The following is a 140,610-nucleotide window of genomic DNA, read 5'->3' on the forward strand; positions in this document are numbered from 1 at the left end:
AGTTTCCAATAACGACACAAATGTAGACGTATCTGGGAAGAGGGAACCTCCATTAAGAAAATGCCTACGTCACACTCACCTGTAGGCAAGTCTATGGGGCATTTTCTTGATTGGTGATTGATAGGAGGGCCCAGCTCACTGTGGGTGGTACCACTCCTGGGCAACATGGCTGCTGTTGAGCCTGAAGAAGGAGCCAGTAAGCAGCGTTCCTCCATGGCCTTCGATCTCTGCCTCCGGGTCCTGACCTGACTTCCCTTCATGGTGGACTAGAAGCTGTAAGATGAAATTAACTACTCTGTAAGTGACTTTTGGTCATGGTGTTTATCACAGCCGTAGAAAGCAAACTAACATACTTTCTATTTAAACCTACATTCACGACAAGACCATAACCATGGACCTCTGTGTTCTTCTTCCCTCTTTCAGTATGTGGCCACATTGACTACATCTCTTCTTTACCCAGCCTTTCCTTGTTAATCAATCATGTCTTTCTTTACTAGTGACTGAGGCTAGCTTGTTGGGGCTCCCAGGGCACGGGCTCTCACCCTAACAACATTAACAGTGCATCTAGCCTGTACTTCCTGACCTGTGTTTCCCATAATTCTTGGGGGGGGGGGTACAGGGAGAGCAGGCCACTTTGAGGAGACTAACCTGACCTTTTGTTTCCTCAAGGTCAATGCTCGGCTGGACCTTCCAGCTGAAAAAGTCCTATTCCTGCCTCTCCAAATCCCGCCCTCTCAGAAAAAGCGCTCAATAGTGGCTGTTCCTACCCTGAAGTTGCCAGCGGCCTAAAGCGCTGTAACTGAGCACAAACCCAGCTTGTGGAAGATATTTATCGCCCTGCGCCTACAAGGTATTTAAGTTCCCACCTTTAGATTGGCCATGTGATTTTTTTCCAGCTCATTTCCCTGCCTCAATCTCTGGGGGCTGAAGAAGTCATCCATGAGCTGCTTTGGTCAGAATAAACCTGGCCTTTCACTTTTTAAATTCGGCGTGACCCGGCTTACTGTGTTGGTGGAGAAACCTATTACTGGGGTACAGAAAGCCTGTTAGTCAATCTAAAAAAAAGTCTGTGTCTCAGCATTCTGGAAACTCTCATAGCCTTCCATACACAAAGTATCAAGTTAATCCGGCCGCTGTGTTGCAAACAAGCATTTGTGTGCTCACTGCATGCCAGTTACATGCAGGTTCTGCAAGAGAGGGTAACGAGGCTGGATGCACTGAGGGTCAAGCAGGGTCATGGGCACTGTACAGGCCAAGTGAAGATGCCTTGCTGAGAGTTTAGTAGAGCTAATAGGTTCTGGCCAGCCGTGGGAGCACTGAGACTCCTCATCACGTTTGTCTCTCTCCACCCAGGGGCTCCAGAGCACTCCATGGCATGACCACTACTTCTGCTAGGACCTGCAATTAAAAATAGATCTAGGGGCTGGCTTGTAGCTCAGTGGTCCTCACCCTTCCTAATGCTGCGACCCTTTAATACAGTTCCTCATGTTTCCGTGACCCCCAACCATAAAATTATTTCCTTGCTGCTTCTTAACTGTAATGTTGCTACTTTTATGAATGTAAATACCTGATATGCGACCCCTTGTGAGAAGGCCTTACAACCCCCAAAGGGGTCATAACTCGCCCTTTAATCCCAGCACTTGGGAGTCAGAGGCAGGTAGATCTCTGTGAGTTCAAGGACGGACAGGTGTACAGAGTGAGTTCCAGGACAGCCAGGGCTACACAGAAACCCTGTCTTGAAAAAAAACAAAATAAATAAATAAAAATAAAGGCTGCAAATAAATGATGCTTACCTATAATGCTTCTAACCTTGAATGTTAGTGTCTTAGCTCTCTTCTCTTGCCCTTAAACAAGAAACTCCATAAGAGGCACCTTAAAGTTTTATGTGCAGAGAAGGAAATTCTTTAAGAGAAGAAAAGTAAGCAGGGGCTGGTGCTGGGACCTAGCTAGTAGAATGCTGTTTGACCACGCGTGAAGCTCCGGGTTTATTCCCTAGCACTGCGTAAACCCAGTGTGGTACACGCCTGTAATCCCCACATTCATGAGGTAGAAGCAGGATGATCAAATTGGAGGCCAGCCTAGGCTACATGGATCTTGTCTAAAGAGAGAGGGGAGAGGATATGTTAAACTTAATCTTTAAACGTTACTTAATCTTGCTGGCAGTAGTGGCACACACCTTTAGTTCCAGCACTTGGGAGGCAGAGACAGGCAGATCTCTGTGAGTTTGAGGCCAGCCTGGTCTACAGAGCGAGATCCAGGACAGCCAGGGCTACACAAAGAAACCCTGCCTCAAAACAAAATAACACAAAACAAAATAATCAGTCTTCACACCTGCTGTAAATGATGTTCATTGAGCAATGTCACACAGAAAACCTGAGAATCACAGATGTAGACTGTTGTTGGGGGGTTATGCTCTTTGGCTCTTTTGGGGGCCTGCCACCCAGCTCCCAAATAAATCACACATGGAGGCTTATTCTTAATTAAGAATGCCCGGCCTTAGCTTGGCTTCTTTCTTGCCAGCTTTCCTTAACTTATTCTGTCTACTTTTTGCCTCTGGGCTTTTCCTGTTATCTTCTGTAAATCTTACTCTTACTCCATGGCTTGCTGTGTAGCTGGGTGGCTGGCCCCGGGAGTCCTCCTTCTTCTCTGGCTCCTTCTACTCCTCCCAGATTTTTCTTTCTATTTATTCTCTCTGCCTGCCAGCTCCGCCCATCTCTCTCTCCTGCCTTGCTATTGGCCATTCAGTTTTTTATCAGACCATCAGATGTTTTACACAGGCAAAGTAATACAGCTTCACAGAGTTAAACAAATGCAACATAAACAAAAGTAACACACACACACAAAAAAAAAAAAAAAGTAACACACCTTAAAATAATATTCTACAGTAGACCCTGTAAAGACATCCAAGTATGACTCTCTTGAGATGCTTGCACCCATATCTTGGATACAGACTCCTTTTTCTGTGTCTTTTTCTCTAGATGACTGTACCTAAATCTCTACATCATAAACTCATATGCTGCTGGGCATGGTGTTGCACACCATTAGCCCAGTATTTGGGAGGCAGAGGCAGGAGGATTTCTGTGAGTTCAAGGCCAGCCTGGTCTACATAGTGAGTTCCAGGACAGCCAGGGCTATGTAGAGAGGCCCTCTCTCAAAAAACAAAAATAACGAATAAACAAACTGGAGTGCTTTGCTTCCCGCCGACTTATCCTGAACATCCTTCCTGCCATGCAGTCAAGGATGGGACTTCACGTGAACGGAGGTCCCACGTCCAGCTTTGTTTTCATTTTTGAGACAAGGTCTCATGTAGCCTCAAACTCAGTATGCAGATGAATGATGGCCTTGAACTTCCAGTCCTCCTGCCTCTACCTCCTGAGTGCTAGATGATCCGCATGTACGACCACACTTGGTTGATGTGATACTGGGACTCAAACTCAGGGTTTCCTTGTGTGGTAGGCAAGTACTCTTGCCCACTGAGCAGTATCTCCAAACTCCACAGAAAAAGCTCTGAAAAACAGTCCGGGCAGCCTTATCAAGGACTGTCCTTGATAAGGAGACCCTTATAAGGAGAAGGGATGGAGATTTTTATGTCAAGTCTAGGCAGTGTGGGCAGACACAAGACAGTACAAGCTCTGTCCTAAAACAGCAGTTTTCTGCTTAGACTGATAGATCTACAACCATCTGCCTAAGTGAAGTCTACGTCTGAATATGACAACTGAGTGGATGCTCAGTAAACTGCGGTTCCTCCGAGGTGAGAGATGACTCCCACCAGTTAATTTCAGACAGTGACAAGCCCACAACAGGCAGTGGGCAGAACATGCTGCAAGTGCTGTAAGCCATGAGTAAAGGAGACCGAAGGAGGCCAGGGCTGTGGAAGGGATGACTGGAGCAGACAGGTGGGGCCGGACTGGCCTTAGGAACAGTTGCTCCGGTCAGAAGGACGAGGCCCTGTGAGTCCTGTGGAGAAGGCTGCCACTGTGCCCACAGAGCCAGCTGTCATCCACATACTCAGCTGACAGCCTAAGGATGAGGTGGGAGTCCTGCACCCTCCATCAGCTGCTGAGTCTAGACAGCTGCTTCTAGGACAGTGGGAGGGAGAAGGTGGGAGGTCAGAGTCTGTAAGAAGAGACGAGGAAAGACATGCTGCACATACTGGATGAAGGGAGAGAAAACAGCATAAACCACAAGGCCTTAGGGGGAAAAAAAAAAAAACTAAGAACGATTGGGCAAGACTGTAATGGGGAATGCAAATACATTACTACAGAGACCAAAGGAGAGACTTAAATATCTGGTTGCCTGTGCCCAGGAATGGTCAGGAAAGCACCAGTTTACAAACGATACAAAGATGTTAGCTCTCCTCCAGATTTATCTAGATAGTCAAGGCATTTTCTCAAATGAAAATCACAAGAGGGAAAAAACCAAACCAAACAAACAACAAAAAAAACCACTGCCACATTAAAAAAAGAAAATAGTTGATGCAATTCTAGCCAAGTAACAAACAATGACTTGTGTTTTCTTTTCTGTCTGGATCTGAGTAAGCTGGCCATAAAAATGTGTTATGGAGATCGGGGTATGGTGGTGTAATGCTTATCCTCCCAGAATTTGGGAGGCAGAGGCAGGAGCATCAGGAGTTCAAGGTCATCCTCACTTACACTTCCCAGTTACAGGAGACCCATTTCCGGAATGCAGAAAACATCGTTGGCTACCTGGCCAAGCAGGCAAAGGCACTTGCCACCAAGCCTGAAGAACTGAGTAGGAGGAGAGCCAAGCCCGCAAGTTGTCCTCTGCCTTCCGGTCTTACCTAGGTTTCTGTTGTGATAAACACCATCACCCAAAGCAACTTGGGGAGCAGAGGGTTTATTACAGCTTACAGTTAGTTCTACATCACAGTCCATCACTGCAGGAACTCAGGGCAAGAACTCAAGGCCAGCACCTGGAGGCAGGAGCTGAAACAGAGGCCATGGAGGAGTGCTGTGTTGTTGTACGGGTGAGTTCACGCAGGTCCGTGGGAAGAAGGCACTGAGCACCTTAAGGATGTCTCTAGCCTTTCAGCTGCAGGGGGACTCGGCCTCCTCATGGACTGAGACACATTCATTTAGCCTAGGGCATTTTTAATTTCCAAATTTACACTTAAGCAAGTTGATTTCCATATCCTCAAAACAACCAGACTGGTCTCCAAAGGGACAGTGCCCAATGCAAATGGATGAAGGACTATCACAGTGGGCTGGATTTTTCCCAAACAAGCTTTGCATAGGCTTTGTACCCTTGGGAAACTCTCAGACCAGATTCACATAGAGGGCAACAAGAGAAGCAGAAGTAACCGGGAAATCAAAGCTGAATTAAGGCTAGGTGCTGGCATTCTGGAGCCAGGCCGGGTATAACTCAGTGTGACTCACTGGCTTCTTCCCCATGGCTTGTTCGACCCACTTTCTTATACCATCGAGGACCACCTGACCAAGGACGGCACTAACCACACCTGCCCTGGGCTGGGCCCTCCAAATCAATGATTAATCAAGAATATGCACTTGGCCGTACAGTGGTGGTTCATACCTTTAATCCTAGCACTCGGGAGGCAGAGGCAGGCGAATCTCTGTGAGTTTGAGGGCCAGGCCAGTCTGCTCTGCAGAGATAGTTCTAGGACAGCCAGAGGCACACAGAGAAACCCTGTCTCGAAAACTCAAAAACCCAAACCCAAACCCAAACCCAAACCAAAAATAAGCATCGAAAAAAACGTCCCTCCAGACCATTTACACATTACTGTTTGCAGGTGAGCGGTGCTCTTGGCCTTTTTAATTTCCCCCTCAGTGTTGGGCTTCCTTCTTTGATGGATTAAGAAACTGAGGTTCAGAGAGAGCCCTGGCGACAGAAGCGGTTGGGAGCAAGGCAGATGTGGTACAGAGGTTTGCACAACCTGGATGGATCCTCGAGGCCCAGCTGGAGAGTCGGGACATGCGGAGCTACGAAGCCATTCATTCCTCTAGGCCACTCATTCATTCAGGATTCACTGGGCACAGGCTCTAAATGCCAGAGAAGTGCAAACGTCCACGAAAGGAATGCTCTCAGTACACACTCAGGATGGGGGGCACCAGGGGACCCAGGAAGTTACTGTACAGGGGAACAGATGTAGGTGGTAAACGCAGAAGGTCGGAGAACGGAGGGCGGAGCGCGGAAGCTGGGGCGGAAAAGAGGCGTGGCCAGAGGAAGAGGCGGGCCTCCGAGCGGGTCTCCAGGAGGAAGTGGGTGGGGCAGTGCCTTGGGAACCGAGATGGGTGGCTAGGATGTAAACAAAAGCCTCCCTCCCGCGCTCTAAGCCAGTTCGGGGACAAAGAATCAGAACAAAGACGGGAAGCCCAGTAGTGAACAGACTGAGTTCAAGAAGTGCCTAATGGACTCAAGGCCTGGGCCAGAAGCAAAGCCTGAGGGAGCCTTGGACATCCCTCCAGGGAGGTGGCAGGAACAAGAAGCAGTACCCCGGGGCCCTTGGGGAGGTGGCAGATGGACTCGGATGCCGGAAAGTGACTCCGAGGCCCCGGGAGACCCGGGTTCTGAGGGCCAGGCGGGGAGAGGTGTCAATGGGAGACAATGAAGCTGCTGTGGGATATCCGAGCCAGGCGGGAAACTCCCACCTTGTGGCCTGCCCTGGGAGGCAGAGTCAGCACACCAAGAGAGGCAAGAGAGCTGCATGTCCTCCGGAGGCCCGAGACGTAAATATGTGCACAGACACACGGAAGCACCCGGAAGATCAGAACAGGAAGTGGATTCCGTGGGAGGCAGTAATAAAGGTAGTTTTCTGGGTTAGTGGACATATGCTAGCTGTGTTTTGTTTTGTGTAGGATTGGGGAATCGGAACCCCGTGTTAATTAGACAGAGCAAGCACTCCATCCTCTATAATGTGCAGTTCCTGAAATCACAAGGGCACAAGACACCTACGGGCCACATGTCACAAGGAAGAGAACGGAACTTTGTGGTAGGTGCCTGGGAGAGAACAGACCAGAGTGACGGAGCGAAGTCTATGCTGCGGACTTACACAGCCTAGTGGAAAGACAGTGTCAAGAGGAAAGACACTCAACCCTTGTGGCTGACAAACGTCTGAGTTTCCTAAAACGGAAATGGTTCATAGGGGCTGGGGAGTGGCTGAGCCAGCCAGGTGGTAAAGCGCTTGCTGCCAAGCGTGGAGACTTGGGTTTGAGCCTAGCCCTCAAATAAAAGAGCCAGGTGGTGTTTGCCGGAAATCTCAGTGCTGGGGAGGTGAAGACAGGCCCCACTTTGTGTTTGTTACATATCTCCTAGACTCGTTTGTCCTGGGCTCCTGGGTTAGATGGACTAACACATGGCTTTTTCAGGAGAGGAGGCATCTTCCTACAGCTGATCCAAAGCCAGTCTCTTGCCTGCGATGAGCAGCCCAAGGCACAATGGAGAATGACTTCCCCAGAGCAGCACTTCAGGACCTCCAACTCTGCACTCTAACCCTGAGCCTTTTTGGTTGTTTTTGTTTTTGTTTTTTCAAGACAGTGTTTCTTTGTGTAGCCCTGGTTGTCCTGGAACTCATTTTATAGACCAGGCTGGCCTCAAACTCAGAGATCCACCTGCCTTTGCCTCCCCAGTGCTGGGATTAAATGCGTGTGACACCACACCTGGCTAGAAGATATAATCTCAACAAGCAGTAACATTCACAATCTTGGTTTAAAAAACAAAACAAAACAAAAAAGCCCTCCTTGTGTGTGAGCATGTGTGTATACCATGTAGAATGTGCTTATGTTTTTCTTATTTACTCCAGGCCAAATTGACTTGTAAGTGCTCCTGTAAACTCAAGTTGTTACCTGGCCCACCTTCTCTTTGGTGCACAGTAAAACTAAAATTTTAAGAGAAAAACTCCTAAATACTGTGGCCTCTACAGGCTAAGGTTGGCCTTATGCCAGTCAAAGGGACAGAATAGTGGCAGAGGACAAAAAAGAGTATTTAATTAACACGACACCTTTGGTAAAACAAACAGAGGTGGCGATATCTAGATGGTTGGGGATTAACACAAGTTTCTAAATTTATACTTTAAAGAATTTTTTTTTTTTTTTTTTTTTTTTTTTTTTTTTTTTTTTTTTTTTTTTTTTTTTTTTTTTACTAAAAAGGTGAGGTATTTATATAATTTCACAGCTCTGGCCAAGGTGTTGTCTTCTTGATCCTTGACTCGATTCTGGTTCTATGACATGGTTCCTACTGCTGGAGGGTGTGGATTAACTTTGAGAGCCGGTTACTCCTGCTCCAGGCACAATTTTTGTCCTATCAGATAATTGTCCTCTGAGATCCTAAACTCTTTCTTTCAAGGGTTAAGAAAACGACTTACCTCTGTTTTCAGGGGTGTGTGTGCAAATGTAATCATTTTAAGACATTTTGTTGTTATTGTTCTTTTGTTTTTTGTTTTGTTTGTTTGAGACAGGGTTTCTCTGTGTAGCTTTGGAGCCTGTCCTGGAAGTCACTCTGTAGACCAGGCTGGCCTCGAACTCACTGAGATCCGCGTCTCTGCCTCCTGAGTGCTGGGAACAAAGGGGTGTGTCACCACTGCCCAGCTGCATTTTGAGAAAATTTAAAGAATATATATATATATATATATATATATATATATATATATATAAAAGATCTATATACTAAGGTTTTTATTTTTATGTGCATTTGGTGTTTTGCCTGCATGTATGTCTGTGAAGATGCCAGATCCCCTGGAATTGGTGTTACAGACAGTTGTGAGCTGCCATGTGGGTGCTGGGAATTGAACTCAGAACCTTTGGAAGAGCAGCAGGTTCTCTTAACCTCTGAGCCATCTTTCCAGCCCCTAAAAATGTGTTTTCCTCCTCCTCCTCCTTTAAAAAAGCAAACAAACCAGGATGGAGAGATGGCTCGGGGTTGAAGAGCCCTTGCTGCTCTTGCAGAGGAGATCCACGTCAGGCAGGTCTAAGCCACCTCTGACTTGAGCTCCAGAGGATCCAATGCCCGTTTCCGGCCTCCACTCTCATGCACATGGTATGCACACACCTACACATTCAATAAAACTTAGAATTTCAAAAAAAGAACAGCACTAGGGCTGAGAGGTGGCTCATTGGTTGAGAGCATTGGCAGCTCCTCCAGAGAACCCAGGTTCAGCTCATAGTCGTCACAGGGCTGGAAACCGTCTGTAACTTCAGTCCCAGGAGATCTGACATGGTCTTCTGACCTCCAGAGACAAAGACTTGCATGTGGTATACACACATGCACACAGATAAAACACTCACACATAAAATTTAAAACTAATTAAACAGTATTTGTATTTTGATACGTGAGCCCACAGATATATATATATATATGAGAACCCAAGAGAGTCTGTTAAAGGGTATCAAGAATTTATTAAGATATAAAATGGAGATAATACACTCATGGACATAGAACAAGTAAACAGCCACCATTGACCTCCGTTCTGCCTAGGGGTGAAGGGAACCAACCATCAGGTCTCTGACCTCCCAAGAGAAAGTGACCCCCTTCTCCCTCCCCTTAAACGGTTAAGGTACACGGACAAGAAGCCACGCCCTAAGGCCTGTACCCCAAAGCCATTGGTGGAACAAATTCCCACAACAATATTTTGCTATTAAGAAAGAAATAGATGAGCTGGGCGATGGTGGCGAACGCCTTTAATTCCAGCACTCAGGATCTCTGTGAGTTTGAGGCTAGCCTGGTCTACAAAGCAAGTTCTAGGACAGCCAGAGCTGTTACACAGAGAAACCCTGTCTCAAACAATAACAACAGAAGACAACAATTTAAAAAAAAGAGAGCAAAGAAAGTGTTTCTAGAATTTCATAAAGGAAGACAAAAATGTCAAAGATGGGCTAAAAATAGAGACAGCTCATAGAAAACGAAACGCCAGCCACAGCCAAATTCGTGTCAGTTACCATCATTCCCTTAGCAGGCTGAAGATATGCAAGGAGTTCCCCACGGGCTCTGCGTATGACGCTCTGGGGAAACAGGCGCCTCGTGTAGCTGGTGGAGCACCGGTTGGTACTACCCTAGGAAGGGAATTTAACACTCATATAAGCACAGGTGTGTGTTCTCTCCGGCTCATCAGTCTCATGCTTAGAAGTCCACCTATAGAAACCTTGGCACTGGCCAGTCCTTTTCAGATCCACCGTCTTCCCTAGGTCCTCCAGCTTGTCTGAGTCCCGACTCCCTGGCCAGTCCTTTTCAGATCCACCGTCTTCCCTAGGTCCTCCAGCTTGTCTGAGTCCCGACTCCCTGGCCAGTCCTTTTCAGATCCACCGTCTTCCCTAGGTCCTCCAGCTTGTCTGAGTCCCCACTCCCTGGCCAGTCCTTTTCAGATCCACCGTCTTCCCTAGGTCCTCCAGCTTGTCTGAGTCCCGACTCCGTGGCCAGTCCTTTTCAGATCCACCTTTTCAGATCCACCGTCTTCCCTAGGTCCTCCAGCTTGTCTGAGTCCTGACTCCCAAAGCCTCTCGGTTGCTTTTCTTCTCTTTCTTTGGAATACTGGACTTCGGATTTCCTTACCCTTTCTCTGAAGTGTCCCCCACTCTAACCGTTGCTTCTGAAGGTGTGGGTTTCCCTCTTTCTCCTCTTCATCTTCCATCTCCAAGGGTCCCCCCCCCCATCCCAGGCTTTCCTTTACATGTCAATACAGTTGTCCTGGGGTTTCCTTCTGGTTTGGTTCTTAAATTTGTTTACTGTTGAGACTAAGAGCTCCCAAGAGCTGACCCAAATTTCACTGATAACAAGTGGAGTCCCAGATGAGACTCCCCAAAGCCCCTGGTGACATGTGATGACCACAAAGGGATCCTAAAGAAGTTGCTTCAGGGGCAAAATGGGTGATTGAACTTCAGGACCTTAGAAGCCACCTGGGAAGGACCTTACACAGGAGTCCAGCCACTCCAGTAGCAGTGGCTGGAAGCAGGTCCTAGGTTCATCACTGGAGTCCAGCCTTGGAGGCCAGAGGAAGGACCCTGAGGAGAAGCCAAACCAACCAGATGTTGGCGGGTACTCCTTAGAGCCTACTCAGGGACGCTAACGTCCTTCGTTATGGCTTCTTTTGGTACTCTGCTGAGGGCTTGTGACGCTGAACTGTTGTGTAAACTCAACGGCTGCTCCAGCTGGATGAAATCTTTAAAAGAAAAAAGAGGGAGAGAGACAGGAAAAGCTAAATATTTGCACTGGGATGAAATAACACGGGTACAGTGTTGTGTGTGCTGCGTCATTGTTTAGAATGTCAAGAGATTGGAAACACCTATAATAAAGAACTCCTAAGTGGCTGGGCATGGCTGCTCATGCCTGTAATACCAGCACCCAGGCATGAGACTGCCAGGAGTTGGAGGCCAATGAGCCAATGCAGGCAGCTGGAGAGGTGGCACAGAGATTAAGGTCCAGTCCTGCTTTCCTGCTCCAGCTGAGGACCAGAGTTCAATTCCCAGCACCCACATCAGGTAGCTTACCACTGCCTGTAACTCCAAGTCCAGGGGACCCGACACTGTCTTCTGGACTCTGAGGGTGGCTGCAACACACTTGGCACTCACACACTGTACACACACATAAATAAAAGTCTTTAGAAATATAAGGAAATAGAGAGAGAGGCTCGCAGAAACACCAACAAAGCACATGACAGGAAGTAGCTCCCCCGACTCAAAAGTGAGTCTGGGTTTCTTCTGTGTCCTGGATTTTCTCTGTTCTGTTTTAGTTTTTAAAAGCATTTGTGTGCATGCCCATGGCATGGAACTCATGTGGAGGTCAGAGGACAGATTTCAAGAGTCAGTTCTCTCCTTCCATCATTTGGGTTTCAGGGGTTACAATGTCAGGTGTGGTGTCCAGCTCCTTTACCCACTGAGCCATCTCTTGGACCTACAAGCACGTATTTTAAAGACCTAAAAAGAAAACAAGCTATTTTTCCGGGTGGTAGTAGCACATGCCATTAATCCCAGCACTTGGGAGGCAGAGGCAGGTGGATCTCTTGTGAGTTCGAGGCCAGCCTGGTCTACAGAGTGAGTTCCAGGACAGCTAGGGCTACACAGAGAAACCCTGTCTGGAAAAACAAAACAACAGAAAAAAATCAATTACTGGTCATGAGGTAAGATGGTCTCTATTGGTGTACTGTTGCTCCTAAGTCACCAGAGAGTAAGGAAGTAGGTGTGACTGTTACCCTGTGTATATGCACAGGTCTCTAACTATTCTTCTGTAATCACTTGTGTCTGTACTAAGCTAAATAAGGGCTCATATGGACACCGCCAATCTAACCTATTACCGTAGTTCCTTCTAGTCTCCTCCCCTTGCTTATAACACACACACACACACACACACACACACACACACACACACACACACAGAGGGGGGGGTGCGTGGGGGGAGAAAGAAAGAAATGAAGTAAAGAACTTGGTGATTGTGAGTTTGAGGCCCCCCAGTGCTTCGATTTGAGAACAGCAGAGTATTCAAGAAAAAAGAAAAAAACAGTGCTGCCTGGACCTCCCTGCTCTGTGATGGACTGAGCTCTTGAAGCCAATCTCTTTACATAGCCCAGGCTGGTTCCAAACTCTGGCTCCTTCTGCTCCTGCCTCCCAAGCTGAAACAGCTTTAGTCGATCTCACCAACTTTCCTTCTCCAGGTCTTTGTGAGCAGCCCTTGCAGCATCCCCAGACCAGGGCAGCATGCAGCTGCAGAAGAAGTAGGGATTCTGAGACTGTGCCCACCACGCTGCAGCGCCCAGAGGCTTAAGGGAAGGGAAACATCAGACAGAATGTTGCCAGGGAACTCTCTGCGGCCATCTAGATGACCACGTGAGTGTCATGCTTGCCTCTGTTGGGGAAGTCAGAGCCTTAGGATTCTGTGGGTTGGTTGGTTGTTTCAACACTTAAGAAGTATTAAAATATGAAATGGTCAGCTGAGGAGATGGTTCAAGGGGTAAAGGCGTTTGCTGCCAAGCCTGTGACCTGAGTTCAATCCCTGGACCTCATGTACAAGAACTGACTCCTGACTCTCATGTACACACACACATACACACACAACACACACAAAGAAAGGTTTAGGACTGGAGCGATAGCTCAGTGGTTAAGAGCACTGACTGCTCTTCCAGAGGTCACACACACACACACACACACACACACACACACACACACACACACACAAAGAAAGGTTTAGGACTAGAGAGAAGGCTTGGTGTTTAAGAGCGCTTACTACTCTTCCAGAGGTCCTGAATTTAATTCCCAGGAACCACATGGTGGCTCACAACCGTCTGTAATGAGATCTGGCGTCCTCTTCTGGCCTGCAGGCATGCATGTAGACAGAACACTATACATAATAATAAATAAAATCTTTTTTTTTTTAAGATTTATTTTTATTTATTATGTATACAGGGTTCTGTCTGCATATACACCTGCAGGCCAGAAGAGGGCGCCAGATTTCATTACGGATGGTAGTGAGCCTTCATGTGGTTGCTGGGAATTGAACTCAGGACCTCTGGAAGAACAGGCAGTGCTCTTAACTGCTGAGCCATCTCTCCAGCCCCCCCCCCTTTTTTTTTTTAAGGTTTTTTTTTTTTTTTTTTTTTTTTTTTTTTTTTTTTTTAAGATTTATTTATTTATTATGTATACAGCATGTATGACTGCAGGCCAGAAGAGGGCACCAGATCTCATTACAGATGGCTGTGAGCCGCCATGTGGTTGCTGGGAATTGAACTCAGGACCTCTGGAAGGACAGTCAGTGAAAATCTTAAGATTAATAAGTTTAGTTATAATAAATTATAATAAATAAATAAAGGTTTAAAGCTAAGATGCCAATTTTCTTTTTATAAGATGGCAACCAAAAATTTTTACATTGCAGTTCTTTTTTTTTTTTCTTTTATGTGCATTGGTGTTTTGCCTGCGTGTGTGTGTGTGTGTGTGTGTGTGTGTGTGTGTCTGTCTGTGTGTGTGTGTCAGAAGCCCTGGAACTGGAGTTACAGACAGTTGTGAGCTGCCATGTGGTTGCAGCAGCCAATGCTTTTAACCGCTGAGCCACCTCTCCAGCCTCTAGGTTGCATTTCTTTATTTGTGTATTTTTGTGTGTCCGCTGCTGTGGAACAATCCTTTTCTACACTCTGAATATGTATTACTCTCATTGGTTAATAAAAAGCTAACAGGCTAGAAGTTAGTTGGAAAGCCAAACTCAGAATGCTGGGAAGAAGGAGGGCCGAGTCAAGGGAGGCACCAGCCAGCTGTCCAGGAAGCAAGACATGCTAGAGGACAGTAAAGCCACGAGCCATGTGGCAATACATAGATTAATAGAAATGGCTTAATTTAAATGTAAGAGTTAGCAGTAACAAGCCTGAGCTATCAACTGAGCTTTTATAATTCATATTCAGCCTCTGAGTCGGTTATTTGGGATCAGGCAGTTGGGGGTGGACATCAGAGGACAACTTTTGGAACTCAGTTGTCTTCTTCCATCATAAGAGTTTGGGGATCAAACTCAGGTTGTCAGGCTTGGCAGGGAGTGCCTTCAACCTGCTGCTGAGCCCATCTCGCTGGCCTGTAAAACAATAAACTTTATCTTCTATGTATTTTGCCACATTACAAAAAATAATAAAATTTCAATTTAATGAGCCCATTCTCTTTCTTTATACTGCGTATGTTTCTACATTGGATGGCATTTTAGTTCATTGCTTCTAACTATTGCATAGTATTATGTGGTTTTCCAGAACATTCCAGACCTCACCTTCTCAGAGACCAAAAGATCAATGGAGATCCTTTGAGTGAGGTGAGAGGTAGGGGGAACTGTTTCTCTCACATCAAAGGCTTTGCCTTCGGAGAAAGGGTGTGGGGGACGGGCAGCATCTGTGGAAAATGGCAGTTGGTTATCTAGAGATGAAATCTAGATCACCAGGGACCCAGTCGAAGCCAGCTTACATGTCTGTGAACAGCAGACATGTCTGTGCCCAGGACTAAGGGGGAAGAGCAGAAATGTAGGCTACCTATTTGTGGGGACACATCCTTGGGAGGGTACCGTGGGAACAGCCTCCCAGGGCTGTGAGGTGCTTGAGGGGGCCATGTGAAATCCACGGGGATGGAGTCAGAGAGGCTAGAACAGTGTGTGTTGTTCTCTGTATTTTAACACACATTGTATAGAACTGTTGCTCACACGTAAACACTTGCTGATGTCAGGGTTATTCTACGTTTATAGGCATCTTATTTAACTGTATACTATAGGCCTCATGTGGACTGTGATGTTGAGTCCAAGGGCTTAGCATTTTTTCATGTGTAATATCTATTATATTTATAATCTAATGTTGTTTTCTGTTTTCCTTATTTAAAAGATTTATTTTAGCAGGCTGGGTGGTGGTGGCTCGTGCCTTTAATTCCAGTACTCGTGAGGCAGAGCCAGGCGGCTCTCTGTGAGTTTGAGGACAGCCTGGTCTATGGTCTACAGAGTGAGTTTCAGGACAGGCTCCAAAGCTACACAGAGAAACCCTGTCTTGAAAAAACAAAAACAAACAAACAAACAAAAATTATGTATTTTGTATATGTCTGTGTGTGGGTTTTTTTTTTTTTCATATTTTTGAGACAGGGTCTTACTATGCAGCTCTGGCTTTCCTGGAATTCACTATATAGACCAGGCTGGCCTCAAACTCACAGGGATCTGCCTGCCTCTGTCTCCCGAGCTACACTCAGCTTATGTGTAGTTCTGTACAGATCCCCTGGAACTAGTTACAGGTGGTTGTGTGAGCTGCCCAGGATGCATGCTGGGAGTCAAACTCAGGTCCTTTTTGAGAGTGGTGCACTTTCTCACTCCTGAGCTGTCTCTCAAGCTCCAGTTTTCTTCTTCGTAAAAGATTTTATTTTCAAGTGTGTGTGTGTGTGTGTGTGTGTGTGTGTGTGTGTGTATGTGTGTGTGTGACAGCAAGAACCCCCAGAGGTCAGAAGAGGGTTTTGGTGTTGGAGCTGGGGTTGCAAGTGGTTGGGAACCTCCCGAAGTGGATACTGGGAACTGCATTTGGGTCCTCTGCAAGAGCAATGTGGCTCTTAAATACAGACTCATCTCTCCAGCCACCCCCTCCTGGTTTTTTTTTTTCTACTGTTACAGATATACAGATAATATTTAAGTGAGGAAAAAGTCATGTACACAAGGGGTTTTTATTTTTTAAAGACAGGGTCTCATATAGCCCAAGTTGGCCTCCAACTTACCATGTGGCCTAGGCTGGCCTTGATCCTCCTGCCTCTACCTCCCTAGTACCAGGCTCAGAGATGTACAGCCCCATGCCTGGCCCAAGAGCTTCATTTTCATAGCTTCGGCTGTTATAACATTCTTTTAAGGTAGACACTGTGACTCCTAATTGAAGGGAGACAGTGAGAGATGTGAAGTTCACGTCCAAGGCTACCCTGGGAGCACCAGTGATGTGATGCTGCCCTGCGGCCTGTCTTAGTTTTCTCTGCTGGGAGAACATATGGGACAGAAACAGCTTTAGGACAGGTTTCCCTCGGCTCTCGGTTGGAGGGTGAAGGGCTAAGGCATAACAGTGAGAGCAAGAAGCAGCTGAGCAGTCACAGTCGGGGAGCAGCGGGTGCTGGGGGGCTCAACCCTTCTAGGATCTTGACCCATGGGGACGGTGCCGCCCACATTCAGGGTGTGTCTTCCCACCTCAGCTAACCTAATCTAGGAATTCACAGACACTCAAAAGTCGGTTTCCATGGAGACCCTGGATCCCATCAAGCTGACATTCATGATTAACCGTCTGAGCGCCTTTATTTGCAGTACATTTCTGGGTCTATCCGGTTTTGTTACAACCAGAAATGATCGTCCTGGTTATCAACATTTAATAGAATTTCCAAACAGCCAGCAGAGAAGACTTGAAATGTTCCCAGCACAAAGAGGTGGCAGAGGTCTGGAACAGTAGCACACCAGTTACCCTGACTTAATGTTGTATACATGTATTAACATGCACACTGTACTCCAGAAACAGTACAATTACTGCGTTAATAAAAATATAATTAGGACCATCGAGGTGGCTGTGGGTATTGTTGCCAAGCCTGATGACCTCGGTTCAGGGACTCGAACCCACACGGTGGCAGGAAAGAACTACCTCCACAAATTAGCCTCTGTCCTGCACACGTGCACCACTGCACAAGCGCACCCACGCCTGTGTGTATACCAACACATGTGCACACACCCCACACACAATACACAATACAAGTTGTTGTTTTATTTGTTTATTTTGAGACAGGGTCTCAAGTAGCCCAGACTGGCCTCCAGGCAGCTATGTTCAGGTTGCCCTTCAATTCTGCTCTTCCTGCTTCTGCCTCCCAAGTGCCGGGCCTGTGGTAGTGGGGATAGAACCATGCCTGGCTTGTGTGGTGCTGGGGATAGAACCCGTGGCTTTGTGCATGCTAGGCAAGGACTCTCCCAGCGGTGCTACATCTCTAGCCCCTTCAAATTAAAAAACAAAAAACAAAATGAAAACAAATGCTGGGCGGTGGTGGCTCATGCTTTTGATCTCAGCACTTGGGAGGCAGAGGCACTTGGATCTTTGTGAGTTTAAGGCCAGCCTGCTCCAGGACAGCCAGGGCTGCACAGGGAAGCCCTGTCTTGAAAAACAAACAAACAAAAACCAAACCAAAACAAAAACCATCACTTTAGTGGGGTCCTGCTTCCGGGGTTCTCTGCTTTCTCTGCTTTCCATTGTGATCCAAAGCAGTTTTTTACCCCAGGGAGAGGGACTCACGGTGGAGCCAGCAGCTTCTGGGTTCTGAGACAGTTGGGATGTTTGTTTTTGGTTTGGTTTTTTTGAGACAGGGTTTCTTTGTATTCTTGGCTGTCCTGGAACTCACTCTGTAGACCAGGCTGGCCTCAAAACTCAGAGATCCGGTTGCCTCTGCCTCCTAAATGCTGGGATTAAAGGGGTGCGCCACCATGCCCTGCTCTGGTGGGGACCTCTGGACAGTTGAAATGACCTGCTAGTTTTAGAAGGTCACTGAGCTGCCGGCCATCCCCAGGGAGACGAGCTCTTTAGGGAGAGAGCATTGCAGAGGACAGGCCGCTGCCTCACTCAAAGGGAAGGCAGGCACAGCACTTTCAGAGGCTCCCTTGAGAGTGTGACCTAGCACATGGGAAGGGACACAGAGAGGAAGGCGAGGGGATGGCAGGATAGGAAACAGTTCCTCAGGGGACAGCCGGGTGTGGCCTAGATGGAGGAAGCCCTGTGCAGGCTGCCAGAGGAGCAAGGGAGGGGCTGGAGAACCAGGAGGGCTCTAAAAGGATGGGAATTCCTCTTGTCCCCACAGCCTACCAGGGTGGGCCTGGCCAACACCAGTTGGAAGTACCCAGCCCTACTTGTGGGCAGAAACTGGAGACTGTAAATGGACAACATGGCCACTCTATGGTATGGTTGAGGGGAGGTTTTTTTTATTGTAGATATGAGGGAGAGAACAGCCAGAGGTATCTGAGCAGTGCGGAGCAGAGGGAGAGAGCAGTAGATTAAACATGGCCAGCAGAGAGAGGCAGAGGAGGCAGAGGGGAGAGAGAGACAGAGAGAGAGTGGGCCAAAGAGAGAGCAAAAGAGTGGGTAAAGAGAGGGGAAGACAAAGAGAGGAAGACGAGGGAGAGAGAGAGAGAGAGAGAGAGAGAGAGAGAGAGAGAGAGAGAGAGAGAGCCAAAATAGCAGGGCTAGATGAGGAGAGCGCGCAGCTAAGCCGGGGAGGAAAGCCCATGAGCTGGAGGAAGTTTGGGAGGAGGGCGGGGGTAAAAAGACCTGAGAAGAGTCAGGATGCCGAGTTCCGAAATGTGTCACAGGTACTTGTGATACAGAGGGAGCCCGGAGGCCACCATGAGCTTGGGTGTGCTAATAGGCACCACAGATAAACATTTGTCCCTTCTGCTCTTTTTGGTAGAGGGGAACTGGCTTCACGAGTTTCTGAGGAACACTGGCTTTTGCCTATCCACCAAAATTTGGGGAAACTGAGTTTCCTTTGGACCGGAGAGGATTCCAATTCCAGTTGTTCTGTGGAACACAGGTTTAGTCTAAGGGAAGTGGGGTAGTCCTGTCTAAGAGGCTGGGGTCATGAGAGGAAGGTTCTATGAAGGCATCATTTCTGGCTCTGAAAGAGGAAGAGAGGACCAGGAAGATGGCTTAGTTGGGGGAAGCCCTCGCCACTCCGTGATGACCTGAGTTTGATCCCAGGAACTCACTTTAAAAAGCCTGATAAGATCGGGCGGTGGTGGCGCACGCCTTTAATCCCAGCATTCGGGAGGCAGAGCCAGGCAGATCTCTGTGAGTTCAAGGCCAGCCTGGTCTACAGAGCGAGATCCAGGACAGGGACCAAAACTACAGAGAAACCCTGTCTCAAAAAAACAACAAAACAAAACAAAAAAGCCAGATAAGGTGGTGCACATCTGCAAGCCAAGTACTCTTTGGTGGGGAGATGAGGGGTGGAAGACAACAGAAACTGCAGCTGCTCCCAGGCCAGCGGGCCTGAAGTAGCCTGTGCAGCGGCAGGAAGAGAGACCTCCAGTCTCACACCAGGGACCCCTCCTTGTGTGGCTTGTTGGTGGCTGGCTGGCTCTTGCCCGGCAGTGCTGTGTTTGGAAGGGCTCCAGTTTGAGGGAGAGGAGACCAGAGTTGGCTCAGGGCCTTGTAGCCTCTGGCTTTGCCAGTCCAAGCTCAGGCTTGGCTGGCAGCTGGTCCAGTGGTGCCCCTCACCCCACATTGCTCAACCCACCTAATAGTTCCTGACTTTCTCATAGGCGTGGGACTGGGCTGCGTTTAGCATCCTGGGACGGTGGAGTGCCCCTTAGTAATTGTGACAAAGACATCTGTAGATGCTTCCCAGAGATACAGTGGATCTTTGGTGTCGAGGAAGTGGCAAACCATGTCCTGTTTATTAGAATAATGTCCGTGGCGGGGGTGGGGGTGGGGCAGAGGAGCAATGGAAATCTTCGCAAGAAGACGGGCGTGAGTTGATAGCATATGGGGACACTAAGCTGGCTGCCAGGCTGCCTTCCCCAGGGAAATCCGGGGAGGAGGCCACCTAATTTTCAGTCAAAACACTCAGAGCATGAGAGTGCTCAGGGGTGGGTGGGGTGAGGTTGGGGGTTAGAGCTCCGGTGAGCCTGGAACCTGGGTAAAGAGTAAACACTGTCTGGGGCACTGGAGAGTGAGGGTGACAAGGAGCACCCACCATCCTGGCTGGAGCACCACCGGCAGAAGGAGGGGCCAGGCTCCGAATCTCCCTACCCCCACATGGTTATCTGCAGCCACTGCAAGGAGAGCAGAGAACAGAGACATTCTGCAGAGGATGGAGAGTGGACAGGACTAGAGGGGAGGGGACCATCTGTGGCCCCGACCAACCTCCCCACCCCTTCCCACGTACCTGCTCCATATTCAAGCAAATAGAACCAGTTTTCTGGGTGTCCATGGATAGGAAGAATGCTGTTTTAAGGGAAAGGTGGGGTGAGGGATTAGCGCCGAGATGATGGTCTAAATGACCCACTCCCCCGAAAAGGAGAAACTTGGGAAGATAGGAAGTTACTCCTTGCCCATCAGGAATGAAATGTCACAACTGGTTAAGAGCCAGGCCCGGTTATGAGCTCTTGCCCCAGACTCATTTACTCTGTACTAGAGTGCTGGGGAGATGGGGCCAGTACTGACTTATTATTGGTTTGCACTTATTTATTTATTGGATGTGGGAGGGGTATGCAGGTGACCACATGTCACAGCTTGCACCTGTGGAGGTCAGACTTGTGATCATTGGTTCTTTCCTTCCACCGTGTGGGCCCTGGGAATCGAACTCAGGTCTTCAGTCTTGGTAGCAAGCACTTTTATATACTTAGCTAGCTTGCTCTCCCTATTGTTTGTTTTAACTCAAAGTCTCACTAAGCCGCTGAGGTTGCCTCAAACCTGTGATCCTCCTGTCTCAACTTCCCAAATTTCAAGTAGTATAAATATGGGCCACCCAATCCATCCTTGGGATAATAGTTTTATTTTGATTTATTTTTTGAGACAGGGTCTTTTGGCTGACCTCGTGCTCACTCTGTAGCTGAGGATGATCTTGAACTCCTGATTTTTCTGCCCCTGGGGCAGAACTGTTACCATTCGTTATCATATCCTCTAGAGAAAGGTACAGACAATAGGCGCGGTCCCAGCAAGTTGTGGGTTTGAACTTGGGTCTGCTGTGTTTTCTGTGGGGAGTGGTTCTACAGAAAGACCTCAGGGTGAGTGGGTGTGGGAGCAAGCCAGGCTGCCTGGCCTAAGCTGGAGGGGGGCAGGTGCCACACTCACCAAACATGGCCTTTAGCCTCAGGAAGCAGTTGATGAAGCTGTCAAAGTCCACGATCATTTGATCATCCGCATACCTAGCCACCACCACCTCAGTTACCTTATTGGTCATCTTAATGCCTAGGAGACAGATGGGGCGGGGGAGGCAGAATTCAGGCCCCTAGACTTGACTTCCCAGCTCCCTGTCTCTGGACAGCCTCATGCTCCCTGGCCACCTGCTTTCTCTATTGCCAAGCGCATCTCGTAGGAGTTCAAGGTCCCGGAGTGGTCTTCATCACACTCTTTGAAGATGTCCTGGAGACAGATGTCATCGGGCCGGGCCGAGTGTGTAGCATGGTGGTTGAAATAAGAGAATAGTGCAGTGTGACTGACTTAAACAGCTGCCCAAGACCCTGGGGCCCCACCACCCTGACCAACCACTGGAATCTCTAATGTTCCTGTCTTCTCGTGGTTGAGGGCAAGGGGATGTTGATACCCTGCCCAGTGCCTTCCGCAGGCACCCTTCATGACTAGGCCAGGCTATACGGTTACTAACCAGTGTGTGTGTGTGTGTGTGTGTGTGTGTGTGTGTGTGTGTGTATGTATGAGGTGTGTCTCTGTGTGTTTTCAGTTATAATGGCTTCGTTGTTAGTTCCCACCCTTCTTGGCTGTCTCTTTCGGGCTCTTTACCGTCCATTTCTTGATCTTTTTCCACAGGATCTGGAACTCCAGAAGACCCAGCTTGCCAGTACCATCTTTCTAGAGGGGCTAGTCAAGGATAAGAGTGAAGAGGCATCTGAAGGGTAAGGGAACAGAAGGCCTGGACACAGGCTTGGGGTCCCTGAATACTAACAGCCAGAAGTGGACTCTTTAGCTACCCACCAAATCTAACCCCTATCACAAAGGAGGGTCCTGAGGCTGGCTGGGGAGATGGCCACTTCTGAGTCAACCTTGGAGGGCAGCGGAGAAGATGGGAAATATTGGTTAAGATTGCCACGGGGCAGAAGGATACATCCATGAGGTTGATCATACGGCGACAGACATCTAAGCTAAAGCCTCTAGTCTTGAAGTTCTTGACTGTGAGGGAGGCAAGGTGGAGGAAGAAGTAAAGGAGGAATGCTGTGTGGGACAAGATGGGGTGACCTTTATAGGGATGGACTCTGAGGGTGGGGTGGACCACTTACATTTATTCGCCAGCTTGTTGAGAAGCTTGTGTAGCTCATACATATCTACTTCCTTGTCCTAGGAGGAGAGACTGCAATCATCTCCTCTGCCCCTTTGGCCCAGTGGCCACCTCCCTTCAGCCTCTGCCCCTGGTCTTTTCACCTTGTCTGCCACCATCTCAAACAGATGGATGGAGTCCTGGTCCAAATCCTTCTCAGAGATGGTCTCCTGGGGAAAAGAAGCCGGGGAGGGAGGGAGCCAGTCTCCAAAACATCCTTCACACCCTCAACCCCTCAGTCCCAAAGCTTTCTATTACCTCTTGGAAATGCTCGGCCCAGTTGACTTCATCCAGCAACCTGGGCATAAGAGAGTGAAGGTTTAGGGTGACTGGGGGCCAGAGAGATGAGGTTCTCAATGAGGTGACCTGGGGAAGGTCCTGTCATTGTATATGGAGCAGTACTGAATGGTCCATCAAAGCTGGGCTCTAGTTTTACTGTTTCTATTACCAATTTAGACCTCACATCCTCATGCCTCAGTTGACCTGAGTGTAAAATAGGGTTGACGTGGAGGAGGGCCAGAACCTGACATCCTACATCCCTTGGGCAGGGAACCTCACCAAAGTGAGGTCAGCCCTCACCAGGTCTCACTGTGTTTTTCCGTAAAGACCCGAAGCAGGAAGTCAGCATCTTTATGCGGCTCAAAGGTGGAGGGGATAATGATGTATTCCCCTGGAGGCAGCCGAAGATGACTGTTCACCTCTCGTGAGTTGGTAAAGATCTCTGAAAAGCCATGGTCCCGATATTTCAGGAAGAACTCTTTCTTCAGATGGATGTCCTGGAGGTTCTGAAACTGTATGTACCCTGGAGGTGGGTACGGGACTAGCACAGGAGCGCCAGGAGAATGGATCTCCCAAGGTGATCCATTTTGGGGGCAGGATTGGTGGTGGGTGTGAGTACCACTGCTGTGGCCTGGATTCCTCCCATGCAGTCAAAAACTCCAGTATGCTCTCACCCTCCCCTGACTCCCTCCGTTGGGTCATAGGGGTTGGACTCCTAACCCAGGGTTCCCCAGAACTATTCTCCAGATCACCCCCCTTGCCAACCCACATACAGCCAGGGGGGAGCTGGACGCCTGCCCAGGAGTAAGCCTTTTGTACCTCCTTTGGGACCTGAAAAGAAAAGAGAGGGTCATATCTTCAGGGCAGTGAAGGGGCTCTAGCCTTCAACTAGGTGAGTGTGCACTGTGTGTGTGCATGAGCATGTGAGCACAAGTGTGAGCCTGGGTTGGGGTTGTCAGGGCACTGGAGCAATGGTGGTGGGTGGGGTGTAGGCTGTTGGCATTAAGAATTTGTCCGTTTGGGATTTCAAAGTACAGTTTGCACAAAGTTTACAAAGGCAGATTTTTATCACTCTGGGCTAAGGACAGGGGATAGAGTCCTGGAGAGGCAGGGATGATTTGCTAAAAGGCAAAGAGAGTTGGGATGTGAGCCCAAGAGTGTGCTGCTAGGATGTCACTTCACAGAGCGTCACCTACAGGAATGGAGTGGTGGCTACTGAGACTGAGGAGCAAATACATTGGGATGTTTGCCTCCCCCTGCCCCGCCCCCGTAGCCCAGGCTTTGAATCTGCCGTGTAGCAGAGGATGACTTTGAACTTCTGGTCCTCCTGCTTCCGTCTCCCAAGTGCTGGGATAACAGACGTGTGCCACAGTGCCCAGTTTCATGCATTGCTGGGGACAGGACCCAGGGCTTCTTGCACATGAGTTACATCACTAGTTTTTGTTTTGTTTTGATTTTTGGAGACAGGGCATCCTGTAGCCCAGACCGGTCTCTAACTATGTAGCCGAAGATGGCCTTGAACTCTGGATTCTTCTGGCTTCTGTAGGCACCTTCATTTGTGTGCATATACCCACACAGAGACACATACACATAATTCAGAGTTAAAGATCTTATATGTGTGGTGGTGCACACATATTGATCCCCTCATATGAGAGGTGGAGGCAGGCAGATCTCTGTGAGTTTGAGGCCATCCAGGTCTGCATAGACAGTTCCAGGCCATCTAGGGCTACATAAAGAGACTCTGTCTCAACCAAATTAAATTAAAAAAAAAATAGTATTTTCAAATAAGTTCGCACAGGATGAATTAAATCAGATCAAATAAAATAGGTGATTGCCAAGGTTTGGGTGTCTGTCATTCTAAAACTTACATGGAAACTTAATAAATACCAAGGTCACATGTCAATGGTATTTGGAGATGATTTTGGATTAGATGAGGTCATGAGAGTAATGGCCTGGGCCTGTGATGGCATTAGTGGCTCTATAAGAAGAGGAGGAAAGGACCAGGAAGGTGGCTTAGTGGGCCAAAGCATTTGCCACTCAGGGCTAGTGACCCGAGTTCAATCCCTGGAACCCACGTTCCCCCAATTTTAGTATATGTATTGCTGAAGCAAGCACTCCTGGAACCCACTTTAAAAAACTAGGCCAACCTGGTCTACAGAGGGAGTTCCAGGTCAGCCTGGTCTACAGAGGGAGTTCCAGGTCAGCCTGGTCTACAGAGGGAGTTCCAGGACAGCCTGGTCTACAGAGGGAGTTCCAGGACAGCCTGGTCTACAGAGAGAGTTCCAGGACAGCCTGGTCTAAAGAGTGAGTTCCAGGACAGCCTGGTCTACAGAGGGAGTTCTAGGACAGCCTGGTCTACAGAGAGAGTTCCAGGACAGCCTGGTCTACAGAGGGAGTTCCAGGACAGCCTGGTCTACAGAGGGAGTTCCAGGACAGCCTGGTCTACAGAGAGAGTTCCAGGACAGCCTGGTCTACAGAGGGAGTTCTAGGACAGCCTGGTCTACAGAGGGAGTTCCAGGACAGCCTGGTCCACAGAGGGAGTTCTAGGACAGCAAGGGCTACAAGGAGAAAACCCTGTGTGTGTGTGTGTGTGTGTGTGTGTGTGTGTGTGTGTGTGTGTGTGTTGGAGTCAGATGGGCTGGTGCACATTTGCAGTCCCAGGACTCAGGTGGTGAGATGGGAGGTGGGGACAACAGGAACACCGGCTGCTCACAGACCTGCCAGCCTGGAGGAGCCTGTGTAGCAGCGGGAACAAAGAGAGACCATGACCCAGGAAGGTAGCAAGTAAGAACCGACTCCGTGCATACATGCATAGGTGAACGAGAGAGAAGAGGGGTGGAGGGAGGACAGAGGGGCTAGATGTGGTGTGCATGCTTATAATCCCAACATTTGGCAGAAGCAGGAGGATCAGGGGGCAGCCTAGGCTACATGAGGCCCTGTCTCAAAACAACAACAACAAAAAAAACCAAAAACCAAAAACCAAAATGGAGCACTGGCTTTTCTCATCGTGCTCTTTAGTATGTCACAACCCAGCAGGAGAGCCGCCATCAGACGCCAAACAGATGCCGTCACCGTGTTCTCGGACTGACGGGGTAGTCGGCTAAGTGATCTCTTTTCTTTATAAATTAGCTTGCCCGTGGTATTCAGTTATACCAAGAGAAGCAGATTAGGGATGTGGCCCCACGCAGGGCTTGTGAGCACCTTTGTTTATCTTGTTTTGAGACAGGGTCTCGATGTATAGATTAGGCTGGCCTGCAACTCATGATAATCCTCCAGCCTCTGCCTCTCGAGTGCTAAGATTACAGACAGGCCAGCACACAGTTTATAGGCGCATAGCACATTTATTCTAGCAGATGTGCTGGGGCACTCAGGCTGGGGACAGTCTCCCTTGACCTTACTTAACGGTGGACTTTTTTTTTTTTTGAACAAGGCTTGATTTTTATTACTTAAAAAGCTCCATATTTATTTTATTACTTTATCTTTCTGACTTTGTGCCTTCAATACTTTCACAACAACTTTCTGCTCCTCAGTATGGAAAAATTAGGACGGCTTCAAGAGCTTTCTCATTATCCTTGTGCAGGGGCCGTGCTAAGCTTCTTAGTATCATCATGTGCGGCTGAAGCGAGCACTGACCTTGGACTTTTAAAATTCTTTTTAGAGCCAGGTGGTGGCACACATCTTTAATCCCAGCACTTGGGAGGCAGAGGCAGGTGGATCTCTGTGAGTTGGAGGCCAGCCTGGTCTGCAGAGCAAGATCCAGGACAACTTGGGCTGTTACACAGAGAAACTCTATCTCGAAAAAAAAATTTTTTTAGATTTATTTTATGTTTGTGAATGTGTTGCCTGCGTGTTTGTATGGACATTCCTGAGGTTGTGAACCACCCTGTGGGTGCTGGGAACTGAACTCGGGCCCTCTGGAAGAGCAACAAGTGCTCAGCCCCCTAACCTTGACTTTTTTTTTTTTTTTTTTTTTTTACATTTTATTTACTTTGTGAATGTGTGCTTGCTTTGACAGCCTGAGGGAGTAGGCTTTCTCCTTCCACACTGGGGCTGGAGGACTAAGGTCAGGGTGTCAAGCTTAGAGGCAAATGCCTTTCCTCGCTGAGCCTTCTTACTGGCCCCAAACCTTGGCCTTCCTGTCTTGGGAAGAGTGTATTAGCCACAGAGGAAAAGCAGCCCTGGCCCCCCCTCCTTTCTATTCTCCCCTTGGGGTGGAGCCTAGACTGTTACACATGCTGGTGAGTGAGCACTACTTCTGTTCACTACTGAGTGCCCGGGGACTAGTCAGGGACTTGGTGTTCAGTAGGAGACTGCACAGTAGTCCATACGTGTTGAATACATAAGGGAATGACTAGACGGGCATGTCTGGGATCTTGCAAATCATGACTGGTCTCGAGAAACACAGTCTGGGGATCCCTTTTGGCCTCTGCAGTGAGCAGTTTTGGAGTGGCTGGGGCCACATTTGGGTGGGGGAGTGTGAAGTTGCTGAAGACCATTGTTCAGGAATCAGGACACAGCCTCCACCTCTGCCCCTTCAGTGTGTGAGCTAGTGTGGTCACTTCATCTCGCCTGTCTTCAGTCTCCTCCCTGTCCGCTAAGGGCAATAATAAGTGTCATGTACCGGGTCTTTGGGGTGATGCCTGCCACAAAGGAAAGGGTAGTTGGTGTGGTAGGTTAATAGAAAAAACCAAAACAAAAAACCGCAGGGTGGTGGTGGCGCATGCCTTTAATCCCAGCACTCGGGAGGCAGAGCCAGGCGGATCTCTGTGAGTTTGAGACCAGCCTGGTCTACAGAGCGAGATCCAGGACAGCCAAGGCTGTTACACAGAGAAACTCTGTCTCAAAAGACAAAAACAAACAAACACATCTATGAAAAGGGAACAGAGTCAGGGGCTGGACTGATGAGCTAGCTCAGTGGTGAAGAGCACTGACTGCTCTTGCAGAGGGCCTGCTTTGATTCCCAGAATCCACATGGTGACTCACAACCATCTGTAACTCCAGCTCCAGTGATCTCTGCAGGTGTTAGGCACGCATGTGGTAAACAAACATGTATGCAGACAAAACATCAGAGAGAGAGAGAGAGAGAGAGAGAGAGAGAGAGAGAGAGAGAGAGAGAGAGCCTGCACAGAGGCTCAGGAAGAGCACAAGACGCCACCACTCCAGCAGCAGGGCTGTGTGGCTTTGGGGGCTGACTCTCACAGGGGTCCAGGGGATGAAGGGTCTTAAGAGGTGGTGCACGCCTTCAATCCTAGCACTGGGGAGGCAGAGGCAGGTGGATCTCTGAGTTTGAGGCTAGCCTGGTCTACATGGAAAAAAAAAAAAAAAAAAAAAAAAAAGAAGAGAGGCCAGAGGGGAAGCACAAGTGGCTGGGGACCCTGGAGGCACACCGAGAAGATGACGAAGCCTATGGTGAGCAGCTGGGCTCCCTCTTGCCGCGCATGTCTCCAGTTCTTCTGCATCAGGGCCACCAGGCAGGTACAGACCACCTCGCTTTTCTCCGAGTTGTCCTCTGGGTCGTCCTCCTCCGGGAGACAGATCTTATACTGGGGGTTGCTCCAGAACGTCTCTGTGGGAGATGCAGGTCGAGGTGGTTATGCTGGGGCAGGGCCTTCCGTCCGTCCGTCCGTCCGTCCGTGACTCGGGTGCACCGAGGTTCCAGCCATACATCTGCCTCCTTTCCTGAAGGCCGTGGCATCCGACTGACTCTGCCCTCGACCGCCCTGACTCTGGGGCCTTGTGCCCGCAGGTTGCCCACACCCACCGGGGTTGTTCCGGCAGCCTCCCGCCGTGCTTCCCTTCCGCCAGCTGCCCTCATAAAACGTCGTGTGCCAGCAGCTCTTGTACTCCAAGGGAGACAGTGCGTCGGGGGTGAGGTTGCAGATCTCCAGGAGCGTGAAGTTGCTCATGAAGTCTTCATAGGACATCCTGGGGTGGGAGAGCAGACAGCGCTGTCTGTCGGCACACTCCGCGGGCACACCTGCAGCCCTGACTGTGGAGGGACCTCCTCCCCATTCCCAGTCCAGTGGAGACGATGGTGCGGGAGATGAGGGATGTGTATGGGGAGTCCGACGCACCCCCCCCCCCCAAGCCTCACTGACCAGAACTCCCCATCTTCCTTCTTTCGTAGCAGCTGTAACTGGACGTCCACACTCACCTCTTCCCACTCCCTGGCTCTGCAGAGAGGAAAACAGCGGAAGGGAAGGGCAGCCGCAATTCCTCCCTAAGGGACGTTCTGAAGGCCACCTCCAGAGTGCTCGGTAAACAGAGCAGCATGGGGACAAGGGCTGGCCCCACTGTGACACTGGCTGCCACGTGGGTCCTGCTGTGTCTTTTGTTCCCCTCCCCTGGGTCAGGGCATCTACCTGTCACTCCAGGCTCCATTCCACTCAATCCGGCCCCAGGGATTCTGGACCCGGATCAGGGTTTCTACCTTGTCTCTGTAGTGGACCTGGGGGAGAGGCGTGGACGTTCAGGACGTGGGCAGGTGGCGGCCCTCACATACCTGTGGCTCTCCAGGGACACCATTTGCCTGCACTCACGTCCTCAAGGCCAGTTACTGAGTAAGCGTGTCCTCTCACCAGCATATTATGGGTCATCGTTTCAAAGTCACTAGTGCTGGTGATCTACAGAAAAGGAGGAAGGGATGGATGGCATTTGAGGTCTGGTCTGGAAATCACAAGAAAGCCATTGTTTTATGTGACTCATAACACACATTATATATACATACGGAGATGTTTAACATGGCATTAAGGGTCTCAAATTCCCTATGTAACCATGACTATTCAACTATTCTTAAACTCCTGGTCCTCCTGCCTCAGACTCTGGAGGGATTATAGACATGAGCCACCACACCTTGCTTATAGTTTACATATATATATGCACACACACACACACACACACACACACACACAGACCATAGCAGTCACCTATTTGTGTGTGTGTGGTGTATGTGCACACATGGGATGGCCAGAGAAAGACACTGAGTGTCATTGTCTTTAGAATAAATAGATATTTATCTTCTATTTCATGTGTATGAGTGTTTTATTTGCATGTTTGTCTGTGTATTACATGTGTGCCTGGTGCCCTAGGATTTATTTATTATGTATAGTGTTCTGTCTACCTGCATGTATGCCTGCAGGCCAGAAGAGGGCGCCAGATCTCATTACAGATGGCTGTGAGCCACCATGTGGTTGCTGGGGATTGAACTCAGGACCTCTGGAAGATCAGTCGGTGCTCTAATCGCTGAGCCATCTCTCCAGCCCCAACAATCAGTTTTTTAAACCAGACAATTATTGTGATTCGCCTGCGGAAGGACAACTAGATCGCTCTTTTCACTGTTGTGAGCAGAGTTGCCACAAGCATTTGTGTGCAGACTTTGTGGGGACTAAGCCCTCTCCTCCTCCTCCTCCCCCTCCTCCTTTTCAATAACTCCCTCCCCCCACGTAACTGCTGGTATATGGGAGCATTCTGGGTACAGCTATTTATTTGAATAAATATTTGTCGGGTGCTTATTGCACGCTGGGTATCGTCCAAAGTCCCAGGGTCCAGCGGCAAATGAACCGAATAAAGGTCACTGCCCTCCTGGAATCTCCTCCCTTCTCTCTAGGTCACAGAAAACACTGAGGAGAAAGTCACAACAAAGCAGAGGATATGCCAGGTGGGGACAGACACTCTGGACCAGAGGCAGACAAAACTTGTTCAAGAGACGGGGAAAGAGCCTCCGGGTAGGGTGGGGCAAGACCCAGCCTGGCTTACTTCGATGGAACAGCCCATAAGGGAAGACTTCTCCAGGGCTTTCCTGAGGAGCCTTAGCATGTTGTGAGGGGGCTTCCGGAGCCGGATGCTCTGGGCCACGCCGCCGGTGAAGTCCTCGAAACCCTCTATGGTGCTGCCTCCCGCCAGCGCTTCGTAGGATCCGTTCAGCCTGCAGGCAGACAGGGCGCTGTTGAGCTCCGGGCTGCAGACGTGCATTGGAGGGAGCCGTCGGGAAGAACGGTGAGGGAAGAGAGAGGTGCCTGATCGTGCCCTGTCTCCTCCCCTGGTTCAGTGAGTGGCCTGGCCCGAGGTCCTGAGGCCGCCTGTCTGGTTCCTGGTCTGGGCCACTTACTTGGCATAGGCCTTCTCCAGGAGGGCGCTCCAGAATTCCTGGCGCTGGGCGCCGTGCACGAACACCAGCTTGTTATTCCTCGTGGGCAGTCGGTCGTCCACCACCACGTTCATCCACTGCCCGAACTGCCAAAGCTGTGAGGTGGCAAAGGGACATTTGTCTGCACACTGGTGAACGCTGTCCTCAGAGCGCCTCCTGGTGGCCAAGTCAAGAACATACTAGCAATAGTCACTCATACGGGGATTTGTGTGTGTGTGTGTGTGTGTGTGTGTGTGTGTGTGTGTGTGTGTGTGTGTGTGTGTGATATTTCTCTCCTTCCACTATGTGAGTTTCAGGGATCAAACTCAGGCCATCCATCAGGCTTGGGATAAGTGCACTTATCCACTGAGCCACCTTGACCAAGGCCCAGTCACTCCTTAGACTATGTAAGAGAAAGTCCACAAAAGCCCTAAAGTCTCTCTCTATTCCCCCACCTCCACCCTTAAACATGGGTCTTGCTCCAGCGTCAAGAAAACCCTACCCATGGGGCTGGAGATTTGGCTCAGTGGTTAAGAGTACTGGTGTTCTTCCAAAGGACCAAGATTCAATTCCCAGCACCCACATGGCATGCCGCTCATAACTGTCTGTAACTCCAGCTTCAGGGGATTCGACACCCTCACATAGATGTACATACACATAGAACACTACTGCACATGAAATATAAATAAATAAATCATTGAAAAAAGAAAGAAAGAAAGAAAGAAAGAAAGAAAGAAAGAAAGCAAACCCCACCCACCTTTAGACTGAGGCTTTATCCTGAAAAAAAAAGGTAGCTTTCAGATCTTAAAATCCTCTCCCTGTTTTATGACACTCAGAATTGTTCCTATATCAGTTAAAGGGTCATATAAATTATATTGTGGAGATTTTCAGTGTCATGATACCTATGTAATGTGTTCCTGGGCACGAGCACGTGCGTGTGCACACACAGACATGGACACAGACACACAGTCACAGTGAGAATGGGAAGGGAGACACAAGCCGCTAATTATTTTCATCGAAACTTTAAAAAAATTAGCTTACATGATTTCTTTCATAAGCAGGTATTTCTCTGAAGGTTAGTTGAAAAGTCACCCCAATCAGTGTTGTATTTGAAAAACAAAGTAAGTGCATGCATGGTCTTTCTCTCTCTGGTGGTTTGAATAAGATTGGCCCCCATAGGCTCATGTATTTGGATGTTAGCCACCAGGGAGTGCAACTGTTTTACAAGGTTTAGGAGGTGTGGCCTTGCCGGAGGAAGTGTGTCACTGGGGGTGGGCTTGGGGGTTTCAAAGCCCAAGCCAGGCCCAGAAGGTCTCGCTTCCTGCTGCCTTGGATCAGGACATGTCTCTCAGCCGCATCTTCAGTCAGTACCATATCTGCCTGCATGCTGTCACGATCCCTGCCGTGATGGTAATCAACTTACCTCTAAAACTGTAAGCCAGCCCCTGCTTAAATGCTTTTCTTTATAAGAGTTAGCATGGCTATGGTGCCTTTTCACAGCAATAGAATGATGACTCAATCTCTCTCCCTCCCTCCCTCCCTTCCTCCCTCCCTCTCTCTCTCTCCCTCCTTCCTTCCCTTTTCCCTTTGTCCTCCCCCCTTCCCTTCACCTGAAAATGGAAGATGCCAGCATAGTTTTTCTTGAAGTTCTGGCCCTTGGGCACCACACGGTACAGCAGTTTGGGGCACGTGGTAAGGGCGCCAATAGCGGCCAGCAACCAGCAGTCCCCTTAAAGGCAGGCAGGCAGAGGTTGCTCCTTGAGCAGCCCCACATGAGTGGAGGCCCCAGGTCCCCAGTCAGAGGAGCAGCCCTACAGATCTCCCCAGAAGAGATCCCTCTGCCTTTTCTTTGTTTTGTTTTGTTTGGTTTGGTTTGGTTTTTTGAGGCAGGGTTTCTCTGTGTAGCTTTGGAGCCTGTCCTGGAACTCACTCTGTAGCCCAGGCTGGAACTCACTCTGTAGCCCAGGCTGGCCTCAGACTCACAGAGATCTGCCTGCCTCTGCCTCCCGAGTGCTGGGATTAAAGGCGTGTGCCACCACCGCCTGGCTCCTTCTGCTTTTTCACTGAGAAGTTGGGAAAAGAGCCAAATGGGAAAACTGAGGCAGAGCTCAGATAGTGAGCTCATGAATTTGTTCAGTCAAGGGAGTCACAAATCGGGGTAACACACTTTGGTTTGGGGGAATTTGGGCAGGCTGCATAGCATCCTGCTCTCTCTCTCAGGAAGAGTTCCCACCTGTTGAACATATCCAGTAACCCTTCTCTGTGGGTCTCATTCCACCTTGTGAATGTGCTGGAGTAGCGGCCAAAGGCCCAAGATGTCTCTCTAGAAAACTTCTGTGATCTCAGCATTTGAGTGGTGACGGTTGGTGTTCATTTGTCACCAACCTGGTCTACAAAGTGAGACGTGGTCTCAAAAAAACCAATCAAGGGGGCTGAAGAGATGGCTCAGCGGTTAAGAGCACTGACTGCTATTCCAGAGGACCTGAGTTCAATTCCCAGCACCCACATGGCAGCTCACAGCTGTCTGTGACTCCAGTTCCATAAGCAAAACACCAATGCACATAAAATTAAAATATATTAAAAAAAAAAAACAATCAAGAGCTGGAGAGATGGCTCAGCAGTTAAGAGTACGTCCTGCTTTTCAGAGGACTTGAGTTCAGGCCGGCATCCACATCAGATAGTTTGCAACCACCTGTCACTCTAGCTCCAGGGAATCTGACAGGGCCCTCTTCTGGCCTCTACACGCACTGCACTCACGTGCACAAACCCATATACAGAAACACATATATGAAAATTAAAAAGAAAAACTGCAAAAACAAAACAAAAAACCCATTCAACCAACCAAAAAAAAAAAAAAAAGATGCATTGGGACTGGAGAGAAGACTCAGGAGTTAAGAGCACTTGCTGCTCTACCATGAGGACCAGAGTTCAGGTCCCAGCCCCCACATCAGATATCTCACAAACACCTGTAATTCCAGCTCCAAGGGATTGGATGCCCTTTTCTGGCCTCTGAGGGCACCCGACACTCTCTCTCTCTCTCTCTCTCTCTCTCTCTCTCTCTCTCTCTCTCTCTCTCTCTCACACACACACACACACACACACATTAATAATTTAAAAATGTTTTAAATCTGAACATGGAAAGATGTCTGTCCCATCACCCACATTCTACTGGAGATGATGGGCCCTGTCTCTATCCCACTGTGAGCCCTGGAGCTAGCTGAAGACGGGAGCACAGTGCCATGCCTCAGTCATCCACTGCCATGTCCCCCAGGGTCAGCTCTCGGCGAGAGGCCAGGTAATGGGGGTTGCTGTGTGGGCTCCAGGGTCTGGCCAAGCTTTCGTGCACTGGGGAGTTTTTGTGATGACTAGCGGCCTCTGGGCTTTGGAGGGCAGCTGCAGTCATCATCAGTACAAGGGCACAGCCCTCATTTCCTCCTCCTGTACCCAGCATCCCTCGGGCCCACTGAGCCACGGGGGCCATTGTGCTCCTTGCCCTCTTGCTATACTTATTTCTGCCCTTTCCCCTGCCACAAATAGAAAATAAAGCGGTCCTGATGCCTGCCCTGGCACTGAAGGGGTGGGAAGAGATTATGAGCCTGGACCAGCTAGGAGCGAGGAGATAACCTGGAGCCTGGGGCAGTGTCATGTGACTCCATTGCTCCATTATATGTTGGCCCAGACTAAAGAAGTCCTACCACCTGGGACAGGTGACAAACACTTGAGTTTTGTCTCCTCAAATGATAGGGCCCAATTCCCAGGCTTTTTTTGTTTGTTTGTTTAAAGACAGGGTCTCCTATAGCCCAGGCTAGCCCTGAACTCATTGTATAGCTGGGGATGACCTTAAATTGCCCATACTCTTTTTTGGGGGCGGGCAAGGTCTCTAGGCTCTTGGCTAACCTGGAATTCACTTTGTAGACCAGGCTGGCCTTGAACTTGTGAATAATCCTTTTGCCTCTTCTAGATTGTGGGATTATAGGTACACGCCATCATACCCAGTTTTATGTGATGCTAAGTAGCTAAGTATTGAACTAAGGGATTCATGCATGCTAGCCAAATAATCTGCCAACTGAGCTACACCCAGCCCCATAATCCTTTGCCTCTTGAGTATGGGCCACATTCAGGGCTTGTTCCTAATAAAACATGGTGGAAATTACTCTGTGTGTGTGTGTGTGTGTGTGTGTGTGTGTGTGTGTGTGTGTGTATGAACCTGAGATCAGGTGGGCAGGGGGCAGGGGGGGCAGGGTGTGTTATAGTTCAGTGGTGAAATGCTTGCCTAGCTGAAGGCCCTGGGTTTCATGCTAAGTAAAAAAAATAAATAAATGAGCCAGCTATGGTGACATAGACCTGTAATTTCAGCACTTGGGAGACAGAGGCAGATGGATCTCTATGAGTTCAAGGCCAGCCTGGTCTACATAGTTTTCTGCCAGCTAAGGCTACATAGTGAGACCTTGCCTCGATAAATAAAGAAAAACAAGCAAATAAATAAACAAAAAGCCCCTGGAGCTTTCTGTTTGTTTTCTCTTGGGCTACTCATTGGGAGCAACTACCATGCTGTGTGGACACTCAAGCAGCCCTGTAGATGAGCTTCTGGGAAGGGGCGAAGTCTCCTGTCAACAGCCAGCTAGATACTGAGACCTCATCCACGTGCAGCAGTATCTCAACAGTGCAGCCCTGGACCCAGGCGAGTCTTCAGAGGACCAGGTCCCACAGTGCAGCGGACCTCAGCAGTGGTCTCATGAGGTACTCTGAGCCAGCCCCACACCTCTGCTTCTGAGGTTCCCCAACAGAGCCTGTGAGGTCAAAATTGCTTGCTGGTTGGTTGAGACCGTCTCATGTGGCCCCAGGTTGGCCTTGAACTCCTGACCTTTTTGCCCCTTTTTCCCTAGTGCTGAAATTGTAGGTAGGTACCGTCATGCCTGGTTTGAAACTTAAAAAAAAAAAAAAAAAAGATTTATTTTGTCTGTGTGTCTGTCTGAGAGTGCCCATGCGGTGGCCTGGGGGCGGGGGCAGGGGCATTCCTGTGCACATGGAGGCCAGCAGGGGGTGCGCCTGTGCACATGGAGGCCAGCAGGGGGCGCTGGATTCCTTGGAGCTGGAGCTTCAGGTATTTTGGATGATGGACTTGGTACTTGGGTGTTGGAGTCTGCACTCTGGTCTTCAGTATTTTGTAGCAAGTGCCCTTAACTGTGGGCCGTCTCTCCACCCGCCTCCGATTGCTAAGCAACAAATATCTGCTATACCACCCCAATTTATTCCCAAACCAGACTGCAGCAGATACAGAAGGGACATAGAGGACACACGTGATTCTCCTACGGACTGTCATCTCTTGGAAGGGGAGGAACAGGGAAACAGAGGTAGGTGGAGTCTAGGGAGTCCCAGGCTTCCAGGTTCGAGAGCCATGCCGTAGCCCCACATCCCAATCCTTTTCTCCCCACTCTTCCCATGGAGGCCAGCTCATGGATCCCCACTCACCGAGAACCCCTTGGCAGATGTCTGTGGGAGAGAAGTCATCCGTAATGAACTGGGGGTTATGCGTGATGTCCTGTGGTGAAGGAATAAGAGCGTCAGTGTCTGTCGAGGGGTGAAGAGCCCCATCCGCCCTCCCTTGCTCCTCTGAGTTCTAGGTGAGCAGTAGGGGGAACCCCGAGCCATTTGACCACGGCTTGGCTACGACAGCCAGGCTTGGGTGCCAGCCCAGGATTAAACTAGGAGGTTTGACGGAAGTATGTTCGGAACCATCCCCAGCTCTGAGGGCACCGGGCCCTCCCGTTCCCAGTGCCCACCTTGGGTCGCTGCCAGTAGATGTTCTGAACCTGTTTGGAGCTGGGGCCCAGGTCCTTGAACCCTAAAGACTTGGGTTCAGCAGGGAAGAAGGGGTCCTCAAACAGTTCCCCCTTCCTTAGACATGCTGCTCGAATATCCTCAAAGTTCTGGTTCTTGTAGTTGCGGGCGTTTTGGTGTTGGCCCACGCCCCTGGCCTTGAGCCTGTTGCTGTTTATGGAGGCCACCATTCCGTTCTCAGTATAAATGGGCTCTGTTCGATAAAGAAAAAAAAAAAGAAAGAAAGAAACCTAAGTAGCCCGATTTAAAACGTTACTGAAGCTGGGCGGGTGGCAGCAGCAGGTGTTGGGGAGGTGGAAGCAGGGGGGTCAGGAGTCAATCCTCTTCAGCCACAGAGGTTTTTAGTTTTTCATACTGTACTGGCTGGTTTTGTGTGTCAACTTGACACAAGGTAGAGCCATCAGAGAGGACGGAGTTGTAAGGCATTTTCTCAATTTGTGACCCATGGGGGAGGTCCCAGCCCACAGGGGGTGGTGCCATCCCTGGGCTGGTGGCCCTGGGTTCTATAAGAAAGCAGGCTGAGCAAGCCAGGGGAAGCAAGCCAGTAAGCAGCACCCCTCCATGGCCTCTGCATCAGCGCCTGCCTCCAGGTCCTTGCTCTGTTTGAGTTCCTGTCCTGACTTCCTTCAGTGATGAACAGCAATGTGGGAGTGTAAGCTGAACAAACCCTTTCCTCCCCAACTTGCTTTTCGGTCATGGTGTTTTGTTGCAGCAATAGAAACCCTAATGAAGACAATACTTACTTACTTTTGTGTGTATTTGTGTGTGTGTCTGAGTGTATGTCTGTGCGCCACATGCTTGCAGGAGCTCACAGAGGTTAGAAGGGGGATCAGATCCCCTGGAACTGGTGTTACAGATGGCTGTGAGCCACCATGTGGGTGCTGGGATTCAAACCCAGATCTTGTGCAAGGGCAGCTGGTGCCACTGAGTCGCCTCCTACCCTCCCCCCCCCCCCCAGACAGGATTTCTGTATGTAGCCCTGGCTGTCCTAGAACTCACTCTGTAGATCCGCTGGCCTCGAACTCACAGAGATCCACCTGTCTCTGCCTCTCGAATTCTGGGATTAAAGACATACGCCTCCACCACCTGGCCCCATTTATTTTAAATACTCATTTATTCTATCTATCTATCTGTCTGTCTGTCTGTCTGTCTATATATCTATCTATGGGGTCTTACTATATAGCTTGGAACTCACTGTGTAGACCAAGCTAACCTCAGACTCACAGAAATCTTCTTGCCTCTGCCTCTCAAGTTCTGGAATTAAAGGTGTGTACCACCATGCCCAGCCTTATTTAATTAAAAAATGTGTATGGGTGTCATACCTGCATATATGTCTGGGCAGGTGTATGCAGTGTCCACCAAGGCCAGAAGAGGACATCAGATCCCCGGGACTGGAGTAGGTGATGGTTGTGAGCTACCTAATGTGGGTGCTGGGAACTGAACTCAGGACCTCTGGAAGAGCAGCCAGTGCCCTTAACCGCTGAGCCATCTCTCCAGCCCCATAAATCTAAAGGCTTTATTTTATTTATATGTGCACCTGTCTGTGTTTGCATGAGTATGCTGCGTGTGTTGGGTGTTGGGGGAGCGGAAGGTGTCAGAACCCTGGAGCTAGAGTTACAGACATTTGCCAAGTGACTGGCTTCTCACGGGGATGCTGGGATCCAAACTCTGGTCCCCACTATTGTGCAGCAAACGCTCCTGACTGTGGAGTCGTCTCTCCAGGACCAAACACAGTGTAAGCATCATGCTTGCAGAGAGCCTTGGTTAAATGACACCTTGCCCCAGAAAACAAACAGAAACAGCCTGGATATTTTTCAGAAGGTCAAGAACACCAAGTGACGCCCCATCCTACTCACAGATGGGAGGGATGATGACAAGGCATAGTGAGCAAGTGAAGACTGGGGCCCCTGAGCACGGCCAGGGAGACTGGAAACGATGGGGCCTCTTTGGAGAGCATCATTTGGCAGTGGTGTGTAGCTAGAGTTTTCCTGCCTGGCCCACAGTCAGGACAAATCTCTATCACCTGCCAGACCCACAGCCGCTCAGACCCAACCAAGTAAACACAGAGACTTATATTGGTTACAAACTTTATGGCTGTGGCAGGCTTCTTGCTAACTGTTCTTACAGCTTAAATTAATTCATTTCTATAAATCTATACCTTGCCATGTGGCTCATGGCTTACCGGCATCTTCACATGCTGTTTGTCATCGTGGCGGCTGGCGGTGTCTCTCTGACTCAGCCTTCCACTTCCCAGCTTTATTCTCCTCCTTGTCCCGCCTACACTTCCTGCCTAGCCAATGGCCAATCAGTGTTTTATTTATTGACTAATCAGCAACACATGTGACATACAGAACATCCCACAGCAGTGGTGTCTCAGAAAATGAGACGCAGGGACTGGAGCGATGGCTCGGTAGTTCAAAGTGCTTCTGTCCTTCCGAGGACCCACTCGGGAGCTTATAAATCACCCACAACTTCAGTTTCGGAGGTCCTGAAGCCCACTTCTGCCCTTCCTGGGTACCTGCACCCATGTGCACATACCCACACATAGACACATAATTTAAAATAAAAAATCAGGGGCTGCTCTTCCAGAGAATTCAGGTTCAATTCCCAGCACCCACATGACAGCTCACACAACCATCTGCAACTTGAGTTCCAGGGATCTGATTCTCTTTTCTGGCTTCTGAGGGCACCAGGAACTCACATGATGCACAGATGTACATGCATGCAAAGCATCCATGCATATTTAATAACAAAATAACAACAAAAATATAGGGCTTGGCTCAATGAAACATTTCACTCTTAGGATAAGAATTTTTGCTGTATCAAGCTGATAATAGAAAAATAAATTTAAAAAATGGTTTTCTATTACATGTGAATCATTAAGTAATTGAACTCTGTAAAATCAGAATAGTAAATGTAGTCTTCTGGGTCATGCTTACTTTTTAAACATGCATTTCTGTAAGTCATTTTGTTTTGTTAACATTGAAAAATATTTCAGTTTCACTGTTTTGCAAGTAATGTTACATGTTCTGAATACTCTTGTATTTTTTGGTCTACCTACTCTGGTAAAACATGTGAAAATATTTAAAAAAAAGAATGTGTCAAATATGATTTCTAAGGAAGCAGACATTCTACTTGAAACTGTTAAAGTTAGTATAAATAAGTTTGAAGGCCATGAGACCCACTTCAGGAAATCATTTCCGTGTTGCATTGATAACGATTAATGCTTGCATCCGGTTCCTGTTGCTGCTGTGACTTGCCTGCCAGGTATTTGGTGGCTGAAACAGCATGAACTTCTGTAGTTCTGTGCTTCACAAATTAGGGTTGTGAATCTTCCTAGCTTAAATCAAGGTGCAGGCAGGTTGGTGACTCCAGCAAGTGAATACACTCTTTATTTCTCTTGGCAAAGCATGGCAGGGACCTGGAGGCAGCAGCTGATGCCAAGGCCATGGGGGGGAGCACTACTTGCTGACTTGCTCCTCATAGCTTTTCACTCCGCTTTCTTATAGAGCCTGTAACTGCCTGCCCAGGGTTGGCACCGTCCACCCTGGGCTGGGCCTTCCCATATCAACCACAAACCAAGAAAATGCCCCACAAGCCAATATGTTGGGGGCATTTTCTTAATTGAGGTTCCCTGTTCTCAGATGCCTCTGGCTTGTGTCAAGGTGACAAAAATCTAACCAGATGGATAATTATTTGGTGGAGATCTTTCTCCCATTCTTCAGGCACTCCCTTCACTCTGTCGATTGCTTATTTTTCAGGGCAGAACATCTTGAATTTGATGCAGTCCTGTGTGCCAGTCCTTCCTCTTACATCCGGAGCAGTTAGAGTCCCGTCGGAAGTTCCCTTCTGTGCCTGTGTTGTGTTTTGATTTTTCTCCTCCAAGTTTCAGTGTTTCAGGTCTTTTTGTTATTTTGTTGTTGTTGTTCAAGGCATTTGATCCACCTTTACTTTACCTTTCTGCCCAGTGATATATAAGAATATGACTCAGATTTCTACATATGGAAAAAAATATAGGGCTTGGGAGGCAGAGGCAGGTGGATCTTTGTGAGCTCAAGTCTGATCTACAATAGCAAATTCCAGGCCAGGGCTGCATAGTGAGACTATGTGTGGAAAAAAGGAAAAAAGGAAGAAAGGAAGAAAAGAAGAAAGAAAGAGGGGGGGGAGGGAGGAAAGGAGGGAGGGACAGAAGTTCTCAGCAAGGGAGACTGCCATGGTCTCTTGACCATGTCTAGAGATGCTTTTGGTTGCCGCCAGAATTGAGGTGGTTGCTATTGGCGGGTAGTGGACGGAGCCCACATGAGCTGACTGCCTTACAAAGCTTGGGACAGCATTGCCTCCATGTGGACAAACGGTCACTCAGCCTGAGACGTCAGTGGCTCTGCAGAGGCTGTGGAATCTGGGGCAGACTCAGGTCATCTACACAGGGAAGTGAGCTCCTTGGTGCCTTCCACTCGGGCCACCCTGGGAGGCCTCTGCCATGGCTGCGCTGGGACTGAGTGGGGCTCAGCCTCTGCTGGAGGTCTCGGAGGGTCACAGAAGGGGCTGGTATCCGAGAGGACTGGACATCACCAGGGGCAGACCAGCCCAGCGAAGGTGCAGCTTTACCTCTCTATTTCCCTGGGAGCTCCGTCCAGGATCATTGCCCAGCTTAGAGTTGTTTCTTTTTCTTTCTTTCCTTTTTTTTAAAAAGATTTATTTATTTATTATGTATACAGTGAGTGTTCAGCCTGCAGGCCAGAAGAGGGCACCAAATCTCATTGTAGATGGTTGTGAGCCACCATGTGGTTGCTGGGAATTGAACTCAGGTCCTCTGGAAGAGCAGCCAGTGCTCTTAACCTCTGAGCCATCTCTCCAGCCCCCCCCCCCCCCCCGAGTTGTTTCTTATCATACTGACAGGAATGGTTAGCATCCCCATGAAAGTCCCCAGTGTCTGAGCTTGTTACCTAGTGTGGACAGCAGAGAGTCATAAGCTCCACCTCGCTCCCACTACCATTGCTATGGCAAGCATCTCTAGAGAAGGCAGCTGCCCCAGGTCCTTTCCCATGGTGTTGTGGGGTCCTGTGCCCAAGTACAGCAACCACTGTCATCCTCATCAGAGTAGCTGTGACCGCTGGCAGTGGGCTTTCAAGGTGGCGCCTGTAGACATTCCCTCATGGAGGAAAGGGTCTCCCAGGGTCGCTGGATCCTCACTGAGGTCCCAGCCACTCCCTCTTGCACATCCTAGCCACCTGATTGAAATTCTGTGCCAACGGCACGTGGTCTTGGGAAGTACCAGAGTGTGTAGACGCGGAAGGTTAGTTAAAGGGAAGCTGGTCTGTGTAGCGACCGGGAAGTTGTCATCCGTGCTAGGGTGAGACTTTCCAGAGATGCTCCTGTGAGTAACTTCTCACCAGTGCACCGTAAACAAGCCCAGGTTAGACTCTGGCCTCTTGTTGGGGTCTTATCTGGGGCGAGTAGGTGTTCGGTGACGTCATTAACTTGAAAAATTCATGCAACACATGGGTTGGTGGGAGGGGGGCAAGGTGGGACAGATAGACAGATGAGGCGGGCAGAAGCTCGGGCAGATGACTATGGGAGGTCTTAAGAGACATGACCACGCTGGGCAGTGGATCCCAGCACTCGGGAGGCACAGGCAGGCGGATCTCTGAGTCGAGGCCAGCCTGGTCTACAGACCAAGTTCTAGGACAGCCAGGGCTACACAAAGAAACCCTGTCTTGAAAAATAGGAAACTGCCTCCTCCATCAGACTAAAAGTCAAGGTGGGGTGCAACCCACACCAGACTAGGGACCTGTAGATTTTTGAAAAATGAAATCTATGAAGAATGTGGTAGCACATTACTGTAACCTGGCATTTGGGAGGTTGAGGCAGGAGGATCCTGCTTATTATATCTATTTACTTATTTACTTATTTACTTATTTACTTGCTTATTTATTTATTTATTTATTTATTTATTTATTTATTTATTTATTTATTTATTTTGGTTTTTCGAGACAGGGTTTCTCTGTGTAGCTTTGCGCCTTTCCTGGAACTCACTTGGTAGCCCAGGCTGGCCTCGAACTCACAGAGATCTGCCTGGCTCTGCCTCCCGAGTGTTGAGATTAAAGGCGTGTGCCACCACCGCCCGGCTACTTATTTATTTTTTAAGGTGTGCATAGATGTACCAGAGCACATATATCTGGAGGTCAGAGAACAAGCTGTAGGCTCTCTCCTTCCACCTTGTGGATCTTGGGGATTGAACTCAGGTCATCAGGCTTTGTGGCAAGCAAATCCAGCTTTACTTACTAATCCAGCTTACTGGCAAGGATCCTGTTTTTGAGACCTAAGCCACATAGTAAAACTCAGTCTCTGAAACAAAAAACCAAGAATAATGCCTCCAACCCCCTAAATCTGTTTATTTGGAATGCCTCGGTTGACCTAACTAACATATGATACACTATCTCACACACCTCACACACTTTCGTTGTGGTAAGAACACTGAATATGAATACTATTTTTTTTTTTTTTAGACAGGGTCTCATATAGACCCAGGCTGGCTTCAGACTCCCCATGTAGCTGAGGAGACCTTAAACTCCAGATCCCCCCACTTCTACCTCCTGCGTGCTCAGATGACAGGTCTGTGTCTTCACATCCAGTTTTATGGTTTTAAGGGGATGGAACTCAGGGTTTCATGCATTAGAGCATTCTACTACCTTAGTTACATCCCAATCGCTACTGTCAGTGATTCAAAAAATATTTAATTATGTGTATGTGTACATAAATGCAAATGCCCACAGAGGGTGGAAGTGTTGGATCTCCTGTGAGCCAGAGTTACAGGTGGATGTTAGTCACCCCACACGAGAACTGGGAACCAAACTTGGGTCTTATGCAAGAGCAGTATGGGCTTGTCACCACGGAGTCCTCTCAGGCCCCACTCCCAGGGATTTTTGAAACTATTACATTATAATCAGGGAACCGATGGTTTTATGGATAGTTTGCTCTCCAGAGCTTGGAGGAAACTGAGATGCTGCTTCAGAAAACTCTAGGGGTTTAGGGTCTCCTTCAAGCCTAAACATCCAGGAGGCAGGTCACTAGCCTGTCACAGAAGCTGGGAGGCAGAGTCTAGGGGCCTTTGTCCTCATACTAATTCAGCTCCCTCCCCTCTCACAGGCCGAGTGGGAGGGCCAGAGCTGAGCTGGATTACCGAAGGACCAGCTTCTCAGCCTCTCCTCCCCAGTCCGCCCTGGATCTGAGGGGAGAGCTCAGACTTCATCTGAGCGGTTTGCTTCTGCTGTGTCTTAGGACCTCAGGTCTCTGGACTAAGGAGGCTACTTTTCTAGGCTTGGGAGATTTTCTCTGTTCCCTAAGGCTTACCGTATCTCTAATGGCTGATGGGGGCCCCTTACACAAACCCTTTTGCAGACAGCCATGACTGAGGGGTATGAGACATCGCCCTACCCATGAGGAGGAAGCCCAGCTTTTACCCTCAGAGCATCCAGCCTGAGAGAGGCTGTACCCTGTCTGAGGTCTCAGGGAACACAGCTCGCATTTCTGTAGGAAAGTCCTAGTATATAGAAGGGACAGGCCCCTTGAGTGCCTACCTGGGGAGTACAGCATGCCGAAGGCTATCAGGTGAACACCTAGTGCAACTAGGACCTAGCACACACAGTGCTTGACAGTTGAAGGTTCTCGGTGGGGGGGAGGGAGCAGAGACTGCCCCTCCCCCACCCAGAACTCTCCAATGCAGGGGGAGTCTTCAGTCAGGGGTCTAACGGCTAGCTGCCCTTATTCCCTCCTTCTCACTTGGCCCTTCTGATCTGCCAGGGCGGGACAAGGGAACAAGTACCTAACTGGGGTGGCCACCCTAGGGTGAGTCCCTCCCTGTCAGTCTAAGGTTTCTGGAAGCGGTTGTTCCTACCCCCTCAGCCTGCATGTTTAACCCTGAAAAGCTTCTCATTTACAAAAAAGTCACGATCTCACGTCTTCATGTCTTCCTATCCTCACTTTTTTTTTTTTTTTTTGGTTTGGTTTTTCAAGATAGGGTTTCTCTGTGTAGCTTTGGTGCCTGTCCTGGATCTCGCTCTGTAGACCAAGCTGGCCTCGAACTCACAGAGATCCGCCTGGCTCTGCCTCCCGAGTGCTGGGATTAAATGCGCCACCACCACCCAGCTTTTTTTTTTTTTTTTAAATAAGATATGTAGTCTGAGCCCAGGGCGGCGGTGGCAGCGGCACACACCTTTAATCCCAGCACCCGGGAGGCAGAGCCAGGCGGATCTTTGTGAGTTCGAGGCCAGCCTGGGCTACCAAGTGAGTCCCGGGAAAGGTGCAAAGCTACACAGAGAAACCCTGTCTCGAAAAACCAAAAAAAAAGTAGCCCAGGCTAGCTTCAAACTTGCTTCATAGCTAAGGCCTTGAACCCTGGGTCTCCCTTGTCTCTACCTCCCAGGTGCTGAGACTGTGGACTTGAGCTACCTGCCCCGCTTCCGCTTCCTCCATATATGTGTGGATATCAGAGGACAGCTTCCCTTCCACTGTGGCTTCTGGGGCTTGAACTCAGGTCAGGATGGCAAGTGCTCTCTCTACCCACTGGGCCATCGCCTGAACTCCTGACCTGATCTTGAGTGCCTCTGCTTCCCGAGTGCTGGGGTCACAGGTGTGCACCACCACGCCTAGTTCCCGCCTTGCGGGGGACCGAATCCATCTTTGCGCATGCTAGGCAAGCACGCCCCCAACTGAGCACATGCGAGCTGCTACTCCATTTTATAGGTGAGGTCCAGGGGTGTGATATTGTTTGCTCAGGGTCACTCTGCAAGTAAAAGGCTGAGCCAGGGTTTGAGCCTAAGGCCTCAGGCCTTACCTATTATCCGTTAGAAGGAGGGGACAGGGGAGGCTTCCCTGAGCCCTTCCCTCCCTCTTCCCATACCTGCAGTCAGCAGAATAATAAGAGGTCATGGAGAAACTTGGGGTCTTTGAAGGACCCAGACCAGAGTTAAGCACTCTTTGCCAAATACTACTATTGGTTCTTCCTGATGACCTGAGTTCTGTTTGATGCCACGAGCCAGGAGCAGGTAGGCTTGGGCCTTCTCCACTGCCTTCCATCCTGGGGAGGGAGCTCTCCTTAGCACCCTTGTTGTGAACTGTTTTGAGTCTTACTTCATTTCTTATCCCTAAGCATTTGGAGTTGGCTTAGAACTTGAGGCCCATCAGGAGACTCCCCACAGGAGAACCAAGAGAACCGCATTCCCATCCCCCAACTCAGGGCAGGGAGGCACGCTAAAACAGGTGAGGGAGCGAGCTAGCGAGCTAGCGAGGTCAGGGCTAAGGTCTGTCCAGGACACAGTGGGCAGACCATAGGATTTCCCAGGGAAGATGTGGTGCGCCTGCTCACCCATACAGACTATGCTTAGGAGTGCTGGAGCCTTCCTGTAACCAAGGTGCTTGCTTCAGAGTCTCCTCAGTTTGTCTAGTGGCCAGCACCCTGCCTGCAGGCCTTGGCCTGGCAACTGTTCCTGTTTCAGCACTCTGAGGGACTCCACCTGGGAGTTTTTACTTCATGAAGGCTGCAGATCTGAGTTTTATGTGAAGGCTGAGACAGGACCAAGGCCAGTCCTTTCGTCATGGTAACTGGCCCGGTTCTGCGCCTACAGTCAGTTGCCATGAGCGCTGGCTATGTGTGGGGATTTGTGGTCTGGGTGGCATCACCACTGTTAGGGAGGAGCCTAGCTCCCGTTCCTGCTGTTTTCATCAGGGTCTTTGTGCCCTGCTTCCCTCCGCAGCCTCTGCAGGCTCTCTGGTGCCTGCTTTTTCTTCCTCTCCCGACCTCTTCTCTCTGGGCAATCCTCAACTCACTTTCTCCTATTCTGTTGAAGGATGGAAAATTCACCAGGCCGGAGTGGCACACACCTTTCACCCCAGCATTTGGGAGGCAGAGACAAGTGGATCTGAGTTCAAGGCCAGCCCAGTCTACAGCCCAGGCTACACAGAGAAACCCTGTCTCTGTAAAAACCAACAAGCAAGCAAACAAACAGGATAGAAAACTCCAGCCAGTGGCGGGCAGAGGCTGGAGAATGGCATCTGGGGTTGGCTTTAGAGGTTATCTGGTCATACATCTTGATTTGACTGAGGAAACAAGGCCAGAGATGGGTGTAGGCTTTCTCAGAGACACACAGCCACCTGGTGACAGAAGCAGCCAGGGACAGGGGCTCTCTGGCTCTTGCTGCACACAATGCATTGTGGGTATATACGGCTGTGTCCTTGCTGAGTGGCCTAAAGAAAGCTCTTAGAGAAGGTGAGTTTGGGGTCTTGAGAAAAGGTGACTAGAGGATAGGGAGTCCTGGGGACATGTGGGGCTCAGGTAGGCCACCCTGAGGTGCTGGAGAGGGCCCTGCCCTCTTCCTGGGCCCACTTGGAGCAATGAGCTTTTGCAATTTTTCCTCTCAAGACCTTTGTCTCTTAGTAATTCTTGGGGTGCTCAGAGCACAGGGCTGGTGTGAGGTGACCTGAGCCCCGAGGCTCTTCCTGATGGAGGGCCCCTCTTTAATAAAGCGGGGGCCCATTCCAGGACTGCAGATGGGACCTCATAGGAGGACAGAGGATGAGGTTCTAGGGCTGCTCCCAATCAGACACAAGCTTGGAGCTTTTGTTTTTATTTTAAAGGAAAACAAAAACAAAAACAAAAAACAAACCCAGTGCAAAACCCCCTTTTCCAGTGTCAGCCATGCCCCTCCAGGTCACCCCCTGGCTCAGGCCTGACTCTGCCTCCCACTCTGCATCCCTCCCTTCTCCTGCATCCCAGAGGGCGGCAGCTCATGTCCCTGGAGGCCCAGATCCAGGGGCAGTGAAGGGAGGAAAGAACTGGGGGCAGCTATGAATGTGCTCGTTCTCCTCAGGCCTCCAGCCATGGCACCAGGTACCCACCTTGGCTCTCATTAACCCTTTCCTGGGCACACTACTGGGTGGTGAGGCTGATCTGGGGGGGGGGACTCCCTCCACACCCCTCTTTGCCCCGGGGCCTGCTCGGGGCTGTCCTCACCGAGGTTGGGGGGCTCCCTCCCTCCCTCCATGGTGGGGGAGAGCAGTGAAATCCCCAGGTTTAAATACCTTAATGAAAGCAGGAGACAGGGGAGGAGGAGGGGGCTTTAGTTCTAATAAATTATTAGCGTTTTGTTGTTTTAGTGTCCGTGGGGGGTGGGTGGAGGGGCAGGGCGTGGCCTCCAGGGCCCCTCCCTCCCCTTACTGGTGAATCTCATTCTCTATGAGGCTGTCCTCGCATGACTGGAAGTCTGTGTCCGTGAGGCCATCGGGCGGCATCAGCAACTCCTCGTCTTGGGAGGAGGATGACGGAGGCTCGTCGCCTGAGCTCCCAGGAGCCCCGTCCCCGTCCCCATCCCCCTCTGAGTCCTGCAGCACCTGAGCGATGTATTTCTGAAGGGAAAAGGAAGAGGGGTAAGGTGGACAGCTGCCCCTGATGGGTGGGCAGGTGGGGGCGGATACCTTAGGGCCTGCGGGAAGCATAGTGGACAGTGCCCTAGGGGATGGAGCGGAGAGGGTGAAGCCAGGTCTCTCCTGTGCTGGCCTCCACTGCCATGAGGTCCGGTTTAGGCTGACTTTGGTGGAGGACTAATGGCCCACGCAGATTTGGGACTGAGTCTCTGCAAAGGCCCCCCGCCCCCCCAAAGCACCCACGGCCGTGGAGTAGGGACTCACCGCAGATTTGGGCACAGCGGCAGCAGTGGGGGGCCGTCCGTTACTTCTGGAGCTCACGGCATCTGTCTCTGTGTGTTCAATCTGAAGGGGTCCAGGGAAGGAAACATCCTTGTCTTCCGCCCCAGGCTCGCCCCTACACCCTCTCAGCCCCTTTTGACCCTGTACGCCACCCCCACAGAAAACCTCTGCCCCCGGCCACACTCCACCGCCTCCGTCCCCGCCCCACACCTTGTAGTTGTGGGCACTGAGGTATTTGAAGTGTCCGAAGCAGACGTGGCAGAGACAGATGACGATGGTGATGACCAGAACAACGAAGGTGAACATAGACGTGGGGGCTAGGAATCCTGGGGTCGGGGGACAAAGAAAGGAGCTGCCACCGGCCTGTCACTCGGGCCCTCTTCCAAGGGGCTCGGTACCACAGCCTCCGACTCCTTCACTCCCAGCCATACGGCCTCACCGAGACCCGCCACTGTCTACCACGTGGGCCTTATGTGGCCAGTTCTGTCTTCGAAAGCCCCTTCTGTCCTTGTCACCTCCCCCCCCATGGGGTGGTGGCCCTCACCCGCGCGCATGGTGGAGAAGAAGAGCAGCCAGAAGAGGCAGAGGATGGGCGCCGCCACCACCTGGTTCACAGCCCCTGAGTGGATCTTCTTGTCCAGCTTGGCCGGCAGGTAGGCGTAGTAGAGATTGTACCTGTCTACCAGGTGCTTCAGCAGCATGTACATGAGTCCTGAGGAAAGCCAATGGCCCTGACCTCGGAACCAGCGCCCGTGGACCTTGTGTGTCGGCCACAGGCTGTCCTGGCCTCCTGGGTTGGCTGAAGGGCTGGTCTCTGCTCCTGACCTGCCCCTTCCCTCAGCTCCAGGACAAGGCAGTGCTCCCTGACCTGCCACAGACTGAAGCTGCAGCTTCCCACACTCCAGTCCCTCCATCCTGGGCAGCCTCCCCACCTCCCACGACAGGCATCAGAAAGCCATTGTCTAGATGACCCAGAAGCCTTTGAAACCGACCTCACTTCTTTCTCCCCGTCCCTCAACAGTTGACGATAGACTGAGGGCAGGTTCTACTTCCTGAAGCTGAGGGAGCTTTAGACAAGGGCTAGGAGGTTAATTTGAGAATCTGGAGCCTTCAACAGGGACGGAGGGTGGGTAGGGAGTTAGGATGCTATGGGGGAAGGTAGAGGCTATTGGTGAGATCACAGTCAATGAGAAACCTAGCTAAACACCTTCAAAGAGGAAGAGGGACCTGCCCAAGTTACATGGTTTGCCTGCATTAGGACATGTCCACGAGGTACAAGGACCTAGCCCACTCTGGAATCCAAGGGGTTTTCTTGAATTTTGAGGTGTGTGTATCAGTGTAGATGTTGGTAACAGGAATGTGTGTATGTGTGTATAACAACTCGGAGGGAAGTATGTCCGAGTATAACCAAAGGAAGGCCTTGGTGCCAGTAACTATTGCTGAGGTGGATGTTGATCCAGGGACTGGGCATGCCAGGTGGGCCAAGCCTCAGTAGAACTGTTCTCGCCCTCTTCCCCAAGGCCTGGCCCCAGACTGGGCCAGGAACCAGGAGGGAGGCCGGAGGGGCCGGTCTCCCAGCCGGGGCCCTGTCCAGTCGGGGTGGCCTGCCTTACTAGAGTGGAGCGGGTGAGGCCCTGGGTTCCCCCGAGCAGGGCCCAGGTCCCGGCGCGGCGGTGCCTACCGAAGGGCACGATGATGGGGCAGGTGATACTGTAGGTCATGACCACCGTGAAGACGCACATCATCCAAGCGTAGGCTGCGCCAAACTGGAACTCGTAGGCCTGATGCTGGGGGGGACATGGGCAGGAGGGTGGCTCAGGGTGGAGGGGACAGGCTGTAGGGGGGGGGCAAGGCAGGTAGGCGGCGGCCAGGAACTCTGGGGATGGGAATAAAGCCATGGGGAGTGAGGGACCTAATGTGGGGTGGTGCAGGGGACAGCAAAGCAGGTGGGAGGCAGGGGCTGTGGCTGAGGGGGAGGCCAGGCAGGGGCAGTGACGGGGCGTGGGCAGGTAGGGCAAAAGTTGAGGACTAGGGGACAAGCTATCCAGCGCCCTCTTGTGGAATGAGGGCAGAGGGACCCTAGACCAAGGGAGCTAGACCTCTCCCAACTCCAAGCACCTAACACTACGCTCTCAGAACTCAGGGACGTCCTGGGATCATCTATGTCCACCCATAGCTATATGTGTGGGGAAACTGAGGCTTCCGAGGGAACTAAAGTCCTTAAGTCCCAGAATCCTTGCGCCCACCACCCGAGCCTGACTGCTGCTGTTTCTGGTTGGGCCACCAGAGGGCGCTGTGCGTGTCGCCGCTGCCCTAGGCGGCCATACCCGCTTCACGTTGCGTCTTTCGGCGGCGGAGCGCGCCAGGCAGAGCCGGATCATGTACATGAGCAGGCCCGGGATACGCAGCAGGTCCATGGCGTTACCGATAAAGGCTGAGGCAATGACGTAGTTCACGAAGAAAGCGCCGTTGTCCGGCAGGAACACACACCTGCAGGCAGCAGGTGCTCCAGCGCTGCACCCTTGGGGTGACCTGGTGGCCCGCCTGCCCACTGCCAGCATGGCAGCACACCACGCCCTCACCCTCAGCTGCTTCCTCTCTGTGCACACCCCCCATCCTAGACCCATAATACCTGTGCTCCAGTTTTTCCGCAGTGTGAACCCCAAAGCACGAAAGCAAGCCCAGATGCACACCCTGAAAACCAGCCCAGAGACCTACCTAGATGGTGTACCCACCCCATAAACATCCAAGACCACATAAGGCCACCAGTATGTGCAGTATATAACTGCTGAGACCTCCACAGAAAATCTCAATGGCACCCTCAGAGATCTCCAAGGATTTGAGGCCCAGAAAACCCAGAAAGTTTTCCAACACTGGCATTCCCACAATAGAGAGAGCCTCAGACCCACTCATCAGCTTCAGAAACCCTCCCTCAGATGTCTATGGTGTGGGGGGATGACAAGAACCAGATAGTCCCTAAGTCCAAGATGGTCACAGAAGATTCTAGCAAGTCCCTGGAGTTTGAGCCTACGAGAGCCACCGTATGCATCCAGAGACAAAACAGTCTCACTCTGAGTGAGTGTGACATACTTCAGAGGCAAAACTTGTTCTACATAAGCACCTTCAGCTTTGTGCCCCAGAGCCGGCCACTCTTGAGTTATGAATCTAAGAGACCTCAGTATTCTTGTGACCCTCAGGGATACTCTAGGAGTCCCCAAGTCACCCCCAGATTACGACCAAGTTCCTACTACAGGTACCTCCCTGACCTCCTGGGTGAAACCCAAGACTCCCACAGCAGTCCTAGAGTAAGAACCGGAGTGCCCACACAACACCCCAAATGTGAGCTCTGAAGACTTAAAATCTACCTCGAGCATGCACTCAGCCATTCAGGTGCATTCCTGAGCATGAGTCATCAAGTACCCACTCCATCCAAGTACATACCCAACACCCTATGGGTGCCTTCTTTTAGTAGATCGTGATGTGAACCCCACCCCTTATGGCTGGAAACTTGGTGATACCCTCCTATAAAGGCTAGATCGTGATGTGAACCCCACCCCTTATGGCTGGAAGCTTGGTGATACCCTCCCATAAAGGCTAGAGGTGTCTCAGCCACATCCACCCGTCACTTGTCTCTCTCCCCCAAGTGTTCTGGTCACTCACTCAAACCGAATAGCTGCCTCAGCCAGGAATTTCTTGTCAAAGAGCCACCGGAAGAAGAGGTCTAGGCTGCAGAGAGGAGAGAAGGGCGGGAGCTGGAATAGCACAGAACACTGGGGCAGAGGGTCGCCAGGAGCCTCTGGGGGAGCCCGGGGACAGGTAAGCTTCTCCCTGTAGCTCTCTCCCACCCGGCTTCCCTCGCTCCTCCGCACTCACCTGCTCAGCCCCAGCGAGGGCAGGAGCAGCACCATGAAGATAAGGAAGGTGTAGCACTTGTGCATCGTGGTCCTGTTCTCCCCGGAACTAGGAGAGCAGGCAGGTGGCAGAGCACAGGCCGAGGTCAGGGCCGGCCAGCTCATCCTGGGACCATGTCCCAGCAGGCTCCCTGGGGTGGTGGGGGCTTCCCTAGGTAAAGGTACAGGGCCCAGGGCTGGTGGAGTGTGGGCAGCTCACCGTGTCCAGTGTGCTTCGAAGAAGGCAGAGTAGTAGACGATGGTGGGAAGCAGGGCTGAGAAACACCACAGCAGTAGTGTAGGGAAGAACTGAGTGATGATGGGGTTCTGTGGGGGGGACAGGGGGTGTCAGGCAGGGACAGGTGGGTGGGTCTAAAAGTTCAGAACACTTGGATGGCTGGGGTGAGGGTGGAGGCTAGGGTCCCGGGACCGACTCCAGGGTGAAGGTTGATGGTGAGCATCTGCTGAACACCTACTGTGTGCCGGGCGCCTGGGCACATGACCATGAAACTACCTCATTTTCCCAACGAGCCAACCTAGGCTACAAGAGACTCGATGGCTTGGCCAGCTAGTGAGCAGCGGGGATTGGGTCTGGACTGGGACCTCCATCTTATCTACTGAGCTTTGGAGTGCCGAGTTTCAAGGAGGCGTACTCCGTACATGGCGGGAGGGGCGGCGGAGGCCGGGCGGCCCCGAGTGTACTCTACTGTCATCTGAACGGCTTCCCGCTGACAAGGGGCTCTGAACGTCACAAGGATGCCAGGGGGCCAGTCGAAACCTCCCAGCTTTCAGAGAGAGGAGAAAAGGGGCCTTACCCAAGGTCATGTGCCCTCCTGAGGGGTTTATCCAGGAGGTGTACACCCAAGGGTGGCCCCTCCTAAGGGCAGGTGTAGTGGAACCCAAGGGCAGGTACGGTGGGAGCATCCTGGAGGGGCTAGGGCTAGGAGAACCGGAACCAGAACCACAGCAGGGATGAGGGAGATGCTGCCTGGCAGTGATGCCCAGGGCACATCACGGAGGGCGGGGTGGGCATGGGCCTCACATTGAGGTACTCCACAGGCTTGGTGACGTTGAACTTGTCCATGGTGGTGATGATGATGGCTGGGGTGGTGAGGAAGAAGAGCAGGATGAAGAGGACCACGTTGATGACGAGGCAGCGTAGCCACCAGACGAAGCCTCGGACGGAGAGGTGCTCCCTGGGGAGGGGGGGCGGGTCACCCTGAGGACTCTGGACTGACTGGTCTCTGGCAACGTCTACCCCCGCCCCCTCCTCTTCCTGCTGGAAACAGCCCCTCCGTCCGTCCGTCCGTCCGTCCATCCGTCCGTCCATCCGTCCGTCCATCCGTCCGTCCACCCGTCCGTAAGATGCCCCGTTCCACCTGCTACGGCTCACCAGTAGATGTTCTGGGGGTCAGGGGCATAGGTCACGGTCCAGTTGGAGATATGCAGGGCCTCGCTGCAGGAAGAGGCGCGCGGCTCCCCACGGCAGGCACAGCCCTGGCATTTACACACGTTGAAGTCCTTTAGGATGCTGGGGGGATGGATACTTGTTACTGCAGCCGAGACTGGGGTCCACAGGGGTGAGTACGGGGCCCCGTGGCAGAGAGAGGGCCGGGGGCGGCAGGCGGGGCTGGGGGCTTGTGACCATGACAACTCACATGGCTGTGATGGTCTCGTTGTGGAAGGTGACGAAGGCCATGCCAAGCGGCTTCTCGTTCACCTTCTCCTTCTCCCGTCTGTAGTCTTCCTTCAGCCTCTGCTCCAGCTTTGTGTAGTACTCGATGGCCTCCACCTACAGGCGGGAGGGTCAGGGGCTCTGGTCAGCGCTGGGAGGCACCCACGGCGTCAGCCAGCATCACGTCATGCTCCCTGAGGCTTTCTGGTATGTCTGGAGTCCCTCTGTCCTTGCTCTGACCTTGCAAGGTGGGCACAAGGAACCCAGTCTTTTTTTTAATTTTATGTTCTTTGGTGTTTTGCCTGCATGTATGTCTGTGTGAGGGTATCGGATCCCCTAGAACTAGAGTTACAGATGGTTGTGAGCTGCCATGTGGGTGCTGGGAATTGAACCCAGGTCCTCTGGAAGAGCAGCCAGTGCTCTTAACCGCTGAGCCATCTCTGAACCCAGTCTTAAGGGGGAAACCAAGGAACGGGACAATTAAGGAACTTGTTAAGAATACAGTTTGTCCCCCCCCCCCCATCAGTTCTTTTCTCTCTCTTTTTGGAAACCGCTACGCAGTCAAGATTGGCCTTAAACTTGAGATCCTCCTGCCTCAGCCTCCCAAGCAGTGGGGTTACAGGTGTGTACTATTTCACTAGCTTCTCAGCTATTTTTAAAAAACAGGGTCTCATGGTCTCCCAGGCTGGCCTCGAACTCTCTTATGCAGCTGAGTATGACCCTGAACTTCTGACCCTCCTGCCTATACCTCCTGAATGTTGGGGTCACAGGCATGTGCCACACCTGATTTGTGTGGTTCTGGGGATCAAAGCCATGGCTTGTGTGTGCTAGGCCAGCACTGAACAACATCCCCAACCCCTTGCTATGCTCGCCTAATCTATGGTTGCACTAGTTGCTCTTCCAGAGGTCCTGAGTTCAGTTCCCAGCACCCACATGATGGCTCACAACCATCTATAATAAGATCTGGTGCCCTCTTCTGGTGTACAGGCATACTATATACATGGTAAATAAATAAATCTTAAAAAAAAAAAGTTATCACAAACAGGATAAACCCAACAGTGAGGACGGGACTTCAGGGGCTGGCAAGATGGCTCAGTGAGTCAAAGGAGCCTGTGGCCAAGCCTGACGACCAGAGTTTGAGCCACAGAATCCATATGGTGTAGAAAAGTGACTCTCACAAACTGTTCTCTGACCCCCACACATGCACCATGGTATACCCTCCCCCGGATAAATAACTAAAGAAAGAATCAGGTTTCCATGGACTCCTGAGGGAGTGGAGGCTTATCTGGGTAGGGCCCAGGCCCTCTTCCTCTGGGAGTCTGTTCACCTTTGGGTCTTACTGTCCCCTACACCTGTTTGTCCTGGGGTGGTGGGTCAGGTCTACCCGTGGCCATCCTCCCCAGCCTTGCCAGGGACCCTGGGCACCTAAAGGCAGCCCACACGGTACCTGCTCGCAGCCTCGAACCACACAGCAGCAGAGGTGGCCACACGGTTTGGGGTTGATCATGGTAGGTACATTTTCCTTGCTCTGCAGGTTCGTGAAGTACAGTTTTCCCCGCTCAGCCTTCTTCCTGTAGGACCCGGGGGCCAGTTACCCACCACATAGGGTCTGGGGATGGCTGGGAGGCGGGGTGGGGAACTGAGCTTGGGGTCACCAAGAAACCAAAAGGGTTTTGTTTGTTTGTTTGGAGAGAGGGTTTCTCTGTGTAGCCCTGGCTGTTCTGGATCTCCCTCTGTAGACCAGGCTGGCCTCGAACTCCCAGAGATCTGCCTGTCTCTGCCTCCTGAGTGCTGGGATTAAAAGTGTGCGTCATCACCACCTGGCAAAACTCAAAGCTTTTTTAACGGTGGGCGTGAGGTGAGGACACATAACTGAAGTTGAGGGCTATGAAAAATCAGGCCATAGTCAAAGGTCTCTGAAAGCTCAACAGCCACAGGTTAATTCAAAATAAACACCTCCCGAGTCTGAGGTGTTTCTGGCAGAGCTCGCCTGTACTGCAGCATGCGACTCCACTGCAGCCTTGGTTCTGAACACACAGCCTGAGGTTTGTGTGGCCTTTGCCGCCATGCTAGTGACTACTCCCCGAAACAGTCTGGCTCAGACTGTGTTAATGAGTTGCAGTGATTTCACTGTACATAAATAGCTTTTTGCTCTTGTAGAAGAATACTGGTTTAATTATGAAAAACAAAGAGTTAATGTTTTCCTGCGCTATTCCTCATATTTTTGGTACTGTGTAGACACACCAGTACATCCATTTTAGGAATGTGCTTTTCTCTTGTTTGTGTTGTGTGAGTGCACGGGTGTATGCATGTGTGTACAGGAACAAGACACTGACATTGGGGGTGTTCCCCAATTGTTCTACAACTTAGTTTTTTTTCTTCTTCCTGTTTTGTTTTGTTTTGTTTTGTTGGAGACAGGGTCTCTCTATTATGCAGCCCTGACTGTCCTGGGACTCACGATGTAAACCAGGCTGGCGCTGAACTCAGAGCTACCTGCTTCTGCTTCCCGAGTATGCCACCATGCCACCGGGCCTGCACCTTAGTTTTTGAGGCAAGGGCTCTCACTGAATTGGAGCTCATGAATTTGGTCAGGCTGGATGGCTGATGAGTTTCAGGTATTGCCTGTCTCTTCCCTCACAGGACCAGGGTTATACATGTGCCTGGGGCTTGGCTTTCATGTGAGCGGTGGGGATCCCGACACAGGTTCTATTCTTGCATGAGAAATGCTTTCCCCACTGACCTATCTTCCCAGCCCAGTCTTTTCATTAAATAAGTGATAGGATTATATAAGAACCGAGGAATTTTTTTAAATGAGTGTGTGTGCGCGCACATGCGCACGCATGCACGTGCACACACACACGCACACAGAGGATAACTCGGGCACCACTGTCACTCTGGCATCCACCTCCTTGGAGGCAGGGTCTCTTGTCTTTGCCTCACCAACACTGGGGTTACGAGTGTGTGCTGTGACATGATACCTTTGTATGGGTTCTGGGGACTGAGCGTCTTGTAAGGCAAGTTCTTTGCCAACTGAGCTAGCCCTCCAACCCTCCAACCCCAAGAATTGTCTTAAGTTACTTTCTTTCTTTTCGGTTTTTCAAGACATGGTTTCTCTGTGTAGCTCTGGCTGTCCCGGAACTCACTTTGTAGATGAGGCTGGCCTGGAACTCGCAGAGATCCGCCTGTCTCTGCCTCCCGAGTGCTGGGATTAAAGGTGTGTGCCACCACTGCCTGGCTCTTTCTTCTTTTTCTTTTTTTGTTTTTGTTTTTATTTTTTTTTTTTTCAAAACAGGGTTTCTCTGTATAGCCTTGGATGTCCTAGAAATAGCTCTGTAGACCAGGCTGGCCTCAAATTCAGAGATCTGCCTGTCTCTGCCTCTCAAGTGCTGGGATTAAAGGTGCATACAACAATCACCAGCTAAAAGGCATTTATGACTTATTATCAGTAAATGTTTGACTTGTATTCCTATTTATATACCTACAAACCTGAGGTGATGTAAAATTTTCTCAGATGCAAAGGTGTTGGGAGTGGACAAAATTCAGGTCCCCAAGGGCAGGGGCTGTCCTTTCCTGGGTTTGGTTAGCCAATATGGCTCAGCAATAATCCCATCCAAGGATCTCCTTGTCCATTTCTGGAGGGCCAATTCTTTTGCTAGTCTGCCATAAATTCTTGTACTGTAGCTAAAGAGGGTCAGTCCTCAGATGTGAGGGCCACAGACCCCTTCCCTCTTGCAACACACTCTAAGCCCCAGGCCTTGGAAGTAACAGAGACTCCCGAGGTTGAGTCATACTCAAAGCACACAAGGGGACATCTGAAAAGGGAGCCAGGATCCCACAAGGTGGCCAAGTTTCCCTCCATGATGAGCAGAGGGCCCCTGGTGCCATCGTCCCCGACCCCAACCCAGTACCTCTCGGCATCGAGGAACATAAGACGAGCCACGTTGTAACAGGGCCGGGCTTCCAGCACCGTGCAGTTGGGGTAGGCCTCCCTGAAACACAGTCCAGCCGTCATGCTCTGCAGGGCCCCTCACTGCCTACCCTTGCTTTCATCCAGGGCTCCCCCACATAAACACATGCCCAGATCACCCCCAGCTCAGTCTACAGCTCTCAAGAATAGAACTTCAGAAGAAGAAAAAACAAAGAAAGAAAAAAAAATAGAAAGAAATCGTCTGGCGATGGTGGTGTACACCTTTAATTCCAGCATTCAGGAAGCAGAGGCAGGTGGATCTCTGTGAGTTTGAGGCCAGCCTGATCTACAAAGGCAGTTCCAGGACAGCCAGGGTTACACAGAGAAACCCTGTCTTAAAAAACACACAGACAAAAAGAACAGAACTTTGAAAATAACTTCCTCATGTTATGTGAGTGGGGGCTGGGTGCAGGTATGCCTTCAGACTCTCTAACCCAGGATGTGTGAGGACACCATTGTGTGGAACTGGGGAGGCCAGGGCTTTGGTCTGATTCTTGTCCAGGGCTGCGAACTTGAGGTTCAGAGAAACTGTTTCTAGTCACAGGCTGTTCTCTGAGCACTGTTCCCGGAAGCCCTGGTCCTGATCCAACACTTGGCCTTGACTTTGGATTGACTACAACCAATCTTGGCCCAAGACCAACAAGAAACTGATCCTGAATCTGATCTCTAACCCTGGCCATGACCCAGACCCAGGGCTGACCCCTTCCCCCAACCTGAGATGGAATGCTAGGGCTAGCTGCCCTGATCCACTGGCACGTGGCTCCAGAGAGCATTCACAAAATGCTTGCTGATCCACCAAGCAGGGTCCTTCCCACTTGACTGCAAACTGATCCAGTCCTTAATCTTGACTGTTTCCATCTTCTGATGTCTTATTAAAATTAAATGAAGGGCCACCAAGTATTCGAGACACGTGTGATAAAGTTCCACAACAGCAAGATGAACTTCACAAACTCACATCTGGGTCTGGGTCCTTGAAAATGAGCTCGCCAGGTGGCCACAGCTCTTCCCTGCACGGCTCTTTAAGCTGCTGTAGGCTTCCTCTTTGGGAAAGCAAGTGCTCACCCTTGCCAGGCTCATGGCAAATCCTTTAAAGCTAACCAGACAGGCTCGGTGATTCTACACAAAGGATGTTCTCTACCTCTTCTGGGGCAGTCCTCTAGTCCACACAGTCATTAGACCTGGACCACGAGCCTCAGTGAACACTGATAACCGCTCAGCTCAGTGTGGACAACAGCTATCTCCTAATCATCGTCACATACAAAGTCCTGTCCAACAGCCTCCCCACAGTAAGTGCTCACCAAAGCAGGCTGAATGCACAGGTGGGTGAAAGGCGGATTTCATTATGTTCAGCCCACTGAGAGCCGTCCAATAAAGACTAGATTCTTTTCACCCCTCCTTTGTGAGTGAGCATGAACTCTAACCACAGGCCAACCCTGAAGCAGCCCAGCCAGGACATGTCAATCTAGTCTGGCTTTCTGCCTCCCACAGCACATAGTAGGATAGCGGAGTTGACCAGGAGGGTACACTCCTTCGCTGCGCTCAGGTCTCTTCTCAAATGCCTCCCGCTGAGGGTCACTTTCACAAGTCCCCCTTCCCTGCTCCAGATGGCACCTCAGCCCCTCCGCAACGTGACGGTGTTTAGAGCAGCTCGTCCCCACTGACTCCCAGGACTAATGAAAGGAAAATGGCTGGGTTTGTTTACTGCTACCTACTGACTCCTTACCCAGGGCAGGCCCATGGCTCACTAGTGGTCTGCATCAGGACATGTCAGTGCAAGCTGACAACTGTCCAAGTGGACAATTGATCCTGAGCACACGCTAGACCTCAACCTAGAGCGCCCTATGCTGATAAAAGGTTGAACCCCAAACACTTCTCTTACCCTATTTTGTAAGCTGTAGAAGGGCAGGCCTTACTTCTAACATTTCTATGCCTGCACACAGATGTTCAGTATATGTGTGTCACATGCATCAGTGTCTAGCTCTGGACCTCTGTGCCTTATACCCTGTAGAAGGCTCTGGAATGTGGCCTCCGATCCTGCTCAGACAGTACTGCTGACGGACGACATACTGACCAGCCCAGGACAATGACAGCAGACCCGGACCTCAGGGATAGACCTGGGGCTGGGGGATGGCTGGGGCTTAAGAGCACTGGTACGCTTCCAGAGGCCCAGAGTTGATTGCCAGTAATCACACAGCTACTCAAAACCATCTGTAACTCTAGCCCCAGGGGAACCGTCTCTCTCTCTCTCTCTCTCTCTCTCTCTCTCTCTCTCTCTCTCTCTCTCTCTGGTTTCCACAGGCACTGTGCCCACACGGTACACAGACATACAGTCAAAATACCCATACACATAAAATAAGTAAAATTTAAAAAAGAAAAGGAAGAATAAGCCCTGAATCTGCCTGAAGCCTGAGCTTGGACCCAGACCAGTAACGTCCCTTGTCATGACCACTGGGCGGTTCCTAATCTGGGTCGCAGATTGACTTGTCCCTTGTCATGGACACTTGCTGGCTCCTAATTTGGGTCACAGATTGATTTGGACCGATCTCAGTTCAGACCCTTGACTAACTGCTACAGGTGGTCTCCATGGTGTGACCTTTGAGCTGGATGACTGTCCATTCATTTTTGGGAAGAAATGAATAAAAGTGTGACATTACCTCTAATCCTGTCGCAGATTGTCCCTCTAGACCCTTACAGCTGGGCTCTTAACTCTTTTGTTTGTTTGTTTTTTTGTTTGAGACAGGGTTTCTCTGTGTAGCTCTGGCTGTCCTGGAACTAACTCTGTAGACTAGGCTGGCCTCGAACTAACAGAGATCCACCTGCCTCTGCCTCCCAAGTGCTGGGATTAAAGGTGTGTGCCACCACGACTGGCAGCCCTTGACTCTCTACACCATGAGTTCAGCACCAAGGTGCCTGTCCAGGTGCCTGAACTGAAGAGCCAAAGAAGCTGAGGGAACACAGGCCAACCTCCTCAGAAGCCACTCAAGCCCATGAGCTTTCCCACAATGTCTGCACATGCACCAAGTAAATGCTGCTAATAATTCTGAAGAAGCAGCCACCTCCGGATCCTGGGCCAACTACCTACTTGACCCAGTCCAAGCCAGGAGGGGGAGAGTGGAGGAAATAAATGTCACAGGCTGCACTCTTCAGGATTCCATCTTATTTCTTTCATTTACTTTTTTTTTTTGAAAGGCTGGGGATCAAACCCAAGGCCATGGGTGACTCTGAGTGACCCCTCAGCTCTGTCCAGTTCTGAAGGGGCTGTCACTCAGGAAAGTGGGAGACCAGCCCAGGTTGGGACGTGAGGTCTTCCCCCAATCTGCTCCTCTCAGCCTGTGCTGCCAACCGTTGAGTATGACTCAAGGGTGCAAAGATGTCCTTGGGGCTAACGGGCAGGCAAGGGTCTGCATGCCTGAGGTGGGGTGGGCTGCTTACTCACTCAAAATGCTTCTTGATTTTTTCTGACTCTGCATATTTGGAGATTCCGTTGATGAAGAGAGTCCGTTTGACCTGGGGAAGAGGACAGCAGGCCTGTCTTCCTGCAGGAAGGTGGGCTCCAGGAGAGCCAGAGAACGCAGGGAGGGGCTGGGGGTGGGGTGAGCAGAGGGGCAGTGGGTGGGAACAGGCCTCAGGACTTTGTCAGGTCTCAGCGGAGTGTTTGTAATAGAAGCCTGACAGAAGAGCCAAGAGGTGCCTTGTTCTGTGAGGGGTTGCAGGGGTCACCAGATGGCTGGACGTTTAGATCCCAGAGGACCTAGCACAGTGGCTAACGGAGAACAAACATTTGGTCCAGGCTGGGTGAATGGCTGTAGAAGATGAAGGACTATTCCTACCATCCATATCAAGCAAGACGACAACACAACCATCTGACAGCAAGCCCTACCAGCCAGGGCCATTTCCCAAGGGCCGGCCGGGCTCAGCGTGGGGAGGCCCAGGCAGTCCCTTCCTAGGATCCCTGGAGAGGTGCCCTCATCCCTCTCGGAGGAGAGGACCCAGCAAGCTGGGAAGCCCGCTCCACCCAGCGGCCCCACTCCACCGCTGCAGCCCCAGGGCCGCACTTCCTCACCAGGTCATCCTCCTTGTAGCGCATCTTAGAGGTGTGTCTCCGCATGCTGTAGACGGTGAGCAGCAGGTACAGGAAAGCAAAGGAGGTGTGCAGCCAGAGGAGATTATTCCTGTGTGTGTGTGGGGGGGGGGGGCAGAGGGTCACCTGGGGTCATCAGTCAGCAGGGTCTACCTCCGTGTGTCCATCCACCTCTGAGGCCTCCCATCTCTTGCTTCCACCCCAGACCCCGTCCCACCGCAGAGCCCCGCCCCCAGCCTCACCCTGATTTCAAGTTGGCAATGGTGGTTCTCCCGAAGCTGTAGGCATTGTTCTCTGGAAGGCGGGAAGGAGAAGGGGGATGGCGGTAGGGTCGGCACGGACGCCCTTCCGTGCCCTTCCACTCCAGCCCCCTGGCCCTCACTGACCGAGCAGGTCCCCTGAGAAGTTGACAGGCAGTACGATGCCCACGGAGAGGACGCCCACGACGACCAGCAGCCCGATGATGTGTCTCTGGAAGGACAAGTAGTGCACAGCGTCGCCCCCACACTTGTCCCGGATCTCGTCATCCCTGCAGACCACAGGAGGCAGACGGAAGAGGCTGGTGAGCAGCAGCCAAGGCAAGGCTGGAACCTGCCTGCCCCACCCCCACCCCAGCCACCCCAGCCACCCCAGCCACCCCTGCTGGTGGGGCAGCAATGGGGTTGAGATGGAACTTCTCCTCCTCCCGATTTCCTGGGAGGGGAGGAAGAAAGGAAGAGGGATGCTCAGAGCCCGGAAGTGGCTAGCAAAAGAGACATGAGAGAAAGAGGGAGCGAGGTCAGAACGGAGAGGACAAGACAAGAAGAGGGAAAAACGGGAATGGGAGGCAAGAAGTCGGGATGCTGTGGGGCGGAGGCTGGGAAGTGGGCAGCGGCAGCTCCTTCTAGGGCCTTAAGGGTCCCAGGGCTGAGCTCCCACGGCCAAAGGCCATGCTAGGGGAGGGGCCCAGAGCACGGGGAGGGGCCCAGTGCTGACCTGTCCCAGCTTCCTGCCTTTCTCAGCGCTCACTGCCTGCCTGTGGACTCTGGCTGGATCTCCTGAGTTCTGCCTTGCTGGCTGCTGGCTCCTGCCTGTGGCTGGCTGGCTGCTTCCAGCCTGCCTGCTGCCCCTACCCGCTGGCTGCAGAGAGGCCGAGGTGGGGGCTCCGGCCCCTGCTCTCAAGCTGTGGCCAGCGCTAGTAGACCAGGGCATGGCTGGCCTCGTGCAGAGTGCCACAGAGGAGATGATGGGTCAGAATAAGCATTCGGGGGTCAGCACAGGCTGGACCCCCATTGCCTGGCCTCTTGGAGTAGGGTTCGGGGTACTGCGATGCCTAGGAGCACTAAGGCCCTCAAAGCTGCTGGCCTTGATTTTGGAGGGAGATGACAGGTTCTGAGGTTTTTCTCTGTTTCTCTTTAGAGTGCGCAGACCATTCACTTACTTTATCCTGAAGATGGCTGTCAGCCAGGAACAGAAACCCTAGGGGAACAGAGGGAACACACTGGAGCTCCCGACCTCCCAACCCAACCTCCCTCCCGTAACTTCCACCCGGGAAACAGTTCCTACAGCCACCCTACACCTGGGGACAAACCTCATCGACACACAGGACGGAAGAAGTCTGGTAGTCTGCCTAGTATGGGCGAGGCCCTGGTTTCTATCTCTAGTACTGAAAAATTGAGTCTTTAAGTAGGGGTGAGGGAGACGGCTCAGTCAGTAAAGTGTCTGCCTTGCAAACCAAAGGACCAGAGTTCAATTCCCGGAATCGACAGAAAAAAGAGCAGGGTGTGGTGGTGCACATTCCCAGCCCTGGGGAGGCAAAGACAGACGGATCTCTGGGGTGTACCGGTGAGACGAATTAGCCTAACAGGGAGCCCTAGGTCCCAGTCAGAGGCCTGTCTCAGAAGACAGTGAGGTGGGCCCGGGAAGACGGCTTGTTTGATCTCTGGAACCTCACCTGGTGGAAGGCGAGACTGACCTCCCCAAGCTGTGTTCTGATCTCCAGACAGAACTTAGTATGTGCATGTGTGTACGTGCGCACGCATGATGGATAAATAAATGTAACCAAGGTTGACAGTACCCGAGGAACAGTAGTCAAGGTTGACGTTAGCTTCCCCATGTTCCTGAACACATGTGCAAACACACCTGTATACACACACACACACACACACACACACACACACACACACGAGTATGTATACAAGAAAAAACCCACAAACAGCTAGGAAGGTCTGCCCTTAAGGAAGAAAAGGCCCAGCACCTTACTGTCCGACCCCGTGTCCAGAAGTGCAGATAACTACAAAACCTTAAGGTGCTACAGGCCAGAGTGGGGATGGGTGTACTTTGGGGTTCAAGGAAGGTAGTGGGAGCCCCTGATCTCTGGCTAGTAAGAAGAGTTTGTAGCCTAGCAAAATGGCTCGGAGGGTGAACCCAACGACCTGAGTTCAATTCTAAGGACCTACGTGGTGAAGGAGAGAGCCAATTTCCAAAAGTTGCCCTGTTACCTCCATACATACAATGTCCACAGTGGTAAACACACCCACAAACTCATACAAATGAATTGATTAAATTAAAAAAATAAAATTAGGCTCGCTGAGCAAAGGTAAAAGCATTTGCTGCTGAGGCTGCCGACCAGATCCCACGTGGTGGAGGACCTAAGCTGTCCTTTGATCTCATCACACGTGCTGTGCCACCCTCCCCCACTTCTCCCGTGTGTGCGCACGCATGTACATGTACACACACACACACACACACACACACACACACACACACACACACATACACACAGTAAAAGTCTATATAAAAAAACAAACAAACATGGCTCCCCAAAGCAGAGGGGTGTGCTGTGCTGCCTGAGGGTCCACCTTCATCTCCTAGTCCACCCTGAAGGGACCAAAATCTAGGGTGAGCTCGGCGGCATCACCTCCCTCTCTTTCTTTCAGGCCTGCCTTCAGGTAGAGAAAGGGTCTCCTCACCTTCTACCAGGAGAAGGCCCATGTTTAGCGCAGGATGGGGAGAGTGCACCTTCCGGCCAAGATGCAGGAGGTCTGGTCACCTGAGCTCCATTCAAGTCTGGGGACTGTCTGGACACCTCTGGCTAGCAGGGGTGATCCCAGTGGCTTGCCACTTACCCTGTGAGTCTCAGGAAGCTGACCTCTCTGCTAAGGCTGCTGCAGGAGCCCCAGCCCAAGTGTGACTGGCCAGGGCCGACCCAGAGATTCTGCCTGGGAACTGCACCATCAAACCAGGCAGGGAACAGCTGTGTACCTGATCTGATGCAAAGGAGGTCTGGGGACTACTGTGACCTGTCAGGTCTGAGGGGGACTGTTTAGTCAGCACTAACACCCAGAAGACAGTCGGTCCCCAGGGCCAGGGCCACTACCCTACAACGGCAGTGTAACACGAAGGGGGTCTAAGCTTTACTACACGGACCCTCAAGTTCATCATGGCTTCTAAAACCATGTTCAGAGAAAAAGGAGTTTTCATCAATAGTCTAGGTGGGCATCAAACTCTACTGTGGCGGACAAAGTTCGGAACTGATAAACGTTAGGGGTGCCATTCAGAGGACCTCGTCCTGTGTCACGGGTGCTCTGGGCCTGCTGCTGGCCTCCGAATGCTAGCATGCCACCTTCCTCACTGAGAGAAGGCCACACTGGTGTCCCTGACCTTACGGCAGCACAGTCAAGGAAACTGGGAGAACACTCACGTTGTCCCTCTGGTCAAAGTCGACAGAGCTGGAGACGGAGGTGAGACGCTCATACCGGTCATGACTGTCCCCATGCATAGCTGATGCCACACTGGGGTAGGGAGACAGAGCAGAGCAAGGTGAGAGGAGGAACGTGAGCTTCAGAGGGGCCAACGTCAGCACCCAGAGGGGCTCAAGAAGGTATAGAAAGCGCAGAGGCTGAAGCAAGAGTGACCTCCCCCTACCCTGCCTCCCTCAGGGGTGATGGACAGTGAGTGGGCCTTAAGGGGGTCTTCATTACTGCCCAGAATGGAGGTTGAAGCAAGAAATGTTAGAGGTCCCTGCAGTTCCGGAGGTGACCAGCAGGGGGAGTGGGAGATCGGCAACAGAGCCAGTATTACCCCAAAAGCAAAGGGGAGGTGAATGAAAGCGGGGACCGGAAGAACCCAAATAGGTGGCAAGACTGGAAGGTGTCTCTTGGGCAGGGCCCGACCCTCCCTTTTCCCGGAGCCATCAGCTGCCACAGCTCCAATTCAGTCCTATGCACAGAGACCACAAGGAGACATTAAGGCCACACAATGGGGACTCCTTGGGCAGGGCCCGTCCTAGGCCTCCAGAAGGAGCAGGGAACCCTGGAATATGAAGAACTAGCTGTTAGGGGATGGGAACCGTTGGTGACACCCAATCTTGTCTCTGCATGATAGTGCTAGGGATTTTCTGGGGAGTTCCCAGAGGATGGTCCCTCGCCCCTGCCAGTGAAGGCTGAGAACGCAGGGGTCCATACAGAGGGGATTTTCTTAGGCAGGGAGCCTAAGAGGAAGACCGAAACCAGGAAGGGCAGAGACAAGCTGAGGAGCCCCCTGTTCTGCAAAGCACACCGCCTGCGTTAATCCGAAACAAGAGCCTGCAGAGAAGAAAGCTGCAAAAAAGAGAACCAGCCACTGGCGCGGAGAGAAGAGAAGCGTGAAAAGGAGAGGGAAAAGGAAAGCTGGTTTAGTGTGGATGAGGGGGCTGGTGCCCCACATACTATTCCTGCTCCACTCGCTCCCTCTCCTGCCGGCGAAGCCTGGGGACAGAGAACAGACAGGTTACAGGGCGAAGGAAAGTCCCCGGGGACCGGCGAGACACAGAGGCACAACCAACGGTCCCCAGACCTTCATCCCACGCTGGCCCAGGGACTAGTCTCTTTCCATCCCTCAACAGAGGGGATGGGGAAAGGCTGGCTCTTCCCTGCTCCCAAGCAACACAGGACACGATGTTGGTGTCCAGTGGAGGGCAATCCCAAGCTTTCTTACCTGTCTGCATCTGTTACCAAGGCCAGCCGCCCATAGTCCCAGGCCACCTTCCGGAGGATAGAGAAGAGGAACAGCAGGGCCTGAGGGCAGAGGGGAGGCAGGTAAACAGCTGTCTACAGCCAGGGGTCAGAACCTTAAAAGGGAGGATGCTGGCTTGGGTCAGTGGACAGAGTTGGAAAGCAGGAACCCCCTTTTCTTGGTTAGGTATGGGAAGGTGGGGCATGGGTCAGAGGTGGAAGATATCTGCAGGGGGTGTCCTGGGCCCAGGTGTCGAGGGTAGGGACAGTATGAGGACACTCACAAGGAAGCACATGAAGTCCAGAGCCAGCACGGTGGGGACGCCCCCAAAGGGCAAGCCCTGTAGGACAGTGCTGCGGATCCGGGCACTGTAGCAGTAGTCCTTGGAGATGCTGCTGTTGAGGGCCGCGGTGCCCAGTGTGGCCAGCAAGAAGGGCAGCATGGCTGCTACTACCGCATGGTCCTCCTGGGCAGAGGGCAAGTCAGTCAGCTGGGCTCATCCCTACCCACCCTGGCCTTGCACGGTGGGTACAGAGGGTTGGCCAGCTGCCTCAGTAGGTGGGAACTCTGCCCATGAGAAATAAGGGCCTCGGGAAGAGAGGTGTGTATCACATGGATTTATTTCATGGCCCTCTGGCTATGACTCTATCCTGGGTCCGGCAGCACACTCTGATCCTAATGGGGGTGGGGGTGACTGGTTTCACTACACAGGCAGAAGTGTGAGCTCAATGTCTACCTCCACCTACCCCAACTCACAGAGAATCTCTCCTAGGCAGGAGAAATGAGGAGGGGTGGAGACTGTAGATGGTTCCACAGTTAAGAGCTTCGCTGCTCTTCCAGAGGACCTGGGTTAGGTTTCCAGCATCCACATGGAGGCGCAGGACCATCATAACTTTAGTTCTAGAGGACAAGATGCCCTCTTCTGACCTCTGCAGGCACCAGGAAAGTATGTGGTGTACACACACATACACACACATACACACACACACACACACTATCATAACTTTAGTTCTAGGGGATAAGATGCCTTCTTCTGACCTCTGCAGGAACCAGGAATGTATGTGGTACACACACACACATACACACACACACACACACACACACACACACACACAAAACTTTAATTCTAGGGAATGAGATGCCCTCTTCTGACCTCTGCAGGCACCAGGAATGTATGTGGTACATACGCACACTCATACATATAAGGCAATATACATAAACATTTTAAAGATGGGTAGAGGCCTGTCTCTGTGCCAGAGAGTAAGAGTCCAGAGCCAACTGCTTCATTCTGACCTCCTCAGAACCCCTAAGTTCAATTGAAAAGTGAAAAGAGAAAGAGAATGATCAAATGTGCTTAGATTTTAATTCTGTTAACCCCCTCCATAGAGCCACCTTCAAAACAGATGGTCAGCCTCAGAGCTGCTCCTGTGTCCTCAGGGCAGAGCACTGGCTGGAAGGCAGGTAAAAGCACCAGACTTCAGAGTCTGTGTCGCCTGCTGGTGCCAGCCACACCTGCCCTTCTCCATCCCAGCTTCCCTTCCCTCCCTCCAACTAGCTGTACAGGGGGAAACAGAGGGGTATGAGGACTACAACTCCCAGAATGCTGTGCTTCTGCCTCCGGAGCAGAGCAGGCTGGGAATGCTGTGCCCTCCAGCCAGCTTTTCCATTGGCAAAAGAGGGGAAAGAGTGGGCGGAGGCCTCTAAAGGCCCCCAGCAACCACTGTACTACTGTCTTGCCTGGTGCCTGCCTGGTGCCTGCCACAGCCCTTTGTGCTCTGAGTGGACGAGGGGCAGGAGAGGAGGAAAGGGAAGCCAATTGGACCCCTGGGCTCTGGAAATGCTTGGGGACAAAGATGGGCAGGGCCCCGGGGAGGTTCCCAGGCTGGAGAAGTGTGGCTGCAGCAGAGGCACTACCACAGCAGCACAGCCCCACCCGGTCCTACTCGGGGGCCCCTGAGGGCCCCTTCTGCTGACAACATGGAAGATCTGCCTGGAGGTGGGTCCCCAGGGAGGAAAGGTAACCAGACAAAGAGAGAATAACAAATCTAGAGGAGGTGACTGGCAGTTTACTAGGAACTGTCTGTCCCTTAGCCCCCCCTGGGGTAACCTAGCAGTCCTGGGGTCTCCCCTCTCCCATTCAAACATCCAACCAAACAGGGCAGGAGCCAGAAGCTCTCTAAGGATGAGAACACGAGCACTGTTTGTGTGCTTCTCTTGGTCCAAGAGAATCTTTGCAAAGCCTGCGTCAGGATGGAGCAGGGAATAACTCCCCTGCATGTGTTAGACAGGCTCCTTTTCTGGCCCAAGCTGCCTTTAAAAACACACGAGTTTAATCATTGTAGCAAGGACTATTTATCTAGTGTCCGCTGTTTCAAGAACAACAATATACGGGGCTCCAGAGACGGCTCAGTGTTGGAGAGCACGGGCTGCTCTTGCAGATAACAGGAACTCAGTACCCAGCACCCATATGGCCCCTAACAACTGTCTGTAACTCGGTGACATGACACCCTCTTCTGGCCTCTGCTGGTATTGCACCCACATGGTACACAGACATGCAGGCAGGCAAAGCACCCCACACAATCTTTTTTTTTTTTTTTTTTAAAGATTTATTTATTTATTATGTATACAATGTTCTGCCTGTATGTGTGCCTGCAGGCCAGAAGAGGGCACCAGATCTCACTACAGATGGTTGTGAGCCACCATGTGGTTGCTGGGAATTGAACTCAGGACCTCTGGAAGAGCAGTCAGTGCTCTTAACCTCTGAGCCATCTCTCCAGCCCCCCCCCCCCAATCTTTTTAAGATTAAAACAAAACAAAACAAAACAAAACAAAACAATAACATACATGACTGTATTTAATCCTCAAACACCCTGTGAGTTGTATCACTGTCATTTGAAGATGTGAGTAGAGGGCTCAGAAAAGTTAAGTACTTTCCTGCTAGGTCTCACTGCAAATAAAATGATGGAGACTTGAAATCAAACCCAAGTCAATTTCTACCCAAGGGTGAGACCCTTCTCAGAACACAGATGTTTTGCTGATAGGCCTAGGACAGGTGAAGGTGGACCTCGGCCTCACTCTTCCACTCTGTAACAAAGAGATACCAGCAAGGCTCTCACAGAAAGGTAAAAATGTAACCATGCCAGGGGTGGGGGTGGGGCAGCACTCTGTCTCCCTCTCTTACCAAGGTCTCTATGTAGCCTAGGCTGACCTCCGATTTAAGATCTCTGCATATACCAGGCAATGGTGGCTCACGCCTTTAATCCCAGCATTTGGGAGGCAGAGGCAGGTGAATCTCTGAGTTTGAGGCCAGCCTGGTCTACAAAGTGATTTCCAGGACAGCAGGGATACACAGAGAAAGCCTGTCTCGAACCTGCCCCTCCCCCAAATCCTCTGCATAATATGAAAGCTTCACAAATACAATGCTAATTATTTGTTCTCGAGGCAGAGAATACAAGGGCAGTCGAGACATGTGTTCAGATGTGTAAACATGCTCATACATGTGTCTGTCTGTTTAGGGAGCTAGGTGACTACACAACACTGTGCAGAAATAAAGGGACTCATGGCCTCTGAGTGGAGGAGTGTGTGTGGGTGTGCCTGGGAGCCTGGGTGTGTAAATATAAGATGCACAGATGCTGAGGCACCAGGACAGGCTAAAGGTGGGTATAAGTACTTTGGGGAGGGAGGCTCCGAAGAGCCCCCCCTTTTTCCTTTGAGACAAGATCTCATATATTCTAGATTGGCTTCAGTCTTGCTATGAAGCTGAGGATGGCCTTAAATTCCTGACCCTCCTGCCTCTACTTCCCAAGTGCTGGGAATTGAAACTACGGCTTCATTCATGCGAAGCAGACACTCTATCCACCAAGCTAAATGCCCAGTCCTGACCTTCTGACCTCCGGGAACCTCAGTGCCCAACCCATCCCTTGTTTCTAAACTGTTCAAACCCTTTTAAAAAGTGCCATCTTCCCATTCCTGTCATCTCTACTCTGAATGAAGATGGGCCATTCTGGAAGCTTCTATGTGACATGGCTCTGTTAGGGTGCGTGAGAGTTCCCTGGGATGCTTGGTAACTGAAGTTACCGGATCTTTTCGTCGCCAGTCTTTGTACTGTCACAGAGCACCCTCTGCTCCCAACTACACCGGATCTTCCCCCACACCCAAGGCAAGCAGGGCACACCCAGATCACCCATCCATAGGGAGGAAATTGGGACCAGGGAAGGGAATGGAGCCAGGCAAGGTCACAGGGTAGGGAAGGGGTGGAGTTGGGTTAGTGGCTTTGCCAGTCGACAGGGTGACTTCGAGCCCTTAACTGTAGGGGTGGGGCTGTTGGGCTGTGTCATCCAGAGCAACTGCCTTCCAATCCAGCCTAGGGCTGGGAAGCTGAGAAGAGGACAGAAAACTACCTGGAGACAGTAGTAGGAGTCGAAGGTTCTCCCAATGCAGATGTGCCCAGCCAGCTGTGAGCCCATTTCTCTAGCTGGATACTGAAGCTGGCTTTGTAGCAGGATGGGGATGTTAGACCAAGTCAACATTGTCATTTCACTAATGAAAACTGTGTATCACAGGGCAGAAGTTACTTTGTTGTTTTCTTTGTTTGTTTTTTCCTTGTAGAGTTACTGGGAAAGACTTAATTTAGGGTTTGGGATTCTTATACAGGCAGTGGGCAATGAGAAGAGATTAACGCTTTTTTTTTTTTTTTTTTGGTATTTCAAGACAGGGTTTCTCTGTCTGTCTGTCTGTCCTGGAACTCGCTCTGTAGACCAGGCTGGCCCCAAACTGATAGAGATGCACCTGCCTCTGCCTCCCAAGTGCTGGGATTAAAGGCATGCGCCACCACCGCCCAGTGAGATTAACTTTTAATACGAAATCTGGGCCTCACTCTTCCATTCTGTAACAAATAGTATTAATGGCTTTGCCTGGCCTGAGTGGAACTCAGAGAAAGGTAAAAGTGTATCTATCCAGAGGCAGCCGCCCCACTCCCCATCTCTCTCCAGAGTCTAGCTATATAGTTTAGGTTTTGTTCCAAGTCAAGACTGAATGCTGGGGATACAAGCTACCACACTGGCTTATTTTACTTTTATTCTGTGCAAGGCATTACCACCCTAAGCACTTTGGAAATGTTACTATTTGCTACCCTTTGCAACCCCAACAGGCCACTGAGGCACACACAGAGCAAATAATTTGGGGAAGTCACCCAGTCTGTGATAGATCCAGAGACGGGCCCAGGCATTTTGCTGCCCCTGCAAATAGGGAGGCCACTAGCAGGGCTCTGAGGCTGAGGGCTGTTAGTGCCAGCTCTGGAATGCCACACCCTAGACCTAGGCTTGCCTTTCTTCTTGCTTATAGCTTCTGATCCTTGACTCGGGTTTGTGGGTTCAAGTTCTGAGGCAAGGGTAGAAGGCAGGGGTTCTAGAATGAAATGCACTTGGGTTCTATTCTGGAAAAAGTGCTTAACCAGCTCGAGTCTCAGGTCCTTCACCTGGAAGATGGGGACAACCACTCAGCCCTGTGGCCGCTTGAAAGACGAAATAAGATTAGAAGCAAACAAAAGAGTTCAAAGCTCTTAAGAGAAATCCAACCAAACAAAACAAACGGCCACAAGAAGAGACCAGCTGTTGAAAGTCAAGCATGCTGATGTACACCTGGGAGGTGGAGGCAGGAAGATCAGGAGTTCAAGGCTGGCCTGGGCTAAATGATAGCGGATCTCAAACAAACACAACACAAAAACAGCTGTTGTTAACAAGATATAGACTCCAAGAGGTTGCTTTAATGGAGGTAGGCTGGTTAAGAGCAAAATGAAGCATATAATTTCATGATAGGAATTGAACTACTCACTGGGGGAGGCTGCTTCCTCTACATTAAGGACTCTGTCACTGAGTCCCAGAATGTACCTCATCCACCTGCATTAGGCAAGGTGGGGCACCAGAGGTGACTGGTAGGTCAGGAAGTTCAGAGAAGTGAACCCATTACTATTGATCAACCGTCAGGCAGCCTGCCAGGCTCTTTACCTGCATCACACTATCGGATCCCAAAGCTACACCTCGGAAGGAGGTGGTGGTAACCGATCACACTTTTAAATAGAAACAGAGGCTCCGATGGTTAAGTAACTTGTCAAGGTCACACGGCTAAAGAACAGCACGGCTAGGATTCGAACCCAGGCTTCTGTCAGTTTGTTGTGGTTGGAAGGAACTTGTATGATGTCCAAAAAGGGGTTCTTAGCTACTTATCACCCATCTTCTGCCTCAAAACATCCCCACCCACCTACTCACTCACTCATTGGCTGCACTGGATGAACTAACAGCAGGCCCCAGCATGTGCTACCTGGGGCATGCCAGGGCGTAGACCCTCTGGTACCCCGGAGGACAAAAGTGCTGCCAGCATACCCCCCACCTGAGCCTGGCAGCCCACTCCCCTTCCCCTGCTCTCAAGCATCTGCAAGGCAGAGGGCTGTGGGACCCTCTTCAGGAGGTGCTGGGCACATTCTCATTCACCCCGGACTACTGCAGACCGGGAAGGAGGCTACAGGGTCAGGGAGCGGGAGACCCAAGCCCCCCTGGGCAATGGGCCGCCAGACCTCTGACAAGGGGACCAAGGCTGGTGGCAGCACAAAGCCCCAAGGGCAGCCAGCCCCTCTGACCTCTCTTCCCCACTTCCCAGGCCTCCTTCATTTTTCTGGGTAACCCAACGACAAGCTTTGGGACAGTCCGCACCAGGCGGTCAAGACAGCCGGGAGGGACAAAGCGCGCCCCCTCCCCCTCAGCAGGGCCTTTGCCTACTCCGGATTCGCGTCTGAATCTTCTCCCCACCGCACCCTCCAACGCAGGCCGGGGCGGCTCATGAATGAACTGCTCTGTGTGGGGCGCAAGAGAGGACATGCTCCCGGGGCCAGCCGTCCTCTCCCAGCCGGCACACCAGTCCCCACCAGGGCCAGGGCCAGCCACCCGTCAGGTGCCAGCCAGGACCCTCGAGCCCTCCCCTTTGCCCAAGCCTGGACCCCTTGTTCGAGGCCAGCTTCGTCCCCAGCAACAAGAGAAAGAATAAAAAGAGACCGAGGGCATTGGACTTGGCGACCCCAGAATGCAAAACTCGGGGGCGGAGGCGGGTGGTTCCCTTCAGCGGCGCCGGCGGCTGGGGAGCAGCTGGGACCGGAGGAGGGCCGCGCAGGGGCCGCGCACCTGGATGGGGCAGGTGGGACGAGAGTAGCACTCAAGGGCCGGGACAGAGGGGGTCCCACCCCTTGGGATATCCCAGCGGGGCGGGGGCAGAGGACGGCGCACATCTGGAGCCCCGACAAGGCTGGAAGGACTCACATCTGGCCAGGGACGGTGCGGGTTTGGGGACAAAGCGTGCCTCCCTTGGGTCCCGCGGGGCCTGGGCACCTCTGGGTCCCGCAGGAGGTGGAAAGGAGGGGACGCGCAGCTGAGTCCGGGTGTTTTTTTTTTGTTTTTTGTTTTTTCCTTCCTTGGGGTGGTAGTGGGATCCTGTGCTCCAAGTAAGGGGTGCTGGGGAGGGGTCCGCGTACTCACCCCCAGGCGCAGACTCGGCTCCGACTCGGGAGCCCCGGCTCCGGGCGGGGCGGGGCTGGGGAGGGGGAGGGGGAGTCGCCGGGCGGCTTGAGCTCAGGGCTCCTGCGGCGGCCGCGGCAGCGCGTGGGGGAGGGGGAGCAGAGGAGGGAGGGGAGCCCGGGGGCGGGGCTCCCGACGGGCCCGCCCCCCACGCCGCACACGTAGAAAGTGCGCGCGCACTCACGGAGCGCCACCGGCGCGCAGGCGCAGGGTGCGGGGTGGGGCTTGACCTGCAGGGTTCGTGGCGGGAGATTCCCTGGCAGCCAACGCGGTATGATGGGGGCTCAGGGGCCACCTTGTTCCCCTCGCGCAGCTTCTCCTTCCCCTTTCTTCTCTGCAGTAGGGGAGGCGCTCTCGGGGAGGGGTGAGGACAAGCCATACTGGGCCCAGGGTCAAGTGAGAGGGGTCCCCCGCTTCGCGAGGCCTCAGAGCTGGACCCTCTAACCTCCTATTTGCCCAGGGCTGCATGGTGCACGCCGCTTCCTCCCACGCCCCCTCGATGCGCTCACCTGCTTACCCCGGTCAGGGAGGTGGAGCCTCGGGGAATGGGAGCTGCGGTCTAGCCTGGGCCAAGTAAGTTAGGTCGGTTGCTCTGGCGTGTCTCCTGCAGTTTATCTGCGCCTCCTTCTCCCACTGGGTCTGGAGATGAGTTTGCTGGAAGCTTCCTCAGTGTAAAGAGGGAGTCCTTGCTTTCGCTTGGGGCAGGCAGAATTACTCCTCAGGTCCAGGGGATTCCCTGCTTTCTCGGTTCACCCAAGACCTCACCTAGCAGGGGTTAAGACTGGGACGATGGAGAGGTGGACTGCCTCTTTTCTGTATGTCACCCCACAAATCACGATCACAAAGACAGGACAAACACCACCTGTTTAATTGCGGGTTCTTAAAGGGAACAGAGGGAAATACTGCTTTCCACTGTGCGTAGTAAGTGAGCTTTGCCACGCTGAGACGTTAAGGGACAGATTGTGTAGCGGTCACAAGAGCTGAGACGGAGTCACCTTGGGTTGCTTGGGAAATGCTGGCACCCAGGGCCTTGCAGTCACGGCTGGACACTGCCTATCCTGGTCAGTGTGTCTGCTGTATTTGGATATTCAGCTGCCTGTTTGTAGCTGTAAGGTTCGTTCTGTTGAAGTGTCTTTCAAACACTCCCATGAGTGACTTGAAAATCATTTTAGTAGATCATGGCCATCATATGTGTGTGTGTGTGTTGCACTTAGAGTAGGTATTGTGTGTTGGGACAAGGGCACACTGTATTAGGTGTCTTATACTGTTTGTGTCAGAGAAGTTTGGAAAAGCATTGATCTTTGTATGCCTCTCGATTTTCTTGGCTTGAGCTTTCAGTCAGTTTAAATCTTCTGAAGTTGCAGTTGGTGAGTGGCTAGCAGTGGGGCTTGCCTGTCTAGACGTAGGCAGGTGTTCAAGGCCATCCTCAGCTGCTTTGGGAGTTTAAGGCCGGCTTGAGATTGCCTGAGACCCTGTCTCAACAAAACCAAACCAACATACAAAAATCCAAACCCTTCCCAAACTGTGAGAATTTTGTTGGAGGTAAGGGAAAGAAGATGGAGGTGAGGTTGTCACTGTAGACAGCTTAGTGGCAGAAGTCTGTAGGTCTGGGTTCTGAGAAGTTGTGTTGGAGTAAACAGTTCTTGGTGAAAAAGGATCTGTTATGTTTTGGCGTTACCCATTTTACCCACAGGGGTTCTTGGATGTGTAAAAAGTACACACCATCTTGGTTTGGATGTTCCTAGAACAACAAAATTCACTGACAGTGGGTATCTGGAAAATGGAAATGGAGGCCATGCTAACTTAGTTTGGGGACTTCTAGGGATCACTGGAAGATGTTTCTAGAATTTGACTATTTTAAAAAATAATACAAGTGTGAATCTGAACCTCTGTGGGAGACCAGCCCCTACACTTATTTACCCCAAGGACTCTTGAGGGATGAGGGATGAGAGACTTAGTTAGAAATAGAGGGAGAGAGGAAACACAGGATAGACTGGAGTGAGCCTGGATCCTTATCCACCGGCCCAGAACTGTATTCCAAAGGTCTGTTTATAACAATGCCAAGGGGTGGAGTAAAAGTCCTCCTCCTTGCTAGTTAGACCCTTACAAACACCTGCTAGCCAGGCCCGTGGTCCAGTCACCCTCCCATGCAGTCTTGCTGGGTACAGCCACTAGGAAACCTAGGCTCCAACCAACCTCTGGGTTCGTCAGGCCATTTTTAAGTTGGCTGTTGTCTGAACACGGTGCCTAGAATCTTAGATGATGCAAAAATCCTCCCTCACCCCCATACAGGGATTTTCTGTGCAGCCCTGTCTGTCCAGAACTCACTCTGTAGACCAGGCTGGCCTTGAACTCAGAGATCCGCCTGCCTCTGCCTCCCGAGTGCTGGGATTAAAGCAAAAGTCCTGTGAAGATTACCTTGGTCTGCTCCTGTGTTTGACTGTCACAGGTGGATCTGCCCAAATGTGTTTTCAAGTTGTTCGTGACTTGGTTCTGTGGGAACTTGGGAAGGCCTCAAGAAGTCAGATTATAGTTTAACCTGTATTTGTTTGTTTGTTTATGTGAGACCTTGGCTCACGTAGCCCAGACTGGCCTCAGACTCATGATCCTTCTGCCTCTGCCTCCAAAGTGCTGGGATTAAATGGGTGCACCTCCATACCCGACTCCATTCTTCCATTTAGAGGTTGAAGGTTTATCTGATATAATTTTACAGGTATGTTAACAATGATAGTCAGTGTTCAAGAAAGGATTGTGATTCAGGGCTCATGGTATTGTTCTGAGTCACGAAATGTGCTGACCCAGAAGGAGAGGTCAGTAGCTTATTATTCACTAGGGAATCAGGGTGGAAGGCCCCCCATCAAAAAACTCTTAAAAATCATGTCTGCCCTTGCAAAGACAGGAAATACTTTCCTGTGTCTCCTCTAAGCTGAGAAGCACTTTGAGGATTTGAGATGAAGGAATTGGTACTGCTGCCTTGTGAAGGAGGAGTGAGCCAGGAAACAAGCTGCCTTCTCTGGACCAGAAGGATTCCCAGGTGGTCCCTCACCCGGGCAGCTCTGCTCTACCCAACGACCCCACTTGTCCACAAGTCATTGAGACCTGGAGAAGTGGCTTAAAGGTCACTGACATGTCTGACAGATGAGTTCTGCCGGGAGCATTTCCTCTTTAGTTCTAACCTTGCTAGCCCACATTCCTCTGGCTACCTGACTTCTTCTCCCTGGCTTCTTGCCACTGACTCAGTTAAGTCTTCATAGAAAGTTAAGCCTAAGATTAAAAACTGTGGACCAAGCTGATAAATGAGTTGTTCAGTGGCAGCTGTAGAAGAAATAGATCTTCATATTGTTGAAGGGAGCTGTGCTTCTTGGTAGTGGTGCTGTGAAAACTCACACCTGGGTAGAGTCAAATCGGCTTCTGTTTGCCCTGGGCTGTGCTGGGTGTGGTTATTACTATTGTTGTTATTGTTATTATTATTGATAGGATTTTACTATGTATTCCTGGCTAGCTTGGAATTCAGTATGTATAGACCGGGCTGGTCTTGAACTCACAGAGATCCGCTTGTCTCTGCTCCCAAGTGCTGGGATTACAGGCATGCACCACCAAGCCTGGCCTTAGTTGTCTTATTTGTTTTCTTTTGGAGACAGTCTAATTTAACTCAGGCTGGCCTTGAACCTCTACGTAGCTGATGTTGGACTTGAACTCTTGATGTTGACCTTGAACTCTTTATCTTCCTGCCCTGCCTCCCCGGTATTGGGATCACAGGTGTGCACCACCACAACAAAGGCAGGTTTTTATTTCTTGAGTTTTTAAAAAACGTGTGCCAGCCTTTATACATAAATGTGTGTGTTGTGTTTGTTTTTGGTGAAGTTTTTTAGTGGGTAGACTGTATCTGAGCCATACTCCTGTCCTACAGGGCGTATGGGTAGGAAGTCTGAGCTCTGGTCTGGACTTGGTTGCCTTCTTACCTGGGAGGGGTGACAAGCAGTAGTACCATTTCTGACTTGGTTCCTCCTCCTGCAAGATGGTGCAAGTCCTCAGCTGGTCCAGCCTCTTACACTTGCCTGTTCTTATTTGTTTTTCTGTTTCCTTTGGGTGCCTAGGAATGAAATCATCAAAGAAAGCACTCTGGTGTGGATACTTTGAGAATTGCAACATATTAGACTTGTGTGAGGTTAAACTGTATACACAAAGTAAACTTCCTGAAAGAGAATGAGAATCCGCAGGTAGGGAAACAGTAACAAGTGTTTAAGCAACAAATACAAGTATTTATTGGTCTAGAATGATGGGAAGGGTCTTTTTCTGATTCTTCAAAGTGCCCAGGCCTTTGCTTTTTTCCTGCTATTCATTTGATTTGTTTTATTTTTGGAGACAGGGTCTCTGTAGGTGAAGCTGGCCTGGAATTCCCAGGCTGGCCTTGAACTAAAAGTGACTCTCGGTTTCTCGGTCCTCCTGCCCCTGGTACTAGAGATTGAACCCGGGACATCAATGCAGGCCAGACAAGTGCCTCTGCCTTCAGAGTGCTGGGATTGAAGGTGTGTGCCACCAGGCCTGGCTTGGAAACAATGTATGGGTCTGTGATACTCAGTATATGGCGGCATACTTGTGTAGAGGGCTGCTCTGCTGGTTACTTTGTACAGTTCAGCACCCTAGTAATACCTGGAAAAAGATGGCTGAGCAAGGCGGCAACATGCTTAAGCGCAAGTCTGAGCAACTAAGTCTGCTACCCAGCACCCATGTAAAGGTGGAAGGAGGGATCTGACCCCATAGTTGCCCTCTGCATGTGCACCATGGCACTCATAATAACAGATAAATACCCTCAAATACTGGTGTTTTCTTTTCTCACAAAGCATACCAAGCGCAGATGCTTCCTTAATTGCTCTTCTAGTCCCTAGTATGAAAACTACCTACCCCCCTAAAAATAGAAAAGAAAGCTAGCTAAAGATGAATCCCCTAAATCAGTGGTTCTCAACATTCCTAATACTGCAATCCTTTAATACGGTGCTGACCCCCAACCATAAAATTATTTGTTACTACTTCATAACTGTAATGTTGGTACTGTTATAAATGGTAAATATCTGTGTTTTTCCAGTGATCTTAGGTGACCCCTATGAAAATGCCATTTCATCCACCAGGGGTCGAGACCCATAGGTTGAGAACCACTGCTTTTTTTTTTTTTGTGGTGACCCCCAACCATAAAATTTTTATTTTTCTATTAGCAGCTTGATACAGTACAAATTCTTATCCTAATAGTGAAATGTTTCACTGAAGCTTGCCCAGTGATGGAGTAAAACCAAAACTTATTATAAGCCACAGTCATGCTAGGGTCCCCCCTGCTATGTAGCCTCCCTGATTCTGTCTGTGGGTTGCAGTCTGATTGAGAACCACTGCTCTTAAACATCCGCCATCTGGGTGCATGAAAAAAGTCAAAACACACAAGCTCACAGAACGTGGAAACTGGGCTCCACATTGAACTGCAAGTCAGTCTGTCCACTTGATGATTCCTGAGCGGTAGTCATGTGTCAGTGGCTCTCTACCCTAGAGTACTAAGCAGGGCAGGTATTGGGCCTGCCTCCATGAAGCATGCATTCCAGTGGGACGTGCATGTGATAAGGCTAGTGGACACCTCACCAATGTGTCTCTGCAGCACAGTGGAGAGTTAGTTGAGTCTCGATGGGAAAGGGGCATGCCTCTCAGACCTATTAAATCATCTCCACCCTGCCCTGTGAAGGAGAGGTTGTGATTCACACTCTGAAATGGGAGGATAGTGATCGGAGTTGACCAGGAAATCACATGAAAGGCTGCCTCTGGCCCTGGAATCTTCCAAAAAACCCGATTCCATCTGAATTGAGTGTTGTAAAGGAAGAAATACTGAGGACTGCCGGGCAAACACAAGGCTAAGGAAGAGACCCAGCATTCTGTGTGCCCAGGTCTGCCGAGCCTCCGGTCCTGGGTCTGCAGGGTGGACTCATGCTAGCAGAGAATGTAAAAGCTTCTCAAGAGTTTCTTTGACGTCCATTGCTGTCTCGTAGCTCCGGAGCGCTTATTGAGTGATGTGGACATTGTCCCTACTAGACCGGGAGATGCTTCAGGGGTCTGCAGACAAAGCGTGGACTTCCCCCACCACTAGCACCACATTGTCAGCAGGGAACTCCTAGAGGGGTTGCCTGTGGGGTTCCCATGTCTCATGGAGGGGGGTGGGGTGGTGGTGGTGGTGAACAACTAATTCATTCATTGCACTCCTGTTCTTTGGGACTTAAGATCTTTTCCCAGTATGGGAGGAGCAGTTGTCTTTTGAGGAATAAGGCATATAGATGAGGTCTGTGACTGCCTTAGGGCCACAGGAAACTGCTAAGTCAACTGGGGTTGAGGTCAGAGGTTATAGTCACTGTAAGAGTGAGAGTAACCATGGGCCTTCAGAAAGTCAAAGTCTTTCCTGGAGGCATGACCCCTGTGCTTGAGTACAGAGTCCCTGCCTTCCCATTTCCTGTGGTCATTTGAGATGTCCTTCTAAGTTCCTGAATTTGGGGTAGTAAGTGGCAAGGAGTAGAATGTGAAGGGACATCCAGAATTACCCAACAACCAGACCTAATGGCCTGATGTCCATAGGCCTGTGATCCCAGTGACCTCAGAAGCTGAGACTGAAGGATGCCAAATTCAAGGCATGTCTGGGCAGTTAAATGAGGCTGTATCTCTGTGGTAGAAGGCTTGCCTAGCATTTTTGAGGCCCTAGGTTCAATTTCTGGCTTGGCAGGATCAGTCTTGGGCTGAGATGTGGCTCAGTGGTAGGTCACTGTCCTAGCATATGCGAGGGTCGATCCCCTCACATACTGAACATTATCTCAGTGACATTTCCATCAGCACGGGATACAGGGGTGTCCCTGTGTAGATGGGGCTGCAGCTCACTTGGAAAAAATGGCTTGGGACCAGGTCAGACTCAGTAGGCAGAGAGGGGCATGGGTCACAGGGCCAGCTGAAAGCAGGTGCTAAGTGGAAGCCTGGGCCCGTTGTTTAGTAGTTAGAAGGATCAACTGTGTGGGCTGCATTCGATTCATTTTGAATGTCGAAGGAGTCCCTTTCCTCTGGGAGCGAGCCTGAAGGCCTGCTGGCATCAGATGGCACAGCGTGGTTGGGGTTGAAAGTGCAGGCTGGCTGCCCTTCAGAGCTGTGGTGGTTTTGTACCCATTTTTAGTTGTGATTAGAGCATGAGCCCTTCTTGCTGCCTACACTACAGATTGTCTTCAGAACTTAGATGGGGCCTGCGATGTCACTCAGCTGTGCAGCGCTTGACAGGCTCAAGGTGCTGTGTGCAATCCCAGCACCACTGAACACAGCCAAACTTTGGGTCGGATTGAAGAGAATCCGCTTCACCTGGTATTTCAAGTCATTCAGCAGGCAGGGAGGTGCCCGTGGATCAAGTAGACATGTAATGCCGTTTTTTGTTTGTTTGTTTTTAAGTTTTTGAGATGGAGGTCTATCTATATCACCCTGGCTATCCTGGAACTTGCTATGAGACCAGGCTGGTCTCAACCCCTGCCTCTGCCTCCTGAGTGCTGGGATGGAGGCATGTACCAGCACACCAGGCAGATGTCAGTATTCTCGATGGAAGTAGAGCGTGTGAACAGTTGGAGAAATACTTGAGGTTGCCATAGCGGACTAGTGTGGTTCAGATTTCAGCCTTGTTACTCCTCACTGTCGCCTTGGTCAAGTTACTTCTCTGGCCTCATTTGTGTGTGTGTGTGTGTGTGTGTGTGTGTGTGTGTGTGTGTGTGCGCGCGTGCGCGCGCGCGCGCGCGCGCGCATGTGTGTAAGACAATGAGGTCAGTAAAGGTGTGCACTGCACAGTGATGTTTCAGTGAGATGACTTTAGCTGTAACCGCCACAGCAAAGGTTCATCAAGAAAACAGGGACCCAACAACTCAAAGCCTGAGGGGTGCTGAGGGAGGTCCTGAGGCCGTGGCTGGTATGGTTCTGGTTCTGCCCTTGACTGGTTGTGGGGCTCTGTCTAGTGCTCCGTGTCCCTCAGTTTCCTCATCTATCCGATGAGATGGGAAGAGGAAGAGAGCCGATAGGCATGAGGCGTCCAGCCTGTGCTGGGTACTCTGCATAGCTCACTTGCCCAGGATCTTCGCGTTAGTAAAGCTGGCCTCTTCCGTTGGTCTCTGTGTGTCCGGTGCTCAGGGTTGCCTAGGTTAGCTGCCAACTGCTGCACGTTTTCTGATCATGGAGTGGGCCAGCACTTCACAGACGTCCCAAGGAGAACACTGGGTGATGGGATTTGAGGCTAGGCGCTAAGTGACAGGCGTTTGTGGAATGCCCAGGTATTTCTGTGGAAGTGACTGGTGAATTCTCTCTCACCTTTATTAAATAGTCTTATCTGAGGCAGGCATGTGGAAGCCTCCCTAGGCAGAGCTGTGTGTAAATACTCCAGTGCATAGGCACAGCTCTGGGGCTCTTCAGTGGTGCCCTCTGCGGCCAAGTGTCTGGGTGGAAGAGCCGGCCTGCTTACAGCTGGGATCCCCGTCGGTTGGTGGCAGGGTTTTCCTTGCCATGACGCAGCGATGCTCGTGCCCTACGGGACCTGTTGACTTCTGTGTGACCAAGTTCTGTGAACTGGACTCCTGACTCCGAGGTGCTGTAGCTCTGTCTCCTGTCTGTGGAAGTTTTTCCATGCCACAGTGCTGTGGGGGAGACTCACCCAAATATAGACTGGTCAGTGCCTTGGCAAGGGCGGGCTTTGGCTCTACTTTGCCGACCTTGGGCTCTACAGGTGTCCTGGCATTCATATTTGGGGGAAGAGTGATATGTGACAGGTGACTTTGGAAGCTACTTAGATCATTGACATTGTACCCCCCTCTCAGCACTATGGATTGGACGCAAGGTGTGTGTAAGCACACTACCACTGAGCTATATTCTCAACCCTTCTAAAAATTTATTTTATTTCATGTGTACCAGTGTTTGCCTACATATATGTAGATCACAACATGTGTGCCTGGTTCCCAAAGAGGCCAGAGGGATGCCTGACCCCTGGAACGGGGTTACAGACAGTTGGGAGCCACCGTGTGGGTGCTGGAACCCGAACCCAGGTCCTCTGCAAGAGCAGCTAGTGCTCTTAACTACTGAGCCATCTCTCCAGCTCCAAATTTTTGTTTTATCTTTTTTTGGTTTTGTTTTTCCAGACAGGGTCTCATTATGTAGCTGGCTGTCTTGGAACTCTCTCTGTAGACTAGGCTGACCTCGAACTCATAGAGATCCGCCTGCCTCTGCCTCTCATTGGGATTAAAGGTGTGCACCACCGCCGCCTGGCTTGTTTTGTCTCTTAATTTCTTTGAGACAGGGTCTCATGTAGCCCAGGCTGGCCCAGAGCTCACTACATAGCACAGGTCTTGAACTTTTCATCCTCCAGCTTCAGTGTGCTGGGATTACCGGTGTGAGCCACCATACCTGGCTTAACAGTTTTTAATACAGGATCTTGGTAAATTACCTGGCCAACCTAGAACTCTCTCTGTAGTCTGGCCAGGTGTGGAATGTGGTCCTCCTACCCAGACTAACTGAGATTGCAGGCCTGGTTAATGTGCTTTTCTCCCAGAGTGCTGAAGTGGGTTTCGGAGGGCACGAAGGTGTCAAGGTGTTCAGTTTGGGGGCCCTCTTGGGAAGTTGTAGCTAGCTCAGGTGTGCTGAAGGACTCCTGTAGGGCTGTCAGCATTCTGTCTGCTGGTCTGTTACAGTAGAACTGTTGAGGGCCAGCCCAGCTGACCCCCGTGGGAATGTGACTCAGCAGAATTGGGAGCTGGAGTTGTCTAATCATCATGTAGCATTCAAACACTAAGATTCGTAGTTAGTGACTAATGAACCTGTGCTTCCGTGTCCTCTCCCACACAGGTCCCCATGTAAACAGGCTCTGTCCCTCTCCTGCAGGTTTGCCGTCTGGGGATCCCATGGCTGTCCTTACTGCGCTCTGGGGCCCCCTTGCCCACGCCAGCAGAGCAATCGGCCACCACTGCTTCAGGTAATGCTTGACGTCTTGTTCTTAAGAAGTGTCCCTAGGTGAGCCTGCTGCCCTGACTGGATCCTGTGGTGACTAGAATGGGAGAGGAGACTCAGGGAGGTGTCATGGGCCAGTCGGAGCTGGGATTTGGTCAGCACGGGGAAGGGCTAGGACATGCAGATTCTAACTTGGGTGCAGGAAAGCATGGCCTGTGATGGAAGCTGTCTTCAGTCCCTGCCAGTTCCTTAGAGTCACAGCTCTTGATCCTGTCTGTCATTTCCAGGGCTTTAGAACACCTTACATTAAAAAACAAAAATATCACTGTGTGTGTGTGTGTGTGTGTGTGTGTGTGACAGACAGACACACACACACACACACACACACACACACACACACACACACACACACGAAGGGAGAGAGAGAGGGAGAGGTAGGTAGGTATTTGGGCATGCAGATATCACGGTACACATTTGGAAGTCAGAGGACAGCTTGCAGAAGTTGCTTCTCTCCACAGTGTGGCTCTTAGGGATCCAACTCAGGTCATTGGGCTTGGTGGCAAGTACCTTTGCCTGCTGAGCCAGCTTCCTGACCCCAAACTTTACTTTTCTTCCTTCCTTTTTTGGAGACAGGATTTCTTTGTGGAGCCATGGCCCTCCTAGAACTAGCTCTGTAGACCAGGCTGGCCTTGAACTCACAGAGATCCGCCTGCCTCCCAAGTGCTGGGATTAAAGGTTTGTACCACCCCAAACTTTTTTTTTTTTTTTTTTTTTTTTTTTTTTTTTTTAAGATTTATTTATTTTGCCTGCACGTATTCCTGCAGGCCAGAAGAGGGCACCAGATCTCATTACAAGTGGTTGTGAGCCACCATGTGGTTGCTGGGAATTGAACTCGGGACCTCTGGAAGAGCAGTCAGTGTTCTTAACCACTGAGCCATCTCTCCAGCCCCCAAACTTTTTTAAGTTCAGGACTATGGATTGAATCTTGGGTTTTCAGCCAACCCTCCTTTACGTTTATTTTGATTTTCGTTGTTTTCATGTGCTTTATTTATAGAGTTTCACTACAGAGCTGTAGCAGGCCTGGATATGTCCATGTAGACCAGGCTGGCCGTCTTCCCTCTTCTGCTTCCTGAGCACTAGGGTTACAAGTGTGGGCTGCCAGCCGTCCGCTTTACTCTTTGATTTTGAGACACGATCTCACTAAGTTTCCCAAGCTGGCCTTGAACTCTGTGGCCCACATTGACTTTGAACTTGCCATCTTCCTGCCCAGTCTCTGGCAGGATTGTAGTCTTGCATCACAAAACACGGCAAAATTATTCTTTAATCACAAAATTGCACCGTTCTTGTCCGCACATGCTTCTGTACCAAGCCAAGACGGCCCCACCGCAGCCACAGCGCCTTCCCCTTTGAGATCCCGTGCTACCCGTCTTTACTGCATCCTCAGAGATGAGTGAGAATAGCTCCCAGTGCAGAACAGTTCCCAAGGCAGGCCTCAGAACGGACTGTGAACCGCTGACTCTGAGAACGGGCAGGTGACTCAGCGGTAATGGTGGCTGCCACAGGCCTGGTGACCTGCGTGAGTTCCGTCCCTAGGACCCACGTGGCGGAAGGAGAGTACCAGCCCCTGTAAGTTGTCCTCGGACCTCCACACGTGTGTGCCTGTGCACACACAAAGTAAAGAAAAGGAGTTTTTAAAACGAACATGATGAGTATAATCGTAGAGCGGTGAGCGGTTAGGTGAGTGCTTGTCAGGTCTGAGGAGAACTGTCAAGGAAGGAGGTAAAGGCACCTAGAAGGGAGTTTGTGAGGACCGCGAACTCGGGACCTGAGTTTGCGGTGTGTAGGCGCACATTGGAGAGATCTCTGCAGGCTAAGTGGAGGCTAAACAAAGGAGCGACCTGGCCCAGAGGTGGAATCACTTAGCTGGAACCATGGGGCGAGGCGAGTAGAGAAAGGGTCAGAGACCGGGGGATCGTGCTGGAGAAAACCCCACTTAGGGTGAACATCAGGAGATGGAAATCCCAGTGGCCAGACTGGATCTGCTAGAAATAGCCTTCTGTTTCTGAAAAGGAACGGGTCTGGGGGGTAGTGTGCTGCAAGCCGTAGCTCTGTCTTCCCACTTTGGAGGCTAAGGCAGGAGGATCACTTGCTGTCAGGAGTTTGGGCAACCTAGAAGACCCATCTCCAAAGGCAAAGCCAAGCCCCTTTGCTAGCGTTACGAAGTTGTTGCCTGGACAGTGTCTAGTTTCTGCCGTGTTGTGTCAGGGATCTCTCAACCAGAGTCTCCGGGTTCCAGACTCCATGAGAGCAGGGTAGGGCTGCACCTGGAAAGCAGGTTCTGCAGGATTGGCAGGGGTGAGGCTGCCTGTAGAGATTCCTTTAGCTCTCCTCGCCTTGCAGAAAGCAAAGGCTGCAGGTGAAGTAGTCCATGAAGTTTGTTGTTGGAGAAAAATAGGAGTCTTGACACCCAGTAGAAGCTCTTAGTTTATGAAAGCGGGTCTCACTGAGGAAAACAGGCTGGCCTCAAGCCTGTGATCCTCCTGCCTCAGCTTCTCAAGTGCTGGGATTGCAGGTGTATGCCAGCACACTGTCTGAGATGTTCTCAGTTATAAGGAAGTCAGTAGTTAAGGCTTCACAAACCCCTGACTTTATTTTGGGTCCTGGGTCATCCGTGCTCAGCATGCACATGCGTGTCTATGCATGTGGCTAACGTGCACCTTCCAGCTCTCTGAGACCTGTGTCCTGTGGCCCAGAGAGGTCTGTGTCACAGATTCTTTTTCTCTCCCTCTAGCACCTCTGGGAGCCTCGGTGCCATCCAGAAGATGACTCGGGTGCGTGTAGTGGACAACAGTGCCCTGGGAAACACCCCATACCATCGGCCGCCTCGATGCATCCACATCTATAACAAGAGTGGGGTGGGCAAGGTAGGCGATCAGATTTTACTGGCCATCAGGGGGCAGAAGAAGAGAGCACTCATTGTGGGGCATCGCATGCCTGGCTCCCGGATGACTCCAAGGTTCGACTCCAACAACGTGGTCCTCATCGAGGACAATGGGAACCCTGTGGGGACTCGAATTAAAACACCTATCCCATCCAGCCTTCGCAAGAGGGAAGGCGAGTATTCCAAGGTGTTGGCCATAGCTCAGAACTTTGTGTGAGCAGAGTGGCTCTGAGCCACGCAGGCGTCCCTTCACACTGGTGACATGTCCTGGAACAGAATAAATGTTTTAATGTGTGTTTTCTTCCTATGCTGTCTGAGCTGTGGTCGTGAGGTGGGTAACAGAGCAGTCGAACGCTGGTCTCCTCCCTAGACCCCAGGGATGCTCTGGGCTTGCTTTACAGCCTTGCGTCCATGCGGTGATTCAGTGCCTGTTTCTCTTCTCTTCACCTGTCGATCTCCTTGTGGGGAGTAAGGACTCTTAGTTTCTTTAAAAGAACCTTATCAACTCACAGAGTGTTTTGTTTAAGATACTGTGGGGTTGGAGAGATGGCTGCTCTTCTAGAGGCCAGGTTCTATTCCCAGCACCCAAATGGAGGCTCGCAACCTTCTGGAACTACAGTTCCGGTGGATTTGATGCCCCCCGCTTCTGGCCTCAGTGGGTACATGTGGTACACAGACATGCATGCTGGCAGAACACTCCTGCACATGAAATTTAAAAAAATAAATAAATTAAAAGATACTATAGCGACTTACGAAAGTATCTTCTTGGTGTCTGAGGGCCGATGATGGGGATTCACAGGCTCTGGGTTCAGACTGCCTGGATTTGAGTCACAGCTCCACCCCTTGCCACCTCATAACGTTGGACAAGTTGGTTTATTTTTCTGAGCCTCCGTGTCCTCACAGTATGCATGACAGTGGTGCCCACACGATGCCATTGATACGAAGATGGAAAGGGCCAGTGCCCGTGGTTGCTCAGAGCGATCCCTGGCTCTTTCCTGTATCGTGACTGCATGTGCCAGTTCCAAGAGAACAAAGGTGAGTGAAAGCAGGTGTGGTTCTTGTCCTCCTGGCACTCAGAGTATTTATTACAAAGGGAGTCCACAGAAACTCAGTAATTCCTCTAACACACGCAGTGCCCAAGTGTAGCAGGGACTTATCACGAAGGGTTAGGCCTTCAGTAAGGTTGGTGCTGTCCTAGAGAAAGGGTTGCCGGCCTCTGCTGCTTCTAAATTGGCATTGTGATAGAAGCCCAAGTGAGGGTTACTTGAGGGGCTGGGGGTGGTGTGGATTGGGAAGGAGCAAGAGGGAGCCTCTGGGCATTGGGAATGTGTTAGACTTCGCAGTTGATGAGTGTTTATATCTGTGAATAATTAATGAGCTGTGCGCTCATGTCTTTTTTTTTTTTTTTTGGAGCTGAGGACCGAACCTAGGGCCTTGCGCTTTCTAGGCAAGCGCTCTACCACTGAGCTAAATCCCCAACCCCCACTCATGTCCTTTTAAAGGAGTAGGGATTTGCTAGGGAGAAAGGGGCCTGTGCACAGGCCCTGGGGTAAGTACCAGGGCCTTTAACATGTGAGCCTTTGGGGCCACTTCACATCTGGCTATAGCAAGTCAGGAGAGGAGTGGACCTCCATTTACTCAGGGCCCCATGGCCGTGGGAAGGAGACTTTTCTTATCCAGATATATTAAGATGCATGTGGTGGGTATTCAGGGAAGAGGAGGGAAGGAGAGTTGGAAGAGGATAGACTGCAGTAGTCCTGTAAGATGCTACCATGAACTGGCAGTGGGCTGAGACGGTGACGACCAAAGGTGAACTGGGGTTTCTGGATTCCACTCATGAGGAACACTGAGCTAGGGGGCTGCTGGAGAGGCCTGAGGGTCCGAGAGGGAAGTGGTAGTGGGTAGGTAGTTAACTATGCCTCTGAGGCACCGAGCAGGTAGCTGAGTATAGTCTTAAGTTATACACTAGTGCACTGTGAGACATCCAGGGATGCAATATTCCAGTGCTTCTCGCAGCCCTTGGGTTTGCAAGCATTGGCCCCATTGCAGGTGAGGACAGTTTCAGAGGCCAGGTCTATGACTTCCCGTTCAGAGTCTTCCCCTAACAGCCCCGACTATTTTTACTGTTGCTGAGGTCTCTCTGTCTTGACTCCCACCAGCTGTGATCCTGCAGGCTGCCATTTTGATTCTCCTGCATACCTCAGGGCAGACCGTGGTGGTGGTGGTGGTGGTGGTGGTGGTGGTGGTGGGCACTGTCTGCCTGAATACAAACAGCAGACACTCAGCTTGTGTCTTCTAGCCACGGTGCCTCCTGTGTCTCCTGCTCACAGGGCTCCTCTGGCTAAGTTTGCTTCACGGGATCCTGGGTATTTGGGGAACCTGCCCGTCCCTCCTGCCCGTGTGCCCGGACTGGTGCCGTAGGGCTGCTCTAGCGAGCTGTAGGAGTGGGCCAACTGTGGCGGAGCACCCGCCAACACCTTGCTGTTTTGCTGGTGTGTTTGCAGCCTGGCAGCTGGGACTTAGTGGGCTCTTAATTCCCTGCTGTCTCTGCAGCTTGGAAGGTGGACTGGTGGGGGTGGGGTGGATGAAGCCTCTGTCTTGGGGCAAAGGAAAGCAGTGATTGTCCTCAGCCTGACATAACCTGCTTTTGCCTGGACCTTTGCTCTTGACAGGACAGCTTGGCCTGAGCTACCTTACAGCTGCTCTGGCCATTTGCTTAGCCGGAGTTGGTCCCTCCCTCTGCCCTGTCATGTGTTTTCAGGGTGCTGGCTGCTCTGCTGCGCCCCCTCACCTGCGTCCTGGCTGTTGAGGCTCACCGGTGTCCTCTGAGTGGCTCTATCCTTGCTGTCCCCTCTGGTCTCTTATGGACTTAAGCGCACTCCCAAGGTGTACAGTGCTGCCCACTGGGAGCCTGTGGTTTCAACACAGCCGAGTGGCCGGGGCCTGTGACGCAGGCCCGTGTAGCACACTGCCCAGAATAGCCCGGCCTTGCCGCCCTTCCAGCTCTCCTATCACTTTGCGAAGGGAGATCTAATTGGCTGCCTCCCCCCACCCCACCCCCAGTGCCCACAGCCAGCACTTTCTTTGCCCATGAAATATTTATAATCACAGATTATGTTTCCGCGGGAGTGTAAGCTTGCTTTTGTTTATTCCCCTTCTGGGCCCCTAAGAAGCCGCATGTCCGGTTTGCAGCCTCACTCAGCCTTCCAGGGTCACCGTGGGCTTCACTGCAGTGTCTTTGCTGGTGTCCTGCCCACCCACAGTGTGACTCTGCTACAGAAGGACTGTGGTGGGAAAGGCATCTGCGGTTGGAAACCTGTCCCCAGCTAGCTCTGTGTCTGAGCACAGGCTCGGGCTGGAGGGGAGATGCGGCTTATCCTTTGATGGCTTGGTGCTCAGGAGGCCTGGATGATTGCTACATTTCACAGATCCAGCCCGACACCGTAAGCCCTCACCCCGGCCACCTTGAAGGATGTGCCCATGGCTACAGATCGGGACCGGGCCAAAGCGTGTGCAGAGGCTGCCTTTCCCTGACACTCTAGAAGTCACCTGTCTCTGGCGGGAGTGTCAGGTGGTCCATCCCGACACCCCCAATGCCACCAACTCTGCCTCCTGCATGGCCTCTGCTTCCCACTTAGCCTCTCTTGGCTTTTTCATGTTCCCTCATGGTCCTTGGTTAGAGAACTTAGAATGTCTCTCACTGTAGCACAGACTGGCCTGGAGCTCCCTATGTAGACCAGGCTTGATCTCATGGTAGTCCACCTGCCTCAGCATCCCATGTGCCGAGATTACGGATGTGTGGTGTTACGCCCAGCTCAGGCTGAGAACAGTTTTTGGTGGAGATTGCACTATATTGGGGTCAAATGCGTAGCTGAAATTGTACTCGTAGCTGAAATTTGTAATTCAGTCTTCAGGAAAGAAAGAAAACTGGCCTTTTGTTTTATTTTTTCCCACCTGTTTGGCTGTGGACCACTATTTTGTTCTCAGCCTTGGAAACATTTTTGCCAAACTATTTTATCAAATATGACTCATTTCCAGTGTATCTGGTCTTCCTGGGATGAAAGGGATCATGGGTTTGCTTTAACACATTCAGGGTAGTGATGACCCCTTGCCATTTGCTTGACAGTCTGACAGGCCATCTGTCTCCTTGGACACACTACAGGCTTGCTGAAAATGGAAAACTGATTTTGAGAATTTCACAAGAGCCCTTGCATAATTGGGATACCCTTGGGTATTATGAAACCTGGAGTGGGTGAGTGATGGAGGCCCAATGTTTACAAACCAAATAGAAGCAACCCTTGCTCACCCAGGATGGAGGGTTCAGCTGGCCATTTGTCCCTTGTGTCCCCCCAGTCCTGCTGCAGGCTTCCTGTTGATTTCACCATGCTTCCCCAGAGCTGCCTGGGAGAAGGAGGGGGTATCTCTCCCATGCTAACCTTGGCACTGGCTACCACACCTGGCCTCCAGGGGATTTGCAGCCTGGAAGTGGACTGTACTGCCCTTTCGGGGTTAACCCAGCACCTTCCTGGCTAGCCACAGCTCATGTCCAGAAAGGGGTGGGCACATCGGAGCCAGGGAGCAGTGCGTAACCACACCAGTGTTCCGTTCGTAACAAACAATAACTGAGTTTGCCACCAGCTCTGTTCAGGGGTGTGGGGAAAGAAGGATGCTTAAGTGAAGGTTTTAGGGTTCTTTGTAGAACCTCTTTCTCCAGGACAGATCCCTGTAATTATAGTCTTGTGGTTCCTCAATTATCCCGAACACTCTTTGCTGCAGACTTCCCAGCCAACAGGCATCCTTTGTATTTAATTTGTTTGCAGAGTTTGTGTGTGCATGTATTTATTTTGTTATGCATAAAAATTAATTTTTGTTCTCTTCATAGGGTTGTATGTTTTGTGTTTTTAAAAATATTTATTTTTACTTTATGTTTATTGGAGTCCAGAAGTGGTATCTGATCCCCTGGAGCTGGAGTTACAGGTGGTTGTAAGCCATGGGTGCCAGGAACTGAACTCGAGTCCTTTATGAGATTCCCTTCGCTGACAAAATACCCAAGAGAAGCAGTTGAAGGGAGGAGAGACCTCGTGGCTCGTGGTCTCGGGTCGTGGTCAGATGCTCCACTGCTCGCGGCCTATGACGAGGCACGGCAGGAGTGCATGGAAGAGGCCGCTAACCTCAGTGGCTGCAGAGAGTAAAGGGTGAGCTCCCGATGTCGCCTGCAAGCACACACCTCCCATGTGACTTCACTTCCTTACACCAGGCCCTCCCAAACAATGCCGGAGCTGGGGACCAGGCTTCCACACAGGAGCCTATGGGGACATTTGAGATCTTAGTCTGCGAGGATTTGGAGTTTTCCATTTCAAGAGTTCACGCTCAGGGCCTGGGATGGAGCTCAGTTGGCAGAGTGCTTGCCTAGCATGTGTGAAGTCCTGGGCTTGGTCTCCAGCACCGTAAACCAAGTGTGGTGGTGCTTGTCTGTGATCCTGGCTCTCAGGAGGAGGAGGAGGCGAGAGATCAGGAGTTTAAGGTCATTCTTAGCCACACCGTGAGTCTGAAGCCGGCTTGGGCTACATGAGACCCTATCTTAAATTTTTCCCCCCTTTAAACCCAGTGCTTAGATGCAGAGGGGGGGCCTTTCTCAAGGCCCAGGTTTTATCAAAGTCATCTGACCTATGGCTTGAGGACAGTTTATTTCAGACCAGAGCTGAAGTCTCAAGACAACAAAAAGTCCCAAAACAAGTAACAAAGCCCTGAGGATAGGACTAGCCTAAGAAGCTGAACTGGTTAAAAAACAAACCAAGGCTGCTTATGAGGAGGTGAGAGCCTGGTATTCAAGAACTATTATCTGGGGCACAGTGAGGCAGGGCCGAGTGTGCAGTGATGGACAGGCAGGAGGCAGCAAGGGGTTTGGGATGCTTGTGGAGACCTCCTCTCTGAGCCCGTTGTTCCCCACAGCCTGGGACAGCACAGGAGGGCCCCCTCGAGGCTTTCTCTCCCACCTAGTCCTAAGTCCTTCCTCATCTGGACCCCCTGGCTTCTGAACAACACAATTGCAGGTCCTGCCTTGCACTGCTCGTATCCCACAGGGCTTTTGTCTAGGGGGTTGTAATGGTTAATCTCACATGTCAACTTGTTGAGATCTAGACTCACCTGGGAGACGGGTGGCTGGGCAGGCCTGCAGTAGGAGATTATTTCGTAGGAGATTATTTCGATTAGGTTAGTTGAACTGAGAAGCCTGGCCACTGTGGGTGAAACCGTTTCTGGGCTGGGAACCTAGACTGTAGAGAGAAGTTTGCTGAGCGTGTGAGCATAAGCGTTCATCATTCTCTTTCTTTCTTTCTCTCTTTTTCTTTCTCTTTCTTTTTCTTTCTTTCTTTCTTTCTCTTTCCTTTTCTTTCTTTCTCTTTCTCTTTCTCTTCTTTCTCTGTCTTTTTCTTTCTCTTTCTCTGTCTTTCTCTTTCTCTCTTTCTCTTTCTCTTTCTTTTTCTTTCTTTCTCTTTTTCTTTCTTTCTCTTTCTCTCTTTTCTTTTCTTTTTTGAGACAGGGTTTCTTTGTGTAGTCCTGGCTGTCCTGGAACTCTCTCTGTAGACCAGGTTGTTCTCAAACTCAGAGATCTGCCTGCCTCTGCCTCTTGAGTGCTGAGATTAAAGGTGTGTGGCACCATGCCTGGCTGAAGCCCCGATTTTAAAGACAGAAAATGGCCAGTGAGATGGCTCGGTGGGTAAAGGCGCTGGCCATGAACCTGACAACCTGACCGGGATCCCCGGGAGCCACATGGAAGAAGAGGAGAATCCTGCAAGTCGTCCTTTGACCTGCATACAAACATGCACACACCACATGGATACATGAATGTAGAAGAACATTAATGAGGGCTAGAGAGATGGCTCTCAGTTAAGAGCTCTTTGCTTCCCAGAGGACCTGAGTTCAGGTCCCAGCACCCAGGTTGTGTGGCTCACAATCACCTATATCTCCGGCTCCCAAAGACCCTGCGGTCCCCTTGCCCTACTTCATGGTGCTTCCTATACCCCTTGGAGTTTGGCGAGCCCCCTGGCTACAAGCTCAGTTTTTGTCCTGTTCACTACTGCTCTGTCAGATATTCAAAAGCCCCAAGAGCTCCACGTTAAGATTACGGCTCCATATTGTCGGTTGTTTTTCACTCTTTTGGTCTTTGATCTTTTACTCTTTTAGGGGTCTGCCACCCAGCTCCCAAATAAATCACACACAGAGGCTTATTCTTGGTTATAAATGCCCAGCCTTTAGCTTGGCTTGTTTCTAGCCAGCTTTTCTTAAATTATCCCATCTACCTTTTACCTCTGGGCTTTTTCCTTTTCTTACTTCTGTATATCTCACTTTCACTCTTACTCCGTGGCTGGGTGGCTGGGTGGCTGGGTGGCTGACTGGCTGGGTAGCTGGCCTCTGGCATCCTCTTCTTATTCTCTTGCTCATTCTTCTTTTCCTCCCAGATTTCTCCTTCTATCTATTCTCTCTGCCTGCCAGCCCCACCTATCCCTTCTCCTGCATCACTATTGGCCATTCAGCTCTTTATTAGACCATCAGGTGTTTTAGACAGGCAAAGTAACAGAGCCTCACAGAGTTAAACAAATGCAACATAAAATAATGCAACACATCTTTGCATCATTAAAACAAATGTTCCACAGTATAAACAAATTAATACACCTTAAAATAATATTCTACAACACCATATCTCTCAGGCTGGACAGATGGCCCAGTGTCTAAGAGCATTTGCTGCTCTTGTAAAAGACGTGGTTTCGGTTCCTAACACTTACGTGGTGGCTTACAACTGCTGGTAACCCCAGTTCCAGGGGATCCAATCAATACCCTCTTCTAAACTCTGAGAGCACCAGGAATGTGTGTGGTATGCATACGTGCAAACAAAGTGCTCAGTTTTTTTTTTTGGGGGGGGGGGTTCGAGACAGAGTTTCTCTGTGTAGTCTTGGAGCCTGTCCTAGATCTCACTCTGTAGATCAGGCTGGCCTCAGACTCACAGAGATCCGCCTGTCTCTGCCTCCTGAGTGCTGGGATTAAGGTGTGCGCCACCACTGCCCGGCCTGTGCTCAGTCTTTTAAAAAGAGAGAAGATTAGGACTCTCAATTTGTTTATATATTTCATTTATTTGTTTGTTTTGGGACATTGTCTTGTACAGCGCAGGCTGGCCCCAAACAACCTGGGCAGGCCAGGATGTCCTTGAACTTCTGATCCTCTTGTTTCCAGTTTCCAAAGGCTGGGACTAGAGGTTTGTGTTAACTGGCTCTTGGACTCCCAATTTAAGAGTCTTCAAACATTGGTCTAGCATGGGGTTGACATTCAGACATTCACAGTGCTAACAAGTACCTGTGCTGGGCAGGGCTGCCCATTTCCAGATAGATCCTTACCTCCACAGACTGCCCTCACTGGCTGAGTGCCTCGGGCTTCCTACTCACGGGGCGATTTCCTGTGCCAAGTCTAGATTGATAACTCGGTTAAACCGGAGTCTGCATTTATATGCAGAGAATCGATGTGTTTCTTGGAGAGAACCTTTGATAATGTGACATTTTGGCTTTAACTTTGATGTCTGTTCCAGGACGAGGTATGAAAAAGGAGCATTAACTGAAAGCTACACCTCGCACTCCTTTCTCTCTTTTGAGGTAGGGTCTTACTCTGTGGCCCCAGCTGGTCTGGAACTCATTTAGTAGACCAGGCTGGCGTGGAACTCACAGAGATCTGCCTGATTCTGCATCCTGAGTCCTGGGATTAAAGGCGTGTGCACCACCAATTTATACTGTCTTAAAAAAATAATTGTGTCTGTGTGTGCCAGTGCATCCCACCACACATGTGGACAGGTTTTAGGAGTTGGTTCTCTCCGTTCACCATGTATATCCCAGGGATTGAATGTAAGTCATCAGGCTCTGAGACAAGGGCCTGCACTCCAGGAGTCATCTTTCTGGCCCTGCCTTGGTCTTTTGAGACAGGGTTTCATGGAGCCCATGCCAGCAAACTTGTTATGTAGCCAGTAATGACCTTGAACTCCTGATCCTCAGCATCTACCTTCTAAGTGCTGGATCACAGGGGTGCACCACTGCGCCCTACTGTAACTGGTTACTTCCTTCTCCAAATTTAAATACTGTTTCCTGGCTTCCACTGCTTCTAATTCCATGGAAGTTACTATGACCAAGTGTTCACAGTGAGGGGAAAGAGGGTTACGAGGTGGCCCATGGGGCACCTGCTTCAGGGAGAATGGTGAGGGCAGCCATCACCTCACGCTGGGTGAGGGTCTGTGTGTCAAGTGGGTAGGAGGAGGGGTGGGCACATAAACTGACTGTTTATATGGTCTTGGAAGTTAATCAGCAGTGCCCCTCAGGCAGGGGCCATACAGGAAACCAAAATGAAGGGGAGTTACACCAAAGGGAAATGACGTCATGCTACCACAAACTGGATTCAGTGTTCTTCCATTCCAGGAAGATGTATATATGTATGTATATGTATGTATGTACGTATGTATGTACATTTTCACTGGTGACAGAGTCTTCATAAATAGCTCTGGCTGGCCAGGGGCTCTATGTAGAGCAAACTGGCCTTGAAATGGCTGTAGTCTTCCTGCCTCAGCTACCCTGGTGCTGGGACAGTCCTGTGCCGTGATACCTGGCTGTAGGATGTTGCATGTGGACAAGGATTCTCACCTTCCTCCTCCAGCTTGTTTTCCCCCTTATCTCCACCCAGAAGGCTGTGGAATAAACACTTTTTTTTTTTTATGTGCATTGGTGTTTTCCTCCATGTATGTCTGTGTGAGGGTGTCAGACCCCCTGGAACTGGAGTTTCAGACAGTTGTGAGCTGCCATATTGGGGGGGGCTGGGAATTGAACCTGGGGCCTCTGGAAGAGCAGCCAGTGCTCTTAACCACTGAGCCATGTCTCTAGCCCCCATAAACAAGTTTATTGACAGTCTAAAGTTGGTGTTTTCATCTTTTAAAAAATACTTATCAGCCGGTGGTGGCATGTGTCTCTAATCCCAGCACTCTGGAGGCAGAGGCGGTCAGATTTCTGAGTTTGAAGCCAGCCTGGTCCACAAAGTGAGTTCTGGGACAGCCAGGGCTACACAGTGAGACCCTGACTCAAAACAAAACAAATAAAATTGAGACAGGGTTTCATGTGTACCAGGCTGGCCTTCAGCTTGGCTGTGTAGCTCATAATAACCTTCACCTTCTGATCACCCCGTCTCTACCTCATAAGTGCTGGGATTACAGGTGTGCACCCCATGCCTGGTTTCTGAGGTACTGGGGATAGAACCCAGGGTCATACATACCAGGCAAGCACACTGAGAACCAACTTCAACCCCACATTCTGCCCTTCTATAGAAGGAGCTCCTACAACTCCACACCCCTGTTCCTCCATCCTAGGGCTCCCATCTCTGCATGCTGTAAGAGTGTTTATAAGAACCGAGCAGCATGCTGTACCACCAGTTCTCGGGAACAAGCCACGCCTCTCTCACCCTGAATCTGTAGCATATACTACGCATACATACTTAGCATATATTGAGCAGGAGCAGAGAGGAGAGAGCAGTCTGTTGGATGGAGGTGGGGTGCCGTTTTGGCATTTTACATCATCCAAGTAATCCTCGAATTGGTGCTCTGATTGTTGTATGCCTGACGTTAGGAGAGAACCCCAGGCTGGCCAGAGCTCAGGGACTCCTGGGTAATGGCAGGCCGGGTTCCAAATCAGGACCATCTGACCTCATAGCTCCTGCCCTTTCAACTGCACTGCCCCGGGTTGAAGTGTTTCTTGGTAAGTTTCCCTCCCCAGCAATTGAAATTGTTTTGTGGAAGTATCCTTTGGATGACCACCAAGAGACTTGCAGTTGCTTCCGGTTGCCTCTTAGATTATCTTCTAGTCTAAGCTCTGAAGGCCACGCTTCCCCATGGGGTGGCCTCCCGGCTCTGCTTCCTGTCATCTCTCATTTGGCCATCCACTGTGGCCGAGGAAATGGGCCCTCTGCCTTCCTGGGGCCTGTGCCCTGTGTCTGTTCACCACCAGGCTCTCAGGACCCAGCAAGGAAATGGGTCTCCATGTTTGTTGAATAAATAACCGAATGAAGATTGTGAGCCTTCTCCCATACCAGGGATAGGTTAGCTCTGTCTCCCCGAAACCCATTCCTCCTCTCCGTAAACCCCAGGCCACAGAAGCCAGTTAGGTGCTGGGTGAGTGGTTCTGTTCAGTGGTCCCTGCAGTACTGAGTGGAGTTTAGCCCTACTTGGGGACCTCTTGTTGGATCCTCCTTTCTCCTGCTCCATCCCTAGGATTTCTGCCTTTAATTCCCCGCATATGCCCAGTATGAGCTCACAGGTGGCACTGTGTCCCTTCCTGTCTGGGGAGGTGACCGATCATCCTACAGAATCCTGCTCAGGTTTCTCATCAATGAAGTTCTGTTCAACAGACACTTGAAGTCCAGGCTGAGTGTCTTAAATAGCCCCTCAGGACCCTGTCCATGCTGCTCTGTAATGGGGATGCTGAGCAGCAGCTTGGAGGACAAGAGAGAAGGGCTACATTTGCCACCGGCTTCTTTCCCCCTTCAGGGCTGGCCGCAGTCCTCATCATATCACAGTACTCTACAGACAAGTGCCTACGTTGCCCAGGGGCTGGACCGCAGGGCCATGCAGTGTCCATACTGGTGCACACCTCTGAAAACACCCCGTTTGTTAAGCTGCCCACAGATATTCCAAGTTTGTCCCAGAGGGGCCCACCTGTTGCCTGCTCCGCTCTTGCCTGATTCGAACATTATATGCGTCCAGTGGGCAAGATAGAGCTCTGCCTCTAAAGGAGCTCCTGGGAGGGGCTTCCCTGCCTGCACGGACATTACATTCTGTGATGGTGTTAAGGCATCAATCGGTACATACAGCAGCCTTCAACCTGGAAGAACAAGGAGGACTTCCAGAGAGGATGGCCAGGGTGGAGGAGACTAGTCAGAGTTAGTCAAGTGACAGTGTTGACTGGCAATAACCCTCAATCCCAGCCAGAGCCACAGATGTGACCGTGAGTGGGCTGTACTGAGACCTGCCTGTAGTTTGTGGTTCATAGTGGTGATGGTGAGCTGGCAGAGGCGGGCCTGTGGGCTGCATGAGGGCTGTAGCTCTGACCATTGTCGTCTGGCTTTATGCTCATGGCTGGCACACACCTGTGGGTCCCAGCACACCAGAGGTGGAGGCAGGAAGACCTGGAGTTCAAGGTCATCCTCGGTCACATAGGATATTCAAGGACAGCCTGGACCACAAGAGACCTTGTCCCGAAGAAAATAAGATGGGCTGGGCGGTGGTGGCACACGCCTTTAATCCCAGCATGGGAGGTAAAACTCAGATGGCCTCTGAGTTCAAGGCCAGCCTGATCTACCAGAGCAAGGGGCTACATAGAGAAACACTGTCTGGAAACGCCAAGGGGGGGAATTGGGGTGGTGATAGGTATTTAGCAGTTTGAGGATACTTGTCATTGTGGAGTCTGCCAGGCAGCCAAACGCTGAAGGCAGCAGAAGCTAGTGGAGACCCGAGTGTGTGTCGGGAGGCACTCAGTACGTCAGGAGAATTCGAGGGACGGCCCAGGAGTGGAGCTGGGACAGGACGGGCCTACTGGGGAAGTGTGGCCAGCTCAGTGAGTGACTGGGGGAGTGGACAGGTTGCCTCTGCTGCTCTGTAGTCCATGGAGAGGTCTGGTCTGCCTGCTGTGTGACCTGGGCCACGGAGCAGGCTGCCTGCTGGGACCCCGCCACTGAGAAGCACCCCCCCTTCAGGCTGTGGCCTCTAAATCAAGCACCCCATGTGCCTGCCCGTACTGCAGGCTTCAACCCAGGGCTGTCTGTGTCCCCGAGGTTGAATGGGCGGGCCTTCAAGAATAGTAGGAGGTGGGCCGTGGAGACAGCTGGGTATGTCTGTAATCCCAGAACACAGGAGGCTGAGGCAGGAGGATTGAAATAAACTTGAGGCCAGCCTGGACCGTATCTCAAAACAAAAGCCGGGGCTGGAGAGATGGCTCAGCGGTTAAGAGCATTGGCTGCTCTGCCAGAGGTCCTGAGTTCAATTCCCAGCAACCACATGGTGGCTCACAACCATCTGTAATGAGATCTGGTGCCCTCTTCTGGCCTGCAGGAATACATGCAGGCAGGAAATTGTATACACAATAAACAAACGAATGAATGAATAAATAAATCTTTTAAAACAAACAAACAAATAACAAAAAAAATGGGGCCGGAGAGATGGCTCAGTGGTTAAGAGCACTGACTGCTCTTCCAGAGGACCCAGGTTTGATTCCCAGCACCCACATGGTGGCTCACAACCATCTGTAACTCCAGTTCCAGGGGATCTGATGCCCTTTTCTGGCCTCCTTGGACATCAAGTATGCACATGATGTGCAGACATACATGCAAGCAAAATATTCTCACATAAGTGAAATATATAAATCTAAATTTTAAAACTATTTAAAGAATGGCTGGGGTAGAAGTTGGTGATGGTCCGCTCCAGGTCCTGCTTGGGGTTAGGGACAGACTCCCCATGGAGTCCAGGCTCCTGGGAGTGCAGAGATGGAGGAAGGGACTCATATTTGATACTGGGTTGAGATGTTCACAGGCAGTGAGGTCTACTTAACCCAAGGCCTGAGAGATCTGAGAGAGATCCCCGAGGCGTCGGGACGTAGGTGGTACTTCAAGGGAGAACCTAAGGAGAAGGGAGAGAGAGGAGTGCGCCAAGGGCAGAGGTGAGTGAAACAAGGAAGCCGGGTGAGACCGGGAAGGACCAGTCCGGACCAGTCTGGAAGGAGGAGGGGCTGAGGGAGTGGAGTCCTGGCTGCAAGGAGGTGAAGCCTTGAGAGGAAGTGGGCTGGAGCTGGAGAGATGGCTCAGTGGCTAAGGGCATTAACTGCTCTTCCAGAGGACCCGGGTTCAATTCCCTGCACCCACATGGCAGCTCACAACTGTCCATGACTCCAGTTCCAGGGGATCCGTCACCCTCACAAAAATATGCATGCAGAAAAAAACACCAATAAGTGCACATAATAAAAATAAATGAATCATTAAGAAAAAAAAAGAGAGGAAGTGGGCAACCGCATCGGACACAGTGAAGCCTGCAGAGGGACAGAGAAGGGTTGTCACTGGTGAGAGTGTTGGTGTCAGGGCAGCCAGCGGTAGTGTGGGAAGGGGGTGGGGTCAGGGATGGTCTCCACAGCTGTTTGAGATCGTCTAAGGAGCTCGGCTGAAAAGGGCAGGAAAGATGGGCTGTATGGAGAAGTCAGTAGAAGAGTTGGGGAAACATGAAATTCCTGTGGATGGGCGGCCTCTCATGAGGGGGTGCTGGGGGTAGCTCACTTTGTAAAGTACTTGCCTTTTAAGTATGGATCTGAATTTGATCTCCAGCACCCATGTTAAAAAGCCTGGCCTGATGGCACGTGCTTGTCATCACAGCTGGAGAATCAGAGGGGGGAATCCCTGGGGCTCACTGGCCACAGTCTAGCCCTGTCATTGAGTTCCAGGTACCAGTGAGAAACCTTGTCTCAAAAAACAAAAACAAGGCCGGGCGGTGGTGGCGCATGCCTTTAATCCCAGCACTCGGGAGGCAGAGCCAGGCAGATCTCTTTGAGTTTGAGGCCAGCCTGGTCTCCAAAGCGAGTTCCAGGAAAGGCACAAAGCTACACAGAGAAACCCTGTCTCGAAGAAAAAAAAAAAAAAGAAAAAAAGAAAGAAAGAAAGAAAAAAAAAAAACCCGCCAAGGTGAGCCAGGCTGTGGTGGCACATGCCTTTAATCCCAGCACTCTGGGAGGCAGAGGCAAGTGGATCTCCGTGAGTTCGAGGCCAGCCTGGTCTACAGAGTTAGTTCCAGGACAGCCAGGGCTACAAGACAGAGAAATCCTGTCTTGAAAAACAAAAAAACCAAGATAAAACAAAAAAACACAGTGGATAAATGTCATCTTGAAAATGACACCAGATGTTAAACCTCTGGTCCCCTTCTAAGTATCACGCACACACAGACACACACACACCACATACCACACAGACACACACGCAGAGAGAGAGAGACAGACAGACCGACCTCCTGAGGGTCACATGGTAAGAGATTAAACACAGGAAGTGCTAGAAGTCTGCATGTTTAGTCAGGGAAGTCCCAGTGTAGTCTGTGTTTCATTCCCAATGCTTTTTTTTTTTTTTTTTTTGGCTTGATTTTTCAAGACAGAGTTTCTCTGTGTAGTCCTGGCTGTCCTGGAACTCACTCTGTAGACCAGGCTGGCCTTACAGAGATCCACCTGCCTCTGCTTCCTGAGTGCTGAGATCAAAGGCATGCCCCATCCCCACCCCCACCCCCCACCCCCGCACAGTCCTATTACTTTTGGGTGAAATCTCCACTTGGTGAAACTGACCCCCTGGGAGGAAGTAGAACAAACTGCCTGATGGAGAGCCAAGGTGCTGGGTGGGGTTGGAGTGATGGAGACCCCGGGAGGGGCAGAATCAAGAGCTTGTCTGACGTAGACTGAGGGATGCTTTAGAAATATTTATTATTGCTGGGTGGTGGTGGTGCACACCATTAATCCCAGCATTCAGGAAGCAGAGGCAGGTGGATCTCTGTGAGTTCAAGGCCAGCCTGGTCTACAAAGTGAGTTCCAGGACAGCCAGGGCTACACAGGGAAGCCCTGTCTTGAAAAACAAAACAAAACAAAAATCATCATCATCATCATCACATCATCATCATCATCATCATCATCATCATCATCACCAGGGCTACACAGGGAAGCCCTGTCTTGAAAAACAAAACAAAACAAAAATCATCATCATCACCATCATCATCATCGTGTGTGTGTGTGTGTGTGTGTGTGTGTGTGTGTGTGTGTGTGTGTGCTGTGATGCATGAGTGGAGAGGTCAGAGAACAACTTTTGAGATTTCGTTCTCCCCTCTCGCTGTGGGTTCTGGTGATCACACTCAAGCCATGAGGCTTGCATGGCAAGTCCTTTTACTGGCTGAGCCACTTTGTCAGCCCAGGAGGATGCTTTGGTGGGGACCATGACACTGTCTGATGCCGCCCGTGACTCCGCATCACTGGTTCTCTCTCTTCCCTGGTGGTTCTGTGGCCTTTGAGACTCTAGTGCCACAGTCCGTAGCAGCACTGGCATGTTTGGTGGATGTCCCTTCATGTGGTCCCCTTAAACATGTACTCCGCATCCTTCATTTTTCCCCGGGGCTTACCAAGGCAGGTTCTGTCCACACCACTGGGTTTTGCCTATGTGCTGCAGACATCAGAGTCGAAGTTCTGGACATGAGATAACGTGTAAGATGCCAGGCTGAGACTTGGTGGGGCTGGACTGCTTAAGCACTCTGCAGTGTGGCCGTCCTGAAGTGGAAGGAGGAAGCTGGAGGAAAGGAGATGATGGAGATGATGGAGATGCTGGAGATTGGTGGAGGAAGACCCAGCAATGGGGGAGACTCAGGGAACATGAGAAAGTGGAAGGTGCTCTATGCCCTGAGCTGGGGAGCCAGGAGGACTGACAGGGGAGTCAGGGAGGTAAGCATGTTTGCTAGGTATGTCTGTAATCCCAGAACACGGGAGGCTGAGGCAGGAGGATTGAAATAAAATTTGAAGCCAGCCTGGACTACACTGTAAACTCAAGACTAGCCTGGGCTGTGTAGCAAGACCCTGTCTCAAAACAAAAACCAAACAAAACACAACAAACCGAGCTGGAGAGCTGGCTCAGTGGTTAAGAGCACTGGCTGCTCTTCCAGAGGACCTGGTTTGATTCTCAGCTCTCATACAGTGGCTCACAACCATCCGTAACACCAGTTCCGGGGGAATACAATGGCCTCCTTCTGGCCGCCACAGGCGTCAGGAATGCAAGTGGTCCACAGATGAAACATGCAGATGAAACACCCATACATGTTTAGAACAGAGATAATGCGTGTGGGAAGGGTTCGGGGTGCTGTAGAAGTGGAAGGGGTGATGGAAGAGATGAGGACCAGCTGCCAGAAGGGAGAGGAGAAGTGGGCTCTGTGACCATATATGGAACAGAACAAGCAGCCAGGAGCATCCTGAGTGTGAACTGCAAGGCAGAAGTCATGTTTCATCTCTCAGAGTTCGATGGCCAGGACAGAGTGGTGCCTGGGTTGGCCTTGAACTCACTGCTATGGAGGAGGATGGTCTTAAACTGGTCCCCCTGTCCCTGCCTCTCTTGTGGTGGTGTTCACACTATGTTTGGTTTTTGCGATGCTGGAACTCTAACCCGGGGTTTTATGCGTGCTGAACAAGCACTCTGCCGCCTGAACTACATCTCCAGCCAGGGTTTTCTGTCCCTGGGTGCCACACACGGGGTTACACCAAACTGCATGCCTGACTCAAAAGGGCAGGAAGCTGTCGTTTGGTGTCTGTGGCACTTACCACGAATGCCAGTGCTTGCCTGGCCTTCTTGAATGCAGCTGTCTTATTTTTGTTCCTGGTGAGCTCCTCTAGGGCTGGCAGAGTGGGCATGCAGCACTGACCCAACAGTGCCTACCAGCCTGGAAATGCTCCCTGGGGGGCATTGCTGCTTCTCTGGCTACTCTGCCCTCTTTGGTATACACACACACACACACACACACACACACACACACACACACAATTACAGTGCAGACTATGACCATCCACTGGTGCGAACACAAGGTACCCACACGCACTGCTCCGGTCAGAGCTGTTCCTGAAAGCCTTTCCAGGCCCAGGGTGGGCTCTGCAGCCACAGTGTGTAGTACAACCAGAGTCAGCTCAGTAGTTTGCCTGGTGTCATTGGTCCTAGGTCTTTTTTTTTTGTCTGATCTCTCTCTCCCTTTCTTCCTTAGACAGTGTCTAAAGAACTCATTACAGGGGCTGGAGAGATAGCTCAGTGGTTAAGAGCACCGCCTGCTCTTGCGGAGGACCTGAGTTCAACTCCCAGCAACCACATGGTGGCTCACAACTAATCCTAGTGGAATCTGATGCCCTCTTCTGGCATAAAGTTGTACATGCAGATAGAACATTCATCTACATAAATAAATAATAAAATCTTAAAAAAAAAAAAAAAGGACTCATTATACAGCCAAAGATGACTTGATATTCCTGCTTCCTTCTCCTGGATGCCAGGGCTACAGATGTGCACAACTGCTCTGGAGTTACACAGTGCTGGGGAGCAAACCCGGGCTTCCTGTGTGCTCTTAAGTGCTCTACCAGCTGAGCTACAGCCCCACCTCACCTTGAACTCCTAATCCTCCTGCCTCACCTTCCAAAGTGCTGGAGTTATAGATGTGTGTCACCAGTCACCAATTCTTGGCTTCACTGCTCCTAATTAGTCCATGACAGATTTTGGCCCAGACTGCCCTTAAAACAGTTGCCTACCTTTGTCTGAGGTAAGGTAACGCAGACAGTGCATGCTGGAATCATCACCAAGTTTGACAGCACTCCAGGACGGCTCCATGTCATTTCATGGAAACCAAGGCTCCAGTGTTAGTCACCCAAAGGTTTCCCTGGAAGAGCAGCGCCTCCCCAGAAGACAGAGCCCCCTGGGTCCTTTCCAGACCGCATTGCAGAGCTGGAGACAGGAGTGTCATGCTTTCCCGGTCTCCTGGAGCGTGTGCCACAGTCCAGCTGGAACACGGGGCCTGTCTCTTGGCTCCAACGAGGCCACCAAGAGCTTGAAACCTGGGATGGTTGTGGGTATCCCGCCCCCCAGCATAGTTCATACTTGCAGAGCACACAAAGGTAACTTTAGGTGTGATGTCAGGGGCTAGGAACCTTCCAACCTCCAGGCCTCCAGAGGCTCCCAAGGAAAACAACCGTGAGAGATGTCTGTTAGCGTGACAGGCGATGGGAGATGGTGGTAACACACATCTCAGTGCACGGGCCTGCGTGTGTGTGTGTGTGTGTGTGTGTGTGTGTGTGTGTGTGTGTGTGTGCCTCTACCCATTATTCTCCTGCCTCCACTATATGAGCGTTGGGATTACAAGGGTGCACCCCAGACCCCGCTTCAGCAGCCCCATTTAAAACAGGTTATTTATTTATTTATTTAGGTTTTTTGAGACAGGGTTTCTCTATGTAGCCATGGCTGTCCTGGAACTCACTCTGTAGCCCAGGCTGGCCTCCAAATCAGAGATCTGCCTGCCTCTGTCTCTCAAGTGCTGGGATTAAAGGCGTGCACCACCACCCAGCAAGTTACTTATTTTATTCAATTTTTTTTTTCATCAAATATATTTTGATAGTATTTCTTTCCTTCCCCAACTCCTCCCAGATTCTCTCTACCTCCTCCCTACCCACCCAACTTCATGTTCTTTCTCTATCAGCTCCCCCGGCACTTTTTTTTTTTTCTTTTTTAAGACAGGGTTTCTCTATATAGCCCTGGCTGTCCTGGATCTCACTCTGTAGACCAGGCTGGCCTCAAACTCACAGAGATCCACCTGCCTCTGCCTCTGAAGTGCAGGGATTAAAGGTGTGGGCCACCATTGCCCAACTTACTTAATTCCTTTTTTTTAACATAATTTTTTTTATTGATTCTTCGGGAATTTCATATCATGCACTCCAACCCGACTCTTCCCAGTCTCTCCATATCCACCTTTCACCCTTGCAGCATCCCCCAAAAGAAAAAAATTAACAAAACAAAAACCACTTCCTCGCTCCTCTGTCTTTCCTGCCTCTCCATCACCTCTTCATTTGTCTTAGTGACATTGGGAGCTGCTGTGTGTCACGCAGGAGACCCTTTTGTTCAAACAGCTTTACTTGCAAATGTTCATTGTGTAATGAGTTGTTGGACTGGTTCAAGGCCTCTGGCTTCTGGTACACCATCGTCACTGGACCCTCACTAATCCTCTGGGATATCCTGCTATTGCCCTGAGTCTTGGAGATCCTGCAGCTACAGTCCCAAAGGACCAGACCCTTTATGTTCCAGCAGGTCATAGAGGTGGGCCTGGGTGGTACCTGAGTTGGTCAGGGCCAGCTCTCCCATGCCCATGCCTTTGGGGTCAGCTCAACCATGCCCATGGTGAAGGGTGAGGCCAGGTCTCCAGCTGCAGCAGCTAGTGAGGAGCAGGGCCAGAGCTCAGCATATGGCCCTTGGATTTCAACATGCATGGTTCACATGGTCCGTGATGGTCACGTGGCCCCAACGGTCAAATGGCCCTCGACACCAACATGGCTAAGGCCTGAGCATCTCTGTGGCCTTTGGTGGCGATGTGGGCCATGGATATCAACACAGACCCTGGCTCTGGTAGGATCATGGATACAGACATGGTCTTTAGCAGCAGCTCAGGCCTGTAAGTCACCATGGCCCTTGGTGGCAGAGCAGGCCACTCAGATCAGCATAGCCCTCAGGCAGCAACATGGCCCCAGGTGGTGGTCCAGTCCCTGGGCATCTGAAAGACCTTCGGTGGTAACAGGAGCCACAGACACCAACACAGACCCCAGTCCTGGCAGGACCATGGACCCAGGCATAGCCCTCAACAGCTTGGGCCCAGAAGACACCATGGCCCCAAGTGGCAGAGCAGGCCACCCAGATCTGCATGATCTCAGTGGCCACACAGCCTTCAGACACCAACACAGCCACAGATGATAGCCCAGACCCCGGGCATCTGTGTGGCCTTTGGTGGCCAACATGGGCCATGGACATCACAGATACCAGTAGCTATGGGACTATGGACCCAGACATGGTCCTTGGCAGCTACCTGAGTCCAGATGTCACCATGGTCCCCGGTGACAGTGCAGGCCACCCATGGCAACCTGTTCCTCCCCGCCTTGGCTTCTCCAGTTCCATGTCTCTCCACGGCACCCGAACTGCCCAGCTTCTCCTGCTCTCCCATTTCTCCACCACAGATTCACTCTCTGTATTGGTGTCCACTCCGAGGTGCCAGACGGGCCTGTGGGTGTCTTCCACCCACCAGGGCCGAGCCGCACAGGGCTTACTTCATTCCTGTAGTTGTAGGAAAGCTGTATGTAGGCATATAAAAAGCCCTGGACTGTGGCCCCCAAACTTCGAGTAGCAGGAATCCCTTAGGGAAAGGAGGGCCTGGTCTTAGATAAGATAGTCCTATGGACTTTGTCTGTATCTATCTTTATATGTCTTTGTGTGGATCTAGGGACAGGACACAGGGTCTTGCACAGTCTAGGCAAATTCTCTGCCACTTCCAAGTCTTTATTTTCTAATGTAATTTTAATTTTTAAAAACAAGCTCTCCCTATATAGCTCTGGCTGGCCTAGAACTCACTGTGTAGACTAGTCTGACCTTCAGCTCACACAGAGAGATCTGCCTCCTGAGTGCTGGGAGTGCACCACCATGTTCCACTAAATCTTGTGGTTCGTTTGTTTGTTTGTTTGTATATTTATTTTATTTTATTTTGGAGACAGGGTCTCACTGTGTAGCTCTGGCTATTCTAGAACAGCTGTGTAGACCTGCCTCTGCTTCCTGACTGTAGAATTCCATGTCTGGCCTCTTGTCTCATTTTTTATTTTTGTTTTAAAAAATTGATTTATTTGTGCCATGCAGTGGTGGCACACACCTTTAGTCCCAGCACTCAGGAGGCAGAGGCAGTCAGATTTCTTTGAGTTTGAGGCCAGCCTGGTCTACAGAGTGAGTTCCAGGACAGCCAGGGGTACACAGAGAAACCCTGTCTTGAACTGCCCCCCCAAAAAAACCCTCAATATATATATTGGCGCGCACACACACACACACACACACACACACACACACACACACACACACTGTTGTTTTGCCTGGATGTATGTCTGTGTGAAGGCATCAGATCCCCATGAACTGGAACTACAGATAGTTGTGAGCTGCCATGTGGGTGGGAATTGAACCCGAGTCTTCTGGAAGAACAGCCATTGCTCTTAACCACTGAGCCATCTCTCCAGTCCCTGCTTTGTTTTTAAATTACTATACTTATTCATTAGTGTGGGGCCAAGATGCATAGACCATGGTGTGTGGGTGGAGGTCAAAGGACAGTCTGGAGGAATTGATTTCCTCTGTCACCATGTGGGTCTCGGAACTGAACTCAGGTCTTGGCAGCAGGTACCTTGGATTTTGTGGCAGAATCTCACTTGGAGCTTAGGCTGGTTCAAAGGAGATCTTTTGCTCTGACTCCACAGTGCTGGGATTACAGGCCTGGGACACCACACCTGGCAGTATTTTAATTTTAAAAAAGTTATTTCTTATTTGAATGTGTATGTGTGAGTGCCTACATGCTACATGCGTGTCTGTGCAACATGTTCATGTCTGGTGCCCTTGGAGGCCTGAAGAAGGCCTCAGATTCCTTGGAATTGGAGCTATAGACAGCTTTGAGTTGCCATATGGATGCTGGGAATTGAACTTGGGTCCTCTGCAAGAGCAGTAAGTGCTCTTAACTGCTGAGCCATCTCCCAGGCCCCTGAGTACTTTAATTTTTTAAGAAGGAGAATGTATTCCTATATTATTTATGACCTTACAACCAATTTTAAAAACTCAATGTTCACCGGGGGCTTGAGAGAAGGAAGAGGGCAGGATTCTGAAGGGAATGGTGTGGAGTGGAAGACCGCTTTTCTCCCCCACAAGCCTGTGTTCAAGACCCGACCTTGACAATGATCTGTCGACAACCTCAGGCAAGTCCCTTAACTCTGAGCCCCTAGCCACTTGCTTTGAAATAGAGATGGCAATGACGATCTCCAGGGTCCTGGTGACATGGCAGGCCAGAGCAAAGGTCTAGCACAGAGTGGGTGTTTATCACACCCATTGTTGCTCTTTCAGCTTTTACCCCCCAAATATCTGAGCTCTCTTTGAGTGACAGTTGAGTTAAGGGCCTTGAGACTGTGTCTGGTTCCAGCCAAGGACTTCTGCAAGGAAGCTGGGCTGGGTAAGTCAGAGACCCCGTCGGCATAGGCCAGGACAGGGTGCTACTTACTTCAATGTTAGACCCTGGGACTCCCAGGCAGAACTGGGAAGCACAGATCACTTGAAAAGGGGTGGGAAGAGCTGTGGGGAAATTCAGAAAGCTGGTGTAAGCTCTGTAGAAGAGGAAAGGGCCATCTGGGTTTTGCAGTTTCAGGACAGCCAGGGCTACACAGAGACATCCTGTCTTGAAACAAACAAAAAACCAAAAAAATCCCCAAACAACAAAAAACCAACCAACCAAACAAAAAAGTACTAAGAATAAAAAAAAAAATGCATGCACTTGGCTTACAGGAACATATATGATGATTGTGTTAGGTGAGGGTGAGGAACTGGGATAAAAGAGAAAAGAATGAACCAGTGGAGTGCATGGAGGGAGAGGAGGGGAGGTCGAGCCGGTAGACACATTTCTGTGCGCATCGCGCCCTCTGTTGGATGTGAGGGCTTCCAGCAAGGTCTTGGAACTCAAGTGCGACCTTGGCACCTTGACTGCCCAAAAGCGGCTGTGTGGGCCGCCCCACCCCACCCCTGTTTTGCCCATAGCAGCTGTGTGGGCTGCCCCACCCCACCCCTGTTTTCCCAGTAGCCAGAGCAGGGTTGGGGGTCGGCTGGGAACAGGGCAGTCTGAGGTGACCTGGCCATCAGGACTGCCGCTGCCTCTTGTGCAGAGTCACGGAGGGTTTCACAGGTTGGCCTGATCCCCACAGTGGGCAGCTAGGCTCCGAGGGGACGGAACCTGGAGCTCAGATTCCACATCTCCACACGCAGCCCTCCATTCTGTCAGGAAACGAAACATCTGGATCTTTGAAGGAGAAAGGGAAAAAAAGGAAGAAGGCACCAGGGTGTGGATGTAACCCCGAGGACACCATGGATCCTGATACCAGACTATCAGGGCCGACAGTGGACAAGTCTGTCATGCCTCAGTTTCCCTCCTTGGAACATAGGAGCACCTCATAGGGATGTTGTCAAAGTAATGAACTTCTGATGCTGCACACCTGGCAGAGTGCTATCCTAGCATGCATGAGGCCCTGGGTTAGACCCCACCACCACATAAACCCAGCACAGTGGTGAATACCTGGGATCTCAGCATTCGGGGAGTGACAGGAGATTCCGAGGTTCAAAGTCATCCTTGGTTATGCAGTGAGTTTGAAGCCAGCCTGGGCCATAGGAATTCCACACTAAGAAAAATAAAAGATCGGGGCTGGAGAATTGGCTCAGCAGTTAAGAGCACTGGCTACTCTTCCAGAGGCCCTGGGTTCAGTTCTCAGCACCCATATGGCAGCTCACAACTGTCTGTAACTCCAGTTCCAAGGGATTCAACACCCTCCCTTCACACAGACATACATGCAGGCAAAACACCAATGAACATAAAATTTAAAAAATGAATATTAGAAAAATAAAAGAAAGCCCCTTTGAGAGGGAAGGCTGTCTAGATGCACACCTTTAATCCCCAGCTCTTGGGAGGCAGAGGTAGGCAGATCTCTGAGTTCAGAGCCAGCCTGGTCTACAGAGTGAGTTCCAGGACAGCCAGGGCTACACAGAGAACCCCTGAAAAACAAAATGAACAAACGAGGGTAGGGGGTGGGGCTGCCAGTCTGTGAGTGTCACCACCCTTTTGTTCCTCCAGAGGATGGGACTGTGGGTGCTGGGGAGGACAGTGGTTATAGGAGCTGTGGTCAGGAAGTTGTAGGCTGCTGGGGTTCCTGGCAAAGACTTGGGCAAAGAGTTGAGGATGGCTGGCTAGGAATGGACTCTGTCCACAGACCCAGGTGAGGCTGGGAGGTGGGTGGAATGCAGAAGGGTGAGGTCCACCCCACTCTTAGGGTGTGGTCTTGGGTTCTACAAGAAAGTAGCAAGCCAGAAGGAGTAAGCCAGTAAGCAGCATCCCTCCATGGCCCGTGCATCAGCTCCTGCCTCCAGGTTCCTGCTCTGCTTGAGTTCCTGTCCTGACTTCCTTCAGTGATGGACTGTGGTGTGAAAGTGTAAGCCAATAAACCTCTTTCTCTCCAATTTGCTTTTTGGTCATGGTGTTTCATCACAGCAGTAGTAATCTTAAGTAAGATGCCTTTGGTCTAAATTCTGTCCCCTCACCTATTACAGCCTTCTTTTCTTGTTCCCAACCACTTAGATTCTTGCAACAGAGTCTTCTTTATAAAATAAAAAGATTACATTGTGTGTGTGTGTGTGTGTGTGTGTGTGTGTGTGTCTGTCTGTCTGTCTGTCTGTCTGTCTAGGCATGAGTATGGTAGCCAGAGGACAATTTGTAGAAGTTCTCTCCTTTCACAGTGTGAGTCCCTGGGGTTGAACCCAGGTCATCAGGTTTGGAAGCAAATGCTTTTACCCACTGAACCAGCTCATTAGCTCTGACTCTTTTTCTAAAGACTAACTGGCTTGGCCTGTAGGACCTCCCTTGACTACCTACGGCTGCTAGAGGTAATTCAGACATGCAGAGCCCTGGCCAGAGTTCCTTAAACCTGTGTCTTACAGACATCTATTCTCAGTAGCCCTTCATCCCCCGGCTCCCATCAGACCCTATGTTCTGGGCTCCTGACCTTTGCTCACAAGCGATGGCCCCTGCTTCCCATGCCTTTCCCCCAGTTTTCCACCTGGTTCTTATTGGCTCCTATACAAATGAGACTTCCCTGAAAAGTGGCACCCCCCCCAGCTCCTGTCATTGTATGGGCTGTTAGGGATGGAGGATGTGGCGTCATCAGCAGAGTGCTTGTCTAGCATGCGTGAAGCTCTGGCTCCATCCTCAGCATCGCATAAACCAGATGTGGTGGTGCACACCTGGAATGCCAGCACCCAGGAGGTGGAGACAGAAAGATTACAAGTTCAGGGTCGTCCTTGGCTATCTAGCAAGTTTGAGGCCATACTGAGATACTTTAAGATGTTAGGCCCCCAAGTAAACAAACAGGGCCAGGGAGATGGCTCAGCGGGTAAGGTGCCAAGGCTGATGACTTCAGTTCGATCCCTAGGACCCACTTGGTAGAAGGAAAGAACTGATTCCCATAAGATCCCTCTGAGCGGGCTGGAGAGATGGCTTAGAGGTTAAGAGTACCATCTGCTCTTTCAGAGGTCAAGAGTTCAATTCCCAGCAACCACATGGTGGCTCACAACCACCTGTAATGAAATCTGGTGCATATATGTGTGTGTGTGTGTGTGTGTGTATAAAATAAACAAATACACCTTTAAAAAAAAAGATCCCTCTGACCTCTACATGTGTGCTGCGGCATGCATTCCCAATACCTATACGAAAATAAATAAAGTGATTGCCATCAGAAACTTGACTGGTATATTTCATATTGGAGCAGCCAGCCCAGATCCTGGTCCGTAGGTAGAGTGATGAAAACCTGTCCCGAGGTCCTTGTCAATAGACCTGGCAGATTTTTGGCTTGGTCTCTTGGGTCACTTGATAGCTGTATGGTAGTTGACTTTGCTGAGGCTCGTTCTTCTTCCCACCAAATGGGATGAAGCCCATGTTGCACACCCTGAATCCTTGCCATGGCGTCTACAGAGCCAGCCCAGTCTCTCTCCCCACCCCTCCATCCTGCGCTCCAGCCACACGGCTTCCTGACATCCCCTGGCTTCTTGGCATTTATGCTGCTGTGTTCTACTTGGGGTCCTCCGGCTCCTTTCAGGGTCACTTTGTGACCACCTGCCCACTCTAAACCGTGGGTCTAGCTCAGCTGGGTCCCCTGTTCTGTTTCGTTTCCTCTAGGACTTAGCCTCATGGCAACTGGTCAACCTTTTTTTAGCTCAGTTGCTGCTTAGAAAGCAGGGGCTCTTGGGAGGCGAATGGACTTGGTGTTAGGGCTGACCTCTCCCTCTCCCCGGGGTTGGCTTGCTTCTCTAAGCTCCATCACGCAGGGGCTTCTGTCTCCCAGCTCCTGTTTATATTCTTGGCACTAAGCCTGGGCCTAGCCAACGGTGGCCCTGAAGCCTCCCTCCCATTTGTACTTCTGTGCACCCGTGCATAGGTCGGTGTTGAGAGTCATCCTCAATCACCCTTCCACTTTATCCACTGAGGCAGGCTCTCTCAATCAAATCCAGAGCTCTCTGATAGTCTTGCTAGCCAGCTCTAGGGATCAATTCCCTCCTTCCACTTTCCAGGACTGGAATTACAACACAGGCTGCCAAGCCTATCTGGCATTTCCATGGGTTTCCAGGAGATTCAAACTCTGGCCCTCATGATTATGTGGCAAGCTTCAACCACTGAGCCACCTACCTCCAGCTTCGCTAAGACAGGATTTTTTTTTTTTTTTTTTTTTGGTTTTTTCGAGACTGGGTTTCTCTGTGTAGCTTTGCGTCTTTCCTGGAACTCACTTTGGAGAACAGGCTGGCCTCGAACTCACAGAGATCCGCCTGGCTCTGCCTCCCGAGTGCTGGGATTAAAGGCGTGCGCCACCACCGCCCGGCAAGACAGGATTTTAAGTGGACCCTGAAGCCTTGTTCACACTCTCAGCATCTCCTGATCTGGAATAATCTGGTTAAACCCTAGAGACACAGAAAGGGTCTGGAGGGCACAGTGATCGCCATAGCTCTTTCTTGGGGCAGCGAGCTGTGCGAGGCCAGGCTGGGTGGGATCCACAATCTAGTGAAGCCTCCTCGAGTGCTCAGAAGGAAATTGCTCCGCTTTTCACTGGGCCAGGATTGGACATCGGCTTCTTGTGCTTGCACAGTGCTGAGCCAACTCCCCAGCCCTCAGGGAAACTGAAAAATCAGTTTCCTACTAAAGAAGACTGTTGGACTTGGCCCCAGCTGCCAAGCCTGAACTGAGTTTCATCATCTCACATGGTAGAAGGGGAAAACCAACTCCTGTAAGTTGTCCTCTGACCTACACACACCACACATGACTACTTATTATTTTATTCATGTATTTGTGGTGCTTGGGATTAAACCCAGGGCCTCAAATACTAGGCAGGCCCTGTATCACCACGCCATATCCCAGCCTCCTTTTTGCTATCTATCTATCTATCTGTCTGTCTGTCTGTCTGTCTGTCTATCTTGAGACAGGGTCTCTACATAGCTCTGGCTGTCCTGTAGACCAAGCTGGCGTCAAACTTACAGAGATCTGCTTGCCTCTGCCTCCTGAGTGCTAGGGCTAAAGGTGTGCACCACCACACCTGGCATTTTTTGCTTTTCACTTTGAGACAGGGTCTTGGGTAAGTTTTCAGGCTGACCTTGAACTTATGATCTTCTTGTTTTAGCTTCCTAAGTAGTGGAATTACTACTTAGGCTACTGGCTAAAATTATGACCATTTGAATAACAATGTATTTAATGATATATATATATATATATATATATATATATAAAATAATGAGATAATCCTTAGGAAGACCTGCTAGCATTCTTCACTAACATTTTGGACAGGTGAGGACAAGGTGAAGTCTAGCTCTGGGGGGTTGGATGTGTGTGCCTGGATATTTGTGTGCACACACGTGTAGGGAAGAAAATGGTGCCAGGCTGGGGAGAATGCCAGGAGATGGCTGGATGGCTCAGTGAGCTAAGAACTTGCCCCCAACCATGAGGACTGGACCATATCAATGCTGAGTAGGTGTGGAGGTCGCTCCCACAGTTCCAGCCCTGAAAAGCAGAACCAGGGAGTCCCAGGAGCAACCTGGCTAGTTAAGCTAGCCAGATTTTTAAGCTCTGAGTTTAGTTTCGAGACCCTGCCTCAGTGAATAAGGGGGAAGCAATTGAGGAAAACTTCTCACATCAGCCTTGGGCACACACATGCACAGACAAGTGAATACGCACACAGGCATGCACACCACACACAAATAGAAAAGAAAATATCACTGAAGCTGGTGAGATGCTAGAGCTGGGGTGCTGCTCATCCTGCGTATTTCCTGCCTGGATCTGGAGGTCTCGCACTTCCCTGGACCCTGAAGTCTCCACGAGTCAGTTTTCTCTGTGATAAAGAACTCTACCGTGGGCAGGTCCTCAGAGAAGCAGGGTCGGTACGGCTTGTGCTCACAGCGGCGTGTGGAGCCTCACACAGGTGAACTCCACTTGTTCTAAACATCAGGAGCAGGGGTGAGGACGGGATCGGGAGAGAGGAAGCCCACCCTGTCAGAGTCTTTCTTGGGATCAGAGACTTTTTGTGTGGCTTTCTCATCAGTTAATTCATTCACGTCTCCGACACAGAAGATGGACTCTTAGCACCTTCACCTGACAGGTAAGAAAACAGGCCCAGGAACTCACAGAGGTTTGCTGGAGGTCACACAGCCATGGAGGAACCTGCATTTCATCTCTAGATCTGCCTGGTGGCAAGGCCGATGCTTTTGTTTCTCCAGGATGCCAGGGCATAAAAATAAGAATGTTTAAAACAACGTGAGCTCTGTTTCCTTGACAGCATGGCATTGGCAGACTAGTTTATGGTTTATTCTGCTTCCCTCAAATGATGGCTGAGTGTGAGCTCCTGGGCCCTCAGGAGTAAAGGGCCATGACCACCTCTGAAAGCGGCCCTGCCTTTCTCTCTCTCTCTCTGTAGAAGCTGAAGAGATGGCTCAGAGGCGAAGAGCACTGGTTGCTTTTGCAGAGGACCAAAAGTGGAGTCTTATAGCATCGTCTTCTGGCCTCCTCCGGCGCTAGGCACGAGGTGCACACACATACATGTAGGCAAAACACTCACGTACACACAAACATGTATTTTTAAAAACACTTGTAAAATTCACACAAAACATGTCCCTTAATTATTTTCAAAATGCACAATCCAGTCATAGTTAGTACATTGTGGATGTCACTGCTGCGCCGTTCCAGTGTGAACGTCACCTCCGCGCCGTTCCAGGGCTCACGAGGCAGTCAGTTTCCACCCCCTCCCCAGTGCTCCACTCCCAGCAGTCCCCAGTCTCCCTTCTGTCTCTGTGGATTTCCTCTTCTGGGATTTCATGTAAAGGGAACCAGAAGGCACATGGCTTTTTGTGTCCAGACCCTCTCTCTCTCTCTCTCTCTCTCTCTCTCTCTCTCTCTCTCTCTCTCTCTCTCTCCCCTTTTCTTTCTTCTCTCCTCCCCCCTCTTCTCCTTTTGTAGATGAGGCTGGACTAGGACTCACAGAGACCTGCCTCTGCCTCCCAAGTTCTGGGATTAAAAGTGTGCACCACCGGGCTGGAGAGATGGCTCAGTGGTTAAGAGCACTGGCTGTTCTTCCAGAGGTCCTGAGTTCAATTCCCAGCAACCACATGGTGGCTCCCAACCATCTGTAATGAGATCTGGCGCCCTCTTCCGGCATGCAGGCAGAACACTGTATACATAATAAATCTTTAAAAAAAAAAAGTGTACACCACCACACCCGCCTCCATTTTCTTAAATTTAGTTTTATTATAACGATCCTAGTCATTATGAAATGGTATCTCACTCTGTGTGTGTGTACTTAGATTTGTTTTATTTTTAGTTATGTATCTGTGTGTGGGTAAATGCACATGAGTGCAGGTGCCCTGGGAAGCCAGAAGAGGGTGTCAGATCCTTTAGAGCTGGAGTTACCGGCAGTTGTGAGCCACTGATGTAGGTGCTGGGAGTCAGAAATCTGGTCCTTTGCAAGAAGCAGTACATACTTTTAACCACTGGGCCATTTCTCTTGCCCCTCATCATAGCTTTATTTTATATTTATTTATTTACTTATTTATTTTTGAGAAAGAGTCTCACCATTTTAGCCCTGGCTGGCCTGGAACTCGATATGTAGACCAGACAGGACTTGAACTCAAAGATCCACTTGCCTTTGCCTCCCAAGTCCTGGGATTAAAGGCTTGCGTCACCATGCCCAGCCCCCTCACTGTGGTTTTAATTTGCATCTGCTGAGGACTACTCCTCCATCATCTTTGCCCTTAAGCAAAGCAGGTCCCCCACTCATGCCTCAGTTTCCTCCTCTCTAAATTGGTGCTACACAGGGCCGTGGGAGACTTAAATGAGTAGATCGTGGGAAGGATTTAGCATCACATCGGACACACAGCAGGGCTCCCAGGACAAGTTTAATGGCCCTAGCTCTTGTGAGGTCCTGCTACGCCACGTGCCTCCTGGCTCTGACCAGCAAGCGTCCAGCAGCCTAAGTTAGAGGAGCTCCTCTTTGCTTGGCGGTCCCGTCCTCTTCCAGGAGCACGCGGGATGCCACAGGGAGCGTCTGCATTCAGAGATCGGGCTGACATTTAGGAGGGCAGCAGACCTCACCAACCTCCCTTCCGTTTCTATCCACTCTCCTCCTGTGCCTTCCTCCCGAGAGCTCTTCAGACTACTCAGCTACTGCCGCATAGTGGGCAGTCTTGGAAGTGCATCCTTCCCAGGCTGGGCTGCAGGAAGTCGCCTGAGGTCCCTTCTCCCTTGCTTGGAGTGGGGACAGCCCTGAGACATAGCTTACACCCTAAGGTCGCCATGGGATCTGCAACTGCACCCTGACGGCCTCTCCCTTCCAGATTTTCCCAGGAGCACCCCCAAGATCACAAAGCCAAGCATGCTCAGTTCAGAGTTTGCTTCTCGGGATCTGGCACAAGACGAAGAGCACCCACTGTGTGTCGCACTTTGTGCAAAACGCTGGACAGAAGGACGAGGTGCCATTCCTCCTGCATCGGGGCTCGGCTGGGCTGATCCAAAGCAGCCCTAGTACCAGTAGGCTGCGTTGCCCTCACTGTACGCAGGCATGTACACTTGCGGTACATGACTTTCTTTGAACCACGAAACAGCCCTTTAACAGAAAACTAAAGCCCCTCGAGGTCAATATTTTGTTGAGGGTTGCATGGCCTGGAGGTGGAGGCACCCACCAGTGCTCCTTTATAACGCCTCCTCGAGGTAGAGGGCCACACACAGATGCACCAGCCAATGCATGCAGCAGAGGAGAGGGTTGCTCTCCAGGCCACTACGGGACTGGTAGACGGGGCTCTCTCCGGTGCTTTGCCGTTGGTCTTGGCAAACTCCCGTGAATGATTGAAGTTAAGAGGAGAAGCGGGCCTGGAGAGAGGGCTCAGTAGTTAAGACCGCTCGATGCCCCGCCAGTTTGGTTCCCAACCTCCGTGTCCGGACTCACAACTGCCTGTAATTTCAGCTCCAGGGGACCTAACACCCTCTTCTGGCCTCCGGGGGCACCTCCACCCCACTGCCTCCCCGAAAGAGGGGAGGGCAGGCTGCCGGATGTCAGAAAGGGCAGGCCCCTGCTGCTGCCCCAGCCGCTGAGTTCCCCTGGGCAGACAAGGTGAGGGTGTCCCAGGCTGTCCTGGGGGCACCACCACTACCCCGACCTCTTGGGGTAGAGACCCTCCACTGCATTGTCAGTCAGACTCTAGGAATCAAAAGTACCATGTCAGGCTGCATGTATGTCGGGGTGATTAGTGCACTGAATGCAGCCTGCCAGAAACTTCTAGACAGCTCTGCTCTCCCTAAGCTGAGTGACTGTAGGGAAGTTGTGTATCCTCTCTGCTTTAGGGGGACCATCTGCTGAATGGGGAACGCGATGTCACTGGCCTCAGGACTTGAGAACTAAGTGAGATACTATTCAGAGCAGACAGAATGGCTAAAGTCTCGTTTGGTTGAAAGACTTAAGTTCAAGTCTCAGGACCTACATGATGGAAGAGAGAACTAACTTCCCAAAATTGCCCTCTACAAACTACCCCATCTCCACATACAGACAAAATAAATACAAATGTAATGATGTTAAACAAAAAAAGAAAGAAAGAAAAAGGAGGTTCCTGTCGCCCTCTGTCCCAGCCGTCCCTTCCTGGCTGCATCTGTCCCACACAGGGTCCCTTGTGTTTCCTGACTCGGGCCTTGTGCAACAGGACCCTAGAGGGACCGAAGGGGGGGGGGTCTCAGGGAAACCACCCCGGACAGTAAATGAGGACACTGTGCACCAGCCTGTGGGCTCTGTGGAGGCGGGGTAGTGCTGGCCTGATGCCCTACACCTGTGCGGACCGCAGCTCCAGGCTTCCTGCCGTGTGTGACCTTGGCAGGTCTGTCCCCTGGTCCTGGTGATTTTTATGGGCTCTCAGTAAACAAATGGTGCCTTATTTGATCCTCAGCTCACCTGGTGCTTGGAGTCCTGGTGGAGGCAGAGTCCTGGTGGAGGCAGCTGTGAGGAGCCAGGAGCTGGTGTGGGAGGCTGGGGGCATTTCCTGTTTCAGGCAGGTGCTGTTGTTTGAGAAGCCAGGGCCACGTGCAGGGTGAGGCCCGGAACAAGGGCCACACCTACTGGAAGCCTGTTCCAGCCCTGAGCCTCTTGGGTCCGGTGACAGGGCTTAGGTGTCAGGCACCTGGGGCCAGGGCTTCAAGGGCCCTTCTGAAAAGAAGCAGGAAGAAGCTTTGACAAGGGGTTGGGGACCTCCCCTCAGACGGGGTGTGTGTGTGTGTGTGTGTGTGTGTGTGTGTGTGTGTGTGTGTGTGTGTGTCTGTTCTGAGGCTAATCTGCTCTCCCCACACAGCCCCTGACTCTAGATTAAAGTGTTTCTGAGACAGTTTAGTATTCCACAGATATTTCAGAGTTTTATCTATAGTAAGGCCTCATCTGAAAGGGGAAAAAAGATCACCTTAACTACAGGAGCTTGTGACAAGGGGGAGCTCACCTCCCGTTTCCCCTCAGCGTTTGCTCTTGGGGTCCAGGTTCTTCCTTTTCCATTTCAGGCCATAAAAGGGGCTCTGAAATGGGTAGTTCCACTGTGTGATGGGTTGGCTTTGCCCAAGATGGTCTCCTCTCGCCCAGCCTGTGGAGGGGCAGAGGGAGAGGTGACTTCTGTGGGCAGCTTGGGACATGCCCCTTGTGACTAGCTCAGGTGCAGTATTGAAGCTGACTCGGGTGACGGCACCTCCCACTCCTCTAGCTCTGTTTATTCTGTGTATATACACAGACAGACAGACAGACAGACACACAAACACACACACACACACACACACACACACACACACACACACACACACACACCTGGGGCGGGGTGCATTCCTGGATGGGATGTCTTTCTCGATCACTCTCCACCTTTTTTTTTCTTTTTGGTATGAGTGCTCTGTCTGAATGTACGCCTGCCTGCCAGAAGAGGGCGTCGGATCCCATTGTAGATGGTTGTGAGCCACCGTGTGGTTGCTGGGAATTGAACTCAGGACCTCTGGAAGAGCAGCCAGTGTTAGCTGCTGCACCATCTCTCCAGCCCCTCTGCCTTACTTATTTTAATTTATGTAAATGGTGTTTTGCCTTCTTGGATGTCTCTGTACCATGTGTGTGCAATGCCTGCAGAGGCCAGAGGAAGGTGCAGATCCCCTACAAACTGGAGTTACAGACAGTTGTGAGCTGCCATGTGGGTGCTGGGAATGGAACCCAGGTCCTCTGCCAGAGCAGTCAGTGCTCTTAACTAATGAGCCATCTCTCCAGCCCCGCCCCTCATCTTTTTTTTTTTTTTTTTTTTTTTAAGACAAGTCTGTCACTGAACCTGGAACTTGCCAGACTGGCCAGCAAGCCCTCGATCCTCTGTCTGTCTCCTCAGTACTAGGACTACAGGCTCTGCTGATTTTTAATAGTTTTTTTAGATTTATGTATGTGTACAGGTGTCATGGAGACCAGAAGAGGGTATCATATCCTCTAGAGCTGGAGTTACAGGAAGTTATGAGCACCTGGCATGGGTGCTGGGAACTGAACTTCGGTTCTCTGGGAGTGTGTGTTCCTCACAACTGAGCCATCTCCCCAGGCCCTGGCCTGGGTTTCTGTCAGTGCTAAGGATCTGAACTCAGCCCTTCAGGCTGCTGAGCCTTCTCCCCATCCCCATCTGCGCTCCTTCACACAGCGAGACCTTTCTGTTCGTGTGCCTCCTGCAAGTGGGCCTGGCTATGTTCCAAACGTCTGTCACTATCTTTTTTGTTTGTTTGTTTGAGACAGAATTTCCCTGTGTAGTTTTGGTGCCCCTCTTGGATCTCGCTCTGTAGACCAGGCTGGCCTCGAACTCACAGAGATCCTCCTGTCTCTGCCTCCCTAGTGCTGGGATTAAAGGCGTGCGCCACCCCCACTGCCCGGCCCTATTATTATCTTTTATACTTTGGTAAATGCCACTGTTACATATCCACCCCACCCTATAGCTTCAAGTTGCTGCCTGTACCCCAGGACGGGTACCCCATTTTCCTCACCCATACCCCACCTGGATGAGCTGCTTCTGAATGCCCCAGCAATGAAAATCACAATGGAATTGTTGGATTACGGGACCCTTGGGTACTTAGGAGGGCCGACACAGGGTCAGAGTGGTAGCCCAGCCTCCCCTGCCTCCCGCAGCCCTATGTCCCCAGTCTCCACCAAAGCCGGGCTTCACTCAGTTGTCTTACCAGAGGTGAAGTGGTGTTGGTGGCTTTCAGGTGTCGGCACTCCCCCCCCATCCCCCTTCTTCTTCTAGCTGAGTCTCACTCTGTAGTCTAGGCTGGCCCAGAATTTGCTATGTAGTCCAGGCCGGCCTCAAACCCATGACAGTTCTCCTGCCTTAGCTAAGTGTTGGGATCGTACACGTGAGCGACGCCCTGGCTGGCATTCCTCCTGGGGTTTATTATTAGCTCTGGAGTTTTGTCTCCTTTATTCGCCGTCTGTCCCTCGTCTTCACTTTTGGGACAGGATCTCTGTCCTCTTGTTACTCTGCAGAGGCTCCTTAGTCGTCCAGTCTAGACATCCCCCTGGATTCATTTCGACCCTTCCAGCGTCCACTGTCATTCCGTCGTGGTCTTCAGGCCTTTGAAATCTGACTCCTCTCCCTCCCACAGCCTCCGCCGGAGTGGACCGCTCCTGCTCCGAGAGGCCCTTCTCACTGTCTCTGCCCTTTTGGTAAATGCCAGGTGTCAGGGACAAGGCACAGCCTGCACCAGGAACCTGCTCTTGACATGGACCCAGGCCCAGGGAGGGACAGGGCGGCGTGGCATGGCAGTGCTTGGTGTCCTGGCTCTTTGCCTGGGGGGGTCCCTTGCCCAGCAAGGTCAGACTGGCTCCTACATACTCATGCTAGGCTGGACCATTATGTCAGCTCTGGGGTCTACAACTTGATGAAGACTCTGTTTCTAGCTGCAAAAGCGCCAAGTGGGTCTTTACTATGGGAAGAGCTCCTTTGTTTTGGCCAGGGCTCAGCTAGGCCATATAACAGGATTTGCTGGCCAGGGTGGGATTCCCCAGGGAGGAGTCTTCTGTATCAAACACCAGAGTTCCCCAGGCCTTGATAAGGACTTAGTGGGAGCCCGGGTGGAAATGGGGCCTGAGTTCTCCCCCGTCATGTCTGGAGCTGTGGCTTCTAGGCCTTTGTCCTCCTAGGCTTCAGGAGGCTTTGCCCTGTCCTCTGTTTCTGAACGGGGCAGACTGCCTGGCAGATGCCACAAGATGGTGTGCTCAACAGACCACCCCTCTCTTCACTCCGAGTGACCTTGAGGGAGTCTCTTCTCTCTGGGACCTCACTGCCTCTTCCGAACACGGCTTGGCCTGGAGAGATCCGAAAGGCCCTCTGGAAGCCTCTGGAAAGATGCCAGGATAGTAGTAGAGGGTCTTCACCCTGCCACACCACGCAAGGATGGAAGTGACTAGGACCAGGGCTTCCAGGGTCCCTATTCCAGGCTCTCTGTGGCCTCTCAGAGCAACCTTTCCTCACATCCCCCTGTGGTTAGCTTTGACTCGCTAGGCATGAACATTTTCCACCCAGGACCTCCCTATTTTTCCCACTTGTAAATGACACTGGGTGTGTGTCGGGGTGTGGCCCAGGGAGCGCCAGCCACCAAGTCAACTCACCCAGTCACCCGGCTCCAAAGCAGCAGAGCGGAGATCTGAACTCACACAGCTCTGCTTGCTGGCGTCCTCATGATCTCTTCCCCTTTGGGGAACCCCAGCATTGTTTGGATAGGCCTTCTCCACAACGTCTCTAGCCCAAACCACAAGCTGGCATCGACCCTCCACTTTGCTTGCCCACCCAGTCCCTTCCCTGTCCTGCTGGTCCCTACAGAACTTCCGTTTCCCTCCATCTTTCTATAGCGTTCCCAGCATCCCTGGGGTGTGAGCAGTGGCTGCTGCTTCGCAGAGGCAGCAGTGATGGTCCGCTGCAGGCCCTACCCTGCAGTGTGCTGACCTCTGAGGCAGCCCATACCTGAGTAGGGCATCCTCTAGGGCCCAGAAGCCTGGAGCACGGAGCTTTGGCCGCTGGCCCAGCACATGCCTGTCATGGCCAGCCTGAAGGCGACGTGTCTGCCCAGCTGGAAACGTCTACGTTATCAGAGGGGAGTGAAGGGGCTGGGACTCTTAGCTCCTGGGACGTGCAGAGACTCATGCTCTGGAGTGTCTGCACGTGCCTCTGTGTGTGTGTCTGTCTGCACGTGCGGCTGTGTGGTGCAGGTCATTGTGATCCTGTCCCAGAGGAGGGGTGGGAGGCCTGCAGTCCCTCCGCTACTCAGTTCCTCATTCTAGCACTGGATGGGGTTCTCCTGCACATGTCCTCAGCCACTTCTCACGCTGGACCTGCTTCCTCTGCTGGAGGATGATACAGGCTGGCTCCCTGTGTGGGGGTCCCAGGTGGGGATGTTCTGGGGACACCTGGCCAAGCCAGCCTGAGACCTTAGGCCAGGTTGTACCCCGGCAATAGACACAGCCGGTAATGGGGGAAGCAAGAGGCTTTTTTCTTCAGTTGTGGAGCCTTTGGGGAGCTGGGGAGCACCTCATCAAAGTCCCTGCCCTGCTCTGTCCTGTTTCATCCCCTGGGTGTTACATTCCACAGTGGAAAGCGATCCTTGCCAGGATTACAGACGGGGCTGCCCTGGGAATGCAGGGGCCAGCCTTTCTCACATGGCTTTCCTCTGGCCAAAGGCATGGCCGTGGGTGATACTGGTATACCCCAGCCTGAGAGAGCATCAGGACATCTGGGGTGGGGGCTGGACAGTCTGTCACCCTTCTTCCATGGGTTTGGAACTTTGGAGAGGGAGGGACTGCGTGCTGGTGTCCCTAATGGGCTCTTTCAGGGGATGGCAGGGGCTAAGCCGTTGGATCTCTGCATGCCTGGCCTCCTCTGCCCCTTCACTTCTGCTCTGCCCCCCTCCCTCAGGCTGAGGCCCCCATCCATACTAAGCCAAGGATTTCCGCAGGTTGAGCCAACCGCCTGACCCTAATTATGGCGCCTTCATCCTGTTGGGGTTAAGCTCCTTGTGGCCTTCCCTCCCCCCTGCTCTAGAGGCTAGGCCTAAGGTCAGAGACTAAGGAAGCTCAAGCCTGCCATGGCACCTCTAGAAAGGGCTGGCTGGTGTCCCCCTGGGGCCCCTGGAGAGGAGGAGACCCCTTATCCTATGGGTCTGGGCCAACAGGTTAAATGGTTCTCTGGAGAGGCCTAGCCTAGGGACAGGGAGATGCTCTGGGGGCACTGTCATCCGAAGAACAGTGCTCTGAGGATACCTGTACTGAGAATCATCGAGAAAGATTCGGAACGCTAACCCTGCCTCAGCCCTACCTGTGTTGACCTTCATTTCTCTATCAGTCAGGACCGGGCAAGCAGGGCTGGTCAGAAGCCCTGAGCACGGTGGCCACAGCCAGCCAGCTTGAGAATCATCCTGTGGCACAGTTGAAGAGAGAGAGGCCCAGGGAATGGCAGACTCGTAATGCAGGTCACCCCACGAGCTGGGACTTGACGTTTGTAAGGCTGGGGAAGGTCACTTCCTCTAGCCCTCCTCTGTCTCCTGAGACTTCTTGTCTGGTGTCCTGTTTGTTGGGGGGTCGTGTGTTGAGGAACTGCGTGACTCTCTCTGTGCCCCGCATTCCCCCTTTGTGATACCAATGAGTCAGTAAGAAGACGTGAGCATGGGGGGAGGTTAACTAGTTCTGCTTCTTGTCTGGGATGGGGACTATAACAGCAACGGCAGTAGGTGCAGAAGCTTCTAGACCATCCCCCTATCCAAAGGAGCTGAAGTTTGGAGCCAGGGAGAGAGGGTGGCCGCCCTGCAGAGGCTCCTGGCTGACTTGCCTTGCCGGAGGGCCCTGCAGTTATAGGAATGACCACTAGGTGTCAGCCTCAGCTCATACTTGAAGTGTGGCTGTGTGGCAAGGGGCTCGTGGTTGGAGCTCTCCCTCTAGGGAGGTGATGGGTCCAGAGCAGTGGCCTAGTCTGCTGGGCTGGGCAGGCAGTTGCTACAGGAAGATGTCTGCAGTGACTCACGTTCCCAGGACCCAGATGACCTGGCTAAGAGCCTCGGTTTCACTCCAGGTTATGATGTTGAACAGTTTGCAATGTCCCTGGATAAACACAGGTTTGTTACGCGGCACCTGCTGCAAGCAAGACTCTTGAAGGATGACCCCTAACCCCCGTGTGCCAGATCCTGTACACGCAGTAGGTCAGCCAGTATCCACGACACTGCTGGGCAATAGGTAGGGTGGTTAGTCCCACATCACAAGTGAGAAAACCAAGGCTCGTACCTGTCACCCGCTTATAAGAGGACTGAGTCCTCTCTGGAGCCAGATTCTTTCCCCCACAACAGGTGGACTTCTGGAATTTACTAGGAGGCCAAGCTGAGGCAGGCTTCCTGTAAGGTTGGGAGTGATAGATATGGTAGGTGACACCCTTATAGCTATGCTCTTGGAGTACCCATAATGAGCCCAGCAAATGGAAGAGGGGGTTGTGCTTCTTGGAGTGGGTTTGGGGGTGCCAGGTGTAGACACAGGGCCTGTGGGAGACCCTCCTGCCCAGGCTCTCCTTTGAGTAATGTCCCCACCTCAGGGTCATTTCAGTTTCTTCACCTTTCACTTCCACAGGTGGACTTTGTTCCTCTGTACTCTGTCCCTGACACTAGCTCCTTTCCAGGCCATATATGAAGACGGACTAGACAAGCCACCCCCACATCACCTCACCTGAAGTTTAGACCAGTGACGTCTCAAGGCGTTTTTGAGTTTGTGTCCTAGCAATTAAAAGAAAAAAGTTTCATGCACACTTGAAACAAGTTTTCATTTGTTTTTTTTTTTTTTTTTTTTTTTTTTTTTTTTTTTTTTTTGAGACAGGTTTTCTCTGTGTAGCCCTGGTTGTCCTGGAACTTGCTCTGTAGACCAGGCTGGCCTTGAACTCAGAGATTTGCCTGCCTCTAACTCCTGAGTGCTGGGATCAAAGGTGTGTGCCACCATACCCAGTAACTTAAGTAATTTTACATTGCTTTTTTTGGTAATACACTTATGCTAAATGAAAACAGAGATGAGATGCAATATTAGAAAACACACAGGTGTTCTAGCACTTTCTTCCAGCATGCCTGTACCGTGCATACATATACTCTCTACTGGAAACCTAAACGTGACAGAATCTGGGAGGCAGAGGCAGTTCGACCCCATTCGGGATAACTGTCTTGCCCACCTTTTGAGAAACCTCAGGTGCCACAGGTGGGAAGTGTGAGCAGAATTGCGTCTTGGGGTGGGGGGTGGGAGTGAGGGGTGGGAGTGAGATGGGACAGAGATGATCTGGACAAGGGCTGGCTCTTCGTTTATGTTCCGAATGCTGGACATGTGATCTCCTTTCTGTTGTAGCAGGTGATACAGAACCAGGACACTGTGTCCTACACCAAATCAGACCTGATGTACTTCAGACAGTCCTATTCACTTGCAATGGTAAGCACACCCCTTCTCCACACATTGGGAGTATCCTCCCAACTGCATACATGAAGGACCAGGACAGAGACCAGCTCTGGTGGAGCCTAGGATTCCCATCCCCGAGTCTCATTTCCTTCCTGGGTATGAGGTCCCTGAGTCCCTACTGCCTGGGCAAGTCCTTCTGCAAGAGCCAGCCCTTGGGGATTTCTAAAAGGGATTGCAGGAAAGAAGGGGCGGAAGGTCACATGTGAGGTACATACCTCCCCCCGCCCCTTGGACCCACTTCCTCGGGACAAGACTCTTTCCCCCAACCCTGGACAAAATGGCTTGTGAAGGATTTGTCTGCCATCAAGCGTGGCTGCCAGGGTGGTGGCCACGATGACTGGCCCAGTTGTGGGTGTCTTTGTGCGTTGTGACTGGGTGTCTGTGTCTGGAGTCACTAAGCGCTTGTTCTGTGGGGTAAGGGGTGTGGGGGTGGGGGCACAGCCCGTAGCAGGGAGGTACGTGAGGCTGGGCACGAACAGCCTCACCCACCAGTTCTACTCTTGCCAGGTACGACCAGCTGCTTCGGACCAATGCCTACCGCCTCCTCCCTTCCCTGGGCACGGCCAGGCCGGGGGGCAAATGACTTGGCGGGCACCTCCCTCGCTTGGACCCACTGGGGCAGAGCCAGCTCACCTGGGGCGCAGGCAGGGTTCCTTGCTGGCGGGTGCTTTGCCAACCACCCCCTTTGCTCGGACTCCCAGTGGGTAGGATGGGGAGGGGGCACTGGCCAAGAGACAGGCCCCTCTTCTGTCCCAGTCTGTAGATGGGTCGAACTGGGCACAGGATGCTTGATGGATAGAGAGGACAGTTCTCTGTTGAGGGCCCAGGAAATGATTTCCATGCAAATGAGATGCAAACTCCTTAATGAGTTTGCAATTAGGAGTCCAAGCCTGCCAGGCCCGGGCAATGCCTTTGGGTTTTATGAATGGGCCCGGGCCGGGAGGGGGAGGCGGCGCGCCGGTCCGCCCCCACAGCTCCCTGTCTCCGCGCCCGCGACATGCCGCGCCGCACGTTGCTGCCTCTCGGCCCGCCGCAACTTGGCCGCCCGCCAGCGGGTCAGCTGCTCCGGACGGCGCGGGAGGCTGTCGGCCAGAGTCCCCGCCACGCTGCCTGCCGGCGTCGCGTTGGGGCCGAGGACACGCCCCCGGGGGCCCGGTTGGGGCGCTGTCCTCCGGCGCCCCTTTCCCCGTTATGGGAATGGCTTCTTGCAGTTGGACTAGCGAAGTTAGCCTTTGGGACGGGAGAGCACTGGCTCCTGACTTGCAGGGCTGTGCCCGTGTGACCTTGGGAGGGTGCAAGCCAAGGTGACCAGAGAGGGACTGGTTCCCATCTTAGAGTCCCTGCATCTCCCCGGCTTCCTTTGGGTCTCTCCTGCCTTACCCTCCAAGGTGATTTCTCCCTCCACCCCAGGGCACCTGCTTTTCTGTGTGTACCAAGTTGCCCCAGTCTGCTCTGGGTCTGGCTCTGATCTGGGGCTGAACAGAGAGGCCTCTTAAGTGGGTGCACGTGCAGAGGTCAGCCAAGGCCCCCAAAAGAGACGCAGCGGATTGCCAGTACAGAGCCCTCTTTCCCCAAAGCTCCCTCCCCTCCCCCGCTGCTTTCTGAGTACATTAACTAATTACCTCCAATGAAAGCGCCTACCTCTCGGCTCCTCCTGGGCTTCAACCCCGCCCCTGGGAGTCTTCCCAGGCTGGCTGGGCATGGAAGGGGACCTGGCCACGTAGGTGGGGATCAGTGAATCGGTTAAGTGAGGCGGGGAGGGTACCACAGAGGAAGCCCAGGGGGTCATGGGCTTCCTGGGGAGTGGTACAGGCAGCCTGGCCCTCTGGCTTTGTCAGGCTGTGGACTGGAAGTCTGGCCTGGGCCTCGGGCCCTAATGGGCCTGTGAAGGTCCTTAGCAGAGGCTGCCTCTGGAGGTAAGACCTGGGTGAAGGGTCTGAGGACCAAGAAGCAACTGTTAGGGCATAATCCAGAAGCCACCGGTCCTTGGGGACACTCGAGGCACTCAGGGTCAGCCGATTCCAAATGTCCCTCCTCTCCCTGACCTTGTTCCCTCCCACCCCTTCTAAGTTCTGCCCCACCCCTCAGTGGCCTCAGCACTAGCCCAGCCCAGTCCATCCCAGGCCCCGCCCTGACCCCACGTGTGGTACGTGAGGAGAAGTATACCTGGCATTGGAGGTAGGACCGTGGCTTGTGACCCAAGTCTCACCTCTGGACAAGCTGGCCTGTCTTGGTCAGGCAAGCTCATGCCAGGCTGTGACTCAGGGCCTAATTCTACCTTGAGTCCTGCCATAGCAGGGATCTTGGCCTGGATCTCTTGCCTGTTTGTGAAGTGGGGGTGAGGTGGTTACTGCCAGCGGCAGGCTTCTGTCTTGGGGTGCCCTCTCTTTAAGCTCCTAGGTTCAGGGTATCAGTCATGGCCTTCCAGCATGTTGCCCTGGTGGGAGGAAGAGGCCTCTGGCAGGCACAAGGGTTTCAGGGACAGAGGGCAAGTGACCTAGCTATTCAGGGCAGGAAGTGCCGATTCTGGGGTGTCAGAAGCCCTGTTTGCCAGCTTGCTTACCCCCTCGGCCCAAGTAAAGCTGGTCACGACCTTCTCACTTCTAGGGATGCATCCTAATGTATGCCCGGGCGGCTGATAGGGGAGCTTAAAGTTTTCACTTCTTTCTCTGCCCGGTGTCCCCTTCCCCAGACTTCCCCAAGTACGTCTGCAGGACTTTGTTCTTCCCTGCACTTTGCACTGGCCAGCAGAGGGCGCTGCCCAAGGGCCGAGGCCACTAGGGACACCGGCGAGAATCCTTGTGTTCGGCTAGTGAGCCCAGTCTTCCTCTCTCTCTCTCTCTCTCTCTCTCTCTCTCTGTCTCTCTCTCTCTCTCTCTCTCTGTCTCTCTCTCTGTCTCTCTCTCTGTCTCTGTCTCTGTCTCTCTCTGTCTCTGTCTCTCTCTCTCTCTCTGTGTGTGTGTGTGTGTGTGTGTGTGTGTGTGTGTGAGAGAGAGAGAGAGAGAGAGAGAGAGAGAGAGAGAGAGAGAGAGAGAGAGAGAGATAGAGAGAAAGAGAGAAAGAAAGAGAGATATGAATGGATCCTGGCAAGTTTGCCTTTCTTTCTGGGGATCTAGACTTAACCTGTCAGAACAGGGTCGTAAGTTAGACCACAGGATGAACCCAGGTGGCTTTGGGCAGGAAGAGCAAGTTGAGGGGGCCATCGTCTCCTCTCCCTGCTTCTTGAATGGGGAAGGCGCCCTGGAGGTGGCCAGCAGCTTTCCTTCCCTGACCTTGGAAGAAGGGTTGGGAGGGGCTGCATAGAATAGCTGTGTCCCACCCTGTGGGAGGGACTGCTGTGGACATCTGGGCCACATCTGGAATCCTGGCAAGAGAGAGCTCATGGGTTATAGGATTCTGCTCTTGGTGGTCCCTCACCATTACGTTCCCGGGGGAGCCCTTTGTAGACAGGTACACACCTGCTACGAGGGTACTTAGTTGTGACACCAGAACACCACTGAGTTCTTGCCTGACTCAGTCGCCCTGACACCGCTGGGCAGCAGCCGCCGCCACTAGACCTTTCGGTGACTCTGCTTTTGGGGGGAGGGTGATGCTGGCCTTTTCCACGCGGAAATGCTGGTACCTATGTCCTGGGGTCCGTTCTGCCTCCAGGTGGGTAGGAGGGAGGAGGGGGGAGAGGCCGAAGCACCTTTCAGACACTGCCTCATGGTAGGCCGAGTGGGGAAGGGGTTACAGTTGGGTCGATTCACACAAAAGCTTGACAATGTGGTTGGGACAGAAAGCGAGGGAGGGGACGGCAGGGGCCGTTCTTTCCTGAGTCTGGGGGTCTGGGTTCTGGGAGGGGAACAACACCGGGTGTTGGGTGTGTGTGTGTGTGTGCTCTGGATCCTCACCCTTCCAGGAATCCCGGGAAGAGAGCAGGAGGATGGCCAGAATGGTCTTGCAGAAAGGAGTTGGCGGGGGAGGGGACCCGGGCCAAGCACGGAGCCCACCCGGACTGTCCCCCTGGTCGCCCCGCTCGGGGGGCCCGGCCCCTCTTCCCAGCCCCTTCCCCGCTGGCGCGGCGGGCCCCTCCCCCCAGGCCGAGCGCCGCCTCCCCCTCCCCTCCTCCCCCTCCCACCCGGCGCTGCAGCTGCTGCCGACGGCCCATTCTGCACGTAGCGAATGGAGGAGCCGCACAAGGGAAGCCTCGAGTGCGCGCGCGCGGGAGCCCGGGGCCGCGCGGGCGGGGGAGCGGAGGGGTGCGCGCGTGCGCGGCGTCCGCCTCCCGGAGCGCGCGCGCGCGCGCGCGCCAAGCTCCGGAGCGCGCGATTTGTCCGCGCGCGGCTGCGGGGCTGGTGATGCTCGGCGGTAGCCAGCAGCCCCTCTTCCAGGGTCCCTCCGCACACGCGACTTCCTCTCCAGCCAGCGCCACCTCTACCCAGGCCCCTTAAATCTCCCACCTCAATTGCACTATCCCTGGCGCATAGTAGACCCCTCTTGCCGGGTGCTGGGATGCATCGATTGGCTCGCCTTCCTTGTCCACAGGGTCACTGCCCTATAGTACAGCGGGTTCTGGGCTGGGAGCGGACAGAGGGCTGAACCTGCTGGTCCCTGTCCATAAGGGATCACCACTATTCCTCCAGGAGCGCTCATCTTGGAGGCCCTCGGACTTCCCACTTCTGGTTGCCTGCACCTAAGGCAGGCCCTGTGAAGTCCCTGTAAGGACCTGGGGAGGCAAAACACAGAGGGCTTTGACCTCTCTTTCCTCCGGATAGGACCTCCCAAGGGAGTGCCTCCTCCGGTCATTTCCTCCCCCAGTATGTCACCTGCACAGCTCCAACTCCCTTAGGTGTCCAGGATCTGGCTGGGCTCTGCCCACACTGCTGGCAAGGGTGTGTTAGGGTGAACATAGAGTCTGTTCTGGAAGAGAAGGGAGGCTGTAACACGCAGTACTCTGAGTCCCAGGGGCACCCTCCCCACTTCCTTAATCCCTGATCTCTGAACCTGACAGGTAAATAATCTAGTTTGTCCCTTCCCAACATGGCCCGGGTTGGCATCTTGCTCCCTCCCTCCTTCACATGCCACTTTTGTGAGGGCTTGCCTAGCTGTGGGCACTTGGCAAGGCAGGTTGGGGGGGGGGGGTGGGGGCGGCTTGCAAACGGGTGTTTCAATAATAATACTGGTTGCTTCCGGCCTTCTCCAGGGTGGCAGTAGGGGTGAGTTTGGAAGGCATGTGGGAGTGAAGGCTGAGGGCTCTTTGTGCCTAAGTTGTTAGACGTCTCGAAACCTCTGTTTCAGGGGCCATCAGACACAGGTAAATCTCACTATTTTTCTCACTATTTTCATTGGCTAGGAACATTTCCCTCAACTCTTATTTCCATAGGCAGAGTGAATTTAAAATGCCAGCGCTTGGCAAGACCGTGGAATTTTGAGGTGGGTTTTCAGAAAAGCTGTAGAGCCTAGTTCCTTGGCGTGTTTATGTCATCATCCAAGAATGAACCATTCCATACTAGTTTCCAGACATTAATATCTGAAACCTTGAAAAGAGAGTTTGGGAACAGAAGTGGGCATTACCGCACTTCCCGGCTTTCTTAATCAGAGGCTTCGGAACATGTGAGTCTTTGTGGTCCTGGCTGTGGTCGTGTGTCCAGAGTTTCCCGGTGGTAACGGTGAAAGTCAAAGCTTCATGCCGAAGACACATTTCATGTTTTCATCTTTTTTGGGGGGGACCAGGGTAGGGAGTTATTTTTGTTCTTTGGAGACAAGGTCCCAGGCTGGCCTCCAACTGGCGTTCTTTGCCTCAGCCTCCCAGGGGCTGATTTTTATTTCCACTATTCTTCTGTCTACTTTTAAAAACAATCTGGCCAGGTGGCGGTGGCGCATGCCTTTAATCCCAGCACTCAGGAGGCAGAGCCAGGCGGATCTCTGTGAGTTTGAGGCCAGCCTGGTCTACAGAGCAAGATCTAGGATAGGCACCAAAACTACACAGAGAAACCCTGTCTTGAAAAACAAAACAAAACAAAAAAATCTGTTGGACTAGAGAGATGGCTCAGAAGTTAAGAGCACTGGCTGCTCTTCCAAAGTACCCAGGTTCAATTCCCAGCAGCCACATAGCAGCTCAGAGCTGTCTGTAACCAATTCTAGGGGATCTGACACTCTAATACAGATGCACATGCAGGCAAAACACCACCGCACTAAAAATAAATAAATTAAAAAAGAATCTGTTGACTGCTTTATCAACTCTGTCACCCTGTCAGCTGCCTGTTGTACAGCCTTCGTTTTGGGGCCTCAGGCAGACCCCCCCACCCCAACCTACCCCATCCTTCTCGGCTTGTTTCAATTTGTCTGTGAGCTGAGAAACCAGAAAAAAAAAAATCACATCTGTTAGAAGATGTGAAAGACAAGATCTTTGGAGTTTGACAAATTATATTAAAGTTCATCTGGAGAAATAAACACACAGATAGAACTTGGGACTGAAGGAGTATTAGAAGCAGCTAGTGCTCGGGGTGTCATCTAAAGCTCAAATAATAAAAGAGCTGGGCACTCACAGAAGAACAAGCAGACAGATCAAAGGACAGAGTCAGTCCAGACGTACAGCCACAGACAGCTTCAAATTTAATAGACGCTAGAATGATATTTTGGATCAGAGGAGAAAGGATGAATGATTCAATCAAATCAGATAACTGGCTGGCTGTTTAGGAAAAATACTAAAGCGGGTTCCCCACTTCTGAAATCAACCCCAAACGGAGCAAAGATATAAATGCAGAAAGGAAATCGTAGAATTACTGGAAGAAATTATTAGCCAAAAAATAAAAAGGATTCTTTGGAAGAATGTCAAAATCAGGAGCGTCACAAAGGGAGTTACAACAGCACACCCAGCTAGCTCTAAAGGGAACACCCCATCTCTCCCTCCCCTCCCGACGCTCTGCTCTGAGATAGGGTCTCTAGCCCGGGCTAACCTGGAATTCACTGTGGAGTTTGACCTTGAGTCTCTGATTCTCTTGCTTCCACCCCCTGAATACTGGGGCTGACAGGTGTGCATCACCACACACAGTCTATGAGGTGCTAGTGACCCAACCCAGAGCTTCATGCATGCTAGGCCAGCCCTCTATGTTCTGAGCTGTACCCTCAGCCCAGGGGCCTAAAACCTAAAACCAAATAACCAAGTAGCAAAACAAATTTTTTTTCAATGTGGATGACAAGTGAGTTCTTCTAAGTCAGCAAAGACAAAGAACACGAAACTGGACTGAGCTGTGAACAGAAAAAGAGTCACAAATGGCTAAGCAGAAGAAAGTGCTCACTCCAGCCCCAATCCTCTTGCATCCAAACTAGACGACAGGGTTCTCTTTCTGCTGATTGGATGGGCTCTGGTGAAAAGGGCAGCTGCTCACTGTGTGAACGTGGGCATCCTCAGAAGTACAAAGGCAATTGGGCCTTGAAGGGAATGAGGCAAAACTGAGAATGAATTCGCAGACAGCTGAAAGGATCCGTGCCAAGGAATGGAGGTGTGATCGGGAGTTACATAGAGGGGTGAGTGAAGCCAGGCATGGTGGCACAGGCCTGTAATACTAGCACTCAGGATGCTGAGGCAGGAGGATTCTGAGTTGGAGAAGCCCTGTGTTAAAATAAACATACAAACCATCCCTCCAAAACCCCCAAGTGTCAGAAGCATTTATAGTGGATATATGTGTAAGTGGTTTGTCATAGTTCTGTTTCTAAACCTGAAAACCCGGAAGCAATATCAAACGCTGCAGGAGGGTTCTGGATAACTGTGATGGTCAGCTTGCCTGCAGAGTGTGCACCTCCGGGGAGGGAGGCCCAGCTTTGTGGGATGCTGTCATGAAACACACATGGTAGGGTCGTCCTTGGACGCCACTGCTCCGTGGAGGGGATGGCAGGAGCACATATTCAGTACAAGGTTGGGCCACTCTAGGTTACTGGATCAGGAACCCTGGGTCTGGGACCTAGCATACCGGGTTGTAACATGTTTTATGTGCAATGTATGTTCGAGAAGTACTGGTAGGAAGCATGAATTGAAAATAGATATAAACCTCTTGGCTATTCTGCCTTGAAGTCTCTAGAATTCACCAGAAATGTCTTTCTATGAGCAGAAGAAGGAAGCAAGAAGGGACAGGCAGAGCTTGCTTGTTTGGTTTTTGAGTCTAACTGTGCAGCCTTGATTGGCTTGGAACTTACAGAGCTTTGCTTGCTTCCGCCTCCTGAGTGCTATGATTAAATGTGCGTGCCAAGACTCCTGGTTAACCCATTTCTTTAAAACATTTTTTATGGGCCTGGAGAGATGACTCATGAGTTAAGAGCAATGGCTGCTCTTCCGAAGGACCTGGGTTTGATTCCCAGCACCCGTATGGCAGCTCACAACCTGCTGCAACTCCGGTTCCAGGGGACTCTGGTGCCCTCTTCTGGCCTCCACAAGCACCAGGCATGCATGTGATACAGACATACAATGCAAAATAGCCATCTACATAAACAATACAATAATGATAATACATTTGAAAGCATTTTTATTCTATTTTATTTAGTGGGTATGTGTAGGTGTGTGTGTGTGTAGGTGTGTGTGTGTGTGTGTGTGTGTGTGTGTGTGTGTGTGTGTGTGTGTGTAGGTGCACATGAGCCATAGCATGCGTGTGGAGAGCAGCTTGCTGGACCATGTTGGTCCCAGGGATGGAACTCCAACTGTCAGCCTTGGTGGCAAGTGCCTTTACCTACTAAGCTTTTTTATTCTGAGAATATATTACTTTTATTTTCTGAAACAATACTTAATAACCAAGTTCTTTGGGGCTAGACATATAGCTCAATGTAGTGTTTGCCAAGCATTCAAGGACTTGGATTTAAAGAAAAAATGGCTGAGATGGAGCAAGAAAATGGGTGTATCCTGGCAATGGGACTTTTTTTTTTAATGTGTTACATTTTGTTATTCATTCATCTACCAGTGGACATTTGAAAGAATGAACATCTTTGTAATTTTTAGCCCTTCTAATCCATGAATACTGTATGATTTATCATTTATTTAGGACAGTGAGTCAGAACTACCTGGAAAATTTGTTAAAACACAGACTACTCCCAGATTGTGATTCAGCATGTTTATCCATGGCATTTGCATCCCTTTTTCTTTTTAAAAAAGATGAATTGTTTGATAATTTCATACACTTATCTAGATAATGAACTTTAGTCGTTTCCACTCCTCTCGTTTTGTTTTTCTTCCCTCTATCCCCCTTCCATCTCTCTCTCGGGAACCTTTCTCATCTAGTCTCCCTTTTATTATTTTATGATTTTTAAAAAAGATTTATTCATTTAATTTGCTTACTTTGTGCATGAGTGTTGCGAGTCTGAGTGTGTGTGTATTTGCACCACATGCCTGCTGGTGCCAGAGAGGCCAGCAGAAGTGGGCACCACATGCCCTGGAGCTGGAGTTGAAAGCAGTAGTATTCTGCAGACTGAGTCCAGGTCCTCCGCACGAGCGGGAAGTGCGTCTAACCACAGCGCCATCTCTGCAGCCCCGCGGCCCCTTTTTATGTATGGCCCACTGGGTTCAGTTAGGGTTTCTTGCCAGAGCATGGTGAGAGGTTGTTTACAGGAGAAATGGTTACCAACGGAGTATAACTCAACCTTAAAAAAGAGAGAAATTCTGACCCAGGCCAAAATCTAGATGAACCTCAAGGACATTACAAGAAATTAAGTTAGCCATTCATAAAAGTATGGTTTTAAGCCGGGCGGTGGTGGTGCACGCCTTTAATCCCAGCACTCGGGAGGCAGAGCCAGGCGGATCTCTGTGAGTTCGAGGCCAGCCTGGGCTACCAAGTGAGTTCCAGGAATGGCGCAAAGCTGCACAGAGAAACCCTGTCTCGAAAAACCAAAAAAAAAAAAAAAAAAAAAAAAGTATGGTTTTTATAATCCTGTCTGAATGAGGCCCCTGGAGTTGTCCAGTACAGAGACCCAGAAAGTGACTGGAGGTTGCTGGAGGCTGGGGAGGTAGGTTTAATGGGAAGAGTTTCGGTTTTGCAAGACGAAGTCTGGAGCGGGATGGTGGTGAGGGTTGTGCAAGAGGGGGGATGTGCTTTGTGTCACCGAGCCACACTTCCAAATGGTTAAAACGGGAAACTTCACGTTCTGTCTGTCTTAACACCACTAACAGTTAAGAAGAAAAGCCACCCCAACCCAAAGGTATGTGGAATAGCACTAGCAGCCAGAGCCCCAGGCCCCGCCCACGAGCCAGCCTCCCTCTAGATCCCGGAGTGTGAACTCGACGACTGATGACTCTTTCACTTTTTTCTGTTCGTGCAAGTCTTGGCATCTGATAAGAGAGTTTATGTCCTCACCCACATGATGGGAAGTGGGAAGCACACCTAAGTGGCTCACTGCCCTGAGGGATAGCACGGGGTGACAGTAGGCACAGACAGAAGAACAGTTTGGGGATTTCCTGGAAGACAGAGGCATGCCAAGTTACAGGAAAGCTAGCTTATTGCCCATCCCTGCAGCCTCTGCAGAGACCCTTCCAGCTCTCCTGAGGGGGTTAGAGCTTCACAGAGAGGGTGGAGAGCCCAGTGGCCCAGACAGTTCCAGAGTGTAGGCAGAGAGAGGTTGAGGTGAGACTTGTAATGCAAGGCATGTGTTTTTGGGGGATGAGCCTGGGCTGGGACATCTGGCCAGAGCGAGGACTGTATTGGAAAGAGGGATGATTGCAGGGTTGGGGTGAGAGAGGAGAAACCTGGCCACAGAAAGCAGCCAAGAGGCCGAGGCCCAGGGGTCGGGGTCAAGCATGTGAGCTTCTGCTGAGTCCTCTGCTAGCTGGAGGAGGGGGCCCCTGTTTGAGGCTGAGGACTTCCCGCCATGGCTCACTCTGCCTTGAGTGTAGTGGATCTGCCTGAACCACCACAGATCCTTCCTGACAAGGTACTGGGGATCTGGGGCTGCCAGGAGCCAAGTGTGTGTGTGTGTGTGGAGGCCAAGAAGGAGCCCAGAGGTACAGTCTCGGAGCTAGACTACTCAGGTTCAAGGCCTGCAGAATCCCACCCTAGGCTCTGCACTCTTCTGGCTTTTGTTCAATCCACTCCTTAGCAAGCTCTTCTGGGAAAGCCGGAGACAAGCCCTGACCCTTGATCTCAGGGAGGTCATGGTCCGGCCGGGAGAAGGGCCACCCTGACTCAGGCAGTGTGGGTGTCAGCTGCACGCCTGGCTGGGTCACTGTAGGGCAGGATCTGTCCAGATTCTGCAGAAGCCACGGGCCTTAGTCTCCCTGTCTGAAAAGTGGGGCTATCTCAGTGTACCTCAGCAGGTTCAGTTCTCAGTGGTAGCTGGAGAAGTACCAGGTATCCCAGAGTTGGGACTGTCCGCGAGACAAGGAGGACCCAGAATCCTTTTCTTCTAGGGCTAGCAGTGAAGATCAGTGGTAGAGTGCTTGCCTGGTATGAGCAAAACCCTGGGTTCTACCTCACAAACCAACCAATAAAAATAAATCCTTTCTTTCCAGTGTGGCCACCCCAGCCCCAGCCTCGACATGGCCCTGGTTTCTACTCCTTGAAAAGGGTCTAGGAGATGAGAAACCAGAGAGGAGCTGGGGCGGGGGGGGGGGGGGGGGGGCTGGGTCTGGAGAGGGATCCCCAGGCCTGCCTGTCTCTGAGGTAGGGCATACTCTCTCGTCGGCACATTGCTGGGTTTCCCTTCTCTGGCCCCAAGAACTGATGCTGAGAACAAGGAAGAAGCATTGATATACCCACTTCCTACGCAGATTTGGACTCATGGACATAAGATCCTGCCTTGCCTGACCTTTCCAGGTCACAGACATAGTGTCCAGGCTTGTCTGACCCAGGTTGTCTTTACTCTCAAACGGCCCTGAAGACCCCCCCCCCCCCAAGCTGAGGGCACAGGGCCTGAGATATTGGTATAAAACGGCTGCTCTCACAGCTGGCCCTCCTAATCCCCAGGCCCTGCATACATATCCTGTGGATCTTCCCTGTCTTGTCTGCGTTAGTGATTTAGCATGAGAGTGTGGGGCTGTGTTGTGAGAGGGACCACCCAGTGGAGTGGTGACCTGGATAGAGCTGGTACTCATGGACAGTGACTGTCCCTCCTCAGGAGGGTGGCATATGGAAAGTAAAGTCTCCACCCATAATGAGCCTAAAAACTTGAAATGATCTTGTAGATGATAGATGACTTGTGTTTCAGACACCAAAGTAGATTCGATCCTGACCGACTGATGGAGAAGTATGGTTCCCGGGTTAGTGGAATTCACAGTGGACAAGGGGAGATTTCCCCCTGCTTCTTGAGAGACTCACGCCTAGGAAGACGCAGCCTTACCTTCAGTCTGAGGGAAGACATGGCCCCATCCCAAGGAAGCCTCAGCTTGAGGGAGATACAGGCCCATCCTTCGAGAGCCCCAGTCTGAGGGAGACACACAGTCATACCTCTGACTTCAGGGACTTCCTACTTGATAAAGAAATGCCATGTATTCCCCACTTCCTCTTTCCCAGGCATTTTTCCTGCTCAGCCTTTTCTTCTCCTTTTCTGGAGGTTTCCATGCCTCAAAAGGAATTGGTGGGGTTTGGACAGTTCCTGTCCTCTGCTGTCTGCCCTCTGACTCCCAGCTGGATCACTGAACCTGCAGAGAAACTTTGAAGCTGAAGTGAGCTTCCAGGCAGGGAGACTGAGTCATGGTGACTCATGATGAACTGGACCACCCCTCCATGGCTGTATCAGGAGTGACAGGCAGGCCTGAT

At 51.3% G+C, this 140,610-nt stretch overlaps 3 protein-coding genes across 3 annotated transcripts; 1 reads left to right on the top strand and 2 right to left on the bottom strand.

Moving 5' to 3' along the window:
* Positions 1 to 19,814: 19,814 nt before the first annotated feature.
* Capn11 (calpain 11) lies at positions 19,815 to 44,373 on the bottom strand. Its single transcript, XM_059281804.1, has 22 exons — positions 44,274 to 44,373; positions 36,636 to 36,886; positions 36,325 to 36,394; positions 32,463 to 32,581; positions 30,835 to 30,968; positions 30,483 to 30,651; positions 29,267 to 29,350; positions 29,090 to 29,175; positions 28,826 to 28,900; positions 28,489 to 28,652; positions 28,115 to 28,293; positions 23,547 to 23,558; positions 23,028 to 23,239; positions 22,707 to 22,746; positions 22,553 to 22,618; positions 22,411 to 22,468; positions 22,239 to 22,303; positions 21,917 to 21,985; positions 21,463 to 21,541; positions 21,251 to 21,367; positions 20,343 to 20,401; positions 19,815 to 20,229 (listed from the first exon to the last, which is right to left on the bottom strand). Exons 1-22 carry the CDS (start codon positions 44,287 to 44,289, stop codon positions 20,203 to 20,205), a joined length of 2,151 nt encoding a protein of 716 aa, XP_059137787.1. The 5' UTR covers positions 44,290 to 44,373; the 3' UTR covers positions 19,815 to 20,202.
* Positions 44,374 to 47,564: 3,191 nt separating this feature from the next.
* Positions 47,565 to 74,613, bottom strand: Tmem63b (transmembrane protein 63B). Its single transcript, XM_059282074.1, has 24 exons — positions 74,507 to 74,613; positions 67,267 to 67,449; positions 66,966 to 67,045; positions 66,698 to 66,736; positions 65,692 to 65,782; positions 63,430 to 63,467; positions 62,396 to 62,538; positions 62,252 to 62,303; positions 61,992 to 62,100; positions 61,365 to 61,435; positions 57,870 to 57,950; positions 55,409 to 55,532; positions 53,945 to 54,078; positions 53,680 to 53,817; positions 53,329 to 53,482; positions 52,507 to 52,613; positions 52,270 to 52,356; positions 52,057 to 52,122; positions 50,724 to 50,886; positions 50,078 to 50,183; positions 48,941 to 49,108; positions 48,607 to 48,722; positions 48,379 to 48,459; positions 47,565 to 48,096 (listed from the first exon to the last, which is right to left on the bottom strand). Exons 2-24 carry the CDS (start codon positions 67,423 to 67,425, stop codon positions 47,905 to 47,907), a joined length of 2,499 nt encoding a protein of 832 aa, XP_059138057.1. The 5' UTR covers positions 67,426 to 67,449; positions 74,507 to 74,613; the 3' UTR covers positions 47,565 to 47,904.
* A 115-nt stretch (positions 74,614 to 74,728) lies between these two features.
* On the top strand, positions 74,729 to 87,771 carry Mrpl14 (mitochondrial ribosomal protein L14). Its single transcript, XM_059282015.1, has 3 exons — positions 74,729 to 74,816; positions 84,458 to 84,548; positions 87,315 to 87,771. The coding sequence occupies exons 2-3, from the start codon at positions 84,478 to 84,480 to the stop codon at positions 87,679 to 87,681; spliced, it is 438 nt and encodes a 145-aa protein (XP_059137998.1). The 5' UTR covers positions 74,729 to 74,816; positions 84,458 to 84,477; the 3' UTR covers positions 87,682 to 87,771.
* Positions 87,772 to 140,610: the final 52,839 nt, after the last annotated feature.

This window comes from Peromyscus eremicus, chromosome 16_21 (assembly GCF_949786415.1).
Source record: "Peromyscus eremicus chromosome 16_21, PerEre_H2_v1, whole genome shotgun sequence".
Classification (NCBI taxonomy): domain Eukaryota; kingdom Metazoa; phylum Chordata; class Mammalia; order Rodentia; family Cricetidae; genus Peromyscus; species Peromyscus eremicus.

Excerpts from the sequence above, each read along its gene's own strand:
- Capn11 (XM_059281804.1), bottom strand. Across the intron at positions 29,351-30,482 it reads TTATGGGCTGTTCCATCGAA|ATCACCAGCACTAGTGACTT; the intron begins GTAAGCCAGGCT and ends CCTTTTCTGTAG. Across the intron at positions 21,368-21,462 it reads CTTGGCAATAGAGAAAGCAG|GCATTAAGATGACCAATAAG; the intron begins GTGGCCAGGGAG and ends TCTGTCTCCTAG.
- Tmem63b (XM_059282074.1), bottom strand. The coding sequence starts at position 67,425 with ATGCTGCCCTTCTTGCTGGCCACACTGGGCACCGCGGCCCTCAACAGC. Across the intron at positions 61,436-61,991 it reads GCTACAAGGAGGATGACCTG|GTCAAACGGACTCTCTTCAT; the intron begins GTGAGGAAGTGC and ends CCTCTTCCCCAG. Across the intron at positions 55,533-57,869 it reads ATGTTCCTCGATGCCGAGAG|GAAGAAGGCTGAGCGGGGAA; the intron begins GTACTGGGTTGG and ends CGGGTCCTACAG.
- Mrpl14 (XM_059282015.1), top strand. The coding sequence starts at position 84,478 with ATGGCTGTCCTTACTGCGCTCTGGGGCCCCCTTGCCCACGCCAGCAGA. Across the intron at positions 84,549-87,314 it reads ATCGGCCACCACTGCTTCAG|CACCTCTGGGAGCCTCGGTG; the intron begins GTAATGCTTGAC and ends CTCTCCCTCTAG.